A 144,179-nucleotide genomic window follows, 5' to 3' on the forward strand; every position below is an offset into this window, starting at 1 on the left:
AAAAGAAGACTCAGAGGGGATTTGATCAATATCTATAAACATCTAGGGTTTAGGATGCAAAGGGATGACGCCAGACTCTGTTTCTATTGCGTGACAATAGGACAAGGGAAAATGGTCACAAATGGAAGCACAGGAAATTTGCACAAATAGTCTAGTTGGCCATCTTTATCTTCTCTCTGAAACATACATTTTTTCTGTAACACATGCTTCTTCAGGCCTATGACTGTTACCTTGACTATGATTCAGTGCACATGGGAAAGCATCAGTTATTTCAGGAAGCAATAGATGAGTGTGTGCATATGATTCCAAGATTAGTTCCTGGGTACGTTTTCAGACATCTGATGTATATGTAATTAAAATGTTTGAAGATGTGAAGTGTCAAGTTACTGATAAACAATGATTAGTCATGCAAATAAATGTAAGTATTTAAATTGGAGCAATTTCAATATGACTCATATTGTGGAAAAGAACTTGTATAAGAATATGGAATAGGCAATTTATTAGTGGGAAAAACCTTTGATTAGGGGAGTTGAGTTTTAAGTTTTTTAGGGAGTATTAATACACAGCAAAGTACCAATATAAGAGAATAATAATCTAAGCTAAAAAACAATAATTAATAATCTGTTTTTCAAACATGTTGAGAACTACGGGCAAGATACTTGTATCTTCTTATCCCTGCTTGAGCCACACTACAACTCAAAGTATCTTGGGAATGCTCAGGTATGTACTGCCTGAAACATGGCAGCTTTGCTGGCTGTTTTGAGTCATGATCTATGGTTCTATGGTAGTTTTGTGTTAGGATTTGCCATCACTTTTTCTGCCAAGATCTTTCTTGAAAAGACTTTATGTGGGTTATCTGCCACCTTTCTGACTAACACAAAGTGATAGGAATGCTTTACACTTGGCAAGTGACACTCAGCAGTCACTATTACATACGTATATATATATATATATATACAATATATATATATATATACACCTGTATACAGTTATGTGAAAGGTGAGAAGAAATAAAGTGCTAGGACCAAGACTTTGTTCTGCTGCAAAGAGAGAGCTTTGTAGAGTTAGAGCCAGATCTTTAATGTATTTGAATATGGTGTATATATGTATGGTGTATATATATATTCCACTTGGAGAGCAGGATCAGATGCCTCTTCTGGGCAATGAAGTGGAGCATTAGTATATTATTATTGATACATGTGTGTTCATTACCTCTGGCAATATATCTGGGCAATGCAAGTGATGATTATTTGATGGACTACAGTAATATATTAATGAAATTATGCCTTTTTGTTTCTGGTGCCAGTAGTTGTTGAAAGTGGAGTGTGCCAGAGTTCAACTAACCTTCAATTAAAAATCATGAGAAGGAACGGTTTGCTTCTTGGTTTATTGACACCACGTTGTGCCTCAGTTCCCCACCTGCTAGTCAGAATACCCATACTCTACTTAATTTATCAATAAAATGTGAAGAATCAAGTGAATCTTCTAGTCTATCTTCCTAGTTTTAGTGGAACTTGCTTAGCAATATGCTGAGTGCATTTACATGTGTACATTTGTGGGTATATGTTTGTATACACATTCATTTCTAATTCTGCTCAAATTTAAACTACTCTTCAGTAAAAGTTCTCAGAGATGAAATTGCAGGACTTGTTAGCTCTTGCTACGCCTCTTCAGAAGAGCATATAGTTGAAAAGTCAAGGCATAGATCTGCCAGTTGCCACGTTTCCCTGACAGCACAGCAAGTCCCATTAACACGGAAAGGAAAAAAATCTGGCTCAAGTCAAATTCTTGACGCAAGTTACACGAAAGGCAACTTTACACCTGTATAAGAGATATATTTCTCTTGCTTTTTTTGCCCCTTTCCTTTAACTGAGCCTGTAGTAAGAGTAAAAAGTCCTGAAAGTTTTTTTTTTTCTGTGGTTCTCTCCCCTGCCCCATTGGCTGTCTAACAACTTTCAGTGCAGAGCATAATGTTAATCATTGTTGTTCTTTTTCTTGCACTTGGAGTGCAGCTGTGTCTGCCTCCCCTTTTAAAAAGGGGTCAAATTGACATTTAAAGTTGAACTTCAAAGAAAACCTGGTGTGACTTCATGACCTTCCTAAAACTGGTTGTCTTTGCATTTTAAGCAGGAACTTTACCTTGGAGGAATTTACAACTTATTTTCCTCTCAATCCTTCTCTCTTAGGTGCTGGCTCTGTTCCAGATTGTAGAAACTGGATTTGCAATTGCCTTATTTACAAGGTGGAGTTTCTTTTTATTTTCCCCCTTGTTTGCCTACCTTGACAGATTGCAGACTATCTGGCGCCATTTAACCCTTTTAAAAAAAAATCTTTCATTTCAATTCCGTCTTAACAATGCATTCATATTCTCAAGAAATCCTAATCAGAATGAATAGGAAAAGAAATGATTGTTATGGATTAAAATTGTAACACCAGGCAGCAAGCAAATTATGGGCTTCCAAGAATGGGTTAAACTAGACACAGTCAAGCTCAGTTTCATTAGCTGTGAATTTGACTTCAAATTCCTGCGTATTTTTCCAATTAATTTACAGATTTGGATAAAAATTCACATAAATGTTATGATTTTTCCAGTTTAAACTTAAAGTAAGTGTCAAACATGGTAAGTATATAAGATAATAAAACCCTCACTGCAAACAGCCCCTTGTTTGAGTCTGTGGTGAGAGTCAATGAGTGAGAGAGGGTCTATTCCTGCTTTGGCAGGGGGGTTGGACTTGATGGTCTCTGGAGGTCCCTTCCAACCCGTACAATTCTGTGATATTCTAGAGTTTGGCTACAGGAGAACTTCTGAGTTGGTTTGTTGTCCTCCCAGTGTCCACAGACCTTTGCTGGGCTCTTCTCTTTTCAGGTAGTGGCTGCAGCAGCTGATGGGCCCTGTTTGCATAGCTGGAGGTAGAGTAAGCATTGTCACAGACTGGTTGAGGTTGGAAGGAGCTACTGGGTCTATCTGGTCCAGCCCCCCTATGGCTTAAGATCTCCAAGGAGGACACTCTGCAGTCTCTCTGAGAAACCTCTGCCATTGCTCTATCACCCACACAATACACAAGCGTTTCCTGTTTCTCAGAGAGAATCTCCTGTGTTCCACTTTGTGCTCACTAAGCCTAGTGCTTTTGTCCCAGCACTGGGAACCACTGAAATGAGCCTGACTCTCATTTCACCTTCCCTTCTGGTATCTGCATATGTACATAAGAATCTCCTAAGCCTCCTCTTTAGGCTAAAAAGGCCCAGCTCTTTCAGTCTTTTCTCATAGATTTGCTCTGCTCCCTGCATCATCTAGGTGGCCTTGCTCTTTGTAGTACCTCCTTTAAGCTATGACAGGGAATGGTCTGTGACTGGAGGAGCTGGAGTGTTGCTGAAGATCCTTTATGAGCTCTGTAAATTAGAGCAAAGACGACTCCCCACATCGAAACATGTTTGATGTCTGCAAGGTTAATCCACACAACATCTTATTAATGCATGGGAAGCCAGCACAGAGGCTGAAAATCAGGCCTCCTCACTTCTGAAATTGACACTGATTGATATTTTCAGCAGTGGTGCCCTCAGGCACTGTGCCTATAATGTTAGCCTGAAGATTCAGCAGGTTGGAGGAGGGGAAAATCTTTCTGTTAGGTGCAATACCTTTTTTTTTTTTTTTTTTTTTTTTTAAATGCTTGCATCCTTTATGTGACCCCGTAAGAGACTGTATGAAGACACTGGTGGCCCAGTTGAAGAGATCTGGTGCTTTTCTGTAAACTGCAGGATCTCCTGTTTGTAACCCTGGCCAGTAACCCTACATGAACTCCTGGTGGTTTTGACCAAGATGGGAGTTTTTAATGAGAGCACGAGGTCAGTGTCAACACAAATGTGGATTGCTCATACAGCATGCTCTAATTCCTATAAGTTTATTTCAGATGGATCTATGCATCCTCTTCTCTCACTGGGAATTTCTGACAATGTTTTGTTGCTGTATTATTTAGCATTTTATGAAATATCACCGTGTGAGCAGATTATGTTTGCCATTTGACTGTTTTGGTGGTTAGTCTTTCATGGACTGCTGTAAGAGAACACAGTACTGAGTTAACACAGTTTTTCAGGAAGTGTGAGTGGTCACTAGCAGCTTGGATTTGCTGGCCTGCTCCGCCGTCTCTTGTATTTTATCTCAAATGGATTGCATAAAATTACTGAATCTTGAATTATCTTGTCTGTAAGTCTGATTTACAAGTCCTTCAGAAACGTCTAGTTCCATTGCTTTTTATTTATTTTTCTTGGAGTTTGATTGGCTAGCTAAGATATGTGGGTCTCTTTCTGCTCTCTGACAGACTTCAACAGTGGTATAAAGATGATTTATTTCTCCTGTGGATGAATGCCGATATTCATACAAAGGATGTCAGTAAAAATCCACTTGATAGTAAAGATGAGAAAGAACGTTGCCGTGTGAAGTTGTATAGATCATCTTCTGTAAATCTGAATAATAGCAAGACTTGTGGCATCTACTTAATTGAGGACTTGGTCCTGCAAGCTTTTGTAAGTGTGGAAATCCATTTATGTAGCATTATTGACTTCTAGAGGACAGCTAGAGTTCATTAGATTAGTCCAAAGTCATCTATTTTCAATGTATTTGTATCCTCAGGCTGCGCTCATACATACTTTGTGTTTCCTAGGAAGAGGAAGGATATCCCAGAGCTGTTAACTGGGAATTTATGAGCTCTGAGCCCAGGACCTAGGACTGCTGCCACCTGCCTGTGCCGTCAGGTATCCCAGCACTAAGAAAAGCAAGATCTTGTTAACTCTTATACTGACTTACAAGAATAGCAACTTCAATGCTGTGGAGTAATCAAGAATTGCCATGACTCTTCACCTTCATGGTTTAGTAGTTTGACTGACAGAGTGCTTGTAGCTCATTGCACGGTTAGGATGTGAAACTTGTTATAAAGAAATAGCTTTGGGTTTCCCATCAGGAAGAACTTTTAGAAAGACTTTTTGGCCTCATCCACAAGATAAAACAAAATTATAAGAAGGACTTTGTAGTAAAAATTTAAAAACGCTTTGGTGAGCAAGATTGATTTTTTTTTTTTTTTTTTAGGAAAATTTTTTAAAATAAATTTATGATAAATATAATGGTAACAAACTTTCATAGTCATGTATAGTTACACTTTTTTGATACACTGAACAACTTTCAGCTGTGATCTCTCAGTAAGATACTGAGCAGAAGAATGATTCTCACTCCTGCACAACCAATCCTGTTGAACCAACTGAAAAATGAGAGTCCAGATGTCTCTTTAGGGGATAGTCTTTTGTTTTATCATACATAAGCGTGTTATCAGAATTCACATCTGAGTTGATTCAATGCCTGTGAAAAATAATGTACATCTGAATCGTAATGGAAACCTGGATACAATGAATAATGAGAGGAGATTCCAAAGGGAGAAAATGGGAACAGGAAGTTTAAGCTTCAGCTTTTCTATATATAGAAAACACCTCAAGGGTAACCACATACTGTTTTGTATAAATACATTTAAAATGTGTTTGGTAGGCACATATTTTCAATGTGCTGTAATGATCGGAAACACATGTTGACTCTGAAAAATTATGTGAACTATGCAGAGCTCTTGCCCATGCACATAAGTAAAAGCTATTCACGGGGTACGTGTGTAAATATCTAGCTGGAGTAACAGCCACATGAGAACTCCTTCAGAATAATCCCCAAGTCAGAAAGCCACGTATTACAGATCTGAAATTTACCACACTGGTGTGTCTATGTAAATAAAGACAAATGGAAAGATAGGAGGAAGGAAAAACATTTAAAAAGGCTATTAGATTAGAGAAGAAGAAAAATGCTAAGCCATTTTCTTGGCTCTAATCAGAAGGCAAGAAAATTATTACATGCAGGAGCTTAGACTTAGCTAAACATCTTCCTGATATGAGTCTTGATTTTTATTTACATGTTGCACACAGTCAAGGCTTTAAGCATTCCCTTTCACATAATCATTATTTTGATAGAGGCCAAGAGGGGGCATGGTTGGATTTGTTTATTCCCCTTCCAGGAACAACGCTATCATCTAACTCCTTCTTTATCTTTGCCAGGGCTTTGGGATGGGATGATGTCACTTTTTGTACCTATCAGGATGAGGCCTTAATCCTGGCTGAGGGTGCTGGCTGTTTGATGAATGCTGAATTGGGAAGCAGCCATAGGAAATTTGTAATGCACTCTGCAACGCTTGAGCTAGAGCAAATAAACTGATGCTTATAAAGCCACCCAGACATTTGCCACTTGTCACTAGATCTTATACAGTCATTGGTATGCCAGTTCTCTTCCAGTCCTCTCACTCTTGGCCTACAACAGAGCAAACTCCTAGTGCAAGCTCCCTGCTTATCTGACACACTTGCAACAGGGACTGAGCTGCTTTGGGCTTGGAAGAGGTTCTAAGATCAAGGATTTCGGGACTCTGGAAGAAGGACAGCAAATAAAAAATGATCTTTTACTCTGAAGAGTTTGAAAGGGAATGCCACTAGGTCTGAGGAGAGAAAACACAGCATCATCTGTGTCTGTCTGGAGTTGCCTTTTCCTTCTGTCTCTCTGAAGAGAATAGGCAAGCAGAAGTATAATTGCCTGTGGTGTGGAGCATCCCCAGGCACTAGAGGCAGACTGGCTCTTGCCTCATCTCTCTGCTGAGGCTGGGAGCTCTGCATCACTGCTGGCAAACGCAGAGCAAGGACTGCTGCTCTTCCTCACATAGGCTTCCTGGGGCTTCATCCACATTCCCTGCTTCATCAGCTTGGAGGATGTAAGGGAAGAAGAGAAAGGAAAGCAGTAGGTGAGCTGGGGAAACTCCCTTATTATCTAACAATGTCTGAAATTACTAAATGGGTGGTTGTGGAGGGGGAGAAATGCAAATGCTTTCTTGAGACAGTGTGTAGTGAAAGTAGAATTTGAACATGTGGATTGTGCTATGCCACCCAACTTCTCTGGAAAGGGAACATAAGTTCATTCTGTAAAGGCTTGGAAGCTGTAGACGGTGTGGGAAACTCTTGTTAAAGAAGATAAACCAGTACATTTGGGAAGTTTACATCTGTCCTTGGGCTCTGCTGTTAGGGGTTGTAAGTGGACACTGCATAAACTCCTAAGGAAAATTGCTGACAATAATATTTTGCATTAACACTGTTATGTAGCAGCTCCTGGCAACTAAAACACAGTGCCACCCGGACCAAAAGGACTTCTTCGAGAAGATGCCTTCTGGTCTCACATTGAGAGCTCAATTCTGTGTAATTGCAACTATGACACTGTGATCTTTACTAACTTAAAATCATGAGACTTTGGTCAGCAATTAGTAGTTTTTGCATCTTTGTAGTGTATCTGGTTGAAAGGTTAACTGCTGATACTGAGGTGGATTGACCTCTATTGGGGTCTACTTGCTTTTCGTGGTGCCTGGAGACTGTAGTCACAACAGCTGGGCAGCCCAAGTTCCTCATATTATTTAGTGGATTTACGTTTGTTCTTCACAGTGTTTCCATATGTGGGAGGGAACCTCTGTTACTTTCACTGGGTAATAAAGGGAACTGAAATGGAGGTCAGCTGAGTGTGCTCAGAATTGCAAAGCAAGTTCAGGAATGGAAGCTCCTGAACTGTAAAAAATACTCACCTCCCTATGGTCTATCTTCTCTGCTGACAATCTCTGAACTGTTCAGTGACTGATTTTTATTCAGTTGTACATGGTGAGACATCTACCAGTTATTTGATCAATGAAGTTACCTTTGTTTGCTTCGGTTATTATGTATGCAGAAAATTCATCAAAATTGTATTTAATGAAGAATACTAAAAACATAAGTCTGCTGTTATTACTGAGAAAAACATCTGGTTGGATATTTCTCTGTTCAAAATGTCTTCCGAATTTCTTTCAAGGTTTTTAGTAACCACTTTGATCTGTTAGAGTGATTTAATTTTCTTCTTACAGTAGAAGAAACAGTCAAGATCATCTTGTTTCTGTTTAGTTCTTGGATTATAATGCTTTACTGAAGAAGAGGAAGTAAATGGTTTAATCTGTGGTACAGATAAGTTGTGTAAAAAGAGGTGCAAGATTAGTTGTTCACAATGTTTTCCCTGCCTTCCTCCGTTGCATGTAGTCTCTCTGAAGGAAAGGTAAATTTACAGTTGTCTTCTGATGCTGTAGAAGGCTGAGCAGACTGCTGCAGGAGGTGGAGGCTCTGCTGGATTTTAATGCTGACACAAGCCTGTCCTCTTCTACAGATTTTGGTATGGTCTTTGACTTGTTTGTGGAACTTCTTTCAAAAAATCTTTCTACTTATTTCTGAAAAGATGCTTTGTTGTATATTGCTTTTGTTTTTCCATGTATGTAGAAAGTCAAGATTGTTAAAGGACATCTAAATAACTAGGCTGACTACTGTTAATGGAGCATTTTACACAACTGAATGATGTTCCAGCCTGACTATCTTCTACTTTCCTTTGATTGCATCGAGTTTATGTGTGTGCACAGAAGCTAGATGTCTCATTAGAGCCTTAATGTCCTTATCTATGTCCAGAGTATCAAAGGTTCAAGGGAACCTCTCACTGAAACCTGAGCTCTCCACAGTGTGAGCGCTGCACACAAGCATATTTCCCTGTTGTCCCTTTTTGTCCTCTCTAGGAGGTCACTCTGCCAGCTGTCATGTCCTGAGAGTGACTTTTTTAAAATGGCACTTAATCTAGCCATGACACAGTGGCTGGAACAGGATGCGTGCCATCAATGTATATCTTCCATAATGCAGAGAGGAGATAGTAGTTAAAAGCCGTATAGTTGGAGGAGACCAGGTCATATGCTGGTTCAAAGTTTAATGTGGGCTTAGACTAGAGAGAAATCTTGAACTGCTGCAACTGTGTATTTCTGGCAGACAGCCTAAGGGAAGGGGCAGAAAGATTTTGGCAGCATTCATTCGAGGTCCTAAAGCAAGTAAGAAAAAGAAATGCTGAGTTACGTACCGTAGTATGTAATCTATTTACTGAATTAGTTACAAGGTTATTAATTATATATTTAAGTTACACCAAGAGAATAGGTAGTGGCAAATTAATAACCAGCTATATTCATGTATTCACACTCATCACGGGAAGGGAATCCTAGCTTTGTTTTTCTGGGATGAAGAAGACATTTTTCACAAACCCAGAATTCTTTGGATTTGTGAACAAACCTAAAGGGGAGGTGCATCCAGTAAAGGAGTATATGGTGCTGTAGGTGTGCTATATCAGATCAAAAATGTGAATAGTGAATATTATTAGTACTATTATAATAGTGAATATACATAATGAATAGTGCTATGTTCAGGTGGAAGCTGGTGATGAGTAATGTCCCCCAGGGTCTGACCTGGGACCAGTGCTCTTCAGCATCTTCATCCAGTGACGGGCTCAAGTGCATTCTCAGCAAGTTTGCCAATGATGCGAAGCTGAGCAGGAACATTAGAAGGAAGGGATGCCATCCAGAAGAACCTGGACGAACTCAAAAGGTGGGCTCGTGTGAAACTAGTGAGATTCAACATAGGCGCAAGGTATTACACTTAGGTCAGGGTAATCCCAGATGTATATACAGACTGGGAGAAGAACTCCTCAAGAGAAGCCCTGTGGAGAAGGATATGGGAGTCCTCATAAACCAAACATGTGCAGCAGCATGCTCTTGCAGTTCAGAAAGCTGGTGGTATCCTGGGCTCCATCAGAAGAGGGGTGGCCAGCAGAGATAGGGAAGTGATTTTCTCTCTCCACTCTGCCTTCATGAGGCTCCATCAGGAGTACTGCATCCAGATCTGGGGCCCCCAATACAGGAAAGATGTAAAGCTGTTGGAGAGGGTCCAGTGGAGAGCCACAAAGATGATCAGGGGGCACAGAGATGGTCACCTGGCTATGAATGCTCAATTTTCCTCATACAAAAATTAAAATGTGCCACCTAATTAAAACAAACAAACAAACAACAACCAACCAAACAAAACAACAACAAAACCACTGTGTTTAAATAAAATGTAAATACTTTTTCACATACCACAAAATTAAATATATGGACTTGGTATGGGTTTTCTTTTGCTGAAAGTAAAAATCTTTCTAAAAAGCAAGTAGTATAATTAAATAGAAAGAGAGGAAGTGAAGAGTTGTTGCACCAGACAAAGCTGTGCTAAATTTTCTTCAGGATGTCCCAAAACTATGGAAGGCCAAATATGCTCATGCAGGTCCTCACTTCATGTTTTTCTTTGTTCCTTTGCTCTCTACTTTGGCTCCTGCTCTTGGCCACTGTCAAAGACAGGTTTGGAATTACTTTGACTCTCATCCAATTCAGAGATTAGATTAAAAATCTGTTTTTATTTCCTTTTCAAACCTGGCATATAAGTTATTTAGGAAGGAAGGAAAAAAAATTCAAAACTAAAACAGATGTAAAAACTCAAACCCATAAGATCTATTTTCTTCATTGTCAAAGATACAGATACTTCACCTCCTTCATCCCTTTGGGGTATCCAGATTATCCATACTTCTTTTTACATAGCAACCAAGCTTCTGTAAAAAGAAAGTGCTGGGAACGAAATCTGTATATCTATCTTCTTCTCAGTCAGCGTAGACTGACACGGGCTTTTAGTGTTCAAGAAAATTTGTTTTAATTTTGGAGCTGTTTCTGATGCTGTAAAGACTTTCAGAAGGGCCTCTGCCTTCCTATTCTGCTGTAATCTCCCTTGCAGAGCCTTGCTGTAGCATCCGACTGCACCACTCGCATCACTCATGCTGTCTCTTTTGTTCCTGTTGTCTCTTTTCTGATCAGACAAAAAGCTTAACAGGAACTACCAATACTGAAATGCGCGAGATGATCTGGAAGTGTTTGCCTAAGTGCTGTTATGCCCAAAGCCTTGTGTCGTGAGGTGTTTGGGTCTGAGCAGTTGTTTCTAGTGGCAGAACAGCTCTGTAGGAGTGATGGTGGGATGGAGGAGCTTTGAGCCCTGCCTGAAATGTCGGGGACAGTGCGTAGGAACAGCACTGAGTCATGATGGCTGCGCGGGTGGACAGCAGTGGATAGGCTCTTTGTCTTCTCTTCTAATCTGCTTTCAGATGAGCTTGCCAAATGAATTGTCCATTCTGGTATAAAAGGAAAATAAATTTCTGCTGGTGGTAGATGAACTTGAAAATTAGCAACTTGACAATAGTGTAGAAAACACTGTCTCCTTAATCAAGGAAGATTTGGAGGACTTTTTTGAGACTCAGCTAAGCAGCTGCTCTCCAGTCACTGTGCAAAAACCAGTGAGATATCCTCAGTGTGTCTGAATGGGAAACTTTCTGCGCTTTTGCACAGACTTGCTATATTTAGCAGTGTGGAAGTGCTGGTTCTTGGTTTTTTTTCCTTACTTGTTCAGTTTAACCACCAAGGTAGAATCTTGTCCTAACTTTTCACTTTCCTTCATAGAATTGGCTCAACACTGAACTACGTTCCTCAACTTGTTTGGAGATTTGCGGATGTAGTATCACAGTGAAGTGCCGTATTGAGGTGCATGGAAATAAAATAGGAAAAAATTACTTGGAAAAAAAAGTATGGTTTTTTTACCAAGATTTCTTGAATCTTAGTGCTTAAATACTAGTATAAGAAGCCTATGTAAAATAGAGAGGGAGACTTTAATCACTAGACCACAATGACTCAAACATTTATGATGATGTATCACAAAAAGCTTTAATTCTCTTATCTCACTTTAGTATGACTGGCTGCTGATGATGAAAAGCTTAGATAGGGTGAGAAAGTGGAGGAATGTTAAAAGTTGTAGCTGGATAGAAAGAATGGGTAGGGAGCAACATTCACCCTTCTCATGCTGATAGATGGGTTGACTGCTGTGGTGTAAAAGAGAGAAAGAGGAAGTAGAAAATGCAACTGCTCTGCAACCTCAGCACAAAATGCTGGTGAGAAGCAAGCACGAAACTGAGGTCGGAGCACTTCCTGGTAAACATGTTGGCATTGCCGCATGACACACTTTGCCTGAGGGCCCGGGGGCTCAGCAGCTGGCTGCTCTCCTCATAACAACTCACATAAAAAGTGCGTTGGGAAGGAATTTAATTTAGTTGATCTAAATGGTAGAGATGGTGTGTTTACACCTAGGGACAGTACCATTTCTAAACGCCGTTGCTTGGAAAATAAGTGTGCAAGCAAAAATACAGCAATAGGTCAGCCTCTTCTTGCTGCTATTTCATAAAAGGACTTTTTTCAAGTTAAAATCTTGAAGGCAATTAATACATTCTACATTTAATATGACTGTTTAAGGACAGTATTTTACTTTTAAATGCAGCAGACCCCAGTGGATGACGAAATTCAGTGCGTTTTGGGTGAGTTACCTCCAAGTTGCTTATTACTTATTGATAAATTTTTGGCAAACTGTTAAATGTGATGATAGATAGTTGCACTGACTATTTATATACTTGCTGATCTTACACTTGGGATGAAACATACTTACTTTGTGTTCTTTACAAGTATATAGGTGTGTTAGCCTTAGGAATTTTGGGGTACAACTTTATAGAGTGTATTCTACTGGTTAATTTTTCCCTCTCAAGAAAGGCATTACATTCAACAAATCCCATCTTATTCCAGAGATTTTTTGTATGAAAATTTGTATAAAGATCCTTGTTCCTTTTTCTTTCTGTGCAGCAGCAATATTATTACAACTGGAACTGCAGAAGGATTTTATCAAAGATGAAAGGAAAGTGGTGGCATAAAGTTGTGCAGGAAATTACTTTAAGTAAATAGTAGGATTTAGAATTCTGTACATATGATAAACTCCTTGGTTAGTATAGTGCTGCAATAAAACCATTGTATAATGTTTAACTTTGGTAATCATCTGTTTTCAAGTCACTTTAAGCAATTCTCTGGTCACTTTTCTGGAAACTGTTTAGTTTCTCTTTTCCAATAGCAGCATCATTGAAAAGACAGCTAATATACTGCCCTCCTGTGAAATGTTTATTTTGGAGAACTCCAAAATAGAGATATCAGTGAATTTTTTTTGCATTCCTCTAATGTAGGTGATTACTGTATGCCTCCTTTGAAAGTGTGGAGGTAGAGCTGTGGATGTGTCAGTTCCAATCAAGAGGTGAGTCAGTGTCAGAGCTGGGTGGGAGCCTCTTAGTGCTTGTCTCCCCCCTCTCCCCCCACCCAGAGACAGCCAGTCCATCAGCATTTTATTCTCAAGGTTAGAGGTAAATACACAGCTGATTTCCCTGTAATTCTGCAAAATCATACCTCCCACAAGGTTGATGTGGTCCTGGGGAGAGAGGAATACAAAGCTGGAGTGATATGCATATGACATCTCACTATTCTCTCAACACCAGAGCGCTCAAGGTCTTCCTAGTTCTCTCAGCTTCAAATTCACCTAGTTATAAAACATGTTAAAACAGAAAAATACCTTCACAGAAGTTTACTGCTTAAGAGAAAAGCATTGTGGTTGTGGGAGTTGGTAGCTTTCTATCATAGATGTGAAGTGCCAGCAACAACTGGTTTGCAGGTAACAGTTGGGTATGGCAAGTATGAATCATACTCCTTGACAGAGATGCAACTCTTCCCACTTGTGATCTCAAGCCTGAGACAGAAATCACACAACTGATATATACATACACGTTTTAATAAGTGATATATACTCTGCTTTCTGTGACTTTCCAGTACCTTTTCATACCTTCATCAGATACTTACTTAGCTGAATAGGCAAAGGAAGGCTAAAATGATACTTTATTTTTCCCATCTGCTAAGAAACAGAGATTAACACAGTAATTTTAATTTAAAAGGCACAATATATAATGAGATGCTATTGCAAATCTGTGACTTGGAGCACTTTTTTTTTTCTTTTCTGATTCCTGTGCTTCTCCTCCCAAAGAGAAAATAAAAGTATCACGTCTCAACCTGCAGGCGTTTCCCCTATGCAGCATCCTTATGAAGCAAATATGAAATTTGCTGTAGGAACATGATAGAGAAGTAGATTAATCTGTGAGCTGCCCTCATGTTCCTGGCACATACAGCTCTGGTTATTCTGCTTCTTCAATCGTTAGTTTCTTTGCATAAGCTTGTCAGACTAGTGAGAATTGGGAATTCCTACACAATGCCCTTTTCATGTTTTTGTGTGTTCTTGTAGTCATGTTAGCATGAGATTCCCTGTGGGTCCCCAGGATTCCAGAAATCTCCCTTCTGCCTCAGTCTCCCCCACTCACTCCCTCAGGAGTGACAGGAGCTTAGTGATTTCTTCAACATACTTATGCACAATTTTCAGCATCACTTTTTAACGCCTTGCATCACTCACCCTATTGAACTTTTTCTTCCTGTGATGTGCATCATCACTCAGAAGTTAGTGACAGTGTCTTACTCTTCACCTCTACTGTGTTTTAGAGAAAGCTAATAATAACAATAATCCTCTGCTATGTATATGCCAACCTAATGTTCCTGGAAATAACTTTATTTGCTTCACTCTGTACACAGTTGTTCACTATTTGCTCTGTTTCACAGAGTAATAATTTCAACTTTGCACAGACTTTCACACTCAATTTACTGTAGTGGTGATTTCCAAATGTGCCAAAAATCCCCTTCCTTCAGTCTGTCTTTTCTGTCACCTTTAACTGTTTGTTTCCCCTGCCTCCCTTGCTTTTAGTTCTTTATGACTAGGAAAGAGATGTATTTCCCAGTCTAAATAATAGTTTTGAAATATTTATGTTAAATCTCTTATCAGTTATTTATTACAAAGTTGCTTATATTTAAGTTCATTTTGATTCGAGACCTTTTTTCTGTCAATTCTTGATCACTCTCCTCACTGATATTTAGTCTCTCAATATTCTTTCCGTTAGATATTGTGATGATTATTTTACACTATCTTCTACACAGGGCTGTGTCCTTGATTCACACAAAAGCATTCCTACACCTATTATATTATTCACCATTCCCTGCCCTATTTATCTGAATATTTTGTTCTGTTTTTTGACTACAGCTGCACCTTAAGAAGAAGCTGTCTTTGAATGTGTTCTACTCCTTCTAAGTTGATGTTTTCAGCAACAGAGCCATTAAGTTAATCAGTTGAGTATTTTCCACTTCAAATGTTATTTATGGAAATTTAGCAACAAAAATTCATACATTTAATTTTGTCTTACTGCTCATCTTCAGATGATACATTGGAGAGAAGTTTTTACAGGCAACATCTTTTGTGTTAGAGAAGGTGGAAAAATGAGTAGTAAACAGGAAAAAAAAGAGAGACGAAAATATAAGTGTATTATTGTATTCTGAAGGAATAACAAGCTCTTCCCAAAGTTGATGCAAAATACCATATGCATGAAACACAAATACCAGTAACAAAGGTATAATGCATACGGTTACGTGGTTGACAGCTAAAAAGTAGATTTAAAGAAAAATGATTTACTTGTGTTTTGTAAAGGGGATTAAAAGAAGAGTCAGAATGCTTGCAGCCTTGGTGGAAGCGCTCCTCAGATTTGTGTGTTTGAGGGTGATTGGTTCATTGGCTGGGTGCTATTGAAAATGTGGCAATTCCCTCCTGGCTATAGAAGTACCAGGTGGATAGCCAATGAACTCATTGCTCTAGTATATTCTCATCCAACAAAAAATTCATCTCAGTGGCAAAATATCTTTGTCTGGGTGCTCTGATATACTGGAAACAGTGCGTGTTACTCAGTGTGAACCAGGTGTTCCAGTTACTCTCTATAGACTGATGTGACTCACCTGTTTTCTATGTACTTATGCTTCTGCCAAGACTAATAGAAAGCCTTATAATTATGACAACTGTCATTTGTGGCATTAGCAAGGCTTAAATTAAATTTCTTCGGGGTGTCCTACAGGTGGCACTATAATTTCATCGTGTTGAATAGTAAAGCAGTCAGACCTCTGGGTGGTTCCTATATCTCCCTGTGGACTCTGGAATTTGCGTGCCACAGTAGAGAGATCTGAGGAAATCCTGTGCATTCCTAGACAGCACAACTCTGTGCTGCTTTGAAGAAACATGTCTGTAATATTTCAGAGTAGAAAGGAAAGTTCACTTCAAAGCATGAGGCAATCTACCTTATTTCTAACAATGTTTGTCACTTTGAAGAAGATTTAACAGTGCACATTCAGTCTATTCTAGACTAATTCAATAGGTGAAATAGACAAAGAATGGTGTAAAGAGCAAAATTAAAATTGAGGTTTTTATGCTACTGTTAACTGTTGATTTGTTCTGTAAGTCAAAAATGCATGACTGATACTACTGAATGCATACTGAATGCAGAAAAGTACCCAAAACTACATGTCCTGACTATTTTCTTTGTCTCCTAGGACAAATTAACATGTAACTTACTGAAACACCTGCCCCATATTTTTTTGGTAGGGCTGTTCATTTTGATTTGTCAGTACCTCAAAAAGGAAAAATGGGAAATAAAAATAGTTGGTGCAAAACTGTTAGAAGCATGTGCTCCTCTGCAGACCTTGCTGTCAGCCCCATCCCTATTTGGATGTTGTTTCCTGGGACACACCTTGTAGGTGACCCAGAAAAAAAGAACCGGTTGTGCTTCATGCCCATCCTTCCTTTTGTCCCAAGGGCTTTCCTCAGCATGTCTGGGCTTGGGCTGCCCTGCGCCCTCAGCACCTCTGAGTGCAGGGTTCTTCCCTGGAGGACACCTGGGAGAGCGAGGCTAAAGGGGCACCTGAAGAATGGGTCAGCAACTGAGACCGTGCTGAGACTTGCACAGTGGGATTTGTTACAGAGAACCTATCCCATGCTCTCCTGTCTCCTACGATGCACTCAGAGCCTTTTTTCAGATGTATTTGATTCTAAGTTTTTAACCAAATTCTATTTGTGAAACAAAATGTTTAAAACTAGCTATCTGAAAATATTTCTTGTTTTTCTGTTCCACGTTCAATTTTACTTCTACCTAGCTTGGTTCCAGTGTTAATTGCTCTGATAAGCATGGCTTTTAGCACTTACTTTGATGCCTGGCTTGTGGTTTACATAGTCATGACTTGTAAAAGACATACCAGTTTCCTCTTGGGCAACTTCGGCTTTGCAACCAATTCCTGTAAGAGTTTCCTCTCTGCTTCGTGAGGGATGGGAGTTGACAGGACAAGTGTGGCTCTTCGTCAGAATTCCCTCTTGGTAAGGCTGTGGCTTCTTTCTTTCCTTTTAAGTGACGGATGTAGTTGTTTCTGCCTAGTGACATATATTTTCTTTTTTTTTTTTTTTTTTCTTTTTTTTTTTTTTTTCCCCTTTCTTCTTAAAGCAAAAAGACTGGTTTTAGTCAGTGAGAAGTAACATTTACTTGGTGCAATAAGGGAAGTTCACACTGGCATGTAATTGCTGTTCTTTATAAATGGCTGGGTAAAAGATCTTATGCTTCCCCTTTTCCTCTGCTATAGTTTAAAAAAGCAAATGGGTCACCTAAAAATTATGAATTCATCAGGAATAGTGAGTGTTTGTGGAGTGAGGAAAAGTGTCAGGATGCGTATGAACAACTTCTACTTTGAACAACTTCAATTCAGTCATGTTTCAATGAGATTCAGAAAAGCTCAGGGTGACAGCGTACTCATCATTGCATCAAGCAAATCAGAATCTTTGTTCAGAAGAGAAGCATTCAATATGGGAAACAGCAGTTCCTTTACTGATATTAGCTTCTTAAAATTGTACAAAGCTAGTATTGTTTGTAGAGTATGTACTGTGCAATACAGGGGTAGAATGTAATGTTTTGTGGTGACAGTGCTGGGTAGATTGAGTTCTGTTTTCAATATGAAGAGATCTTGGAATACATTAATTTTAATCTTTTTGTCATAGACATGAATAGATGCAGTAAAGATGCAGAGAAAGTACTATGTGAATATGTTCACTCTCACTATGAAAAATAGGACATCTGGAATTACTATCTTCTGTCCTTTGCCCTGAAACACAAAACCCAAAATACTGACTATATGTCTGGACTCCAGTTTTCCTGCACAGAACACTCCTCTGGTGGAAGCTGAGATTAACACTTTGTTTAATCTTTTCCTTACCTGTTTGCTTTCAATAAGTCCTTTTTAGGGTGTAGATTTAAAATTTTTTTTTTCTTTTCTTACTGAGGTCAGTTATATTAATTGCAGTCTTCAGAAGGCTCATTGTCTCTGCTCAGGAGCTGCAATTTAATTCAATAGGATTTCCTTGTCTGCTGGTTACACCATTTTTTTCATGATTTGCAACTACTCATAAATGCGAGAGGAATTGTTCTGGTATCTTCTGATCAAATGTTATTTCTTTACCTTCCCTTGTGGTGACTTTTTTACAGTTTCTAGAGGCAAAATGCTTCTTTCTGGTAAGGAAACCGTGCCCCTCTCTGCGTGCTGACTGGTGACGGGTACACACGCTTTGAGCAGGATGCAGTCCTGTGTTGTGCCTCAAGTTAGAGGTTTTGAAGATCTCTGCTTTCAGAAGCTTCACCATTTTGACTTCTTCCAGCTTTCTGTCTCACTGCCACCTAAGAGACAGCAGTTTTCTCCTCAAAACAGGAGGAGTGGGTACTCACAGTGCTGCAGCATTTGATTTCATTTACAAGTTATCCTGATTTAATAGCACAGGAAGGTGAAATAGCGCATTAAAGTGTATACTGTCTGTAAACATGCGCTCCAGGACTGCACCTGCATGGGATCCTGGAAGAAATAGGGTGACAGAAAACTGTTTTGTTCTGTAAATAGCAAGAGCCAGTTATACTGGGTTTTCTAATGTTCTTGTGTGCTTCTTGTGCAACCTGCGTGCTGCTTGTTCTCATTCTTACTGGGAGATCTGATTTCTTCTGAGGCTGTCCAGTGGTCAGAAAGCAAAATTTGCTTCTCGATTTTGAGTGTGTTTCCTCAATTGGATGCAGCAGCAGGGTACTGCATGCCCAGCAAGGCAGGCGCTCCTACATCTGTGTGTTTGCTGCAAAGTGTACTTGGGCATTAAGTTAGCAATGGCTAGAGAGCTTCAGTGATGGTTAAACTGCTCTGGTCTAATTTGTCCTTGTTAATTCCAGGTGGCAAATTGATCCCACTTGACTATCTTGCCCATCCCTTCTGCATGCCTGTATGTACCCTAGCAAAACAAAAAAATTGTGACTCAATTGTGAGTGAATGGGATGAAGATATGTTTGGAAAAAGATGCAGTGGTAACACATGAAGAAACTGTATAGAAGTATTGTACACTCCCTCTAATAAATGATATAGAGATGGAACATGCTGCAAATCAGCTTGCCATGGTGAGGTTTAAGCAGATTCTCATATACTGTTGGCTCTGGACATAGAAGCAGTAATGCAGAGTGTTTCACAGAGGGCTGTGCTGCTAAATGACAGGTTGAATAGTCTCATTATTTTGTGCAAAGAGATGTCTTTGAAGGATCACTCTGCCATCTGCTAAGGTACCTACTATTTATGGCTAATGAAGCTAGTACTATTTATGGGCCTGGACAAAGGGTCCTGCTTGCTGCATCACTTACTGCTAATGAAATTATGATGCGTGTGGTTATACAGTCACTGAGCTAGGAGATGGGCACTGAGGTAATACACTTATATTACCCCTTTCTGCATCTCTGTTTCTCTCTCAGTTGAAGTAGAGCCATGTTTCTGTATTTTAAGGATTTTTCTGAAAAGCAATGCATGCAGTTAAAGGCATAGCTCATTTAGCTGTCATTCTTAAAGCATCTAAACGTGTTTATGCCTTAGTGACATTCATTTCTAAAAATATTTCTCTTCTGCAGCCTCCTCTACTCTCTAATTGTTCCCTTCTCTTTCCTCTCATCAAGTTTCAGTCTGAATGCCCTCCAGCATCTGCTTCTTTTGCTTTTGCTGTGGGGCATCTCTGGAAATGTCCCATGAATAGACTGAATTCCTCTGATAGAAGCATGTCTGTCCTCCTTGTCCCCTGCCTGTGGCATAGCCAAGTCATACTTCCATTGTCCCCATGTTCTTGTCTTTTTCATCTCTAAACAGGTTTTGCTGATTGCTTCCAAGAAGAAAAAATCAACAAAGTGCCATAGCCTTGTCCCACCTACTAGCACCTCTACTTCATCTGCACATATGGCTTCCTCATTTGGAGGATGAGGATTCCTTTTCCCTAGAACCTCCTTTAATCTTTCTCCATTTTCTCAACTAGTATATTATTATTTCTTTAATTAAGTGCAATCAATCAACAAAAACCTCTGCTTTCTGCCATCATTTAATCCTGACGCTTATATTTGACTTTTTTTTTCTGAGAATCTCTACTTAAAATCTTTCTTTCTGTGACTCTGACTGCCAGTGGTTCTCCATCTGCTTTTTGGGACAAATTAATAATCTTTCAGGAGATGCTGGTATATCCCAAAATATTGTGTTTAGTCTGCTAAAGGATCCTGTCCTCTGATCCATTTCTTCTCTGCCCTTTGAGTGATTTTGTTCATAAACATCAACTTGGATTCTCCATTCATAAACAGAAGGTCTACTCCTGTAACATAATAGCTATCTTTTCTTTCTGGCAGAGTTTAGCCTGTCTCTCTGATATGCTGTGGCTCAGCCTTTAGCTGGACTGAGCATGACCAACTGCTAAATCATCCCACTCACTTCTGATGGCGAAATTATGTTCTAAGCACCTTCTTCAGTTTTCTATCTTTGTTTCCAAGTATGGTTAATTTTGCACATTATTTCAACTATTTTCACTCTCCATGCACACGAATAAACTGTCATCTAAGTTGTCATTATTTCATGTTCTGTTTACTGAAATCTCCAATTCTCTGATCTTGACAAAAACAGTTTCACCTCCTCATATAAACTTAGAAACTCACTGCAGTGGTGTAATTTTCTTCTCTGCTTCTTTGTTGAAGTCTCCCAGCCTATTTACACTTCTGGACAGTATCTTACATAAACTGATTGTAACTCTCATTTTAAATTTCCCCTTTTCCCTCTTACGGTGCTTTCATATGCTCCTAAAACTATTCCATTATTATTTTTCTAAGCTCCTTGCTAAGGCACTAACGTGAAACTTGACACTATCTGAAACCTGAACACATGATTCTGGTGACTACAGTCTCATTGCTATCTTGGAATTCTGGCTTTTGTCTATAACCTTTTCTTGTAACCTGTCTTAAACTGGAAACTACTGTGAGTAGTCCCTTCTCTTTTCTACAGTGCTCTTACAATACCTCACACACAGTCTATTATAATGGAAATAAATAAGTTGCAATTCTCATTACTAACTCTTCATAAAAAAAATACTTTAACAATATTTTGGGTGGTAAAACTGTAAATAATTTTACATAGTTCTCTTCTCTGGTACATTGTGTAGCTGCTTTGTTATCCTCATTTCTTCTTGCAAGGTCTCAAGAGAACTCATGCTCTTATTCTTCAGTGCATCGAAGACTATGCTTTCCTCTAGGAATAGCTTTTTGGTAAAATTGCTATCAAAGTATTGCATGAGCTGAGTCATATTAATTGTGCTCATTTTCTCCTAATCTAAAGCAAATGCCGCTGCTAGGTAATTTAGCTTAGCTTAAATCTCTACCATACTTAATATGTCTTAGCAGACAGATACTAATTTGCTTGTGCGTCTAAGCTGTCTGTATCTCCCTAGTACAATCAAATTATTTGTGTGAATCTCATAAAACTCGTAAAGGAGAGCAAAGATGATGTCAAATAGTCAAATTTTCTCAGAAAGAAACATTGTGAAAATGTTTGTGGTAAGGAGGAAGCTGCATTTCCAGAATTTGTTGTTGAATATCGTTTTAGCTAAGAGCAAATAGGAAATTGGGAAAGGAGGTAAAAGGGGTGGAGTAGAGAAGCAGAAAGTATTATTATTATGTACTGGCAATTTAGTGCACTGGAGGGGTTCTTTTCAGGTGTGATTTTTGTCTTGTGTCTCTATGTGGAGTCTTGCGGATTGCACCCAGGCATACAATCAGCACACTTAAAGCACTTTCCCTCCTGCTGAGACTAAGATTGAAGCTGTTCTCTTAAGTGCCACATAGCATACTCAATTGCAGGGGGATGCAAGGCTCTCAGTTGTCTGTATTCTGAATACACTGTCTGTATGTGGAATAAACCAAGTTGCCAGCAAAGATGCATTGTGGAGATACAGTTCTAGAAGAGTGGTTGACAGCAATTGAACCCTGGTTTTAGGTTTCTGCAACAACAGAAGAGAGACCTTGTTCTTCTGTCAGCTAATTCCTGAGTCCATAGGGTTTTCTCCAGTTCCCCTACATCGAAGATTTCTGACAAGATCAACTTTGAGATGATGGTTGCATGATAGCCTGCTCACCTCCTGATGGAAACATTTGCAGTGCTTTAGAGATAGCTACTCAGCACACCAAATTATTTTCATCCTGTTTTGGTCCATTACATCACTTTATAAAATATTCCATTGCATTATGTTTGGACCCTTTATGGCTGCCTTGCAGATATGTGAGAATATTAGTTGCTTAGTTAAAATCTCTACCTTTCCTCCATTGTTTCTCATGCATTATTTTACTTTCAATGAATTCATACAGTATGAACATACTGGCTGCATGAGCAACACTTTAGGAAACGTGCCAAAACCTTGACTGACATCCAGTTTATAGAGCTATTACCACCACTTACCTGACTTACAAAACTCTGTGGAGTTTCAGCCTTGGCTACCTTGAGTTCAACATTTCAGCATTCCTTTGTCCTAATACATGTGGTCAGCTCATTTTCTTTTGCTAAGTTTAAACTCTGAAGAAGCAGACATTTAAGGTAAAATTAAAAGTCCTTTTCTTTGAAGTACATTGATTTTCTTGCTGAAATAGTTTGGATTTTTTCTTCCTCATAAATCTCAACAAATCATATACTGAGGATAAAAGTCCTATCTACTTCATGAGAGGTGGGTTCCCTATTCTAACCTTGCAAATGTTTGTTTTACATTATTGCTGAGTTGTTTTCAAGTTACAAAATTAATACTTAAAAGCTTCAGTAGATTTCGAAATACGAATATTTTTAAACAAGGACGTAATGAAATTTAATTATGGCATCATTATTCAGCCTGGAAAAGAGAAGGCTCAGTGGTGGGGAGGACCTTACAGTGGCCTTTCAGTGCCCAAAGAGGCCCTACTGGAAAGTTGAGGAGGGTCTTTTAATAGGGACATGCAGTGAGAGAACAAGGGGAAATGGCTTTAAACTGAAAGAGGATAGATTTAGACTAGATGTTAGGAAGAAATTCTTTACTGTGAGAGTGGTGAGACACTGGAACAGGTTGCCCAGCGAGGTTATGAATTCCCCCTGTCTGGAAGCATTCAAGGCCAGGCTGGATGGGGCTTTGAGCAGCCTGGTCTAGGGGGAGGTGTCACTGTCTATAGTAGGGGGGTTGGAACTAGACGATCTCTAAGGTCCCTTCCAACCCAAACCATTCTAAGATTCTATTATTAAAGTTTTATTCCACTTAATGTTTTTTGTTGCCCTATGTTGGGGTACAGATTTTGACAAAAGGGAAGATAAATGGGGAAAAAAAGTCAGGAAGAAAAGGAAATGCACAAGCTGGAAATGTTTATTTTTGTTTAATTAGTCATTTAGTCATTAGACCATTTAATCTAATCTATGTTTCTGGATAAAACCACCTGCCCTTGTTTTTTTCTGTGTACTCTCTTAAGAAAGTTTATTAAATCTTTCAAGATTTCAGGTTTATTCAGTGAAAACATCGTGTTCTCTGAAACTGTGAAAGAGAAGTACAGAACAGGACTAACGATATCTTGAAGATGAAAAATCTTCTGTTGTCATTGTTACAGTGTCAACCTTTTAGTTTAAAAAAACTTCCTCACTAGTCGATAGGATTTAAAGTTGTCATTTTGGCATGTTAAGTTTGCTTGAATTTGGGGCTTATCTTGCTCATATTTAGACTTCTTTCAAGTTAATTCTCATTACTGAATGTAATGTAATGGATATAAGTTCAGATTTTAAGGAATGGTGAGTAATGGATTTCTCAAGAAATTGGGTCTTTACTGGTATTATATAAGATTTTACAATCAGATACTCCACTCAGAGCTGTGTATCCTTGCTGAGGTGTTTCTGAATGTGCTCATGTATTTGAAAAGCACTATCACTCATATTGAAGTAATAACTTAGTTGTACTCTGCCAGTGATATGCATAGAGGAGTTGTATCCAAATCTTTCAGAGACTTCTCGATTTTTTTTTTCAGATCTTTTCAAAGACTTTAACAGGGCAGGAGAATTATAACCATGTTGGTCTTGATAATGATTGCAAAATTGATGTCCTAAGTTGTAACATCCGGTCAGAAGGCACAAGAATCTGCGAGCACAAACAGGACGTGTCGTGGTGCTTGAGGAAAGCATGAGAGATCAGAAAAAGTGTGTGTTGAAAGTTGTGTCATCAAGTGAGCTGATTTCAAATGAGACAAATTATGGACTTTTCAAATCCTTGTATTAGTCTCTAACTCTTCAACTGTTATAAATTACAGCTCTGCAAAGGGAAATACTAAGCATGGGGTAGCTTTTCTCCAGGCATTTACTGCTCATTAATTAGTATTCTAACCTGGATGGATTTGTTGCCAAAAAGGCACATGGCTTGGGAAGGAAAACTCAAGTAAAAATAAAAAATTATTTATTGAAAGAGGATCATAAAAGTCAGATTAACTATAGAGGCTACAATTACTGTGAGCCATAAACTATCATTAAATATTTGATGATGCTGCTTTTATTTTGAATTTATTAACATTTGTTATCAGTGGAAAGTCTAATAGTTTTTTTGGCTGTTTACTTTTCTTCTGCAAAACTTGAAATATATCTATATAGGAGTTAAGTTCAAAAATGGAGGTACTTTACGTCAGCCTACACTCTTCCAAACAGAAAAAGAGACAAAGTGCATGGTACTAGTTCATCAGAAAAACAGGAGAGAGAGACTGGGACTTAAAATTGTCTAAAGTATCGGGAGAACCACAATGTTGAGGAATTGGAAGGGAAAAAATTTGGCGAAATATGGTTTGTGACATATAAAAGTCAAAATCTTGTGAGAAAACCTAGAAATTGTTCTTGTGGAAAATTCAATTTTTGGTTTGCTGCAAACAGTTCTGTTGCATTAAACTTTCCTCTATAGAAATGTTCCCTCCATTACTTTCAGACTTTACTGCAATGAAGGCGGCCTCTTAGAAAAGGCATGAGGGAGTGTTCGCTCGTGTAAGTTTCAAGAAACTGATGCAAGTGTCTAATATAGTTGAGCTTACGTTTAAGGGAGTATCAAACTGTCATTTTTAATGATTTATTTCTGTGTGCAGATGTTCTGGCAAGGGCTATAGTGTTGAAGAAGCAAGAGTGATAGCAAATCCTGGATGCCTTGAGGTGCTGATGTCTGCAGAAAATTGTAGCAAATATTTGCAACCAGTATTGTATTTTTCTAAATTTTATTTCATTTCCTAGGGTTGTACTGCTCATGTTGGACAAGACCCTTTTTTATGCTGGTGGGAGGACATTTCTAGGAGATATTTATTACTATGCTCTTCTTATGTGGATTTCTCCAATTGCTCATTGCAAACATAATTTAAGTAAAAAAGAGCTGATAGTGTTCTGAGCCTATAGTGGGAGTTCACATGATTAACAGAAAATGAAATCTATTGCTGAATTCATCTAGAAAAAGGGAAGCCATTGCTGATTAAGTTGGATTTGAAGGACAAAGGGTTTATAAGAGCATTATTCTTGTCATATCTGTGAACTTTTATCCCAGAGGTGATTTTTTCACCTCTCAGCAGTCCAAATTTGGTCTAACTTAGAAGTACTATACTGGCTCCCAGCCTCACATCCAACTTGTGGCCTCCTTGTCTTAGAAACTCCATGTTCCTAGCTAGCATGTGGACCTGGGTGTTGAATTTAGGAATAAATAATAGATAAATTTATCTGCTAAAGCACAGATGTGAGCAGTCCAAATTTTCCTCAATCTCTTTTTCCTGGAGAAATAAGACAGCATGCACATTTCTATAGCTGGCCAGTCTTCTTTGTAGTCCAGAAGCAATTTCATCCTCCTACATTGCAGTCCGCCAGAACACTTTGCCATCGCTGTACCTCCCACTAGGATTGCTCTGCTGCACTCGTGTGACTTGAGTATCACTTGTGTATTTTGCGTACTATGAAGGGTGGAAGGAATATAAATTCTTCAGTGCTCCTGAACTCTTAATGAAAAATCGGGCAGTTTTCATGATATCTGTTTGTTTGTTGGTGAACTGTATACATGGAGTGGAAGTCTTTGATGGAAGAAGAAGCTATTTGTTGCTTAATTCTCATAAGGATCAGTACAATGATTTTGCTTTGCTTTTTAAAAAGCTGATCTCTTGATGTTTCTCTGAAGGTGTGAATAGTTGGCATTTTGTATAGATACAGCCAGCATTGCCTGGGTGAAAGGAAGAAAATTCACACCCAAACTTCAGAGTATGCAAAAAGCAGCAATTTTTTAGCCTTCTTTTTCCTCAACCATGGGAGTCAGAAATGTGCTTCTGTTATCCTGATGTATTTCACTGCATACAACTGTAATGGGACTGAATGTCCTTGTTTCACCTCTCATCAGGGCTGATCATACTGCTCAAATAACTGGTTTTGGAGCATAGGAGAAAACTCCATCCATCGTACCCTAGAGAGAGAGGAGCTGAATGCATGGAATGGGTCAGTTGGCTTCTTCTCCAGTCTTGGTTCCGTGTCCTTATGTCAAATAATGGCTGTACACACGCTGACTCCGCTTGTACTGGTGTGAGGCTGTGGTGTCCCCAGGCAGCTCTGCAGTCATGGCAAGAGCAGCTACAGGCATCTGAGCCCTCTCCACAGCACTTATCTCTGAGGGTAATTTACATGTGCATGGTGATTTGGGGGGCAGAGGAGAATTAAAAAATTATCCGAAAAAAATATTCCACTGTGTTCTAGGGTGAGGTTCTGAAGTTGCTTTGTCTTTGGGGTGGCATGGGGCAGAGCAGGAAGCTAGGATGTGCAAAGCAGACTCCTTTCCTGCCCTTCGTGAAAGGATGCTGAGGAATGACAGGGGCACACCAAAGGAACTAACTGGTCAGTTCCTCTTGGAAGGGTTTTTTTTTTTTTTAATTATCCCTGGTTTAAGTTGGGTTCATTTTGATGAAAATACCTTTACTTTTTTTTTCACTTTTTCCTCTGAATGTTGACCTCCTCATTTACAAAATGTTTTGCAATAAACTATTGCTGTCATTCCTTTTTAAAATTTTTTTTTTTTTACTTTTCATAACTGACAAGTGCATAAAACCTTCTGCAATGCCTTCATAGCAAATGTTTTTCAGAGCAGACTTCCAGTGAGGATTGCTCAGGTTCCTGCCACTGCCACCATTCGCATTTAACATTAATATAGTTCTGGTCTTTTATGTTGAGGAGACATCCCTCTTGTTTGCTCTTTAGGTATTGGACCTTGCCATTTTCCATCAAAGCTGCGTTTGCTGAATGGCTGATCTCAAAAACAGAGAGCAGAATGATGTACTCTCTTCTGTCATTTGTTTTTGTTTGGGATTTGCATGACTTTCTAAGAGCAGAACAGCACTAGGAATCAGCTCAATGTTGTAAGGAGCCTGCATGCAAATTCATGTTTGGGGCAGAAATGCTAATTTCTGTGTTCTCTTTTTTTTTCACCTGGGAGGCCCCAAGGCATCTGGAGTTCCTCTCTTCTATTGAAACTTGTCTTTCTTCCCAGCCACTTTCCTTTAGAAGGCAGCTGCTTTCTTGGAACTGTCAGTGCCTGTTCCCTGCCACTCGCTCTTGGCTCCCTGGCCAAACTGATCATGGCTGGCCACCATCCCATCAGGCCCTTGGGAAACCCTCTTTGTCTCAGAGGCAGGAGCAGTGAACTTTGTTCCAGTTTATCCTGGCTCTCACCCAAACAGAGCCAGAAGTTGCCTTTTTGAATTGCTTGCAGGTGGGGGGAGTGAATCATTTCCAAATACCTTTAAAAATAAAATTATAACTGATACTGTTATAATGTGGCAGATGGATTTCCTTGCTGCTAGGCCTGCTATAAGAAATTATGCAGCTATTCAATGGTTAATTTTTACTTAGTATGCTTAACTTTATCCATTGTTGTCAATATTGAAAGTATTCTTTGATAATTACGACTTACTTTTTAATAATTATACCTTAATAGACTTGTTCTTTTCAATACCAAAGGTGTAGTTTCATCTACATTTGGAAATATGGAGTAATGGAGACTCAGCTGAGGCGGCATTGTCCATGAGCTTTTGTGTAAAGTGCTTCATTTCCTGTTTGCCATATTGCACGTCACCAGCTCAATACCTGACTTTCCTCGTGAGCTGGGAAATGGAACAAATCTGCAGATCACAAATCGATTGTGCAAGTAGGACTGTTGATTTAGACATTTAATTAACCAGTTAAATAACTGACTAGATCTGATTAATTAGTAGCTAATGATAAGGTTCTGACAGATTAAATTGATCTCTAGTAATCCTCAGGGCAATTACTAATCGTTGTGATAACTTTTCCCCTGCATTGTTACAACAACCTCAGTTAGAAGTAATGTGATAATTTAGGACTATTATATAAGGCGGTCTCCTTGACACAGGACAGTGCTTCGAGCACTGCTATAATTAATTTGAGGCAATGTTATTCCTAATGCTTCTGAGTGAGATCAGTGATTAAGTAATCATTGATTTTCTAGGCACATTTTTGTAGTGCCATTGCTAATTTCGTATTGCCTGTCAATTCCTTGCCCATTGAAGTGCAGATTGTGGTAGGCAGCCAAACAGAAAGTTAGCAGATATGCTAAAGACAGTGACCAAAGTGAGAAATGGAAGGCAAAACATTTATTTTCCAGGTTTTCTTATGACCTTGACTTGGTGCTTGGAAAAAACAGGATTTTTCTAAATGCCATCTGAATAGACACTGAGCTATGCACATATTGGGTGCTTCTACAATACAAATGGTTTGACTCATATTGCATATCTCAAATATTTTGCTCAAAAACAGAAAAGCATATGCCTGCACTGGATGTCATCTGAGGGATGCTTGGAAGGCATATCTGGCAGATTTACTCCAATGTCATCATAATAAGACAGTATCAGGCCACGTAGATTTTAACTTCCACAAGAGGAGTATTACTAATGGATTAAGTTAGGTTTTTTTTTTCTTTTCCCCAAATGACAATCATTGGAAATTCAGTGGATTATTTTTCAAGCTATTTTTTCTCATTCTTTTTCCCCTCTTAACTTTGCTTTGATCTTTAACGGAGATATTTCTATTTATTTCAGAACAGATGATGCAGGCAAATGGAAATGATTGCAAGATATTTCTGTTAAGTCACTTACTGTATTTCCACATTCATTGCAACATCTATTTCTGATGTACCTACTTGTTTACTACTCTTGAAAGAGCAGGATTGAAGGTGTACCAATAAATAAAGATATGCAATCTGATATTTGTAGTTCAGCTGTTGAATCAAAACAAAAAACCCTCAGAAAACTGAATTGGAAATCTTCTACCTGAAACTGCTTTTGGCATAATTTATTCAATTCAGACAGAAATTAAATGACATCTCTAAATAAAGCTAAATAAATGTAGGTTTACAAACTGATAATGTAAAACCGTCCTGTTTAGATTTAATCCAGTAGATTAATTACATTTTATCCTGTGGGATGTGAGAGATTAATGTTTGTTCTCCATTATAAACCCCTTGAGGTGGAAGAACTTCTGCTGTGTTCAGTTTTATTTTCTCTCTCTCTCTGACTTGCTCCATTTTCCATCAGCATCCACCACAGATGACTGCAATCCTGGAATCTTCAGGGGAGGACTGGAACACCACATCCTCACCTTGGTGGTTAGGGTACCCTTTTGCAGGTGATACCCTACTTATTTAATGTCTGCCTGAGTTGGGGCAAAGATATGCACATGTCTGTAGTCTTTAACGAGTGCTATGAAATGAGGTGGTCCAGGCCACTTGTTCTCCTGCTGCATCTTTTCCAGTTAGGAATCAGGACAGACTCCCTGTGATGTAAAATCAGTCCTTGTCTCCTGCTGGCTTGTTAATCTCCTGGGATCAGATGTAGTTTTGTTCTGTGGAAAGCCCTTTTAATAGCAAAACCACCAAATACTGGCATGCTCCCTGACTACTGTGAAGCCTGAGGAATGGCGTGGCCATCTCACATCATAGGCGTGGAATGGACATGGCTCAGCAGGAGATCTAACTGTAGTGTGTGGGAGGGAATTTTGATGGTGGACTACAGTTTCTAGAGACAGCCCTGGTAGACTCATGGTGGTCCATCCAGTAGGGTGGATATAGCATAGCTCTTCTTTAGTGGCTAAATTTATCCAACTCCATCACTTAATCCATTCATCTATTCAGAAAGGATAGGTGCTTCTCCCATGGAACAGCTGTGAATAATTGAAATGAAGCACTTTACTATAGTGCAGAGATAAACAAGGCATGCCCTTCCTAAGTGTTGGTTTGGCAGCTGTTGAGTAACATGAGTAAGCATAAAAATCTTAATGTTATTTCACAGTGTAACTTATCTCACGCAGAATAGGTTTATTTAAGGGAAATAAATTTAGGTTATCTATATGAGAGCCAATCTTTAGTGAACATATATTTACACCTTTCCATACACAGGGAATAATAAATTTTATGCTTGCTTAGAATGAGACAGAAGTCAATACTGCTTTTGAAATCTGGATGCTGGCTCAAAGACTGCTTAAGCTGGTTTCTGGAAACCAAACCACAGTTTGAGTTAAAGTCATTGAGAAAGACCTGCTGGACGCCATTTCAACTCTTTTGGCACAAGTCACACAGGCGGAAACATTTCCTTGCCAATTAACTGATGCTTCTCCTCTCATTTCTTGTATAGTGGCAGATTCAAATTTGGCAGTTTGTGTAATTACACACACTCTCCTCGCCCCTAAAACCTCAAAGCATACATGAAATGAAGAATTGACAGGAAATAAAGCCACATGTCACAATAATTAGTATAATTTTGTCTGTTCTTCCATTACTTTTTGGCACAACATTTGAAGTTTATTTAATTTGCTTGTACAAGTAAAGGTGTTTCCTCTGCTTGTTTATAATGGCTATTATTTCTAAACATCCTTGAAATTATTTGCTATAAAATCTTTCCTCATCTTCATAATACTTTAGTTTGAGCCACTTTTAGAAAGTGTGTCCTTCTATTTTTGAATAGAAGAAGCTGAGAGTCAGAAGAATGTGAATTTGTTTGTATTTCTATTTTTGGTTTGACACTGCTGGAAGCCAGTAGGTGGGTTTTATTTCCCAATATTTTATTTTCAAAATGAAGCATTACGTAGGAGGAATAGCACATATCTTAAATTTTTTTGTTTTAATAACAGGAAAATGTTACTGTTACAAAATCTTCTGAAGTGTCTCTAGAAATCCCTTCTTGCTCACCTCAGCAAAGTCTTCTACTCTCTCCTTTTTCATTGAGAGATTCTTTCATACAAAGAGATGAGTTCGATAGGAATTTTACTTGCAACAAAGAAGTTGGCGTGTTTTCCTTTACTATCTCTGCTACACAGATTCTTTTGTTATATGTTCATTTTACCAACATAAGGAAAATAATGTAAGGAACAGACTATTGACTGCAATCAATGTACTGAAGGAAATTGTATACACAAAGCATGTTACCTTTTTATCCGTGGAATAAAACCCCTAGCATATGCTACTGGACTACACAGATTTTGCTGTCCAGGTTGGAAAGCTACAAGTTGTTATAAGGTAGTGAACTATTAAATCCTCTGCTTTCAGTAAAGAGAGTAGACTAATTGATTAAAATTCTCAGAAAACACACAATAACTCAGCTGAAGTGGAAATAAAAATTCTATTGATATCTATCGCACTGGTAAGGGGGTGAAATACATTCCAAGATTTATTTACTTTCTATTCATTTCCTACAAAAACACCCTAACCAACCAATCAAAAGGCTCTGAAAACAAATAAACTAACTAAAACCAGCTCCCATCAAACCATATTGATGAGTTTTAGTATGTTTATTTAAGAGAAAAACTTGGATAATATTTAGTGGTTCTTACTGATAGTTGACTTCTGTATCAGTACAATTATTTCACATAACATGGTGTTACCTTGAGGAAAGATCTATTTTTGAGAGAGCGAGAGAATAAGGAAGGATGAAGATTTGGCAAGACAAATCACATTAAACCTTTTTTCACTCTGTTGCCAAGACTAATATTAGATGAAAATATAATGAGGAACTAAAGTAAACAAACCTTCTCTTTTTACAGCTTTCTCTCTAAACTTTGAAACCATTCATGGAAGCTGATGGGAATGCCCCTGTAAGTATATCTGAAATGATGCCAGTTTTTGATCAGTTGAAGAGGTCATAGAACATCAATATTTGAATGGTATCTTGCTAATGGGCCAAGTCAAGTGTTGAGATTGTCACTGGCTGTTCCAGTTCTACTCTTCAGGTGAAACGGAGTCTGTTGCATAGGCCTGAAGCCTTATCTTCCAATCCTACCTTTTAAAGGATGAGGAAACAATAACTTAGCGCACATGAGCTTAGAAAATGATTTTTCTTAGACACACATCTGTAGGACCTTTGAGGTTTTAGGAAAGTATAGCTCTGTAGATGATCAGCTGTTAATTGCAGCCTTTTTGTCTTCTCAGACTCATGATTCATGACTAGAACTTCAGGTGACATGAAGCCTGGTCTTCGGTATTAGAGCACTGCTCCTGCTTTTGCTCACTGAACAAATTTTCTTTCCCCCACAAACAGCTTCATGCACCAATTTCACTCCACTACTTTCTTCTGGAGCATTTGCAAGCTGGAGCTCACACAGTCTCCAAGAAGAGGCATCACCTGGGCAAGAATTGACTGCTTCTTGGCAGTTTTCCAGAGGGATGCTGCTCTTCATTAGCAGGGGTAATTGCTCAAGACCTCCTATTTGGGCTAGGAATATATGGCAAAGGTGCTACATACTTCAAATGTTTTGATGTTTCAAATCAAATATAGGATCTCTAAATGGGCAAAATTGTCATTTAAGATACAACTTCTCTTGTACATTTTTTGCTTACTGATGGAGCTAACCTGGCACAGAACTGGTTGAGAACAAAACCCAGTTTTTTGCAGCTGGCCCATGCATGTATTTGCCAAGTGGAGAAGCAATGGGCAGTGAGCTTAAAGCCTGTATTTTCATTCAGAATCAGTATCCCATTTTGTTCCAGCCTTTGGATATTACTAAACAGATGAACAATCCCAAATGTATAAAGGAGAAAAATAAATAAATAGATAAAGATACCCAGTACTGACAGCCCTGCATAAAAATTACAACGGAAGTTGCACTAACTCTAATATTTTGCATTTATTTCACACCTGTATGAGGATTATTGTTTTCAGACATGTTCTGCAGATAGAAATAGATTTTTTTCTTATTTCTATTTTGCCCTGCTCAACCTGTGATAGTGAATTTTTTTTGCCATCAGGAAATTGAGCTTTAGAGGGAAACATCAATTTTTGTCAGAACAGTAGTGAAATCATGACATTTAGTTAAGTTGCAGTTGTTCCAGTAAGTATGTGTGTCTAGAAGTTAAAGTGTGTTTGCATCTGAAACTGCTGCTATGTGACTTATTGGTAGTATTGGTTTTACTGGTAGCTCTGTATTCCACATTCAAACTTTTTTCTTTGTTCTGAATTGGTGCTATCACTTGCTACCCTTGCTAGGACTGAAACTTAAATGTGCCTCTTAACCTCTGTTCACCATGGTTCACTGAAAAGGTTTTTCAAATCTCGTATGCCAATTTTCAGAGGAGGAGCATTTAATTTACATTTTGAGGAAAGATTTTCAGCTGCAAATGTGTTGATGTTCTTGTGGAAAACTGAATCCAAGTGGAGAAGCATTACATGAACCTTATGGTAGATTAATGCAAATATAGAATTTTTTTCTGATTGTTTAAGATAAAAACATTCTCATTTTTAATTTTTGTTCTAATTTTTTTTTTTTTTAATTTCATAAAGTATCTATTTAACTAAAAGCACTGGTGCAGTAGAGAAAGAGTTTTGTTTATTTTTTTTAAAGATCTACGAAATTTAAGAGGGAAGTTTGGATGAACAATACTGGATTTCATTGCCTATTCCTTTGCTGTGCTCTGCAACTAGAAATTCCATCTTGTGAAGAATGACACATATTTTTTCAAGATGACTTTGACCTTCTGGGCAGAACTAGAAATATCATAAAATTGTTGAATTCTTGTATTTGGATTAATTTGTTAAAAATTTATGTTTTCTTTCAGGAATCCTATGAAGAAAAGTATAAATTGAACTTAATTCATGAAATTTCACTGAGCAATGATTTTATTATGAATTTGTCACTGATTTTATGCAGGCAAACTAAATGTAACGGTGTCTTGAGAAACAGCCCTTCCTCCTCTGATTAGTCTCCCAGTTCCTCCAGTGAAATATAAAGAGATGGAAATCCATCACCCCCTGCAAACTGCCAGGAGGAAACAATCATTGTCATTGAATAATAAATGCAATAGTTGTGTGAATGCTTTTTTTTTTTTTTTTTTTTTTTTTTGCTATTCCAATCTCTTACTGGGTAATCATCTCTTTATGAATGATCCATAGGCCAGGCTATGTTATGTTAGATCATCAATAAGGCTAGTGGAAAGACCTACTTCTTCCTCAGTTGCTTATAGAGAGCCACATCCTGTGTCAGGTTTTCTTTTATCATTGTACAATTTTATGTTGGTTGAAGATGAACTGACCCCTCCGTAGTGTATTGACAAAGATGTAATATCATTCTACTTCGTAGCTTTTGCTTGAAGATAATTAATTCTTATTTGCTTTCCTTAATGCCACTTTGGTCACACTAAAGGAATAGGTGATTAGTGTGACTGCATGATCTATTGATTCACTGAGAATATGTGTTATTTCCATGGGCCCTAAAATAAAGCATTATTTTTTTTTTGAATTGAAGATATGAGAGTTGGCCCACATAGGATGGGAAAATAATGGAGGTTCCAATACAACTGATGTGTTTTCTCTGCTTTTCTTCATCTGTTGTCATGGAGAAGTTGGAGAGACTGAGAGATCATGGTAGAATTAAGAAAAAAAATAGGCAAGCTGAGAGAAGAATATATGATGATTAAACAGGAATCTGAGATTATTCATTCCTGGTTAAGCCTCAGATTGTCTCAAACAAGCGCCAGATAAGCACAGGACTTTGCAATATGCAGTTCTGCTCTCTAATATATGCTGCAAGGATAACAGGTTAGAGAACACTCCAGCTCTTGTAAGTACTGATACCAGTGGTTTCTTGTGATATTGTTTCCGGATGCTGTAGCTTTACTCATTTTTAATTCACCTGTGAGAAGAGCTATCAAATCCTTCAACAATAGTATGAAAAAGGCTTTTGTTTGCTCTAAGGCTGCTTGTTAGCTCTGGGAGACTGCATTAGGAATGTTCCTAGTGTAGCTCTGCAGCGGATCAGGTAGTTACCAGCTTTGCATAGCAACGTTGTGGCCAAGCATATTAAACCATGCATCACCTTATCTAGCGTTCATCATCTGGAGGTTTCAAAACCTTTCTGAGAAAATAAACGGTGCGAATTTTTTTGTTTCCATGCTGGAGATGGAAAGGTTGAAATCAAGAGAAGTGAAGTGCTTTAACTATAGTCGGGCCAGTCTGCTGGTAGAGGACTTGCTCTAAAACCCAGATCCTAGATTTCTGATGACCTCTTTCTCAGTCTCTGGTCTCCTGTTTTAATTTCATTTTCTGTACACTACAAATGAGTAAATGTAATTCGATTATGTTATTTTTGCAGTGAGTAATATTTTCATGTACTGTATGGCAAGACCCTGGTGAATTTATGCATTGTGTTTTGGATAATCTGCCAAACTAGAATGATTTATTTACTTTTATTTTTGAAATTTATTAAACTCTATGGAGAAATACAGTCTTTGTATTAAAAATATATATGACAAAGTAAAGAGGAGTGAAAAATGATTTTCTTTTTCAGGACTGCTTAGAATGTGCTAAAGGACAATCAAACTTGTCCATGTATTTTTTATCACTGCATATTTGTAAATTCCCTTCCTATAAGCATTAAAATGCTGGAGTCCTAACTTTTATTTTTTAACTTTGCATAGAATGCAATTCAGACATAGCAAAGAAGCTGCCTGTGGGTGTGAAGCAGGAAGCACTAGCAGACAGACACATGTATAATAGAGTTACATTTGCTCTTGTTCAACTACACATACATCAATTCTAATTAACACATTTTCTGCTTCAGCTACTAACATCCCCTCAGCAGCAAGCGACTTATGTATTTCCATCCTGCACGCACCACCAGCATCACCACCACATCCTTCTCTAGCATCCCCCTCCCCTTTCTAGACAAATGTTGCAACACAATCTGATATTTCCTCTTTTCTTTCCTTCCTGCATTTCTTACAGGTTCCCTTGCGTCAGAAGGCAAAAAAGAAAAGTCAAGGTAATTAGAGATTTTTTTTTCTATTCTCTTCCTCTTCTGTTATTTTCTTAGTATGTCTTGATCTTGGGAGGGTGAGGATTTTATACTGCTGCTCAGCTGGTAGAAGGCTGCTTTTTAACTACTGTTTCTTGAACTAATTCTGGAAAAAAAAAATGACAGCATGCTGGTTTTTTGGACGAAATCCCTGTGGTATGTTAATTCATTCAAAGCTGGAAATTGACAAGGTAGAACCAGGCAGATGCATGCACACACACCAGCGGTTTTCATGTACTTGGCATAATAGTTTTCTCTCCTGACTTAAATAGATGTATTGCTTTTCAGCACAGCTGCATGAAGAGAAATGCATGCATGTTTCTTTTAAAAGGATCAAGAGGTATATATATGATTTACAAAAACTTGTGTACGGTTATCTTAACATTAATTAGTATCTGCATTATATATGGCTTACCGTTTTTTTAATGCATATCAGAATGCCTTTTCAAATGCATGTGTATCACTGTCACAGCTGTTACAAAACAGAAAGACTTATAAGTATATTTTAAGATATGCTTGGATGACTTGTTGAGATCACTAAATAAGGCTGATATCTTTAATCGTCAGCAGCATTTTTCCTGGTAATTTACTTTTAAACAAACATAATACTGTATTTTTACCGGCACAGGGTTCTTTATAATGAGTCGACGGAGGATATCATGTAAAGAACTGGGGCAAGCTGATTGCCAAGGATGGCTCTACAAAAAGAAGGAAAAAGGAGCTTTCATCGGTAACAAATGGAAAAAGTTCTGGTGTGTTCTGAAGGAGTCATCGTTATATTGGTACAGCAGTCAACTGGTGAGTACTGTGTCTACCCAGCTGTGGGGATGGACACAAGGCATCTGCAGGGACCAAGACTAGGGGTGCTGGAGTCACAGTTTAGATTCTTTGTTTCTCAGGCCTGACATCTAGGAAGTGTCTATATAAATATGAAACATTCAGAAAACTGCATTTTCTAGTACAGTGAGTACTTGAGAGCTGTTAATTTGCAGCTTGCTCTGCTCTTTGAAGAACTGATCTTTGCAGGAACTGCTTGCATTTGAATCTGGAAAGGTTTTCTTGGGTCGTGCAGTTTGTAGATAGTTGCTACCAAGACTCAGAGCAGGAATGTTTCCTAACTTCTAGCTAGCTTGATTTTGAGAGGTCTATCTCCTGCTTCTTTCTGCATTTGCTTCCATGCGAGATTCATTTGTCTATTTGTTGTTTTATTTTTTGCTTGCTTTTTTTTTGTTTGTTTATTGCTTTTCTCTGTTTGAGCTGGTAGGGTTGCAGGTATTTGCAATGGCTCTTTGTAGTGACTTTACATCTCATTTGACTGATGTCTCATCCGGAACTCTGTAATTAAAGGCTCACATGTTCTGCTGCTTTTTAATGTCCTGCTCTAACGAGTCAATGCTAAAAGTAAAAATGAAAGAGTATTTTGAACAAAAGGTCCATCTTTTGGTTCAAGGGATGAGCTTTTCTCAGGACAGCTTGCATAGATAGCATTTCTCTTTTTGTTAATACAGCCTGAACAGCCTACTCCACTTACAGTGTGAGTGGAGAATAGTCTGAGACAAAGAACAATAGGCCCTGAATTTATGTGATCAATTAAAGAAACTAGAGTCACAGTGAGAAACTCAGAGAAACTCTGGAGTCCCCTCTATAGATGGCTGTGTTCTGTGCCTGGCTGCAGCACCCAGGGCACTCTGCAGATGTGTTTCATGTGGGTTTCAGATGGGTTTTCAATGGAAACTTATAGCTGAGTGTAAGACTCAGGGGGTCCTAGGGATTAGCTGATTTTATTCCAGGCTGTTTGCTATAGCTCCGCTTGCGTGAACACATTTGATGTTTTGTGTGCCCTAGGAAGATTCAGATATTGTTGTTCATTTCACTTTCTTGCACTGTTACTTCTGAAAAATCTCCCATCATATTCTAAGGATGGACTGGCAGAGCCCAGAATTGAAGTGTGCGGAATGTTAGGGGGATGCTAACATCACTGGTTGAAAATGAGAAGATTTAGTGCAGGATTATGAAAGGTCTTCAGATTTCTTAAATGTAAAAATGCTACGCTGAAAATGAGGATGTCCCTCATTTTACAAAAGATGAAAGATTAAAGACACCTGCATTAATCCTAGAGCATTTTAAAAAGTTAAATGCTGTATGGGTTTATTCCTATAGCGAGTTTATTCCTATAGCAATAATCCACATCTAGCAACATATCTCATTCAATGTACAAATTAAATAGAAAAAAAATCCTTTCTCTGATGAAAAGTATTTCCTATTTTCCCTTTAGCTGCAACTGTATGATGATAAAAATTTTAATAGACATTTAAAAAAATAAATAGCATTTAAAATTGATATGTGGTATTCTTTTTTTTTGGAGTAAAGTGAAAGCAACTCTACTGTTTGTGGGTTGTTTTTATTTTTTTGTAGTGTTTGGTAGTCTGAATGAGCTTGCTTTCAAGCCCAAGTGCAATTGTAACAGGAAGGTGAGCTGGCTGACTGACATGCCTGTTAGATGTGAGAAGTGTTGGGACAGAAATGATTCTGAGGAGTAATCAAGATAGAATAAATACAATGATGAGACAATATATGACATATATTCCATTTTGGAGGAGAAAGGTGGTAAGAGGAGAGTGCAAAGTTCTCTTTGTCCTTTTCTTTTAGTAAATTTCTCTCAGGATACAGAGACGCCAAGATTGACCCCAGTGCTCCAAGACTGCATTTGATACTTAAGTGAACTCGTTTTTTAGTCCACACCTCCTTCACTGCTGTCACTGACTGTCCCCAAAAAAACAAGGTTGAAGAGCAGGTGACAGCCTCGTTCCAGGAAGTTACATTCACTCTGAAAAGCTCACACAGCTACACCTATCACAGTACTTCTTGGAAGTGTGCTTGCTGGTAGTACCTCTTTGTTTTCAACTTCTGCTGACTCTCACACACTATTTTATGTTAAAAATCTAAAGGACAAAAAGTACAGCCTCTGCACAAATTTAGATTCAGGCAACATTTGCAGAATCACAGTAACTGTAGGGTGCTGAAAGTAAGGGAGGTGTCCTTTGCTAAAATACACTTGCTTAAATTGATGAGACCAGAACCATGCTTAGTACCACTGCAGGAATTATATCTGAGATCACAGAAACACAGAAATGAATTTGACAGGCGAATTTGACATACTGTATTTTCAGAAATATTTTTCCCTCCAGAATTATGAAGGAAAAATAATGTTACATTCTCACTGGCTTGCTTTTGTTGTTTCTTTTTACTTCTGTACCTGGCCTGCATTTCGTACCTTCATCTTCAGTAGAGCTAATCCTCGGTCACAGCAGGGCAACCAACAGAGCACACCTGGGTGTGCTGAAGGAGGATCCCTGCTTCTCACACACTTCAGACTTCCCATGGTGGGCCTCTCAGTCTGGAGTGAAAGGCAGTGATGGAGGACAGGGCTGAGGTCAAGTGAACTGGGTTACGCTGACTGCTTGTAGCTCTGCCTGACCAGTTTCGTTCCTGTGAGAAACAGGAATATTTTGTTAGTGCCTGTGCAGAAACTGCAGTCAACCAGACACTAGCAACTGTAGCATAGCAACAGGGTGCTGGACCTAACCTTTTTTTTTCTGATGGAGTTGGAGAAAATAAAGAGTGGGTGGAATTTTTAACTGAATGCGTGCTATTGCAGATTTGGGTGGATAACCTCAGCTGACATCATGTTCTTGGTGAAGTCTGTCTTGAGGCAATCTCTGAAACTCTTGAAGTTTCTGTTGCCTGGGTTTAGTCTGCCTTAGATTCACACTGATTCTGGATCTTCTATATTAGGCAGAGTGGTAGAGTCAATATAGGACATTTGGGTGACATTTGCTGACAGTAGCTCTTTCAGAATAGCGTAACAAAAAAAAAAAAAAAAAAAGACCAGAGCCCAAATAATAAAATGCTGAGAAGGGCCAGAAATCAGACACTGGGGTCATCCTTCTAATCTACTGAAAGGAAAGTAGAGCACATAGATAAATCCAAACAACCTTTTCAGTCTCCATCTAAAGTGTTGAGATTCTTGAAGTTAGGGCATCTGTAGGCTCAGCAGCGCTGGGTAGACTTCTCTAAAACATGTTCCCACACAAACTTGATCTTTTTATGATGCACAGATATCATATGAGATAGATAAGCCCATACTGTAATTTATTTGCAGTGTGGATATTCCCACAGTCTAGGCAAGGAAAGTTGTATGGTGTAGGAGAAAACAAGGAAGGACTCAATTTGCAAGGGAGATACAGAATATCAGAAAATGAATTTGAGCAGTCAGATTTTGTGGATGCGTTCAGGAAAACCGGACTCCCTGGAGAGCTGCTTTCTTAGTGTTTGCTTCCCTTTTTTCACTACTGCTCTCCATAGGCACGTGTCTTGGAAATGGGTTTAAAAAGAATGATGTGTGATCCTGTCCACCCAGTGGTTTTAGTTCTTTCCTGTTGACTCACATTGAAAACCTTGAAGGAATCGGTACTTCTGCATATGGAAAAGGACAAAGGGTGAAGTTTAGCCAATATGATCCTGTGTTCCTGGCTGATCTTGTGCTTGTTGCAGATACCTGAATAATGCTGGCTGGAAAGGGACAGAGGACCAAACTCCTCTGCTCCATGTGCCTTTTGGACAACTTGACTGGTTTTCAAATTGAGGTTGAACACAGTTTTGCAAGATGTGTTAATGATGGTTGTCATGGGGATACAACTGAAAAGAAATATAAATATGAAATCAAAGGGTTGCAGGCTGTGATCTGCTGTCACTACTCCTCTTTGTTTTTCTCTCTGCATTCACTGAGATTAAATTGGTCCCCGCTCACAGAGCTTTGCCAGGAACTGCATAATTGCGATATTTAAAAGTAGGAACCTTTCACCTTTGAGTCACAGAAAATGCTTGCATGCATGATACAAAGCCATTGATGTCAGCAGATAGTGCTGAGAGCTTAGTGGACCTCTGATCAATATATTACACAAATTATTCACAGCTCTGTAGGTTGTCTCAAGTGGCAGAGAAAAAAAAGACTAAATACGTCTAAATATGTTGAGGACTGAACTATTCCTCCAACAACCACGAGGTCTTCTGTGGTCAGTGCTAAAACTCTGGCTGAAAACATCAGGAGTACCTTGAATTGCAGATCAGAGCTGTTCTGCCATAATTAGGGATTTTCACTTTTCAGCACTATTTATTTTTTTAAATATTTTGCATCTTTATATTCACTTCAAATATTGAATAAGATCTAATAAATGATTTACCAAACCTCCTAAATAAACTAAAATGCGTACAATATATTTAGAAGCAAACTAAAAATGTTATTTACCTCTTTCATTGGGTTCCTTCATTATGTTTAATTAATATAATTTATTTATTTATTTTAAATACTGAAAAAGTGTGAGTTTTTTCCTCTTTCTGTCCCGAGAATTTACAAAGGCAGTTTTTTTTGCAGACATTTTGCTTTCTACTGTGGAGAACAGCAAAAAGTCTAGCTTTGTATGTGAAGCAAATATGTAAAAGCAAACAACAACAACACAACATGTAACAGCTTATTCTTTTTAAAATCCTGACAGAATAGCAAGCAGGTCAATTTTATTTTAATCTGAACTTTTAGGTTTTTTTTTTACATCCTGTAAATAAAATCCTAAGGAAGCTTGACTGAAATGTGAGTTAAATACAGCATACTTAAAATCATGTTAAAGATAACATATTGGATAAAAGTAAATATTCTCTGCACTTTCAGTGCTTTAAAATATTATGGTTATCCCAAGAAGATTTCCTTATGTTTATTAGAAATTTTACTTTCTGACTGTAATGACACACAAGGAAAAAACCCATAACACTTATATCCATTTTTTTTTCCTCTCCTTCCTTTTGTCTGACAATAATGGAGCTACGTCAAACACCTAGGCACACCTGAGGTGCAACCAGTAGTGGAAAAAAAAGTAGTTCCTACAATTCATGCTGTTATATTTCTTTCTCTCATATATAAAATGAAACATAAAAATTTTCTTATAAATAAATGTGAAATCATGGGTAGCATTAACACAGAGCTGAAATGTGATGCATTGAACATCATCTAATTTTTTTTTGCCACTGAACATGCTAGATGCTACATAAGAAGGGAGAGTTCTCTGTAGTAATACTAGTAAATGAAATCAAGGCTTACATGTCTATTCCCATGAAAAATTTAAGAGAGTATTCTTCTAAATTAGATGCTCATTTAATGTGCCAGTGATTGAAGTTAAAGTCCCATCTCTGCATGAATGGGAGCACCCCAGATGTCTCCCCACACTGAGTTATTCAATGCAGCTGATTTAATGGCCCAGTACATAACCTGAACACTCTAATCCTTGTATAAATACTTATATAGTGTGTGAACTTATTCTCCTCATGAATGTCTGTTTAGCCTGGTGCAGGCTATGCTATTACTGGTGAAGATGTAAAATATAAATCTGTTATGAATGTTTAATGCATGTGAACTAGATGAATGATTCTTATATTTTGATTTACCTTATGGTAAATCTTTTTAGAGATTTATTCTTTCAAGAGTTAAAAATCAAAGGCTTGTCTTGGACATCTTTTTATAGTCTTTTCATATTCATGCATAGTCTGACTTCAGTTGCTGTCAGTCATCTCCATTTGTTCTCCGTCTTTGTAATTGTTGTGTATATTTTACCTCTGTTAACTCAGTGTACATTTTCAGAATTGTAATGTGGCCAAGGATAAGGGCTGGGAGCAGTAATGAATTGATTTAGGAGTTAATGTTTTCTGTATTTTAAAATGTACTTTTTTGTTGTTGTTTTTTTGTTTATTTGTTTGTTTAATATCACTATATGCTGCAGAATTTTGTCTATGTAATTGCCACTCTTAGGAGCAGTCTGTCTCTTGTGGCTGATTAGGTGAATGTAGATAGATGTAGTAAAAGAGGATGTTTCAGCCGTAGGCAGCAAGAACATGGATTTGAGGCCTACAAATAGCTTTGGGATTGCTGATACTGCTCTGACAGGGTCTGGCTGATAGGTAGTAACAGAGGTGTTACTGATTCATTTTCCATATGTTCACAACACTTGGCTGGTCTCTTTGTTGAACCATATCATGTGATTATGAATTGCTGCATAGGGTTTGGGTTCCTCTAACTGTTGCTTTTGGTCCTGGTTTGATCAGAACCTAGATTTTGCCCATCGCAGTTTCAGACTCTGGGTTAGACTTACAGCATAATCATACATCTTAGGTAAGGGTGCTCTATAACAAACAAACAAAAAATACCCTGTAGTCACAAAGTGGGCCAATCTACCCTAGAATTGTTATATGAGTTGAAGATTCTTCCTTCTTCAGATTATTTGGTGTGGTGTATAACAAATCCTATTCTCACACTCTTACACAGACAAGAGTGGTGGTTTTCCAGTACACAGGACCTGGACTTGGACTTGGACTTGAACAACTGGTAGCTGGTGTAGGAACAGCTCTTTTCCTCAAAAATAGCTAAAACATAGGGCGTTAATGTATCCCCATGGTGATGAGAATGTATTTTTATAGTATAAAAAAGCTGAAAACAAGCACTTGCATGTTAAATAACGTTAAACATTGAAGCCTGTTAGTTTGCCAATTGGTTGATCTGTCTTTATTTGTTTATTTACTGCAGGCTGAAAAAGCAGAAGGATTTATCAGACTTCCAGACTTCAGTGTGGACAGAGCAACGGAGTGCAAAAAAAAGCAGTAAGTTTACCACTTAGCACTAGTTTTGCATGGTTTTTTACGTTGATGCAAAGTACTGTATTTCAGTATTTTGTCCTGACACTGAAACCGTGGGGAGCTCTTCTGTGTTGTATAAATAATGAGATGTTGAATGTGTTTCTGAAAAAAACCCAACATATATACCAAATACATTTTTGAAAATTCTCTGGCAGATGTGCTCTACTAAAACTGCAATTAAGAAGTAAAACAGTATGCCAATTTATTATTACTATTAGTATTGTTTTCTTCTTCTTTGTTCACTGCTCATGAATAAATGACGATCTGTCTTAGATGCCTTCTGTTGAGTGGAGAGTTCAACAGTGATTCAAATAATGATGCTTATATTTCAGTGGAGACTATTTGTGAGGCTGCTGTGGTACAACTTTTGGATGTACTTAAAGTCTCAGTTTGTGCAGAGAATTAAAACTTTGTTTAGCAGTGAACACAACTAAAAATACTGCCTCCAAACCCCATGTGCAACATTGACTTCCAGCTGTTTATGAGTACACTTCACAAGTTTAGAGGAGTGTTGCTGCTGTCCAAAGCCTTTTTTGTTTTGGTCACATGCTCTGCTGAGCTGTATGTGTTCCTGAGATTAAAGGAGTCATCAATTTTGAATACTAGGAGCTCTATTTTATTTTGTCAGAAGGAAGATGGTTGAATCATGAAACACAGGACCAAAAGAAATTGTTTTCTTTCAGTTCTGTAGCGATGGCTCTCTGTGACTGAGATGAAAATACGTTTGTTTCTTTCTGGGTATGGAGTAAGTTAGGGGAGGACGGTGAGGACTGGGTTGCTTGATCAGCTGGGGCCCTGCCAAACAGTCTGTACTTCCACAGGAAAGTGTCATGTCACAGGGAACATAAGAAAACTATGCAGTCTCAGAGCCAGAGACAGTGTTTTACAAGGAAAATTACTCTCTAAGGTCGTACTGATGGATATTCAACTAAAGCATGGTCTGATGCTGAAACAAATGAGTGTTACAAATGGGTGTGGCACATGTAATTCGCAAATGGTGTTGGTTTAAGGGACATTGTATATGGTCAGAACAGATCATGCCCTGCTGGAAATGCACCAGTGGGAAAAAAAAAAGTTGAAGACTTTTCTTTCATTTTACACTGCTAAAATGTTTCAGTTGGCTAGCTCCTTTTCCACCATCCTTCATCATTCTCTGTTACATTGTTGATTACTTTTTTTTTTCTTTTCTTTTTTTTTTTTTAAATGTGGATGCAAAAGGGAGTCAGAGATCACTAATTTTGTGTGCTGCAATATATGTCACCCTGGATCCTGTTGTCTTTCACTCAAGAGAGACACTCTTGTACTCCAGGAGCTTGGGTGTTGTGGCAAAAAGATACAGGGACTAAGGGTTGGGTTCCTGGGATTTAGGAATTTTGATTCCTAAAGGAAATCAATCCTGCTTTTTAAAGTTTATTTATTTAATTTATTTCCCCTAACATGTCTATTATGACTGCCAAGTATTCTTCTAAGTATGTTCTGTAGCTGGTGACCTACAGAGCAGTTGATATCAGGAGTAAATTTCCTTTTTCTTTCTCCTTTTCTTGAAGGAGCATCAAAATACAGTATGTTAGAACAGTATATAAGAGGTGCATGTTGGTCAACATTTGAGGTAAAAATGTTTTTTTTCTGAATTGGTGTTTTCCTCTCAAGGCAGCTTTAAGAATGAGCACACTGGATCAGACCAAAGCAGTCCAACTTGATATCTTGCCTTCTGAATTGGCCTAAGGCAGGTGCCTAGCAAAGATTAAATGAAAAGAGAAAACTTACAGTGCTATTTACTTAAAATGCTCCTCCATCCTCCAAACAATTTACCAATTGGAATCTTCCTGAGTCAGAAGAGGGTTAGTGTATTCATTAACCTTCGGTAATTTCACCAGGTGGAATTCATTAAGGTTGATGTAACAGCATTCATAGGAGAAAGATCCAAGTCACTACCTCCATTTTAATTTTTTCTAATCTTCCACCTAATTGCCTCTTTGGTGAGTCCTACAACTTATAATGGAAAAAAAAAACAGCAAAGCATCAGTTCCTGTTTAACTGCGTATGCCATGAGTGACATTACTGTGTCGTACCTCTCTTCTTTTTACCATTAGTTCTTTGTGTTGTGGTTCTTAGCTTGATTAGTCATACACAGAATATATTCTGTATCTTGGGTCATCCTTGGCGCTTTTTCTGAACCTTTTTCAAGTTTGTTTTATTTTCGAGTTGGAATACATATATTCAAGATATTGGCACATTATGGAACTATGAGGTGGCATAATGAAAGCCTTTGTTTTATTCCTTATTTCTTCATTTTTTATTCATAGATTTCATACTGAATACTACATGGACCAGGAAATGAGCTAAAAATAATCCTGAATTTTAAGGAAATAACTGTATGGATGGATAAGCTGATCTGGATTAATATAGTGGAATGAATAAATATTTAAAATATTAAAATCATTCAGCTACTTTTTCTTATGTAAAGAAGTTTTCCTCATCTCTCTTTTATTTATTTTTTTTTTTCCTTCAAGTGCTATTAAGATCAGCCACCCACAGATCAAGACATTTTATTTTGCAGCAGAAAATGTTCTGGAAATGAACACGTGAGTAGAGAGTGACTGGCCCTGTTTCATCCTGTCTTGTATCTGAAAACACTTTGAAAGTTCATTCTCTCACTGTTGAGCAGTTGTTGATGAAGTTCTTCAGGGTATTACTAAGTATATATATTTTTTTCCACATCACTAAATAGAAGGAATATACTACTAATTTGCTCACTAATAGAGTTGAAATCAGTATCTGGTAGTTGGTATAATTTTGTTACTGGACTGCAAATATTTGAAGGAATTCCTTTCCACTAAAGAGGTACAAAGATTTCTAGCAAGTTAATCTTCTTGGAAGAAGCAAGGAAAGAGAGGAAAAAATGTACTTAGCTTTGCTCCAGAAATGATCTAGTGCTTGAATGTAATATTGTTTGCTTTCAAAATAGCATGCCAGCTAACAAGGATAGTTAGAAAGATATAAACAACTGTTTTTTATTTTAACTAAACATTTATTTCACTGCCAAACTATGCTGCAGTTAAGCAATCTTTATGCCAGAGTAGACATTTTCTTTCCACAAATGTCTATAGGAACAACAATTCACTCATGCTGTTTTTTTTAATGAGAGCAGTAAAAATGGGTACCTAATAGTGCCTTTTTAGGAACTACTGAGTTATTAGAATCAGATATTACTTGCAATTGATCCTGATTGGACTGATTTATATACATTCATATCTTCTTTGTATTTATTACTTCAGAACATATTCTGTTCACAATGCTTTTTCATTAAATGGCCAAAAAACAGGTCCAAATCAGTTTAGTTGAAATAGGAAGACAGATAGATAGGGCCAAATTTTAATCTTGGCTGTACTGGTGACCTTTGTGAGATTCCTCATAAAGAGTTGACTTTTTCATCCTAGAGACCCCATAGCTCTTCAGCACAATGGAAAGGAAAAATGTTGAGAGAATATGTGAGACCTTCTGAAGTAACTTCAGAGACAGAAAAGAACTGTACACATCTATTTATAAATCTGGACTGTATAGATACATGTAAATATAGATGTGAGAACCTGTTGCCCTTCGCAACTTGGAGAAGCCTAGAGTTTGCAGCTGGGGAAATGACTGTCTATTTCTGTATGGCTGCATTCCTTACCAGAGTTCTTCAATACAGTTGAAGGGAAGAAGGCCTGAGGAAGACTGAAAATGGCCAGAAATACTTCTGTAAAGAAACTGACTGACTGAGAGAAGGATGGATGTAGGGAGGAAAAAAAAAAAGAGAGCTAATGGAGGACATGTGAACATTAACAACTAGTTTGGAGCCCAGCTGGAAATTGTCAGTGTCTCAATGACATTTTGGAAATGTTTAGTCTCATGTAAGTGAGCGATTGAAATCTACACAGGTGTCTCCTCTCTTATGCCCCAGAATGATTTTCTTCAAACTCCACTTCTAGAGTAAATTTCATACTGGCTGAAAGCTAAGTAGCCTAGCACTGGAGCAGCTTGTACTGTACTGTACTACTCCTAATTCCTTACTGTTGTAACTGATGATGTTTTCCTTGGCAAAGTACAGAATACATGGATTTAATACATAAAGTACATGCATGCTCACGCATATGTCAAAACAGACTAAAAGACATCTGTTTGCTTGGCTCCATTCCCACGCATATATATGTATGTGAGTGGTTCCACTGAAGATGCTGGGGCATTCCTGTATGTTGAGTTACTTGTGTACTTAAATACTTGGTAGATCACGACCTTTTGCAACTCTCATGCATATATATTGATTAAGACACAGTGAGTTTATTAATTTAGTAGTTTATTTCATTAATTCAACATTTATTTGTCATAGGAAAGCAAATATGAAAAGCAAATTTGTTTTCTTAAATGCACACAATTACTAGTGGTCTGTCTTACCTTGCTCTTATTGAAATCTTGTATTAGCAGCATTTTTGTTTTGTTTAGATTAAAAACAAAAACATTCTGTTAAAATTTTTCTGTTAAAAGAAAGTAATTAATTTTTACAGGGATTGCACTTTTTTTTTCTGAAATTTTTAAGCTGCTCAATTGTATATATGATAGTCTAAAAACCCAGTTACATTACCATTGTTCTAACTAGACAATTTTTCAATATTCAAGTACTTCAGTACAATCAAGATCTAGCACCATATTTTCTCCAAGTTATGAATTTTAATTGCTGCCCTTCTTGCATTCTCTCTTTAGGCCTTGAGTTTAATCTGAAAGACTTCAGGTATTTTAATAATTAGCTTCTTAAAACATGGATAGTTTCAAATGACTTAAAAGCAAACACAGTACACAAGGGGTATTATCAAGGGCAGCTGACATCATCTTCTATGGCTCCTTTACCTTTTTCATCACCTTGGATGAAAGATAATGTCACTGATATTCTGTTATAACACTAATCATTTTCCTTTAGCTTCCAGAAATGCAGTTCTTTGGTCATCGGTAGTGTTTTTCCTCAACATGAGGAGGAAAAAATGTCCCAGACAACTAGTCCTGCTCATCAGGTCCAGTCTGAGAAGAGCATGAGGGCTGTAAAACAGAACTACACAGCTTGCTATAGTATCTGAATGACAAAAATCCATATATAGAGAAAGAAACCTCTTGGTAGTCTATTACATATTACAAGGTTGGCCTATGAGATGCTCAGTGCATTTCTCCTTCTGTTGGCAATTTAATCCTACACAGCTGTTAAAAGGAATGGGAATGTTAGTTATCAAGTCAAAGGTGTTTTCTTAGGAAACACTGAGATACAGAAGGAAACATTCAGACTTTGCATTAATGAATATACATGTTGAAAGGGGAGAAATAGTCAAAATAGCATGTAAATATCGCTAATAATATATCCTCCCTGATTCAAACACAGGTGGCTAAGCAAGCTGGGGATTGCTGTAGATCCTCAGGCACCCAATGGAAAGAGCGAAGAAGGTATGTTTCTAAAGCAGTTTTTGTGTCTAAGCAGATGATATCCTTTACAGTTTTTGTTGGGCCAAATTTTTGTCAGATCTTTTCTTTAACTGTCACCTTGAGTCTGTCTGGCCACAGAGCCCATTGACACACTGACACAGTGCAGAGGAGCTTTAGAAACACTGGTGAGATAAAGTATCGCTGAAAGGAGGCCACTGATCTTTTGAGCTGTATTGACTGAGTTGAGAGTCATTAAACCTGACTTGAAATAGGAGAGCCAAAAAATATTAATAGAAGCAAAATATGACAGATGTTTTGTCACAGATACTCCAGGATCTATCACGAGAGAGTTTCAGAAAAGAAACCCACAGACATATTTGTGTGGATGCACCCTTGCAGAGATACTGCTGTTACACAAAGCCACTTTTTTGCTCCCAGCAACTTGATTTTCCTCTCTGTGTCACACACTGTAACTCTTTGAGATGCTTTTTAGTGTATCAGAAACAGCTGTTACCAAGGGCTCCTCAAGAACACATCATTCACAGAGCCTTAGAATTTGATATGGGCTGACTGTAGCCATTCTCAATCCTTGATGCGAAGATGTTCCAGCACATACTTTCACTAAACAAAACTACAGCCTTGCTGTTAAAAATCCTATGATTCTCCAAGCAGTACTGAGAGAAAGTTTCATTTTGTTAACATCTTAGAAACTTCTCTCCAGTGTATAAAATCTTTTTCTCTCACAAATTTTTCCCCTCACATTATGGTTATTATAACCCTGAAATTACATGCATGCCACCAATAATTAAATTAGAAGATACAGTAATTACATCTGATTGGATAATATTATAGGTCTGAATGGCTAGTGTGTGCTGGGAGATTTCACAGAGGGAAGTAATCTTTTTCAGTGGTTACAGCCAGGCCCTGGGAATAGAATGCCTAACTTGTGATCTCTCCTTGTGTGTGTCTCATTTTATCAAATTAGCACTTCATGTAATCCACTGTTAAAAAGTAGCTGATAAGTGCTGGAAGACACCTCCCTCTGCTACACATGTAATTGAAAAATATGACTGCCCCTTTGCCACCTCTCAAGAGATTTTGGGTCTGTCAGCTTGGTGGTTTTCTTTCTTTTTTTTTTTTTTTTTTTTTTTTTTTTAATGGTATGCATGGTCTGAGAGTACTGTGTCTACTTCTATTGCTAGCTCTGAAACTGTACCACTGTGCCACGTGGTATGTCAAATTACCCTCTGGTGACAAAGGTCTCCTGAAGGTGTCTTATGGTTTCCAAAGCATCATGTGAGCAATCTATTTTTTCCAGAATTGTAGCCAAAACTCCAGTGCTGGTTGCCAGCTCCAGGAGAATTTACTGGTTACAGAGAATAAGAGACAGCATCTGCTACATGCAACAGGTCTCTGCGAGTTCTGTCACAGACTGTGTAGCATTTCATTTAAAGGCTGTGAAGGGACGAAAAAAGAACTTCTTAGTAGTAAAGCTATCTGGAGCAGCGACACCTAGTGTTGTCATCTATAGCAAGTTTATTTAAAAAATAATAGAAGAAAATGTTGCTATGAAGCAGCAGAGCATTATCAAGAGTGGGTTAATTTTCAGCATAGGAGGCACTAACATCTTATAGTCCACAATATTCTGCTTGGGGAACTTTGATGAGCATATCACTGTGAGGAATAAATGAGTTTTGGTTTAACACTTTGTATTTGCTTATTTTCCATGTCTGCCTCAGAATGCTATAGTGAAAGTGAACATGATGACCCAGAAATAACAGACACACTGCCTCCCTCATATGTGGCCCAGCCACCACCTCCTCAGTTAGTAAGTATTACCATAATTAGGTTTTACTTGCTCAATGGTTGAAACAAATCATTCTCCAGATGATGAGCTACCAGTCAGACTGGAGACTTTCTCGCTGTGTGCCTGTGAGATATGGATGCACTGTTTCCTCTCACCTCTGCCCAGTGATTTTTCATGCAAGCTCTGTAGCCCATGCTGCTGAGAGCCTCACACTGGCAAGAATACCTCCTTCAAGGGAAAGCATATTCGCTCTGTTTGAGAATGAAAGGTGTTACTGTGCTTCATAAGTGTGTTGTGTCTTTTCTTTATGAGGTTTTTAACATGCAACCGTAACCTAGTCTTCACAATATTTATATTTCTTCATTCAATCCGAAATCTTTTGTTTGGTGATGCTGGTAGCATTATACAACAGATTTATGTATTCGACTGAGCTGTTCTTTAGAAGACTGAATTTGAAAATGCTTTTGTGGCAAAGAGGAGAGGTAAAAGGCAAGAAGTGTTTTCTAACAGGGATTATGTCAGTTCTTTCCTTTTATACCTCTGAAAAAGACATTAGAAAAAAGAAAATAATTATACTCCCCAAATCTATGTTGTCCTTCTACCTCGTTGTGGAGCGTGTCCAGAATATTCACTACCACCTCGCTTTTTTACATAAATTAGAATAAGTAGCATGAACCCTCGTGTGTGTAATCAAGTGCTTCTCCTATTTATGAGCCAGTTCTTGATCTGTTAGTCTAGCCTTACTATTGATGTTCTTCACAGTGATCTCATTTCTTCTCATATGAAGGTACTTGTTCAAGGTACAAGGTTTAACTAATTCTGTATTAGGACATGAGTAATTCAGTTTGGGAGGGTAATACAGCTGAAATGAAGAATCCTGACTTCAAGCCTTTCACTCTCCCAGCTGAAAGTTAAATCTAGGTATGTTCAGTAATATACTTGTTACCAAATAATCTTCTTGATCAGAATCTGTGATTCTGTGATTATTGCATCTCATGGATGAATAAAAAATGTAGTAGCTACCCTGTTGGTGTAGTAGAGGTTCTTGCAATGGTACTTTAAAATGACATCCATTGGTTTGGTGGTCATGTAGGCAGTGAAGAAAGAGCAAATCTGAAAAACATAGATGAGCTGGAGAAGCTTGCATGAACACAGTCAATAATAAATGCACAAATCTGACTATCTGACAATTTTTAGATAGCTAACATTAAACTTGGTGTCTGTGTCCTATTGTCATCTATTTGCCCCGTCTGTTTCTGTCAGATAAGTCAGTCTTCACTTCCTTTCCTTAAACAGTTGTGCTTCATGAATCACTGTAAAACAGTTCACCTGGCACTCAGAGAATGCTCTATATAATAGGATTCTTTATTGCCCGTATTAACTGAAAGTTAAATGTGGCCAAGTGACTATAAATATTGGAGAATACAGGAAACTTGACAATATATCTCCAAGAGTTATTCTGGGCTGAAGGCCGATAATGAAGCATCTTGAAATTTATACCTCAATGGATCGGCTTCAGGAGACAGTAAATGACTTTCCCATCTGCTCACCTCGGAGTGAACACAGGCATCTTTCCAGATGATGAGTTTTAAGCAGGTGCTATTTTTCAGTTTGCTGTTTTTCTGGCTTCCTGCTACTTCTCAGCCTGTAGCTGCAGAGGTGATCTCTGGTTGCCTTCCTTCTGTATGCTTCTCTTAAGAGCTGCCTTCAACGTTTTAGCAGGGAACATGTGGGAGGCAGGCAACAGTGCAGGTGCTTGAGGGGTGTTGTTTCCTCCACCCTTCCTCTTGAAGGTCATCTTCTAGTCAAGGTCTAGAAGGTCATAGTACAGTAACTACGTCTAGCTGCTGATTTCCCTTTTCCTTACCCCTATGGATGAATGTTGATATCTCCAATCAGTCAAATTTTCACCCCAAGGAATGGAAACCGGAAAGAGCTCCAGCTGCCACTGCTCTGCTCTATGCTCTGGCAGCAATTTGCGACTGGCAGACTCATTTATGCTGGAAACTCAAACTGGAAATATCTTTTTTTTTTTTTTTTAGTGATAATTCTGTCTTCCAAATGCCAAAAGCATTTTGCAAAATAGGAACTAGGAGCTATGGACATTTTGGAAAATCAAATCTATGATGTCTGAAGTAGAAGGGCATCCAAACTTCTTGAGATCCAATCCAGCTTGGAAACTGTTAGTCTGGAACAGCGATCCAGGTGCAGATTCTGTTACGTTACGTTTTAGAGCAGTAAACACTTTGCACTTCCTGAAAAAAAACTTCAGCTGCTGTTAATTCTCTGAGATAAAACTGTTTTGAAACTTTAAAAGCAAAAGTAGTGATTATAAGCTTTCTAGTTTTATGTGTTTTTGTAGGTATTGGGAAAGAAAAAAGCAAGGGAAGAACAAATACACTTAAACATCTGTAGGACAAAAGCTTAACTGATCATCTGTGTTAATTTCTCTGCATGAGAATGGCTCAAAAATCGGCAGCTCAATTGAGTAAATAGATTGCAGCAATTCCAAAATAGCTGCTGAGGTGTTTCATGGTGATAATTTTTTTCTCTAAATAAATGCCTAGAGACACACAGATCTGCAGTGGAATCCTTATGATCTGCCAGCTTAGACATCTGCTTTTGAAAGTGTCTCCATGTAGAGTTTTTATTATTACATGTATTACATGTATATACATGTATATACATTACATTACATGATTACAAAACTTCCAAAGGAATGACTCTGTCACTCACGTAAACATTTGTCATGCCAAGAAAAACATGTATACACAATGTGTTGAAAAAGGGAAATATGTTGTGGTAGTCTCTTTAATTCTTTCACAGTTTTTTTTTTTTTATTTAACAAAAAATGAAAATGAAAACAAAAATATGTAATAGAAACAAGAAATTCCATTCATTGAGGCAGTTTTCATTTCAGCATCACTTTCTTTTTCTTCTAATGTAAGAATGCCAGTAAAATTACAGGTGAGATCTAGCATCTTGCTCTTAAGACTTTAAATAAGTGAAATTAGACAGACTATCAACACCGTATGAACAACGGCTTTTAATTTTTGGTCTATTTGACTGTATGAACGCTATGTGGTGCTCAGAGACATGATTAAGCAGTGGGTTGTTAGGGTAGTATGGTTAGGTTGTGGCTGGATTTGATGATCTATAAGGTCGTTTCCAACTGAACAATTCTATGATTCAACAATTTGTTTTTTCAATATGAACTCCTGGATAGATGAACAGGTCACTTGTGCTCACATGGGCATCTTGAACTACATCATGTGTAGATCAAAAAAATGCCTTCTTGCCCACTGCCTTCTTGCCCACTGCTTTAGAGTATGTGAAGAATTCCTTTTTAAAATCAAACATGCAACTAAAACACAGTGTCACATTTATTGCAATAGGGATATAAATAAGATGTAGTCCTGCAGAGTTTACAACAGTCTGGAAGAATAACTTTGAATATTTAGAGAAATAAAGAAAGTTCTACAAACAAATGGTGAGCCACAGTCATCTCGTCTTATGAAGTGATTAATAGCTACTTGAGACTACTAGACTAGAAACTCAGGTAAATGCACTTGCATTTCTTAATATAGAAAGGAATTAGTATACCTTACAGCAACAAATGAATTACAGAAGCTTTTATAGCATAATCCAAAAAAAATCCCTTGGTTTATTTTATATGAATACATTTTATTTCTAATTTACCAGTGAATTATTGATAGATATTCCAGCCTTGCTCCTTTATTGTGTTTGCAGCTTGTTTGGGTTTCCCTAGCAACACCATTTTGCTAATTATCAGTACTTTCAAGTTTAGTTATCATCTATTTTAATACTTAAGGAGATTTATTCTGCATATGTGTGGCAAACATAAAACTCTCCATCAAGTTTTGTATTCTGATTCTGAGTCTGGCCAGTAGTGGATCATCTGCAGGAAATTTACTTCAGGAAATTTCTGAAGTAGCAGACAAAAAATATTTGGCTTTTGTCTTATACCTCCTCATGCTTTCCACTAAGGGTTGCAATCTGAATCTTTATTTCCTTATGCCTTCAATTATTTTATTTGTTAATAGATCATCTTCTAATTAATTTGTGCATATATTTATGTGCTTGCCCATGTGTTACTTATGCAATTGACTATCTTGGCTTATATGCTAGTGGCTTTTTGTAGTTAGAAAGCAGAGCAGTGTTAGTTCTTGTTGATTTTCATTAACAGATAATAGTACAAATCAGTCAATGCAAATGCATGCTGTAGAGAGAGTTGTTAGCCTGTGAGCTTTGTGAGCAAAGATATATTTGCTTGTTTGGGAAACTACATATTTCTCAAAACTTTTTCTTCTCTAACTTTTCCTTATATGGAATCATGCATCTATTATACCCTCTCTCACTTGCTGCTCCCACAGGTTAGCTGTCTCTGAGCCCTCATTATTTGTGAGGCAGAGTGATGAGTACAGTATGAAGAACCCTAAGATGTGCTTAATTTTGATGCATCTCTAGTGAAATATGGATCAATTTTCAGATTAATTTCCTCAAATATAAATCTTGGCAAGTGAATGAGCAGCACAAATCTTGCAACATTCCAATTTCTATGCCATCTGCTCCATGACTGCCTGTTTTTTCTTTCCACCAGTACTTATTCAGTCTTCTGGCAAATATTTAGTTCCTAGAATGGATAGGATAAAATGGTTTTGGTTACTGAGGTCATTTCAATTCTGTTTTAACATTTCTTGTGTTGTCTATATGTGGTTATGGCATTAGTGGATTTATTGAATACTTCAAAGCAGATTTATGTTCTATGGTTCAATGTCTCATTTGGGTTTCTTTTGATGAGAGAAATAAAGTGAATGGAAAAACAATGAAAATGACTATGAGACAAAAAAGGATGCTTTCAACATGGTATTATTTTCTTGCTCTGTTGTTTCTAGGCCTTCAAAACTTTTTATTTTTTATTTCTAGTTTCCTTGTGACTTAGGTTCTGAAGTTGTGAGAGATTGATTGCCTTGTTTCAAGTTTGTTTGGATGGATAATCAACCATATTATGTTAGTTTTTGGTTAGTTGTCATTTCAGTTGTATATCTATGAGGTCTAGAGCCTGGAAAAAATAATAATTTGGAAAAAAATTTTTTCATTTTTTTTTTCTTGTTTGTTTTTGGAAAGCAGGATCAACAGAAATCCTCTTTGACATCAACTCTGTCAAGTGAAGCATCTTGTTCTCTTTCCTCTCCTGAAAGCACTTTCAATTCCCAAGAATCATCATCTTCCTTAACATCCAAAGTGGTTTTTTCTGAGAGGCAGTCTCTGCTTGACTTCGTTAACAACTCTGCCATGGAAGAGAGTGATCAGCCTTTAACTTTCTGTGTACAGATTCAATCTGATGAGCAGCCAGAAGTAGACTGTGGAGAAAAAGCGGAAAGTCAGATCTGTCCTGGTGGTGGACCTGAAAACACTTTCTTAGGTCTGGATACACATTGCCTAACTGTGCCAGATGCAGCAGGACAGATAACACTCGCCAAAGGTGAGATAATGAGAGTTTTGTCTGGGATTTTCCCACAACTTCCTTTCCCCTCTCTTTCATCATATTTCTGTTGAAGAGTTTTAAAATGGCATTTTTTTTTTACGACAAATATTTGGTTTATTGTACCTTAAATATACAACTCACTATTGAATTGATAAGTACACTTAGAATTTTTCTCAAATTTTATATGTAGGTTAATATCAAAGCCTCTGTATAAAATCCTAATGTAGATGTGTTTTTACTAATGTGTTTATGTGTTTCATCTGTTTGAGGATAGCTGTCATTTATTAATTAGAGTTGAATCCAAGTGTTAAGAAAGTTTCATGACATAAAGGTGGAATCACAATATATGCATTGCCACAAAACTGAACTCTGAGCTGTAAAACTAAACTCTGTCTGTAAGAAGTGGTAAAAATGTCAACAGTTGTGTTCACTTCTGCTATGTATGCATTATTCATTTCATTGAACTTCATTGTAAACAAGAGAAAACAAGTGCAGTCCTGAATCAGAAAGTCCTTAAAGGCTGGATTTTGTTTAAGAGTCTGAGTATCTCCGTAGGTATCTTCTATTGCAATATACTGTTAAACAAACAAAAAAACGTGGTACAGTAACAAAATTTGTTTGTTGTTAGTATTAACACAGCCATAGCAAGGCTGTATATCTTGCCTTTTGAACAAAGCTTCTCTCCATGCTTTAAGAACTGTTGAAGTATAAAAGGTATTTCTTGCATACAACATACTGAAAATGAGAAGATTCTCAGTCCATTACCTATGTTCACCTATCTTTGTAGGTGAACAGAAAGCAAGGAGCTGAATCACTTAAAGTAGTGTAAGGCCCATCAGCTACATTGTCACTTCCAATTGTTTTACGATTATCAACAGTTAGCACACCTTTGTTTTGTTATATGATTTTACGAAATAAAACAAAACAAAGCAAAAAAACAAACAAGAACACAACCCACCAAGATATTAAAAATTGATCTAAGTAGAAGCTTCAGACAAAGTGGAAATTAATGTCAGAGTATTTTGCACTCAGCTTAATTATGAAGCTGCCCTGCTAGAGTTTTCTGAAGCAATGAAAATTAGTAAGAATTAAAACTGAGAGTGAGTAAATGTCTTATTTCAATGATGTTGAAGAAAATAAATGTGTTAGAAGAGTTCTTGAGAAATCTGATTACAAATTTTTCTGTCTTGGCATTGAAAGTAGTGAAAAGGCTGTACACTGGACCCTAAAAAGATTTGTGACAAGTATATAGCACATGTTCTGTAATTTGAATATTAGGGTTAAATCTGACCAATTAATCTCTTTGGAAAATATTCTTAGAATGGACCAAGAGACACACTGCTTGTGTGTGTGTCTCAGGTTATATGTGTACACAGGAGTTCATTTTTGATTGCATTCAGGTGGACTGTTGGATTGTAAGCCGTAGAGAGTATAGTGGCTTCTCGATCCCACTGAGAAAGATTCAGTGGTTGCTTTTTAGTAGTATGCCTTTGCTCAGAATATGATACTCTGATATTGTCAATGTTTCTGCAGTAATGCTCAGGCTAAAGCTTTCTATCATAACTGTGAGGGTGACAGGTAGTTTTATGGATGCTGACAGATTTAGTGCGATGCAATCGTAATCATTTAAAGAAGAATTTTATAGGTTGTATGATGATGTAGTAAATGTAAATCAAGGCATATTTTGTTATGTTTCTGCCATTTGCAAGATAGTATAATTGTTCCAAAAATATTCTTGGGGAAACAAATTCATTCACTGTTCACTGCTAAGCCAGCCCTGACTGCAGAACACATCAGTTTTAACCATGCTGCTTATCTGTGATGGAATTACAGAAATAGATCATTTTAGTGAGACAGTCACTATAGAAACTGTATAACTTCATAAGTTACTATCTGCATGATAACTGTTGTTGAGCAAGTAAGATGTACACCATACATTTGTTATTCTTTATCACTCTGCATAGTATGAGAAGATGGAGAATGTTGGTAATGTTTTTTCTTGTAATGGATGCTGAAATACTAAATGAAGTAATTTGTAAGGAGATTACTTAAGCTATTTCAATTTGAAATTGAGGTGAAAAAAGGATTAATTAAAGTAGCAATTCAATTCCAAATGGAAATTATCAAAAAGAACATAATTCTCTATCTGTGGCTTATACCTCAAGAATTTCCCTCTGCAGCTAGTTGATAAGGACATGCACAAATACTGTGAGATAATTTCAAGTTGGGGGATATCTATCTGCAAAACCTCATGATTTACAGTAACTACCAAGAACACCACTGTTATCTGATGTGGAACAAGAGGGCATACTTTGGTGATTTGCCAGTGTAGTGCATCTTATTTACTTTTCAGTGCTTCTGAACAGTATGTTGTTTGCAGCTCTTCAGTGTAATGCGATTACGCCCAGAAGGAGCAGGGTACACCTTGCATTGGTGCATGTTCTTAAAGTGCATGTCCCCTGGACGTATCAGAACAATCCTATGGTCTCTGAACTCTCTGCCCGCAGAGCCTTTGCATGTATATATACTTTCCTTTTCCTTGTGAGAATAGAAAATCTCCTGTCATGCACTCTGCTTTGCAGCAGCCATGCTCTGCTTAGAAAAATCCCATGAGGAACTGTTAACTGTAGCTGTTAGCAGCCAAGACCTAGGGGAGAAATTTTCCAAGAACCAAAGAGTGTTTTTCCTGGCAAAAGTCAGGCATGGAAGTTGATTGGAGAAAAGTTGTTACTTTGAAAGAATCAAGAATAGCTATGCCTCAGTGGGAAGAACTTTTCATGTAAATACAAGTAAAGTAAGGAGGGAGATGACTGTCTCTAACTACTCTGCTCTTGCGAGGCCCCATCTGGAGTACTGTGTCCAGGTCTGGAGCCCCCAGTACAAGAAAGACAGGGAGCTGTTGGAGAGGGTCCAGAGGAGAGCCACAAAGATGATCAGGGGACTAGAGCACCTCCCCTATGAAGACAGGCTGAGGGAGATGGAGTTGTTTAGCCTGGAGAAAAGAAGGCTGCGGGGTGACCTCATTGCAGCCTTTCAGTACTTAAAGGGAGCCTACAAACAGGAGGGGAATCAACTCTTTGAAAGGGTTGATAGCTGCAGACAAGGGGAAATGGTTTTAAGTTGAGGGAGGGAAGATTTAGGTTGGATGTCAGGGGGAAATTCTTTACAGAGAGAGTGGTGAGGTGCTGAAACAGGCTGCCCAGAGAGGTTGTGGATGCCCTGTCCCTGGCAGTGTTTAATGCCAGACTGGATGGGGCCCTGGGCAGCCTTGTGTAGTATTAAATGGGGAGGTTGGTGGCCCTGCATGTGCTGAGGGGGTTGGAGATTCATGACTCTTGAAGTCCCTTCCAACCCTGGCCATTCTGTGGTTCTGTGAGAAAGGAACCTGTAGTGGTAAAATAGAGATTTCTCAAAGAGGAAAATGGGTGAAACCCTGTAAAGCAAGCAACAGGTTCAGCTAAGTGATTATAGGCTTTTTTTTTCTTTCTCTCATTGAAAATTATTTAGGGAGATCTGCTGAGCAATTGTACACATCTTGAATGAGGAGATGTACCAAATAATATTTGAAAAAACTTTCCAGCAGCTCTCAGTGTTATGAGCAGTCTCAGACTTATTGCTCAGCTCTGATTACTGGGCAGAGGTTACATACCAGAGAGTGGCACAAAAGTATAGAAAAAAAGGATTGTATTTCCATTTACTTAATGGGAGTAATTTAATACTTCAGTGTTACAGCCTTTTACATGAACGGTGACAGAGGATTCAGTGCTGACACAAAGAAGTTGACAGGTAAACAAGAAACAGTAAAGAATACAAACAAATATGTGACTACGTGCTCTGTGTACAGAAGCTGTTCTTGCTCCATCCGGGATGGCTAGACACACTCTGCAGCCAAACTCCATCTTTTGTGTTTCTTCTGGCAACCATTGGAACAGAAATATCAGACCATGACACAGCACCACCACTATCATCAAAAACAATGATAACAAAAGGAAGCTGTAGAAATTGAGAGGTCAACAGGAATGTGTGTTTTTATTTATTTGGGTATCTTCCACTGTAGCAATAACATCCTTCTTCCTTGTGGTTCCTGAGGGTTTTATAATCACCATCACATGATCTTAATGCATCTTGGCAAGAAAATTTTATGCTACCACCTCTGGTTTATTTATTTCACTCTGGCTCATTCATAATAGCTGGTGAAAGAGCTGATGTGCACTGATATTTTGGGAAACCTGGAAGGCTTCTTGAAAACAATTTGAATTTTATGTGGATTGTTTTTGCGAGAAGGAGTTGGTTACATAGAAACTAGATGTGGTCAATTCCTTCTTTTCTCAGAACTTACATCCTTTTCCCCTCTTGAATCTGCCTGTGCCAGTAATAGCCAGAACAGATCTTCTGGTGTACTCTGGCCTCTTTGTTCCTTCTGCATAAGTTATAGTAAATGCTGTATTGTGGCTGAGACTATCCAACAGGCACGCCTATATTGCGCTGCGTGGAAGAACAGCTGTATTTGAATGACCATTTTGCTTCAGATTAAAAACGTTTTAGGAATCACAGTGAAAATTATGCTGTTACATTTTCTGACCTTGAAAATAGAGATACCTGTTTGTGCTGTTTCCAGTTTAGAAGAGTTTGGAGTCTGTTAAAAATGTCACCCCTCTCTGCTGAACTCACTGTATTGTTGTAATCAAAAGCCTTTGACTCTTAGTGTTAATGTAATTTTCCCATTACTGCTCCCACTCTCTCATGTCTCTTGGTTTTATAGTTCTGCATTAGCCAATGAGGAGTTGGAAAAGACAGATCCTTTTAATTTGTGTATTTCCTGGTCTGTAGCTCTTTCAGAAATGTGATTTCCCTAACATGTCATTTCCCTTTGGAAAGACTACTAACATGGAGAATGGATAGGGAGTATACCGGGGATTGGTAAGAGCATAAGTGGGTTGTAATGCTTTCATCTCCTCTCTCCAGCCTGGGTTTATACAGTGCTCTCTTGGTATCAAAAGTTCTGGCAGGTTCAGGAACAGGAGAGTTGGCACAGCCACAAGAAGCTTGGAAGTACAGCAAAGACAGGAGAAAGAAGAAGATTTTTTTTCCTGGGATTAATGCACAGCTGGAGAGCTATGACATCCCAGTTAGAGAATGGAAGAATAAGTACTTAAATTTCTGGGGTTCAGATTAGAGTTAGTAATATATATTCTGTTGGGGATGATTTTCAATACAAAATATTCTTCATGCAAATCATGGCCAATTTCTATTTCTTCACCACTGGGAAGCAATCAGCTTGATTTTTCACAGCTGCTGCCTGAAAACTTCTGGATAATTTCACTTTTTTGGGCTTAAATAGTCTTATATCTGAAAGTTTTCAGACAGGCTCCTGCGTTACTGCTGCAGAGTGGGGAGTCTCCATACTGTAATATCGCCCACCTGTGGCAAGTTGACTGATATGGATGCAGAAGGTGAAAGTTGAGGCGTGCAAAACGGATGTGCTGTGCCTCTGGCAACATGCTCTTGTCTGTGGTATCTCCTGTTAGGTAGAGGAAAATTCCAAATTGGTGAAAATTCCTTTGTGGCATTGAGCCACAAGATGTGTTTTACTCCTCTTGAAATGGAGTTTGTAAGAAGTTCTGGCCAGCCTGAAATCTCACTTCATTTTCATTGTCTCAGCATAAACAGACTGTTTCCCTGCAATGTTAAAATACCTCAGGGCAGGACTTTACTTTTTTGGGGTCCCCACTGTGGAGTTCAACAAAGTTAAGAGAGCTGCATCATAGAATTGCTCAGGTTGGAAAAGACCTTAAAGATCATTGAGTCCAACCACAACCTAACCATACTACCCTAACACTAACAGTCTTCCACTAAATCATGTCTCAGAGCACCACATCCAAACAGCATTTAAACACATCCAAGGATGGTGACTCAACCACCTCCCTGGGAAGCCTATTCCAGTGCTTAACAACCCTTTCCGTAAGAAAGTTTTTCCTGATATCTAACCTAAACTTACCCTGGCACAATTTGAGGCCATTTCCCCTTGTCCTGTCACCAGTGAGAAGAGACCAATCCCATTCTCGCTGTGAGCACCTTTCAGATATTTGGAGAGAGCAATAAGGTCTCCCCTCAGCCTCCTTTCCCCCAGACTAAACAGTTCCAGTTCCTTCAGTCTGTCCTTGTAGGGCATATTCTCCAAGTCCTTCACAAGCCTTACTGCCCTTCTTTGGACCTGCTCCAGCGCCTCATTTCAGAGCAGTACTAGTGAGGACCAACTTGCCCATTTAATTAAGACTGCTCTGAAAGTAATGCCTCCAATCTTATTATGTTGGCCCATCACATCAGAGGCAGATGGTATGGCAGTAGTGGTTGAACCTTCTAGCCAATATTCCATTAAATTTTGTTGCCATGGAACAGATGGCAGCGGAGGGACACTATGACAGAGAGGTATCTGCCATGGAAGTGCATATGAAGCAAAGATGTGGAACTGAACTCCTCCGTGAGGAAAAAAAATTGACAGCTATTGACATCCACTGACATTACTGAACATTTCTGGAGATAGAACAGTGGATGTGAGTACTGTGGGGGATGTGGGGCAATGAGTGTTGTGTTTCACCAATGGTGACAGTAAGTTGAAAGACAGGCCACTTTCCAGACAGCCATTAAGATTTTTGTAAGCATGGCATACCAGCTCTTGTACATTCCTGGTAAAAATGTTAGTGGTGGTGGCAGTGTCAAGAAACAGTGTTTTGTAGCTGAGAATTAATCAAATAGTGTAATTGTGCTCTTTGTATCTGTTGTTGTTTCCATGGAAATAAACAGGAAGAACTACTTTCACAGCAACATAAGTTTTTGTTTAGCAGACTATATATATCCATCATCATAAATCTTATAAGCTTAACAAAACTCAGCAAAGGGGCAGCTCATTTTTTTTGTGAGCCTGACACACAAATCTGTTTTTACACTGATGCCCGAGCTTGAGTGCTATGTGCTTTTTGCATGAATTTTCACTTTGTGATGGAAAGCAAATATTTTGTAGCAATTCAATAGTAGGTCTAGACAGGCCAGATTTCATAGGAGTCTGAATCACTTATGACTAGAAATACAGACCAGGTACAGGAATGCCTGAGCTTTCTCTTAGACTTGCTGATGGACAGGTTAGGAGTCTGTTCTGAGATGCAGAGGGAAATAAGCAACACAGAATTCTGAGCAAGTGTGTTGTGAATGTCTGAAACCAGAGAAAAAAAATCCCAGTCCATGTTAAACCTTGAGTCACATTACCTTCTTTCTGTTATCAAGCATGAATTTTATTTCAGGTGTTTTGTGGGACAATCTATGGGTAATGCGTTGCTAACTTCCCTTCCATTAAGAGGCTTGTAAAGTACTGCACTGCACAGTTTTAGGAGTAAGAAGAAATATGATTTTTTTGTTGTTGTTGTTTTTAATCACTGATCATTCTATTGATTTTGTTAATTGATTGCTAGACATAGTGCTTCTTTTCTTTCTCCATTAGCTCTTGCCCCTAAAATTCACACCACGAAACTAGTACACTCACTAATGGCTTCAAGCCTGCGAAACATGGGTGTTTGTTTTCTGAATTTAGCTCAGGGCAACTCAGGGCAGTGGAGTTAAATTTACGTGTCAGTCCGGCCTCAGTTTATTAGCAGATGTACTCTTTGTCAATGCAACAGTATCTTCTTTACAAAAGCAGTTTTAAGATACTGTTTTGTTATTCTTCACTTGTTACAGCAGAAGCTTTCTACCCACCAGCATAAATGAAGGTGGAGACCAAAGCTTTGTATGGCTCATGCCCGATTCCACTCTGCCTGTAGATTTCGCTCACCCTTTTTTTCCAGCTGTTTCCTGAAATTCTGTTTGGCTTCACTGTCATTCCTTTTATCCACACTTTATCTGAAGAATTCAGAGTTTCCTCTCCCTCCGAAATTACCTGGTTCCTTCTGGGTATGGGAGTAGTGGAAGAATAAGTAATAGGAGAGGAGTTTGAGGCTGCAAACTTGTAAAATACAGGAGCTAAGTGCACAGTACTGATCAGGGAGCCTTCTGCTAGGTTCTTCTTACACTAGTTCCTGCTTCTTTTTCTGTGCTGAGTGTCCTGTCCTCCTTACCTTCACCCACAAATGCACAGAAGATATAAGAGTATTTAACCTCTACTGTCAGTACCTGACAGAAGAAACATATTCAGAGAGGTGTTTTCTCATGGTTGCTGCTTTGTAACATTTTTAAGGTTAGCACTGTGAGTTAGACTCAAAAAATAAATGGAACACTGACTTTGTATTTGTCTGGTCAATAAATTATTTTCTGTTGGTATGCTCTTGGATATCTGATAAAAAACAGCTTACATTTGCAAATGATATGGTGTGCAGTCTTGATGGGTGAGGTCTGCAACATGACTGAGCCAGTGCTGTGCAGGAACTGGCTAATGGAACAAACAGCTGCTTCATCCCAAGTAAGAAAGCAGGAAGCTAGTTATAATTACAAGCCTCATGGCATGAGCCAACAGTTTTCAGGAAATACACTGCGGTGTATTATGCCTTACACTTTTTTTTTTTTTTTTCCTATTTCCCACAGCTTGTTAAATATACAACAGTTCTCTTTTTCCTCTCTCTGCACTGTACCAGTGATGGAAGCTATATTTAGTCCTTGTCAAATTACAGCAGCCTTTTTAGAATCACAAAGTGGTAAAAAAAAGGCCAGCAACAGAGTGAAGGCAAATATTTGTAGCATGTCATAAACCTTTCTTGTAACCTAAATATTTAGAAAAGAGAGGAATGTAGGAGGATGCTGTACTTTTTAAAATATGGAAAAGATAAGGAGCAGACTCCTTTCTGAGTGCACTGGAAGCTGGAGAAATCTTTTTGCTGCAATAGGAGGGAGCAAGAGCACATTTTCCTTATGTTTGCTGACTAAGGATGATTTAGAAAAGTCAATGTTTAACTTTCAATTAAAAGAAAAAACATGCTGCCAGTTCAGCTAGCACATGGAAGGCTGCATTTAAGAAGAGCTGAAACCACTGTCTCCAGTGTAATAAACATGAAAATCATCCCAGTGGTTCTTGAGGGACTCACTGGCATCCTGAGAACACCAATAACATTAAGATTTTCCTTTAGCAAATATTGGAATAGAAAAAATTTCAGTGTGCTCTGAGGAAGAACTTGTACAGCTTTTTTGCTGAAAATGGCCTTCTGTCAATAGCCTCAGTCAGTGCTTGGCACATTTGAGCTCCTGCTTGTTCATTCTTAAGTTGTTTTATTCTGAAAAAAAGGTCTTTGCTTCATTTTGTTAAATCTTATTTTATCCTCTTCTGTTCTCAGCTGCTTGCTAACTTTTCCTTTTGTGTCCTGTCTGACATGGAAGATGATGCTGCAGCTTCAGAACTGTCAAAGCAATTGAGCAAGGGGTAATTAAGACTTTACTCTGAGGCACCACAAGCAAATTTTGTGCTGTGCACTGTGAAGCTTGAGATTTAGGCATTAGGTGACCCAAGGTGTCCTGTTTTATTCTGTTTCCTAGGTATCTTCCCTTGTAGCCTCTGACATATTTCTATGTCTCATTTCTTTGCTGTGTTTTCAAGAATTATCAATGCCTGACAAGAAGTTGGTGCACCAAACAGAATCTGGCATGTATATTAGCTAGAAGTGTGCTTAACTTAAGTGTGCAGCATGAAAGGGAAAGGTAAATCAGTGTAGATGCTATCAAATTAGCTTGCTATTTGAGTGTAGCACTACTGACAGTTATTCAGTCTGTGGTATGTATAGAGCATTAAAGAAACACTTGAACAGTGAAAACATATGCTCATATCTGTATGAATCATAACCTGATTGTTAAAAACATTTGAGTTTGGCTGTATGTCATTCTCATCTGCATGATTACCCTAAGAACTGCCCTTGGTCTTGATTATAGTACCATTACTTTTTGACTTGGCTGAGTCTTTCTAATTGCTGAATATAATGTTTCTGTTATCTGCTGCCATATTCATATTCTCATACACACTTTATTTTTTACTTTGCAGATCATGAAAAATGTGATGATGATGAGATGGAGAGACTTTACAAGTCATTAGAACAAGCAAGTCTGTCTCCCATTGGTGATCGCCGGCTGTCAACCAAAAAGGAGCTTAGGAAGTCATTTATCAAACGCAGCAAAAACCCCTCTATTAATGAGAAACTCCACAAAATTCGAATGCTGAACAGCACACTAAAGGTGAGATTACAGATTGAGCCAAGGAAAAGCCTGAGAGAAAGAAATAGTTTGGCTGAGAAAAGAATAAAGCCAAACTCTAATTACAGGCTAACTTTAAGCTCCAGAGAGTTTGTTAAGTTTCTGAAATTGTTTTCTCTTTTAGTCAGAATTGTGGTCTGTGTTTTGTTGTTAAACTTGATCTGGGAGCGGAGGCAATAGTTCAGAAGGGACCTTCTTGTATAAATTCCAGCCCATTTGGAGAATTTAATAAAGAACATCTCTCTTAGTTAGCTGGGAAACCTGCAAGCTCAGCTGAATGCCATAAACAAGGGAGCCTTAAAAAAAGGAAGAGCAGAAAAAGTACCTTGATGATGGACACAAAAATGACCATGAGCCAGAAAAGATTTCTTTGTGATTACTAGGGAATGTACAGGATGTGCCAAAGCCTTTGTAAAGACCTCCTATAACAAATATATTTAATAACAAAAGCATCCTGCTTTTATGTTGTGGACTGAAGGGGTGGAGGGATTAGGGGAACATTCCATGAAAAGGCCAGTAAATTTGTCTGGAATATGAAGATTTATGAGACTTACCCAGTATCATTTTGAATGCCACGGGAATTCAAAACCTGCTTATGAATGGTATTCAATCAAACAGAAAGCATAGCCATAACATTTAAGTTCTAAAGAGAAAGAATAAATGCCAACCAAGGGCTTTGCTAGAAACAGGATTCGATTATCATATTTTTGGCAAGAGTATTTGGCTTCAGACATAGCACCCCAAAGAAGTTCATGTAAAAACTTCTCTGATAATCACAATCAGTGATTACTTGCAACAAGAGGCTTGGCTTTGGCAACCAGGCTTGTCTTAAACTTTCTGAAAACACAGTCTAAAAGTCAAATTGGAGTGCAGCTGTCCTGCCTTCTTCAGGACTTCCAGGCTCCGTATGAGACCTAGTGAAGTTTCTCCTCAGGATAAATGGGTCTCTTATGACATGGTATAACCATATTATCCTTCTGCATCAGGAATGCAGTTCAGCTTATTATAAAACAGAAAGTTTAAAAAACACACCTATTTTATGACACAGGAAAACAAATATGGAAGCACGTATCTAAATCTTTCCGTAATATGAACCTCCCTAATGAATATAAGAACCAGTTAGTACACAATGGAGTTGTATGCTGTGCAGTAGTCTATTTTATTAGTTTGGATCTGAATGCAAACCTAGAAGCCTTTCTGTCAGACATGAGCAAGAAGAATAGCTTTACAACAATTTAACCCAGGAGTATCGTATAAACTGTCATTAGCAGTGCCTACAAACTTAGACTTGTCTAACATTTGTATTTAGTATGGAAAAATCATTTTTAGACTGTTCACAATGCATAAAATGTGTTGATTTCTTTCTTCAAGTTAAGGGATTGGAGTATTGACAAGACAAATATAGTGCAGTGTCTGACAGACACAGAGTTCTATGCACAGCAGTCTTTGCCTGTCTGAAAAGAAAATGCTTGTAGTGGGAATGTGCTATATTCTTTGCATCAGTAGGATGATGTGCTTTTAAAGGCAATCATATTAACATAAAATGTGAGGCATGAGATAATTTGAAATGATCTACTGGAAATTTCAAGATCAGAGAAGCTTTGCATCTGATCCATATTTACAGTGCTTTAGACAGAAACCTCTTAGTTTTAAGGCAAAAGATTAATGCAACATTCAGTGTAATCTTAATTTTTGTCTTTTGACGCAATTTTTTTTAACGACAGATAAATGTTCCTGCCGTGATATATCATATTAACAAGACATACTTTGGGTTGTTAAGAAGAGAAAGAAGCCGTGTGCAAATGCGTCACAATCTTGATGAATGTGGGAAAATAGATTTAGTGCTGCAGAAAAAATCTGCAGTATGGCTTTTTGCCATCATGTCTGTGCATCGTAAACACTCCTCCCTTCTTTTTCCTTATTTATTCTTTAGCTCTTAGGCTACCAGTGTATCTACATACTGATGCCAGAAACTCTCATACAAGGATTGGTTTTGAAAATAGGACTAATGTAAACCAACAGTTTAATAATTTTTTCTGCTTGAAAAGTTCAGAGGTGTTAAAATTGTTGATTAGAATAGCAGTGGGATATGTATGTGATGGCAGCCTATTGCTACAGTCAGGAAGTATTCTGAATATGTGTGTGTTGACAAGGAGTTTTGAAGCCAATTGCAGGCATAGTTTTCTCAGGTATGATGAAACACTTGGCAATAGAGAAGAAAAAAATGTGAAAAGAGGATAGAACTAGACTATTTTCAGTGGTAGACAGTGAGAGGACAAGGGATAGTGAACATAAAAGGAATCACAGGAAGTTCCATGTGAACGTAAGTGTATTTTGGGTAACAGCACTGGCACAGGTTACCTGTATTGTTGGTAGACTTTCCATCTCTGAAGTTATTCAAAAGCTGCCTGAAAGTGGTTCTAGGCACTCTGCTCTGGGCAACCCTGCTTGAGTAGGAGTTGAACCAAATGATCTCTGCCAACCTCAACCATTCTGTGATTCTGTGACATCAAGTCTCTTAGCCTCCCTGTACCATGACATGACTGCCCCTGTTTTTCAACTGAACCAGGGTATTCACATTATACAGTCTGCTCCTGTCTGGAAGTAGAGGCCAGATTTGTTAAGATCCGGTGACTAATGTATTAGCACCCACATATACACTAACTACTTAAAGGCTACACTGCCAGCATATGAATTAATCAACCAGTGTCTAATTTTCTCAACTTTTCATTCATAAAGTTTTGCTAAGAATCCTATAAAAGCAAAGCAAAACAAAACAACTGCATAAAATCATAATCTCTCCTTCAACCAGGAGGAATTTTTGCTGTGGACTTGACTTCAATAACCTTGATAATAAAAATGAGAACAAGTTGCCAAGAGAATGGATCATTGGCCATCTCCCTGTGACATGGTTCTGTAATGTTCCAAGGGTGATTTGTTATGGATGGTGATCTTGACAGCGTTTATGAGAAATAACCTCTTGATCTCTTCCTAGTGTAAGGAACATGACTTGGCTACAATTAACCAGTTGTTAGAGGACCCAAAGTTGACGGCGATGAAATACAGAGAGTGGAGGAACACAAACATCATGCTAGTTCAAGACATCTATCAGCAGCAGGAGGTCCAGGATGTATCTACAGAGAACAGTGAGGAGCAAGAGACAACTCCACTGCCTGTCACTGAAAGTGCTATATGAAGCCATGGATTGACAGTTGACTGCAAGATTTTTTTCCCCAAGAGTCTTCACATACAGACTCTTTAAACTGCTGCATTGTGAGGTTGATTTTTTTTGTCAAGTGTTCTTCATAAGTTAAACAGCCCCTCCTCCAAAACCTTATTTCCTTTTGTAAATTCCTCTAAATCAAAAAAAGGATGCTTGAATCTGGGTTAAGAAGAATGTTTTATGAAGCAGTGAACAAATATTTTTCCATACTAGGAGAAGTGGTATATGTGCAATTCCTGGAAGTCACAGTGCTGTATAATATGCACTATATAAATGTCAGATCATTGGGGTTGTATTAATCTTTGAACTTATTGATAAAAGAAGCTACAATAATGCCAACAGTACAGTAATCTTCTATCTAATTTTTGACCCTGTATGGTAACTCAAAATTTATATATTTTTTTCATCTCTACGTTCATTCACTTTGACTGCTCTACCAGTCTAAACCAAGAAAAAATGAGTAGAAATTATGCATAAATTTTTACTACACACCACTCTCAGACACCCAGTTTTGTAATGCCTAATGTTGTATGGCACTGACATTTATTTATGGACCAGACCAAAGTACTGCCATTCTTCAAGAACAGAAGGTCTCTCTGTGTTTGGTTACATGTAAATCACTCTTCAGTGAGGTAAATAATATCTCAACATATTTCAACTTCTCTTATGGATTTGGCAGAACTTCCTGGAAGGCTACTTGCTTCTTCCATATTTTAAAGATGCATGAGTAGATAGGGTATAAGTTCATTCCAAACTCTCAAATCAAGCAAGGTGATCAAGTCTCCAAGGCAGAAGCTAAAAACTTAAATTCCTGATTTAAATGGAACTGAAAACATAAAGCATAGCTTCAAATGTTTTTGTAAATATATGTCATTTTATGGCTTATATGAATGTGACTATGTACTGTATATATGTTTTATTTATATATTTATATATGCTGAATTTCCTAATGTTGATAGGATGACATGGACCAGACTCACTTAGGTGAGAGTGCTTGCATGTTGACTTGAAATGCCTCTTTGTTCCAGTATAAATCACTGAAAGGGCTCTTGAATGGAGAGTACCTTGATACTTCTACTGTAACTGCCTATTCTGTTTTCAACCTAGCTTTGTGATTCAGATGAAGAAAATCTGTGTATTTTAAGGCAAGGGTTTGTTTTTTGCTTTTCCATATTCAGCATTAATGCAAGTAGGAGGAACTTTTCAGAGTTTTGAAAAGCAAGAATTAACCCACCATACTCCAAATGATGCCACTACAAGTACTGTGGGAATCTGCTCTTCTGTTTGCTATCTTGTAAAGATACTGTCATTAGTTTTTAATGGGGTTTATCTTTTAAAGCAAAATACAGCATATTCACCTGTTCTTATCAGAGATATATTTTATTGTATCTTGATCAAGAAAACAAATAGTAGTAACATGAAATAATTTCAGCCTACTAAGCAGTAATTCCAATTGTTAATGTTGCAATGTTAACAGTCAGCAGATTTCCTTTGATATAGACATTACTAGAGAAGGATACTTGAGCAGATGGTAGCTGGTTGAATGCAGAGCTGCTCTCGGGATTGCATCATTGCCTCAATTACAAAAGGTTTTAGGAATGTGAGGGTCAGGAACAATGTTGGCATAGGACTTAATAACTGGAGTTAGTTAATTTGCTGGTGGGGATTAGAAGTTAGATGATACCTGGAAGTGGGTAGCAATGACTAAATGGGGAAGCAGGTAAAAACCTGAGGTTATTCAAAAGCTGATATTACTAGGAAACCATCGTATAAGTGATAATTTCTGACCATGCAGAAGCAAGGCATGTAATGCAATTTCTTTTCAAAAGCATCTTCAATAGTTAGATCTTATGAACAAAGACATGCTTAACTGCTCTGTTGCTGACTGCACTAGTCAGTGCCCTGCAGTTCTGCATAAATTCCTAGCCAACTCCATTTGCTGAAGTAGGTCTGAATCACACTACAGAAAGAAGTAGGGAGCCTATACAACATTTTTCACACAGTTTATACCATGATATGCAAAACAGGTTTCTTAAATGCAGAGACAAATGTCCTCAGACTGCCTGAATTCTACTATTTTTTTTTTTTTACTTTGTTAAAATAGCCTAAAATAACTTTAAATTACTCTCTTTCCATTGGTTAGTAGGTAATTATTGTTGAGCTACTGAGTTTTTGGAAATCTCAGGATGGGTTATATCACCCTCTTAGAAAAGAGCAGAAATTGATTGATCAGGGTTACTTCTAATTCAGATATTATTTTAGAGAATTCCTGTGTGTTCAAGAAAAATATATGGGTTTTTTGCAAGTGCAGTGTTCTCTCCATTCTCTTCAGCTGCTTTTTAGACCCCAAACAAATGGAAAGCATGGGAAATAAGAAGTGAAAATGTTAATAAAATGGGATTAAATTTCTAGCATTATTAATTAATGCAACATTTTTCACCTGGATTCATCAATCCATTCATCCATTCAGCAATGGGAGAGACACAGATGGAGAAGAACAATACATGGGACAACGGCTGTAACTGGTGGACGTGACAGGGAGCCATTGTCAGCAGGAGAAGCTTGGACAACTGTTTGCTCTGCTCAGTCATATTTAGGATAACTGGTACCTGAGCATAAATTTGGTTGGTCTCAATTTGGAAGGACTGCATTACTGACTCATACTGTGGGGAGGTGTTACGTCAGTCTCTGGTAGCTTTTCTGGAAATCAAATCTCTCTGTTTTGAGGCTGTAGATCTCATGAGTTGAGATCACATTTCTTTGCCTAAGATAGGAAAAGTGTCATGCTGGGTTTGAGAATTGTTTCTGCATATAATTCTGGTGATTTACTCAATACTGAGTTGCAGAGGAAACAAGAATAAATTATGTAATATAACCTCCTTTTCTGGAGATAATTTTCTTTTTGGAGGAAACGTTCATATGGGAAAAAAAATTGCTTTATATCAGTCAGGAATGTGGGGGGGAAAAAGGTGATATTTGGCTTAAAACTGTGTAGAATGTGGTAATTTTAAATCAGTTTTCACTAGAAAAAAAAAAGTATAAGCATGCTGTTTCTCATATGGAAGCCTGTGAGCTTAGTTGTCTCCTACAAACTTAATATAAAAACTTGTATTTTCTGTCTCTTGAAGTATCAAGGAAATCCGTGTAAGGAAAATTCTTGAGCTGTGGTGGAAATTTCCCCTTCCTACCTCCCTATATGTTTGGTTACACAGGAGTGACTAATTGCAATGAGAGCCTTGCTAGCCTTATTTATGTAAGAAATGCCTTTCTGTTAGCAGGAAACCAAAGTGGTTTTCTTGTAGTAAAAGTGCCAGAATGGTATTTCCTGTTTCATGTGAGACATTTTGAAGCAGCAGACATTTTAAGATGTCATTCAGCATTCCTTGAACATTTAACTTATCCTGTTTTGATCTGCTCCAAGCTTCCATGTTCTTTCTTTTTCAAGAACTAGGTCCTCTACTAAATGAAATAAAAATTGAGGTGGCAAACAGGACCAAAATTCTCTCAGCTATGATCTATGAAATTCTTGTTTCTGTGCATAAGAGTGACAGGAACTAAACTTGCCAAAAGCTAGGCAATCCAATATGGAAGAAAAGGTTGATAGATGTTAAAGAGAGTACTGAATGTCTTGAAATTTGCTGTGAGTAAAGATGCAAAATCTGTCAGCTCTGGAAAAACTATTGTTTTTCTATTTTATTTCTTTGTGGTAAAAATCTAGGGGAGTGGCTTATGAGCTGGCAAAAACTGAAAAATAGAATATGCATGTAATTCCTTGAAAGTTCATCATCTTTAATGCATTACCATGAAATGACTGATTTCATGTTACTCAGCCTTTAACACTGAAAATTCATTTCCTTGGGAAACCGTTCTAGCTACTACAGTGTCAGGGGGCTTATCCATCCCATCTGATACATATGAGATCCATTTTGAGAATGTAAGTTTGTTGCATTTCTAAAGGGCATACTGCTTATATGATTAGATTGTACCTTAGGAATTGTATGAATTTTAGTGCTCCCTGGGTCCCTAGATGCCTTAGGACCTGCACACATTATTCTGGATCTTGAAGTTGCTTATGATTGTTTTACTTATCCAATCTTAATATAAAGAAAAGAAGATTGGAAAACATTTCACTATCATGTGAAAGCAGACTAATGCCCATCCAGGAAATATTTAGGTACTTTACTCCTGAATGCTTAGCATAATTACTCTCCTGATGAAATGCCACGTGTGCGTAATAATGGCAGTGCTGTCGTGTAAAGCTTTCAGTGTTGAGGAACAGCTAAAAAGAGGAATTGATGAGCCTACTCCGTTAAACTCTGTGTAGACATGGATGGCCATACCTAAAGGAATATCCTCAAGGATATCAACTATGCAGGGAGAGGGCCTGCAACAGTAGGCAGGTACTAATTTAATACTCTATCTTCTAAATCTATCTGATTCACTAGTTGCAAACTCAAGGCACAGTGTTTGAACTCAGCACTGCCTTTTCCCTGCTTGTTGCCCACATGTGTGACTTGATTTTAATGTAGCGATGCTCACAGCTTGGGGAACGAGAGCCTTATGTTTGCACTTGTCAATTAACGTTGAAACGAAGGAGTATTTTGCTTATCATATTTTTTTTTTCACTGCAGATTTTTTCAGTTTGCTGCTACATAATAAGATAGTACCTGCTGGTTCCTAAAAGCAATTTAATTCTTCTTGGGACTATTATTAATAGTAAACTGAGTAATTTGGAGCCAGGAAGAATCAAGGAGTGGTTTGAGTGAGAAACGCTTTCCACTGTCTGGCAATGCAGTTTTGGGAGTTCTGTTTTTAAATTAGCTAATTCTCTTTCATTGCTTGCTGTAGCTACCACTAAGGAAGGATACCTCATGCCTTATGCTTTCTTTTGAATGTTGTGAGGCATGGTTGGATTTTTTCAACTCTCAGTGCAGCAAGTTTCAATTAACAAGGAATTGGGATCTTTGTAAAAAGTTTCAGTTTAGCTGTCCAGGCCAAGCAGACAGAGCACCACAGAAGGGTATTTCCTATGAAGTGAGCTCATCTCTACAGCTGCACAGAAAGAAGTGCACCCTCTCTTCCCCCAGCATCCTACATGCTCCCACTTGTTGCTTCATGTTGCTCTGCTCATTTCTTAGCACCTCTGTTAGCTCAGTAGTGTCAGGCAGCAAGGAACAGACCCAACAAGATGGATAACATTCTATGGCAATACATTGGCTTATGGAGAAGTTCAGTAGCTGCCAGAGCTGTTACAAAGGAGGAAGATATATTGTGTGGGAAGGCAAAGAAGGAAGAGGGAGCTGAATAAGTGGGAGAAAAGAAGGGGATCTCTTCCTCATAGAAGGAGAGCATTGTCTTGATGCTGCTTCCCACAAAGCTTTACTTTCACCAAGTGATGATTTTGTTTTTCTTTTACTTTGCAACATGTGGTTGTGAAAACAAAACGAGGCACCAAATTCCAAGTGAGATTTAATCTGATCTCAGCCTGTGCTTTTACTTTTCCTGCTTCACACAGAACCAAGTGTTTCTGCTACCTCTTTTATTTCTGGATATGTAAGCCAAAATCCTACAAAAACTAGCACCGTTTCCTTAGGATCTTTCCTTGCATACTTGCTGCAGGAATTCTGATATGAGAGGAATTCTCATATGCAGGCAAGTGAGAGAAACCTCCTGTTGTAGCGCAAAATATGTAATAGTTTCTGAAGTTCTATAAAAAGAGAAATAAAATTTCTCATTATGATTCAGGTACTTGTTTTACATCAGCTTAAAAATAAAACTAAAAATACTGGGTTTTCCTTGGCATTCAGACTTTCTCAGTGGGATTGAAGATGAGATGTTTACCAGTGACAAAGAGAGGACATGGCCATCTCATTCCATTCCTGGCTTCTCAATTGTTGTGTTTGATTATTTCATTTTTTGGAAAGGGGTTGTAATTCTTCTGACGTTATCATAGGCTGGAAGTAAGTAAGTACTTACTACTGGCTATCAAGGGGAAAATACCTATATTATCATTTTGTTTTCAAGAAATATTTTAGTTGTTGCTACTAGAGGTATAGAAAATTGTGTGATACAAACTCTGATAGCACATGGAATAATGTCCATGATAACAAGCTGCTCTTTTATTTTGATGTGGAAATGTACATCTTTCCTCTTCTCAATCCTAGGCAGACAGATGCTTTTCTCTGGCAGACATGCAGGTTCTCTCTGCAGTGCCTTTGGGAAAATAGTTCTCAGCATTTTTTCTGATAGAGAAAACTGATCCCTTAGCACAGCCTGCTGGCTGTCAGTGAGATAGCAAGCAAAATATAAGTGTGCACAATTATATGTGAGAGGGGAAGTGATCGTATTACTGCTGTAGGTGTGATGGTCTCACTTTCCTGTAGAGCAAGTTCTAGATGAGGTGAAAGTGATTACTGCAGGTGGGAAAGTGGAGATGCTGTCTGGCACACCAGCCCAGTGTAGATCTGAGCTAATAGTAAATTCAAGCAAAGTGCAGTCCAAAGGGGAAAATGTTCCATGCAGAAGTGGATATCAGAAAGAGAGGGAAAATATTTCTGGGAGGGGAAAGGAAAGCAGTGTGCAAGAGGCATCTGGATGATGTGCAGCTTGATATGGTTTAGTGCTAGTGGTGGCAATGGTGATGAGGAGACGGTTGGACTAGATGATCTTGTAGGTCGTTTCCAACCTTGTGATTCTATGATTATATGAAATGATTGCATTTAGAATGGGAGAAAAAACCTGTCATCAAATTCATATCTTAGTGTGGATGATTTTTATTATCTAGTTATTTAACATCAATGAATTTCAGCTAGTTCTGTAGACCACCCTAAAAAATCAGAGTTGAAAAGTCATAGGTTGTTTTGTCAAAAATGTTCATACGGTGATGTTAAGGACAATGGCATGTAATATCTGTGCAGTCTCATAAAATCCAAAACCACAGCCGTGATGATATGGCACACAAAGACAGATTAAAATTTAGAGGAATCTCCACTTATCATTGTCCTTGCAAAGGAAACCATCTTCCAATCATCTACTGGATTATTTGTATTCTTACACATCTGCTGCTAAAGTATAGGGTACATTTCTAAGGTGTGCATTTTCTTAACTCCTATTTATAATACAGGCAGTAAATTCTTGGCTAGCACTTAAGTTAATAAATTATAGCAGTGGTGAAAATGGCCCAGGTGCTGGTGCTCTTTTTTGTGTGATTTGAGAATTTCACTCTACAAATGCCAGAAGGATGAATAGCATACGGAATGTAAAATTCCGTACTGCTGTAAAACACAAATATCACCTTTCCAGATTGATGTGATCTTTCATCAAGAGCGTTATTTATTTGCTGTGAAATTATTTATTCTAGTAAACTCACTGATGACAAATTGAAGAATTGCAGATGACCACACCTTATGTGTTGGTTCCAAAATAGGTTTCTAATACAAGAAAAAAGATTAATTATGATGCTGACACTGGCTGGAAGAAGCAGGTGAGAGTACTCAGGGTTGAGGCAGCAAGAAAACATCTGCACTTTGGAGGCAAAAATGTCTTGAAAATGGGGGCAGATATCCCACTTATTAAACAAAGAACCCTTTCTTTATTCTTGGGGATTCAGAGGAGTGATGAAGATAGAATTTGTGTGGCAGCACTAGCCATACAAAAATTTGAGCATGAAATAACTCCTAGGAACAAAGTCCAGATATAGAAATATATAAGGTACCTCATGTTGGTTGGTTTTGGTGACAGTTTTAAAGTTAAGATGAGAATGTTTGAGTGAATACTGGATGTATAAGATGTTACAGATGTCAGAGATCACTGCATCGTGCACCTATCTTTGCTTTGCTTCTAGCAAAACCTGATGTCTACTAAGAAGGTATTTGAATGCAGGCTAACAAAATATCAGGATTCAGGAGAAAAATAATTTAGGATCTCTATTATAGGTCCTCCATGACCAAATGGGATCAATTCCAGGTAGGAGGTCCAGAGTAGACTGAAATTTGTCCCTGCGGTTGGTTTTAGTTTGGCATAATGAGAGCTAAAGGTGCAGATTATTATCTGCATCTTTATCTGTATTATTATCCACTCAATATCCTTCTTATCCTTGATCTATATTATTATCCTATGACAAAGCTTAGAGGGTAGTTTGAATGTACATTTGAGGTACCTAACTTGTTTTTCATTCACAGATGGTAATATGATTTTGATTAAGTCACTCCTATCCAGTGATTCAACCCCATTTGTAACACGATGATAAGTGCTTACTGCTGAGAGCTGCTTTGTGAATTAATTCCAGCATTCCGCTCTACTAATCAAACAGGTGATGACAATGTAGACTGTGACAGTCAATGATAACATTGTATTTTTTATATCTTGAGGACTGATGATAATTTGCTGGGGGAAAGGTGTCTACTGCAAGAGGAAAGATAGAGATTTCCTCTTCAAGCATCCCTTCTGTCAAGAGGAATTTCATCCTAGACATGATGATAACCACCGTTTACTGTCTGAAGAGTTAGAGTCCATAAACCAGATATTGCTTGAGTGACTTTGTCTCTTCTCAAGCCAAAATATAGCTGTGTGCAATCGGAAATGCATTTGCACAAACCATGCAACCATATGAGTGTAAACTCCAGTCTCAGGAATACTTTGCTTACTTCATTGCAAATTTACACTTTGGGATTCAGGTTTTCTGGAAATAATCTACAACCACAGTGGTCCAAGTACTCTTGGACCTTGGTAACCTTGGTTGTTTCTCTGCCCAAATGTAGGTTGCCTGCAGCCACAGTCCCCTTAGGGGTGTTTCTATTCCTCTTGCTACTTGGCATTTACTGTTTTTTGAACAACAACAACAAAAAATTTAGGCATAGGACCTGTGTTTTGAAAAAAATAATACAAAAATATTAGCTACAGTTATCCAGAGGCAATTCAATAATTTTACTGGTGACTCACATCTAAGTTATTTGATTTTCTCAGAATTATGATATTAATGTTCTGCTGAGTTCTCTTGAGAGCCTTCTACTACAAGCTAACAAGCTTCCTTTCAATATCTGTTTTTTATTTAAAAAAAAAAACCTTTTACCTACATTATCTAGGATCAAACTGATTGCTCTTGTGGCAGGACTGACAACCGATTGGAGAAAATACGTTAAATACTATACTGTATTATATATGACATTGTCAACACTGAAGTCTGCAATCAAGAAAACAAGATGGACAGTGTATCCTCCTTTGGTATGTAGCTTCTAATTTGACTCAGTTATTTCTCCTGAACATCAAAATATTCTCTTTTTCAATCTGTTTCTTGCAAATAGAATAAAGGTGAAACTACTTGTACTTTCATATATTTTCACTGAATTTTAACCTAGTACAGAACCATAACTTTCAACTCCCCTCCTTGAGTTTTCTTCCAATTCTATATAACTGTTCAATGGGTCTGTGAACGTACATACTAAACCTTTTTACTGAATATTTGCTTTATGTAATAACATGGATTTCTTGTTAAGAGAGAGGACAAGCATTGTCCATAAATGAATTCTGAACAGGAGGCCTTCTATTGCTGATACTGATAACTATAATCTCCCTCTCTGTTTATGGCCTCTGGAATAATACAGTTCATTACAGAGCAATAAGACTAATTTTTTTTTTTAAGTATTTGATATAGAATTTACACTGTCTTTTAATATTGCCATCATTATCTCTGTCATTGGAAATTCAGATGTGGGAAGGCTTTTTTTTTGCTCCTAAACAAGCTATGCTGTAGAGGTAGCATAGACACTCTGTGTTCACTGTATAATGTATATTTAGGAGAATTAGCAGCATAATTACACATTCACAGACACACTGTCTGTGTTTCTGTCTACTAGATATGCTGCAGTGGAAGTTTTAAATTTGAATGTGAATAGCTAACTGAGGTGTTTTTTATTGAAATATATATCTTCTTACTATTTAATAGTAGGATAGTTTTAAAGAGATTGGAGAGTTTGTTTCAACTTCATGTTTAAACTCATGTTTGAATGCTCCTTGAATTTATCTGTGTATGTCTTAATGCACATAGATACCAAGGCATGAATTTGGGAACAAAAATATATGCTTAAGGAAGGTAACTGTGACACCTTCATAGATAACAGCAAATAATTTAATGAGTAGGAGCTACTGGGATTATGCTGGAAAAGTAAATAAAGCCCTTGGAGAATGTGACTCTTGGAAGAACATTGCCCCCATACATGTATTTTTTCAGGAAGGACAGAGGTCAGTATATGAACACATTAGTGAAATGACATGCATGTGTTTGGAACTTTGGTTCTCTACACCAACACTGAAAAGATGGCTAGTTGGCAGTAAGTAATACATCATGAGTAGAAAATGTGAAAACTGTGCCTTTTATGGAGAATACTGAGAAATTCAAAATGTCTCGTTTAATTTCTTCAGAGAATTAGGAAGGTTTTGATATGATCTCTTTTTTTCCTAATGATGTTGAATGTCATCCTGATTCAGATGAAGTACCCAGCTGGTAAATGCTCTGGATTGCCTGAAGGAGCCTGCCTCTCTGCCTTGATTTTACTCAAGGGAAATGATCAAATTAATCCCTGTAAGAAATGTATCTTACAAGTGCAAACTTAAAAAAAAATTCCCATATGCATGGAAGTGGTTTCTAACAGCAGGCAGTCCTTGAACTCCCACTGAAATTGTCAGAACAGATAGGAAGATAAGCACTGCCCAGTTCAAGTAGCTTCACTTTTAAAACATATGTAGCAGATATATGTTTTGAACCAAAGTATCATGGGGGTTTTTGAACTTTAAACTCATTAAATCAGGAACACCACCCCTCCCATCCCTAAATTAAAATATAAAATTAAAAAAAAAGTAATTATCAAGACTACATCATGCACTTGTTTTCATTACATTACACAGTGGTCTAGATTAAATCATCTAGCAGAGTGGTTACGTAAAAAGTTGTAACAGAAGATCATAGCATTTGTTTTTTGCCTTCAAATCTATGGATTGATGAATCTACCTACAAGGGATGAGCAAAACCCTGTTTGAAAAATCTTCAGAGTTTTTTTGTTTTAAAGAAATAGTACTAATAGCAGTAATATTTATATAATCACTGCAAAACTTCAGCAAATCTCTTACAGGTCCTGAATAGACATATATCAGGAGTATGAAATAACTTAGAAGTGTGTTGGGGAAAAAAGACAAAACAAACAAACAAAGAAACAAAAAACAAAACAGAATGAAAAGTAACAAAACAAAACCACAGAAACCCACAGAAGAACCAGAGCAGTGTATGGAAATTCAGTGAAATCAGAAATACCTACAATTGAATAAAACCACAGGCTGCTGTAATAAGCTTCTCCCTCTCCTCCAATACTCCCTATGTTCTCCCTGCTTTTTTCTTTAAAATTTCTGCCTTTGCTTTGTAGTTGCTGTATTACCTCCTGTCTGGTGAAAAATCAGTTATCCTACTGCTCTTTATTGCCCAACATAACAACAATCTTCTGCTTATTGCGTAATTTTTTTTTTCCATTTGTGTTCCTTTCTAGATTATTCTTCTTAAATGCATAGTTTCTACTAATGTAACTGATGTTTATTTTGGGGATTTTGATAAGTGAAAAGAGAAGTATTGTTTTTCCCTTTGTAACGATGATGAAAATACCAGTGAAGTAAAACATTATCTAAGAAGTATCATACAGCAAAAGGTACTGTGAACATTCAATAATACACTTTTATTTAAGCATCCATGGGTATATGCACATTTGTGTGCACTCCAGAAAAGGATGTTGAATTAGAGTGATTAATTGGAGTAATGCACAGTAAATGTCTGTCTTTTATCTTCATGCTACATGTTCTCACAAAGGCATCATTTAGGGATTTAACTTGCCATTTCACATCACTCCAAAACTGCATTTGTTTCTGAGAAATTAATTTGATGTTGAGTGCAGAAGCTGAATGCAGGTCTACGTGCATAGTTGTGCTGATCCTTACTGTGAAGTATAACAGAGAGAGTAGGAATAGAGGATGGCTGTAAAGATTCCCGTGCTTAGAAAAGTATCAGGTCCTGCGCTTAATTTGATGAGTTATTTTGCTGTGGCCTTGTGGGTACTGCATGTGGCTCTACATCCCAGAGGTCAGCTATATCTTATTGGGGATCTGTGCAGTGTTCTTACACTGTACCTAGGATCATAAATAGAATTAGCCCTGCTGTCTGTCTGAGATGTGTACAGTGATCAGGGAAGCTCTAAGTTGGTATTGTGAGTTTTCATTTTTCTTCCTTGCAGACAAAATTGCAGTAAGATTGAAGGCTGGCTGAGTTGCCAGTATTGTCCATCACAGTTCAGGTCAGCCTCTACAGTTCAGACACAGTGAGCTTACTTATTATGAATGTCTTCTACATCCAAATATGTCACTGGGAAGTGAACATACTGTGGTATGTTCACATTACCTCCCAGTCTTTTCCTGACATCAGCATGTGTTCTGCTAATCTCAATTGTTTTGTGGCTTGATGGTGTCTATGAGACAAGTGGAACATGGGGTTTGATGCAGTTTTGCTTTGGGATTGCTTTGGGATTCTGTTGCCTTGTGTAATTGGGCTAGTAGGACTACTGGTGGCAGCAGATACATTCCTTGAGGACAAAAGGGTTTTTGAGGGACTTGCATAGGCTGGGAACAGGCTGAGAGCAGCTGCTGGCTTGCTTTAGCTCACTTGTACTCTTCAAGAAATTTGTATGCATAAGGGACGTACAGAAGGGCCGTTAATTTTGAAGATTTACTTGCTTTCTTCTCTATATAAAACTTCACTGAGGTCCTCTGTGCTGTACTATGCATTCTGTGTGTATGCATTACAGAATCATAGGAATGGATATGTATGCCTGTTATTAAAAAGAAATGAACTATCTGCATGTTCTCCTTTTTTAGGTAGGCGTTCTTTAATGCAGTTAGATAATCAAAAACCTCCAAGGTGATTTGTTGGTATTGGTTGATAGATAGCATTTTCTAGAGCTGAGCTATTAAAAAAGGGCATGATGATCAATGTATACTGTGATGTGAATATAATATGTGCAAGTACACAAGAAACACAAACATTTTTATTAAAGGATTATAGTGAAAATATACAGATTGTGTAACAACTTGATACTTTCTCTGCAGCGAACATTCATGTCTTTTGATAAACAAACAGAGCATTTAACTTATTTTTGCTAATGTTCTACTAATAAAATTTGCTTCCTCATATCCTCAGACCATTATGCCTACAATACAACATTAGTCCTACTAAAGATATTTGCAGTCAGGTTGCTCAATTAATTATTGGACTGTAGAAGCCTAAAATATCTTTTCAAATTTTAGGCTGTTAGCAAATCAAGGGATTTTACCCATGAGCTTTGTTACGTTCCTAGTACAGAAATGATGTTTTCAGCTCATTATGCAAATTCTGTAACAGCTAAGGTACTTCAAACTAGACATTAAACTATGACCTTAGTTTTCTTCTTGATTTACTGCTGAAGGCTTTTGCAATACTTGTTTACTGTATTTCAGCTTGTTGTATGTTAGCATGATAGATGTTCAGATCTTGCTAGAAGCAGTGCTGTTGGACAGCTCTACTTAACTTGCATTTCTTCTTTAGTTTATGTTCTTCTTGTTAGTTCAATAATACTGCTGTGCAAAATAACACATCCAATTTTTTTTCAAGTTCCTATCCCATGCTTTTTTATAAGTCAGATGATGACAGATCTGGTTTAAACTTTAATGATGACCATGAGGAAATCTTGCTAGACTAATACAAAATTAAATATGGAATCTCTATGACAGCATGGCAAAATTTTCAACAGAAAATGGAAAAAAGGCACTTCTGCTATGAGTAGTTTCATATTATGCTGATATACATATTTAGCCACATCACACTCGTGAAACAAGAATAGTATTACTTCAATTTACAACACACAAGGATTTGGCTTTCAGTCTTTATTACATAGTCCAAGGCAGAGACACTAAAAGTATATTCAGTTACACAGACTTTAACAGTGAAAGTAAGAAACAAATAAGAAATAAAATGAAGAAAACCCTGTTCCATAGAATTGTATTTTAGAGTACACTTAAGTATACTGTTCCCCCCCTTCCCCCCCCACTTAACTACTGATGGTTTATTTATAAGCAAGTAACAAACAATGGCTAGAAAATACTATTGCACCACAAGTTATCTACACTGATATCTCTATTTTTCATACTAAAACCTAGACAGGATGATATTTACTAGGATGATATTTACTCCAGTATGATGTTTCTTTCATAAATCTTCATGTGTTTTACTAACTAACACAAAATGGAAATGCAGACTGCATTAAGTTAGTTAGAAAAACAAACATAAGTGTTTGGTTAAGAAAAAAATTATTTCTATCAAAATGCAACTTTTTTTTTTTTTTTTTTTTTTTTTTTTTTTTTTTTTTTAAAAGCAGCTCTGATGTGCTAACTCTTCCAAACACTTCACACAGGGACTGTTGTTGACTTCCAAGTTTGAGATATTGCTGACAGGGCAGTAGAAATTTGGGAATCTAAAGAGAATTCATTGGTTGCCTGTGCCAGCTCTGACAAGCTTATAGTTGTACATCTATTTGCACTGGAGTTTACAATAACAGAGTCAATGCTTTTTTGGGGATAATTCTACCAATAACAGCATGGGATACTTACATTTACTCTATTAGGTGAACTGATACCTCATCGTTTTGATTGTAAAAGTCTAGTTCTTATGTGAGAAGTAGAAGAGAATGGTGTTGCTTGGAGGTTTTTTTTCTGTAAATGATCACTGAAGGAAATATTTTCCCTTTGAAGTTATTGAACATGCAATCTTTATAAGTGAAGAATTCTTGAATTTCCAACGTGTTGTTCTAGATGATCCTGTGAGACTTTGGCACACAAACAACCCACACAGAAAACACCTCTACAAAAAAAACTTATATGTAAATCAAGTACCCAACTTCATTTCCCATTATTTCCTGCCCTTAAAAGCTTGACAACTTTTTTTTTTCAAAAGTTGTCTGTCTCTTGAACTTTTGTTTCCAACCTGTTTAACGCCATTGTAACTTGCCAGAGCATATCAGATAGCTTTGCTTTTAGACTAACAGATGTATTCCTGGTTAATGACTGTTTTGAACAGTGGAGCTTGGAAAGCCCCCATACCTCTTGGCTCTGCTTGCCACTGAGTTTCATGCTTCTGTTACGAGCAATGTAGAAGTGCTGCAGAAGTAATTTTTGACAGATTGGAAAAGCAGGCACTTTCCTCTATGTTTATTCTTTTATCATTGTTTTTATTTCTTTTTTTGAGGGAAAGCGTATCCTATGCCTTCCCATAGTGGACTGCACAGAAACACTGGTTTGTAATTGCTTTGAGAGCTATACTGCAGCAGACCCTGTCACGGCAGTGGGGTGGTTTCAGCTTCTTGGAGTTCCAACTGAAAGGAAAGAAATTGCAAATACAATGAGCAATTACTTGATTTATACCTTCAACCCCCCACCACTTTGTGTTTACAGTGTGTGTTTTTTAAAGAGGTATTTACATCTCATTTGCAGCTTTATCCTGCCCTATAAAGCTGAGCTGGTAGCCCAGGCAGCAGGGTGAGGATGAGTTTTTGTCATAATACAACAAGGAAGAGAGAATGGTAAAAGAAAAAATTTGTGTCTGACCTTTAATGACACAGAAACGAATCTTCAGTGCTGTCACGTTTGCACGAGAGTCTGTTTCATAGCTGTTTTCCTTCTAGATGGGAACCCTCTGTGAGTTTCACTTGTAAAAAAGGATTTAACTCACTCCCTGTATTCTTTTGTAGCAATTGCAGATGCTGGTATGCTTTCTCTGTTCACATCAGTATATTGGCTAACTCCTGGATTTGAATTTAAAAATCCAGTTTACATTCTGTGTGAGATGGAGTTACATCAGGAATTAATCACAATTGTCCCTCTGGCCTGGATGCCCATAGTATCCATGCCTATTCATGTATGGGCATGATATCAATACAGAAATTTTCACCAAGAAAATCTGCTTACTATACATCACATCTTGAAAACCTGCAACCCTTTTTACTGCTCAGCAATCAGAAATTGTCAAAAATAGGGAGATATTGTAAGGTGTTTATTTATGGAAAGCAGAGTCACAGATGAACTGTGAAGAGAGGGCAACATGTTGCATCTGTTTAGGGATTTTGGAGTGAGGAGAAAGTTTATTTTCTAACTGCTCTGTTTTCCAGGCACTTTCAGAAGTGACATCTGTTAGAAATACTAATTGGAGATATATTTATCCAAAGCCAAAACATAACTTAAATGCTTGTTTAATTCAGCATAATATATTTAGGGGCTTTCTTTATTCTACATTGAGAAAGTTCCTTTTCATCAACTTTTTATTAGAAAATGACTTGATTTTGAATCCGAATATCTGCCTTTTGGAGAAGTCCAGATCCAGAACTGAGTTTTAAATTTAATTTCACTTCTCAGTTGAATCACCTGCTGGAAAGGAATTACCTGCTGGAGAGGAACTCTGCATTGAAAGTCCTATGTGTCTTGATGGACAACAGGTTGGCCATAAGCCAGCAATGTGACCTTATGACCAAGAAGCCCAGAGATACCCTGGGCCAATGGGGTGCAAAAGTGTAGCCAGCAGGTTGAGGGAGATGATCCTACCCCTCTTCTCTTCCCTGGTTAGGCCATACCTGGAGTACTGTGTCCACTTCTGGGCTCTTCAATTCAAGAAAAACAGGGACTATCTAAAGAGAGTCCAACAGAGATGGATGATGATGAGGGGCCTGGAAAGCTTCCCTTATGAGGAAAGGCTAAGAAGCTGGGACTGTTCAGTCTGGAAAGGCTCTGAGATCAGCTCTGATAAATGCTTATAAATATCTAGTGGGCAGGAGTCAAGTGGATGGGTCTGGACTCTTTTAATTGCCCACTGACAGGACAAGGGGCAAAGGGCAAAAACTGGAACAAAGGAAGATTCATATGAACATGAGAAAGAAGTTATTTACTGTGATGGCGATAGAGTACTGGAACAGGTTGTCCAGAGATGTTGTGGAGTCTCCTTGGAGACATTCAAAACGTTCTTGGATGCTTTCCTTTGTGACTCTGCTTTAGCAGGGGGCTGGAGAACTAGGTGATGTCCAGTGATGCCTTCCAACCACTACAATTCTGTGATACTGTAATAGAATATTCAGCTCTTATGGAAAAAAATGAAATGTTCTGCTGTCCATTTATTCTGACTTTCAGTTTAAGGAATGCATCACAAAAATATGCAGCTTTAGGATTGATTTAATTGGTTTCAGTCCTCATAGCATTGTTTATACTTGTAAACTCCTTTAATTAAATTGTGTGGAAAACATTCTGTTTTCTCTGCTACGTAGAAGATTTATAAGGGTCCCATGCCAGTGCAACTCAGACACAAAAGGATGAATCTGCTAAATTAATACAAGCTTGTAGAATTGTTGAAACAGAAATAGTTTTTATAAGAAATCAATGTTTTATCATTGAGCACCATATTACATGCAATGGACATATGCCAACTTTCTAATAACACATAGAAAGGTTCTTCTTCATTAAAACAAGTAGATGCGAAACCTGATAAAAATTGAAGTTATAGAATCTGTACAGCTTGTATCAGGTTTCTGCACATGACTCACCAGTACTCCGCGTATTTGTTTGTAAGCTGTCACAGAATGTTAGGAAAACTAACCTGTAAGAGAGTCCTTTTTTTTCAGTTAGTTAAACCAGTTTTAATTTTTTTTCTTGTTTCAATCTAGAAATAGTTTTTCTTTACTCCAATATCCTTTGTATTTCTATATCTAAATGCTTGACTAGCCACCAGTCTTTTCTCCCTCACGAACAAGTTGCTCCACTGAGCATGTACAATTTTCATAAATGCTCATACCATCAGTGCTGTTTCTGGGGGATGTCAGAACTTGTTTTGTACTTTCCCTAAATGCTGATAAAGCAGTAATGAAATTCCGAATCCAGAAAAATCTTTCAGCAATCTCAAAGACCCATGAAATAAGCCAAAGGAAAATATCTAAACTCAGAGTAATATGAACATTTGTGTTTGCTGTTCCTGCTTTTGCACTGATAAAAAACACAACTATTATTTCCACAAGTGAATGGTTATTTTAAGTGCTTTAAGAATGTGAGGCCCCAAGCTGTTCTGCAATTGAGTGTCTGCAATTCTCATTACCTTTAGCAGGAGTAAGAATTCTCACTTGGCAAAAAAAGCAGCTTGCAGAACATCTGTTTCTTTGAAAATAACTTGAACTGTGTCCACAACTATACAGTTGTGCAAATAGAATTCATAGCAAATGCTCTCCAAGGCCTTATATATACAAGAGAGAGCTTGTCAGTATACTTAGATCAATACAGATATGCTGGCTAGGCTTGCTTATACAGAAAGCACTTACCTGTGAAAAGAATGTCCTGTCAATAGAATTTACAGAAGCTCACCAACTGTTTGAGCAAAGTGCTTTTTTACATTTTCTGAGAGAAAAAGCTGCATTCACTCTAGGGCTTTTTCTGTCTAAAATAAATAAATACAAATTACATTTGTCAGCACTACTCAGAGAACCTCCTCATAATAGAAGTTCTACAACCTTTCTGTCATTTTGATGATAAGAGACACCAAAAATTTTGTCTCTTATGGATAAGTTAATTGTGGAAGAAAATATAGAAATGAAGATTTATATTCAGCTGTGAACATGGCTTGCTGTGCATGTATTCCATTGCTTTTGTGGAGGATGAGAAATATTGCTGCTGCTAGCTGGTGTGCTGCGCCCAGGAGTGCCGCAGTAAGAAGATTCAGGTCCGATCCGGAGAGTGTGTGTAGCAGAAAGAAACCAGTGGCAGCATCTGCCAAAGCAAGGACTTCTGGGTGGTAGTGAGAGAAATGATTGGACCCATTTGTGGCCACTTCAAATTCTCTCAAATACCAGACTATGCAAATAAATCTATGAGGACAGGAGTTTCCAAGTAAGTCTTCTTCTTGGTGGCCTCAGGGAAACCTGCTAGTAAGTTGCTAGGAAGAGTTACATAGGCAGTGAAAGCTGGGAAGTCACAAAGTCACATAGTTTCTTACACTTGCGAACACATTTTTGTTACATGTACATAATCTCTTTGCATCAGTTTCCTTCCTCTCTGCCTCTGATGTTATTCCTGATGTTCCCCTTTCTCTTTCGCATTCTTCTGGTCAGCTCGATTTCCCTTCAGCACCTTCCTTTTCACTTCTCTTCAGTATGTTTTATCTCTTCTTAACTAATTCCACTGATACTCTCTTATGCTAACAAGTAAAACCAGTCAGCCAAAATTCCAACTGTGTGATTAGCTTACTTCCTACTGCCATTGAAAAGTTAACTTCTGTTCCTACCTCAGGTGTCACCCTTCCTTGATGTACATTGTAATATTTTTCTGGGAAGGATCATCTTCTGTTCTGTGTTTGCTCTGCGCACACCAAAACAGGCTTTATTTTAATCAGCCTTTGCCAGTACCATAATAATTTTTGGTAAGGGTAGAAATTTAGAAGGTTACAGCTCTTCTAAAATTTATAAAAAGATTTATAAGTAAATGTTGAAGATATATGCCTCTAAGCTACACTGTAGAATGATGGACACTTACTAGGTAAAGATTGAATTCTGTTGTCAGACGTGCACAAAATTGACTCCACTGAGGATCACATATGCACTGTTGAGAGCTGAACCTATCAAATAAACTTTTGCTTCATATAATGAATACTATGTACATACATACATACATGTATTGGTCCATGACACATTTGGCCATACTGCTCTACCACTGAAGTGTGGGTAAGACTGATAACTGAAGTCTTAATATTTTCTGTCAAAGACCAAGCAGGTGCTAACTGACTTCACAGGCCACAGCCTACTATGTACGAATCACGTGCTTGTGAATGACATCAACAACTACAAATGCTTAATACACCTTATTCTTCTCCCTACAGCCTGCTACTTCCTCTTTTCTGGTGTAATTACTACTGCTGCACCTCAAAAAAGTGCTTAGTTTGTGGCTGAAAAGGCAACCAAGAAGCTCATGTAGGAGCAACTGATGTATACTGCTGATGTTCCAAAAAAAAGGTGATGTGGCAAGGAATGAACTAGTCTTGTGCCTTTCTTCTCTTCAGTGAATTCCAAAGAAGATTGAAACCCTTTCTAATACATGCTTTGCTAGAATGCTACAATTTGCTTTTATGTTTTGCTTGATGTTCACTGAGGAATGTGGTTTGGCAACTTGGGAATTATCACAGGACCATGGATGTTAAATATGTAACAAAAGAACTTTTTTGCAAAAGCTAAGAAAATACAGTTTGAATTAAAATGAGATTTTTGATATTTTTCTCTTGGTATCTGCTGTGCTACAAAATTTCTACTCCTCAAAGGGCTTTTCTACATAGAAAAGGAGTGCTCTGTACACCTTAAATGGCAAAATGGTACAACACTCCTTAACATGTATGCGTATATATATATATATATATATATATATATATATATATCAAAACCCACACTAGTCAACATAGATAATGATCTAGCACAAGAACTGCATGCAGAAGACTTTTGTCTACTTTTTACATCTTTCCAGCAGAAACAGGGCTTGTAGGCCCTCCTTCTATCCAATCAAAAAGTGTATATGCACAGCTTTTTCTCTTTTCAATTCACTGATAAAACAGCAGGAGAGAGATGTAGCCATCGTATAGGAGAAAACAACGACTATGAATAGAGAAATCTGTTCAAAACATTCACCTGTTGTAAACATTTTGCAAATGAAACACTGTTTTGGATGCTGCGTGTACCCATGCACACTGGACCCAACCACGCAAGGTACCTTTGAAAGCAAAGTGCTCAGCTTCTGAGCATCAACTAGACTAGAAAGGACACAGTGCATGACTGGGGTCTCTGTGTATGAATACACTGGCTTCAAATGTAGCCTCTAAGGTGGTCAGACCTTTAAACAGCTACAAATCAGTATAAACCGTAACTTCAGAATACATGTCATCTCCAAGCGGGAGGCCCGGATCCAGAGATGACATCTCCACTGCTAGTCATACCTGATGGTTAGTCCTGTCCACAGTGTTGGCAGTGGAAGCATGGTCACGAGTATTTTGTCGGACCCTTGTGGAGTTTTGCTGCTCAATGGTTGAGGAGGTGGGGATGCAGAACTCTCTGAAACACCTTTTGAAATTCTCATCTAGAAATGCATACAGGACTGGATTGAGGCAGCTATTTATATACCCTAGAGCAATACAAAAGTGCCAGGACACAGTCTGGAAAGTAGTTTCTGGGATGTTGACCAGGGCTTTAATGATGACATAAATATGGATAGGAGTCCAGCAGATGATGAACACTGCCACCACTACAAGAACCATCCTTGTGATCCTCCGCAGGTTCCTGTCCTTCTCTTTAGAGCCAGATAACATGCGGACACTCTTGAGGCGTAAAATCATCAGCCCATAGCACACAGTAATGATGAGGACTGGCATGATGAAGGCAAAGATGAACACACAAATTTTCAGTAGGTTTTCCCAGTACCAAGCAGGGTGAGAGAATGTAAGCGTGCAGTCAATAGATCCTAGGGAAAGAAGAAAACAGCAGAGAACAAGACAGTCAGTTTTATATTTGCTTTCCTTAAAATATATATATATATTAAATACTGTAAGCAAATAGATTTTTGTTATGTAAATAACTAAAACAAAACAATTTGGTAACTGTCATTGGGACAAAGAGAGATAGGACACAGTGTTGCAAAACATGTGGGAAGCTTCAGTTAGAAAAAAACCCAAAAAGTAACATGTTCTCCTCTGCATTACATCACTTGGAATTCTGTGTAGAATTTCAGAAGAAAAAGAGCTGAATTGTCATAAATGTCTAAACTTTGGCTCGCTTCTGATATAAAACCTGGTGATGATTTAACCACCATATCTGCAGCAGATTTGGGCATTTCAGGGCAAAAGGGAAGAGGATGATATGATGCTTGGTAACCACGCACTAGTGGTTACTATACCAAAAACATAGAGTGTTTTTGATATATGTTGAAATGCTGTCATTTGAAGGAAGACCTCTGAGCACTAGTGCTCCAGAACATGCTCTGACTTCTGTACTATACACTGCCAGGCAAAGTTGAAAATATACAGCCATTATCTGCAACTGCCAAATTCAGCAGGAATATCTTGGGTATAACAATGCCTTCTGTGCAGTACTGATACTGTACTCCAGATGCAGCCATACCAAGGAAGAGGAAAGGAAGAGGATCTCTTGATCCACTGGCCACACTTTTTTTTTAATGCATGCCAGATACCACTGGCCCTCTTGTCCAGAAGGGTGGGCACAGATGCTTTTCCAAACACAGCAGTAATTGTGTGGAGCAGGATTCTCATGGATCCTGCTGGAGCTGCCAGTCATCAAAGACTGATCACATGCAATGCTGTGTCAGGTCAAGTAGGGCTAGCTGCAAAATTGTTAAAGATGGCTTTTGGCATAACTTTATACAGTCTGCAGGTCAGAAATTAGTTCAACACCTCTACAATAAAAAGAAACAATGCAGAAAGGAGTTCAAACATTGAATTATTCAATTTGAGAATGAAAAACAAGACTTACCATGTCTGTATTTAGTAGTTGCCATAAACATAACTGGGAGACCAATGGCAGAAGAAAGAATCCAGTTGCAGACATTGACAATTTTGGCATTTCTGGGGGTACGGAAATCAAGGGCCTTGACTGGGTGGCAAACGGCTACGTAGCGATCCACACTCATGGTACAGAGCGTGAAGATACTGGTGAACATATTGTAGTAGTCTATGGATATAACAATCTTACAAAGAATCGTACCAAATGGCCATGTTCCCATCAAGTAATTCACACTCTGGAATGGCAAAGTACTTGTTGCTAGTGCATCTGCCAATGCAAGATTGAAAATATAGATATTGGTGGCAGTCTTCATTTTTGTGTATCTAGAAAAAAAAAATCAGCAAAGAAAGTGAATGACTACAACTAACAACATTAAACAAAATTGAGGCCAGTGCACCATCTACAAGTTACTTCCACGAAATAACATGCTAAATGGTATTAAAGATCATCTCCTCTACTGTTCACCTTTAAATCAAATTATCTTGCTCTGGTTTATCTACAATGATGTTTATAAATCAGTCAGACATTACCTAACAGGTATAAGAAGGGTAAGAAAACACTAAATTAATTTGTGCAGAAAGGACATACATAGAAGAAACAATATTATGATTGCTAAAGAACCACTAATGGAGCTGGAAAGAAATGTTTGTGCACACTGGTCACTGTACTAAATGAACAGATTTTGTGTATCTTCTCATGACATGTCAAGAATCAGAACTGCAGTCTACAACAATGGAGCACACAGCATTTCTTGGTTGTGAAATAGTAATGATTAATTACTTATGGAATAAGTAATTAAATTCAGGCTTTTGTTTTAAGACTAACTTACCTGCTTGTAATCAAATAATTTAAAAATAATTTGTTATGATGGTTACCATTATTATGGTTACTACTAGGGTTACTACTACCCTGATCTCAGGTTCCTCTACAAACTGGATAGATATTCCAACTGAATGAGAAGACAGATGCTATTGGCCACATGAACTAAGCACATCAGTAAAACCACCAGCCCTGTGTGGATGCTTAGCCCCGTTGCTTAAAGTAGGTATGCATGCACTGCTCTGCTCCATAGTGTCGATTTTGACAGGTGAGACTTCAAAATGTTTTGAACTCCCGTCTTAAGTCTGTGGCACTAAAACAAAAAACACTTTCTGAACTTTAAATACGTCACACCAACCACAGCTGAGCAGGGACACTTTATATGCTCTGTGTTTGCATTCCTAAATGTGGAATTAAAATTATTCCTTTGTTTCATCCATTTTTTCTTTTCAAGAGCCCTTTACAGTTTTAAGCCCTTGCGTCACATCAGTAGCATCTGACATCCACTATCTGTGAGGATGATATATTTTCCAATGGGACAATGAACATTTCATTCCAAGTAATCACTCCTGGCTATTTTGTCCCAATTGCTGCTGAGGTTGCTAGGCACTGAGGCCAGAATTTGGGGGGTTAGATGGTTTGCTCTTTTGATGAAATTCCCCTTTGATTCTGCAAAGTAATTGATCAGACATTTTATATTGTATAGACAGATTTGCAAATGGAACAGTCCTTTAAAAAGACCCTTTGGGCAATTTGTTGGAGAAGACAAAGAAGACAAACTGTAAAATACAGGTTTTTTTGTTTTTTTTTTTTTTTTTTTTTTTTTTCTCTCTGATCTCTTCAGGACACGAGTCATCTACAAAGAGCTCATGACAGGGCTACAAATGGAGCACATCTTTGTAACTTTTTGTCAGGGGTGGGGGAATGCAGATTTCATCCTGGATGCAACTAGATAACTTTTATGATGAGCATCTGATGAAGTTCATGCTGTTTTTGTTCTCATCTCATCGTACTGTGCATGAGGATACAAATAACAACCAAGGTGTTCTTTTAAACATTTTTTGAGTAGACCCGAGCTGCTACTTGACTGCTGTGTTGAGAACTATGATCTTCCAAGTTTTAAATAAAATCTATTCTTTGAACTTAATGTACCCTGCAAACTTTTCTTAGGGGAGTACTCCCTTTATCCAACAGACTGTAACAGCAATTTAGGAAGACATAGTTGCTACAAGCATCTGTGCCTCTATCTGCTGGGAATAATTTAGAAAAAAAATGCAAAGGATTGCAGTGTGGGAGAGGCACAATGAGCTGCTGCTCTAAAAGCGATTTAGGAAGGTGGAAAAAATACTTGGAGAGAAATTTGTTGAAGAACCTCAGAGAAGATAATCAAAATAGGAATATTTCAATAGTGACTTTACTAAGGAAGAAAAAAAGATGCATTAAGCCCTCTTATATCTCTCTTACTGTTTATCAAAAACGAACGTGTTTTTTACAGGCCTTACAAAAGTTCCTAGATTAGCTAATGCTCCATCCAGAGAGTAAACTTGCATGTTTGATGTCAGTCTGAGCAGACACGCACAGCTTGCTCCAGCCTGATTGGCTCAGGCAGCAATAGCAATGATGGCTGAAGAGTGGCAATGGCTCTGTACCCTCAGAAGCTGAGAAAAGACAAATGCAGACTCAGCACCCTCACCCATGCTACTGGACCATTCTCAGCTCTGTAGTGATCACTGTCTTCATGGCTGGAGCAGAATATACAAGCTTAGGTATGCAGCTCAGTGTCACTGCCCTCATATCTGATTCAGTAGAAATTCTGTCTAGAAATCACATCATCATCAACTCATAATAATGATATTTATCTGCAATTAAAGCCATTCCAATACTTTAAAGACAATGCTTGACATAGCAAAAAAAATATATCAGCCAATAGGTAAATCACTTTCAGTTTAGCATGCTAGAGGAAGGGCAGAGAAAAGCTCTGAATAAATGGAATAGCATTTCTTCACTGATAATACCATGGGCTCCACTTACTGCTACACAAATTTAAGCTTAAAAGTTCTTGGGCTTTCCATTATTTCACATAGTAATTTCACATAATAGGCTCTGGAGACTATTAATGAAAAATCCTGCTTGATGTACTCTTGTAACCTACACATTTATAATCATGCTATTCTTACAAAGAAAGGAAGTAGAGCTTTTGTGGTGCTAGAAAGTATTTACCTCCACAATTGCTTCATGAACAAAAGCCTATTGCAATTCACAATATTCTTTTCAGTGACTTTTATGGGATCTGGGTATTTCTCTGTACTGAATATTTCAAGATTTTTTAAAGACATTACTGCTAAAAAGTGCATTTTGTTGACGGTTTATTTCTCCAAATAAGTAGATTATCAGTGTCGCTACGATTTTTTTCTTTTGTATGAAAAAATAAATATTGACAGAACTGATTTTAACAGCATGAAAAAAAACAGTCCTGAAAATGAAGCTCTTCAAAGTCTTAGCTATTTTTTTACCTTTTGCTAAGTTATCAGTCTATCTATTTGAAGAAGGAGAGCAAACATTTCCATCATACGAACACAGCTGTGTATGTGATGAAATATACTTCAGGGAGATTGGATATTCTATGCAACTGAAGTCATGGGCTACCAGTAAAACTTTCTTATAACACAAACAGCACTGTGTGTATAAATACAATATTTTAAATATTACTGCTTTTGCAGTGTGATTCAAGGCCACCAGACAGTGGTGAACATTTATCTCTGGATTGCTCTTAATATTAAAATTAATTATGCTCATCATAATTCAGATACCCACTAGCACACGTTTTCTATCTCGTCAGAGCAGACTTTGTAGCATAAAATACTAATTTGTATTAAGTTTTTTTTCTTAATATATACTATGATATGACAGGTTAGATTCACAGCTTCAAGTCTGTCTAATTCTGTAGGTCATATTCAGCCTTGTCTTATCACTGTTCTATCCAGCAAAGATTTAAAATATATCTGAAGTTTGAACATTTGAGCTGTAGAGATCCACTCAACTGGAATTTGCTTGCAGTAAGAAGCAGTAAGGAAAAACATGACAATTCTACTGAAATAGTCACTAAGTTCCTCACATTCAAGGATACATAAAAGCCTTAGACTGGTAGGCCATGGGCCAGCTGTAGTTTGCAAACCCATAAAAAAAAATCATCAAACTAGAATTATTGAATTATAGAACATAAAAAGACCCTGCCTCAATTCAAGTGTAGCAGCACCTTGAGCAGAGGCCATGAGCATCTCCCTGTTTAGCTCCCAGACACATCAGAGGAACGTGATGTGTGCTTCCTTGTGCTTCTCCCTCTTGCTGCAAGACACACTACAGTTCTGTTTCTGTCTTGCCCACTCCAAAAGTGACGTCTTCAGCTGATCACCTTTGGAGGTGATAGATTTTTTGAAAAGTGTTTTAAGCCTCAATAGCTCAAATGAAAAGAACAAATAACATGACTCACATTTTCTTAAAAAGAAAACCAAACAACACATTACATTTTTAGTACACAGTTGCTTTTGCTAAGCCTAACAGACATTGCTGATATACTGCTATCTGACTCTTGTTCATACCACTTATTGGAGAAGCCATTTACATCCATATGGACTGATGAAACATATTCTCCTCTAGATCTTTCCGTCCTGTAACACATCAGTCTTACACCATATTTGTACCATCTTTGGTGCAAAGAAGGTAGAGACGTGTTCACATTTAGCCCAGTGAATTGAGCAATACATGCCATTACAAATTCATTTGAAAACAGTGAGAAGCAGAAACAGTCTTTTGCACTTAGGAGATAGGTGGAACAATGATATATTGGTAACAATGACTTTCAGCAACACAAAGGCATACAAGCTTTTGTTCATCCAAAGCTTACTGGGAGACAATTGATCTATGTACAGTGCAAAATATCTGAAAACCTAATTAATTACAGGAGATTTATTGCAGAAAGCAGTCGTTCATGAATCTGGCTTGGCTGCTCAAAGAAACAACGGCCAGCAATTAGGTCTTGCATTCAGACAACCCGACATAATTCTTGTTGATTCTGGATGAGATTTGGTTAGCATTTAAATTCATATTCTTCTTGCATAAGTGACTTGTTAAACAAATGAAGAATCATTGTGTGCATGCATTAGATATGTTGAGGTCTCCTTGGGTGGAAAGATTAAAACATGTGAAGCATGACTAGTTGAACTAATTTAAATGAACATTTATTTCCATGGCTCTTCAGGTACATTTTCTATATGCAATCCAAAAACAGTAAGAAAAACTGTTCTTTTCATGTATGCTTTCATAAGATATCTAGTACTTTCAGTTTTTACTGGACAACAGTTCACGCTGGTCTGGATAACTCTTTCTTTCCTCAATTAATCCAATGAGTATGTTTGACTCCCAGCCGTAACCTGGAACGTACCTTTGGTCTCATGTAATTGAACTAACTGATGGCCATCCTGTCTAATTGTCCTTTTTCTTTGTTTTCTTTTGCACTATAGTGCATCTTTCTCTACAGAGTAAAAGACTTTCAAAGGATCTCAGCCACAGCTGTGGTATTGTAACAGCCTGCTACTGATTAGAGCTTTGAAAGTCATGTATATTCCATATGAGCCTAATCTACCTGTCACAGAGCACACAATTTCATCAGCTTGAAGATCTAGTCTTTGATTTTTCTTTTCAGGAATACTCAAGAATGCTGTAAGCCATTAAGCTCAAGCTCTATATCACAATAAATTTGGGCAACACATTAATATGCAATCAGTCCACCTTGACTGCAAATGACACACTGGCAAACAGTCAACTTGTGCTTTTGATTTATGTTTTCAATAGGAGATCATAAACACAGATGTAATTAAAAAATAACAGTCTCTCAGGAGAAGCATCCAAACACCAAATAGAAACAAAGACAACTCTAGCAGGTACAGCAATTATAGCAGAAAATGTTACAGTAAAACTGTGCTACTGCAGGCACATTTATTTACATTCTGTACTGACTCAGTTTGGGGCAAAAACTGGAGAAGAGTACAAAATTTCCTGCTATTGACACAGACAGAGGCAGCGGTTGTTCCTGTTGAAGCCTTTGCCAGTCACTGCTGTTAAGGAGATTGGAGTGTAAATGCTGAAGTCAGTCGGTGAACACAGAGCAACAGGAAGATCTCCGTTGCCTAAAGACAAAATTTATCTGGTTTATCCACCAAATTTTACATTTGTAAGTGAGCAAAAACTACCAGAGCTCTGAGACAGAAGAGTGCATTGGTGGGTTAATTAGAAGGATTTAAAAAAAAAAACACACATGAATGTACCATGCCTCGCTTCAGGTGCCAAAGCATGGCATAGTTCAGCAGTGGTGTGCTAAGCCTGGCACTGTGGGGCCTACTTATGTGACATACATGGTGGGGAATGCAGCAACCATATAAAAACTTATATATAGCGTAAAACTAGCTTCCTATCTTTGTCATCCTACTGTGCCTTTTCCCCATATTGGTCTATGTTAAGGTGTTTGCAGATCCACCATTTGGTGGTATTTGCTTACACGTACCAGGTAAGGAAAGAAGGATTCATGCAGGCGCATCTACTCAGGTTTCTTCTGTACTCAGAACCAAATAGCAGCTTCACTCAGATCTCAGCCATGGTGCAGGAAAGCTGAACAAAAGCCTGTGAGGTTCCAGTACCAGCCCTTTCAGGAATTACATGGTGCCAGTGACAGAGAGTCATGAGGGCATCTGACTCATCCTGTTTTCAATTAATTACAATAATGTGTTGGGCTTTGGGCTAAAACTCACTTGCTGCTTTCCTTAATGGCTTTTCCTGCTGTTTTTTTTTTTTTTTTTCTTTTTTTTTTTTCTTTCTACAAAGAGGGTTCCATAGAGGTCTTTTTTCTGCTGTTTGGTTTGTATTAGTGAGCTTAGTCCCTCCACAGAGAAAACAAAATAAGCTTCCATCTTTGGGAAAAAATAGCTACTTATCAGGGGAAAGCTGGTCCTTTCACTTCAGGTGTGACTGAAAGATTTTACTAGCAAGGAGATTATTCTAGACAGAACACACAAATTCCACAGTAGTTCTAACAGGTAATTATTTTATTATCATTATTCTTTCATTATTTTTCTTTTTCTTTTTCTTTTTTTTTTTTTTTTTTTTTTTAAATTACATGTTTATGCAAAATATCCTTGGAATTAACTGATAGGTGTTCAAATATATTCATACCTACTTGCCAGGCAAATATTTAAGATGTTGCAATGTTTTATAATTCCTATCAACCCAATTTCTTTTTTCTTTTTCCAGAAGCCACAAAGAGCAATTTTATGATAAGAAGAAATGACAGCAACATGTATGCTGCAATTCTTGTGCAGTCAGCTGCTGGTATACTGAATTGCTCCCCTCAATCTAGTTAAATAAAGGAAACATTATCTGCAAATTATTCCTGGACTCATTCTGGTCTGTTTATTAAACCATCTCTAGATCAATCTCTGCAAGTTTGACACTGAAGCACATATGAGTCTCCAGTAATGGCTGCTTTTTTTGCAGTTATTGTGTAACACATCTTTGAGAAATAAATCAATGGTGTTAAAAATGGTAACTCCAATATATTGCCATTATCCAGCAGTGAGTGCTTCTGCTTATTGCAGAATTTTTTTGCTTTGCCCATGCAAAGAAAAGATGTCAGCATCTTAACTTTCTCTCCTGTGCATTCAGGGAAGTGATCAGGACTACATCAGTGACAACTGAGGTTACATTTTTATAGGAGAGGGAAGTTAACAGCTATTTTCCCTATTTTCGGAAGATAAAGAGATCTTCCACAAATCTTCCTGATTTGTAGACTGATCTCCTCAGGTGAAGAATGTACATGACAGATTCCCTGCTTGGCAAAGAAGCTGGAAGGGAAGCTTTTGAGGACAGTTTTACTGCTAGCAGATGTGGAATCCACAGAGAAGTGATGGGGAACAGCAGTGGCAATCCTCCATGGTAAAATGCTTTCATAGCAGCAGCATGGGGCTCAAGGCAATGCCAGAGGCCACACAGAGAAGAGTTTTGCTAAATATGCAGGGTACAGTCTCTTGTGTGTAAGAGATCAGGATCTTCTTGTAAAAGTGTTGAGTGTGATCTGGAAAAAAGTTGAGACAAAGGGACAGGAGAGAGGATGAACAGGGAGGAGGACACAGCTGTGAAGAGGGGAGAATGGGGAAAGCTGGAGGTGAAGAAGGAAGGCATGACAGAAATTGGAAGTGTGACTGTATGTTTTGAGAAGACTGCATGTAAAGTACTAGCAAACATGGATTTGGTACCATATGAAAAGAACGAGTTTGCATCTCGAACTGGGGCTCTGAGGGAGAAACTGACATCATCAGTTTATGAGAAGAATTTGGGAAGCTGGATCCTTGGATGTTTTTCTACTGAAGCAGCATATCCCAGAGCTGACATGGAGGTCATCAGTGTGCAAGCGGGGAAGAGGAAAAGACCACAACTGCTGCTCTCTCCTTCAAGAAAGCAAATTCTCTCATGCTGGAATTGCTCTGTGCTATATATCCCATTCTACACAAACAGTTTTGTTTTGAAGTTTTATTCCTGATCTGAAACATAAGATCTCATAGCTGATAATTGAACACTTCTCAGTGAGAAGGTGGAAAACGTGCTATTTCATGTCCTTCACAGTTACTTGACTAGCTACAGCTTATCACCTATCTTTACCTTTTTTCATCACGCAAATTCAAAGGGAAATATAAACAAATAATGTTTAACGTTAAGCAGATGAATGGTACTTAACACAGTTAGGCTAAGCTGTGGAATGCTAGAGAATACCCTTAGAAGCCAATTTTAAGAGGAGCAAGGTCTTTGAAAGATAATGATAGAATCCCTATTAACACAACAGGAAAGCCAAATTCCACAATATAAGCCAAACAGATGATTGTAAGGTGTTTGCTTGAGATGAGCCTAAAAACAACTCACTAAATAGTTTCTCTCAGATTTTTCTGAAACATAGATACAATGAGTAGCTTTGCATTTTGAAGAAAACAATCAAGGATTAAAAACACATTTTCACAGGAAACCCCATTTATAAAGATCTTTCTTCATCAAGGTGCCCATTAGACAGAATCCTTACAACACTGTCTCAGAGCACCCAGACTTAAAAATAACTAATTTAGAATCCTTAACAATGTTTCAGAATTCTCAAATTTTACTTTAGAAAATGACTGCTTTGAAACAGCTTTGTTGAAAGGTAACAGTATTTCCAACATATTATTTCCAACCTTATTTTAGATTCAGATATTCTTGGGACTGCTGCATAGAAGAATGTCCACAGAAAGACACTGAAAAAATGGTGATGTAAAATGCAGCCCAGAAGTCTGTCTGCAGTACAATAGGCTGTTAGAAGGAGTCTCACACAGGGACGCTTCTTTTTCTTCTTCTCTTTGTCTAAACACCAGTTACTGTTTATGCCTGGAAAAGAGCTAATGATTTTGAGACTGTTTGGCTTACATCATGTTTTGTTTGAGATTTTTGTATGTCATTTTTTGCTGTAGGAGAATTCAAAAAGAAAAGTTTTTCAACCATATTCATTAAAAGCTATGACTGATGATTTGAAAACAAAACAGTGCAAGTTAAAATGAAACAAAATAGTATTTTGGGATTATGCTAGCTCACATTAACTCATTAGTTTGCTAGCGATTGAAATATGAATAATATGCTCTTATAATATGTTCTAGTTTTACTGATGCCATGAATAGTCAGTGCAATTAGACTGACTTTTATGAGGAAATTCAGTGAGGGACGAAGTTTTCAGCATACCTCTGCCCAGGGGTGGAGGTGCTGCAGGGGCAGCCCCATGTTCTGCAGGTGGGAGCTGGCTGGGCACCCTGACCTTGCCTTCAGCTCAGAGAGACTAGGGACATTCTGAGGTCATCGTCAACCATGGTTGTTTCAATATAACTTAAACAAACAAAAATATAAAAGTATACATAGCATTTTATCTAATCTACTCCTCTTGATCCTGGAGGAGAGGGGAGCACCTTAGTGGTCAACCATTTATCCTCTACTAGAGGTTGGTAAATTTTTATTGCAAGCAATGTGCAAATGAAACTTATGCCTCTGTGTAAAGTGGTGTGCTGAGAGTAGTCATCTCACTGCACCTGTCTTTGAACTCAGCTTCTGGGCTGGTCTTGCCCACTCAGATTTCCTCAAAACTTGACTGTCTCCAAGAATTGGGCCTCCACCACTTCACTGGGCAAACTGTTCCAGTGTCTCAGCATTCTTATTGTAAAAAACTTCTTCCTTATGCCAGCTTTAAATCTCCCTTCTTTTAGTTTGAAACTATTTCCCCTTGTCCTGTCACAACCTTTACCAGAACCTGGTAAAGAGTCTGTCCCCTTTCTTACAACCCCCCATTAGATACTGAAAGGCCACTATTAGGTTCCCTGGAGATGACAGATGCAGTGCCATCCAAATGAAGAGACATTCACATTGCTGTGGGCAGGAAACAAATTTTATGGATTTCTAGGTTTCTAAATTCCCCAATCTATGCTGACACAAGGCATGCCATGGATCTTCTTTCACACTGCACCCATAACTCCATGTTGCTTTGCAAAGAAGAGCTTCTGGCTTTTCTGGAAAAAGTCTTTGCTTCAGCCTGTTTTAACCTCTGATCATTTTCAGTGGGTCATTCTCAGCTTACTTAACAAAAATCAGACTCTCTCCACCCTATGTGCTATATCCACTTTATGAACTCCTTACTTTTCCTTTTCTTTACAAGTCAGAGTATTCCTCTGAAGACATCAATTCTTCCTACAATTGAAATTACATGCCAAATTCCTTTCTTACTAAAAAAGTATTCCCAAAGCACAAGTGAACCAGGCTGAAGTAAGCAAAGGTTTCAGTAGAATGTGAAATCTTCCCAAATCAGATGATGATTCAATCATAATTTTTTTTTTCTTCCCAAAACATAGTTGAGATATTGCCCTGAGAAATGCAAAAAGCTCTTTACCTCAAAGCAGACTTCTTTCCTTATTTTAATTTTGGGACTTTAAAAAAAATATAAATGCTAGTGTAATCATTTACTCTAATGAAACAAGGCATTTCCCTTATCTTGTGAAGGACCACGGGGCACCCCAGGCTCCTTTATTTATGATATGTGACAAAATGATTAGCACAGCAATTAAGGCATTGCTCTTGCCTTGAGTGTTGACAGCATCTATTGATGACGTTGCAGCCCTCTCAGGGCATTTCACCCAGTGCAGGGCTGGGGCCTCAGCTTCTCCACTCTGGTGATGCCAAAGATGTTTAGCTATGATCTATCACAGCTCACTAGCACTGTGTACACCTCCTTAATCACAAGACATATTCTTCTTCCCCCTGTCATCATATCCCACTGACTTGTCTTGAAAGCAAGAAAAGCCTATAGATTAATGTGAAATTAATTCAATGCCACATGATGATACTAATTGTACACTGTCTTGTACTCTGCAGCAACTAGCAGTAGCATTTGCTGTTAATGTAGCCGTAATGACACTGTGTTTGTATTAGTAGTTCATACTTAAACAAAACATATGAGGAAAATAGATAATGAAATCTGTGGCTGGCAGTAAAACCTGACTATTATTGCTGTCACTTAGAAGGCATTTTTCATACTTCACAAAGGAAACACGTTGGTAACACGGGGTTCAGTTTCACATACTGTAGATACAATGTGTTGTAAATAATAATTGAAGGAAGAGATAACTCAGCTGAACAGAAACCATTTGGGAGAATGAGGAGGGCGGTTGAGATTGCATTAATAATCATGTACAGGTGTACAAAGCCCATGACACTGTATATTGAAAATGACAGTTACACATCAGGCAAGCACCTACACAGCTCTGGCTCCAGGCCCACGGATCTGCTTCACTTGGAGGAGATGGGACAACTGGATGGGGCTTTAAAGTCGCCTGCTTATAGAAATAACTTAATAGCTATTCAAAAAAGTGTTTCCAAAGAAGCTGAGTGTGATGTATTAGCATGCACTCTAAACTTCCACTGGACTCTAAGAGGTGAGTAGGGACAATTTCAGTCATCCAACCATCTCCCCTCTCTGCTCCTGGCATTTTCAAGGTAAACAAGCTGCCAATATCACTTTCAAATCTTCTTTCTTGTAGTATTAATTCACCTAAAAATTAACACAAACTTTAGAACTTCCTTTTTCTTGAGCAGTCGCTGTATGAAAGGTAGACAAAGACAGGGAGATTTATAGTATGCCAAATTTGATCCAGGGAAAGGTTTGCCTCCTATCTTTAGTGGGATCTAAGGTTTCATGAATACGAGCATATAAGCTCACTGCTCCATATATGCATATGATACAATTTGGCAATGCTCTCACGTTAGCATAGCCTGCAACAGGAAAAATCTCAAGAAGTTCCTTACTGCTGCCCAAGCACACCAAACCTATATAGAAGCACAGAAAGGAAAGGCATTTCTGTGATGCAAGCTTTTTTTCATCCTAAAATGGGAAATAGGTGTATGATATTAATTGAGAAGGAATTATGTCATATGGAATCTGGACGATCTGGACTCAGTCCTGTCTTTGCTGCAGAATTCCAGAGTGGTTTTAGGAAGGTCATTTAACTGATTTATGTCTTCCTCTGTAAATTAAAACATACTTTTTGCCTTCTATTGCTTCTGGTTTTTGTATTAAGCTTTAGTCTCTGGGAAAGATTGTCTCAAGATAGAAAGCTGAATGCAGGTGCATCATTCAATTTGGCTTTGTGGTGTAAGTATAATTGAATTAATTAATACAAGAAATATGAACCCAGAACAGGTTATGGCTGGTATAAATTTACAATTCCATGGAAAACTTGTAATATACACACTGCTGACAACCATCCTGGTTCTGTTACATTGTGCATCTGCCTCTTCTCCCAGAGGAAGGCATTCACCGCTTGCTCAAACCATTGCAGTCATGTTCCTGTTCAAGAGCACTTCTCACACAGACCACTTGGATCTGAGCTTTTCAAATCCTCATGGCACAAAGAATCTTCTAAATTCTGCCTCTAAAGTACGGTTAAAAGCAGTAGGAATAGTCTGAACCATTGGTGCGTGTAAGTTGTGTTCCCATTAGGTTTAGTTGTATGGGCTTTGCAGAGATATCCCCAAAAGCTGCTGTTATGTTGTACTCTGAAGGAATCATCGGAGCATCACCCCAGCTTGTTACAGCCGCCCCCGAGCCCCATGCAGCGCCTGCCCGGCGGAACAGGGGGGAACTGCAAATCCTGCGGCAAGGAAGAAGCACTCCCCAAGGGCACCCTCTGCAGAAGCATGGCTCTGAAAGGTCAGCTGCCCGGGGGAAGTCAGGACCGGGCCAGCTCCGAACCGGAGCATTCGAGGGCAGCTTCGACCCGCCGCCCCCGGGAGGTGGCACTGTTCCTCCACGGAATCCGACCACCCGACCCGGGCCCCGCCGAAGCCTGTTTCATCTCGCTGGCACCCGCTTGCCGCCGGTTTACGGGTATGAGATTCCTCGTGCGTGAAAGGCACATTCGTGAAGGACCTGCGGGTAACAATGTTGCTCAGTGCTGCAGCGCAGCTGGGAGCCTGGGGAACTGACAGGATCTCCTGTGTACGCGTGGATGTATATACACTTACACAGACACAGATGTATACGAGCATAAAACACTCATATCAATACTCAAGATAGAGGATCTATAATTCCAGGCAGAGAGAAGCATTGAGCCGCGATGCCATTTATATTTTGCTTTTGTGTTGGCACAGGTTTGGGGACAGACGCGTGCTGAATGCTGTGCGTACACCCGCACACGCGGTGGCCGCGGTCCCCTTCCACCTTCCCTCAGCAGCGGACAGCTGCGAGAGTCGGGCTCCGCTGTCGGAGCGCTGCCGGGTGCTGCATCCCTAGAGGCCCGTGGAGCATCTCCGACGGGGCGCTCGGCCCCGCCGCGTTTCCCCTCCGCGATCTCTCGCTCCGACGCCTTCCCAAAGCCTCTTCCATTCAAATACCCCGCACCTAGGAGGCAGAAGTCCCTCGCACGCACCGGCTCCGTAGCATCCCACCGCCGGCGGAATTCCGTTCCGCAGCCCGACGGCGGCACTCACCTGATGATGACGTACATGACCAAGAAGTTGCCGAAAAGCCCCACGACGCACACTACAGAGTAGAGGGCCATGATGGCGATAGCCGTAACCACAGAGGGGCCGCCGCCGCCCGCGGGAGCGCATGGCCCGCCGCCCGCGCTGCCGTTGGCACCGCCGCAAGGCTCAGAGCGGTTCCAGCCCGCCGTGTTGTTACCCCAGGAGCCTGGCTGCGCGGCCACACAAGGAGGCACGGCGGGGCGGCAGGCGGCGGCGGCAGAGGCGTTAGCTCCGAAGGGGACCTCCAGGGCGCCGGCGAGGAGCGGCGCGGAGCCGTTGCCCAGGAGGTAGGCGACGGCCATGGTACGCGGCGGCGTCAGAACAGCCACCGGCTCCTCGCGTCCGACTGCGAGCGACGCGCAGCGCGGGCGGTGCCGGGGAGGCGGCGGCTCCCACCCGCCCCGACGGCGCGCCCGGGCGCTAGTTGCAGGCACGTGTGTGGCGGGCGGGGCGGTAGGAAGGGCTGTGACGGCGGGGAAGACGCGGGCGGGGGGAGGTGGAGCTTCACTCCCCTCTGAGGTCTTCATGAGGTGTCAAGTGAAGCATTTCTTGGGGGGTAGGGATGTGCGGCTGTAGCGGAGTCTGCTTTGCTGTGCTTCTCGGGCTGGGTAGCGCTTAAAGCGTTTGCTTCCCCCGGGAAGTGGGGGTAGGGAGAAATGTCTGGCAGTGTTGCCTGAGTGGAGCAGGGGTCAGCGTGCAGATGATTAGTGTGGTGAGTCAAGGATATTGACCAGACTGTGCCCTCCCTGATTCTGTGGCTTGGGGAAAGGGTAGCTGGCGCTAGAAGTAAAATGTGGGAAACTGTGCGGTAGCACACTAGACAGAATTGTGCTTTGGAAATGATTTGAATCTCCTGTATCCTCACAGTTTTCACAGGTATTTCCATTCCAGACCTACAAGAGCCCTCTCCCCTGGATGTTGGTGTGATTGTTGTCAGATGTGATAGCATTCAAAAAAGAAAGATATGGGCACCAGTTCTCTTAACTGGAAGGCAATGTCCATACACTATACCAGGTGCTTGACTTGCCTGCTGCTTATTTGCACTCTTCTGTGTATAGAGAGACATTGCCGGTAGGGTGGCTGATCACTAATTACCAAGACCCATTTCTTCTACTGCTTCATCAATGAAATCAGAAGGGTTCCTTGGTAAGGCAGGAGAAATACCAGTCATCAGGAAGCAGATGGAGTGGCAGTGATTGCCCCTGCTGCCTCATCACAGACTTGTACTCAATATCTCTGCTTACCACAGGCAGAGCATGTCCTGCTATTTCAGGAGTGATAATGGCAGAAGTGAAGAAGAAGAGATGAGTTGCAACCTGCCAGAAAGATGCAAAAATACAGGCAATTTAGATCAAGGATTTCCTGAGCTTTTGTGTCAGAAGTAATGGCAGCCAGTGCTGGTTAGGCTGAGTAACAGTAGAAGACCACACACTCTTCTAAAGTATCTCTGATCTTTAGCACTGAGGTGGGAAAACAGCGAAAACTAAAATGGAGTGTCACTGGAGTTTGAGATGGATGTAGATTTAAGTAATAGCTGTTCATATTTTTAAAGCTACATGTTTTTGAATCTCACCAAGATACAATGATTTAGAGGAAGAAAATCAAGAAAGGCTGTTAACAGGTTCTTCATGTAGATAGCACGTACTACTTGGTGGCTAGAGAGAGTATTTTCAGCATTTATTGATGGGAGAGCTCTTTAGCATCATATTCAGAAAAAGAAGAAAGGTTCAGAATTGAAAACATTTGTGGACAGGCAGAAATGAAAGTACTCCGAGACTTCTCATGGTGAAATTCACTGCCTCTTGAAGTGTAGCATATTCTGTCATACACAGAACAGGAAGAACAGGGCTTTAAAACTGGACCATTCCCAGAGAATTTTATCTCTGGATGCTGTGCATAATGCAGGAGCCTCTCTCACTTCTTCCCCTTTGCTCCACCAAAGCCATCAAAATAGTTTAATATAAGCCTAGCCACAGTCAGTGTTTGGCCTTTTGAATACACCTGTGCATGGCTGTGAAAGGAGTAGGGCAGATGGGAACCAAAAATCAAGGCTGCTACAGCTTTTTTTGATGTATCCTGTGTTGAAATCAGCTTTGTACCATTTTAGCTATCAGAAGGACCTTTGATGGATTAAAAATCAATGTCTTCAAAAAGTTTTAAAACTGGATGCCCAGGTAAATCTAGTGTTATATACAAGCCTTTATTATTAAAGATAGAAGATTTTTTTTTCCTATTAAATCAACCTTCTGGCAGGTACAGATGAAAACTCAGGCTCAGAGAGAATTGTCAATAAGCCTTGGGAGTTGTGCCTATTTAAGACAGGCCTCATTAAGTGACATTTCAGAGGTAAGAGAATGATAGTAAATGCAGCTCTTTCCAATGTTATTACAGATGTTATTGCTCAAGGACAAAGGCAGCATGCAATAAATCTTTGCAATGATACTTTCAGATGGTGAAGGACATTTTAAGTATAATAATGTGTAGGACTCTTTCTACAGATAACTTCAGATCATGGAGGGCTGCATTGTGAAGATTCTGCTGAAAATAAGTTTGCACAGTTCCAGATCAGTAATCCTGTGGGTAGTAGTATGGCACATGTAGAAAAGGGAAATACAGAGCTTTAAGATATGTGCGTCTTAAATGGTTGCCTTAACATCAGGCTGGAGCCAGAATCACAGCTTCCAACACAAAACAGATTTTTGTATGTCTCTTTTTTTAGCCTTAGTACTAGGACAGATAAACTCTCAAGGCTATAATTAAAAATTGATGGGCTAAACTTTGAGAAAATCTCAAGAATGGAAGAGAATTTTAGGGTGAAAACAGTAAACATACAGTCTAGTTAGCAAATAGGACTGAGAGATAGACTCTGCCCTTTATAAAGATAGCCTATATACTAGTAGCGTAGCAGTGGGACTTGTCTAGATGCAGGCTGTCCTCTTCTTCAGCCTTGCTGGTGGAAATATTCCCTCTCCTTGCAGAATGTTAGCCAAGAGCCTTTGCTCATCCACATATCCCAGCAGAGCAAGGAGAAGTTGTTGTCAGTTGATCTCTCTTCATCTGGCTGTGAACTGCATTAAAGATAGATCCTCCTATCACCTGATAAAGACATTCTCTAGGTGATATAGTGTTTTAGTAGCAGTTCTGTGAAGGCTGTTTTAAATCAACGTAGCATACTAACAGGCTGTGTGACTTGGCTTCAGCTTTGGCTGGTGTTTGAGCAGAGCCTGTTTATGTGTAGAACAGACTAAATGTGGTCCTCATCTCTTAGTTCCTTATTTACATAACTTTGAACTGTGCAAAATTTGTGCTGGAATTCCACCATGTGCAAATAATAGCATAAGGTGATGGACAAAAGGAAGCTAAGCTCTTACATCTCCTAGTTGTGCCAGAGTAGTCAGCTCTACTCATCATGCAATGCAAGGAATATGTGACATGGACAATGCAATTTAAAATTTGTGGGTAAGCCCTTTAATTAATATTATTTCAATGGCCAGAAGGGGCTACTCTGGCAATATTAGATATTATTTTATCTGACATAGCTCAGATAACTTTTTTTTTTTTTTTTTTTTTTTTTTTTAAGCTATTTACCCAGTCGTACTAATCGAGATTAGCATGTCTCCATCTCCTTAGTTTTAATTGCACTGTTTTATACAAAACCTTTTTTCCTCCCTGAAGCAATCCAAACCACCACTGCTCAATGCATAAAGATCTTAAGTATGATTTTTATATAGATACTGTATAAACACTGCAAATACACATAATTTAGAATCGTACATTTCAACTCTTTTTTTATATAACTTCAGGATTTGTAAAAATATTGAACACTGGCCTATATTCTCTTGAAAATTCTGCTTCTTATCTTTAGAGAAAGAAAATAGTTAAATGGACTTTGGTAGCAGGTCCATAAGAGATAGCCAGCAGACGAGTTGAGGGCAAATGTAAGGAGGCTGAAGTGGGGAGGTAGTAAAGAAGGAAATATCCAGGACATAAGAGACTTGGGTCGTGTGCATTATTAAAGGCAAGATGGATAGGTGCTAATGGAGTGAAAGAAAAACAGCAACTTGGTTTAAGTGTTCAGTACAAGCAAATGTCAGAGGGGTAAGGTAAATCAGTAGTCTGACATAGCAGGGCTTTTCCTTTATGCTCTGGGGAGATGGGCTTTGGAGGGTTGGCTTCCTCTTATGGCCGTGGGAGTGGCCATGACAGGGTATTATTTAGGATCACTCAGCTTCTGTTGTCACTCTGTGCTCCTTGTGGATGTGCAGATGAGCTTTTATCTTATAACATAAGAGGTGGTTTTGGTAATCTAAATATAAAATATTGTTCTGAGATGCAAGAAGGACAGCATTAGGTATGCGATGAAACAATAGGCTTTTGATAAGAGAAGAGATTCATATAGTCAATTTTTAAAGAGCAATACAATTTTAGGAAATCCTCAGAATAGGATAGTAAAGTACTTGTTATGGGACTCATAGGTTCCACTAAGAGTTATGAATTAACTAGAAGACTCTTAAGAGCCATAATAAATTGTTCTGTAACAGATATAACTTCTGAATCACAGTTCAATGCCATTATGGTAGTACTGAAAGTTGAGCTTGATGTAATACTTAGCAATTTCTATGCATTATTTATTTAATGAAATGAAATAATGCTTTATTGCAGAATGAGGAGATGAATTTGTTTATTGATGTGGAAGAACACTAGTGAAATTGCTATAGAATGGGCATAGTGATGCCAGTTTTTTTCTCCATGTCATTTTATTTTCAGAAACAAATTCATTTCAGAAATAAAACAAAGGAAAAGCATTGACTATATATATATATATATATATATATAGTATATATATATATATATTTCCCATGTTTGTTATTTTTTTGGAACAGTTAAAAGCTACAGAATTCAAAATCTTGCAAGCTCTGCTTATTTTCAGATAAGAAAATGCTCTGAATTTGGTCCTGTGTGAAGTGTGAGCTTATAATTCCTTGTGTAAAACCTACGTCTGGTATTTTCTTTCCTGAAAAACCAGTTTTATAAATCTTAACGTTTAATTGTCTCTACCTGCTTACATTTCTGAAACTTTTTGCCTGAGCAGCCTTTATGGATCATTTTCAGGACTGCATGACCTATTCCATCCTTCAGGTTCCTGTATCCTTTCAAATCCTGTCTTGTTTCTTGTTTCTTCTGCAGCACTTATAAGAAGTTCTAAGAAAAAGTACATTTAATCTGCCATGGGGAAATCTTGTGCTCAATGTAACTCTACTGATAGAATTGCTATAATTCCCTTTCCAATATGAAAACTCTTTATTTAATACTAGTAATAGTAAGGGAGTAATAATAAGGTAGCTTAAATAAATTTCCATCATTTTATTATTATCGTTATTATCCTAATAATTCTTTCATGTTAAAAAAAAGTCAGGTGTTCCTTGGCTGAAAACATCTGTCCAAGCACAGTTTAATCCCCATATTTTTGATTATGGGAGGCTTGTTGCTGCAGTAGTTCAGACCTGAACCTCACTGTTGGTCAGAGGAACATGCAACTTTGCTCTCCTGAAGACCAGAACTGTGATTCTACTATTTCCTTTATGTCCTCCTGAACTCCAGCATCTTGTGGTCACTGCAATCAATGCAGCTATCTGCCTTCATATCCTTCACCTGTTCTTGGTTTGTTAGCACGAGGTCCAGTAGACAGCTTGTCTTCACTGGATGCTTGAATGCTTTCATAATGTAATCCTTATGAATTTACTCTAGAAATCTAGGTTTAGGATAACAGATAAATATGCACATAAATATATTATAAATTATATATATCACAAATTATATATTATGTATTATAAATATATAAATGTATAATATATATTGTGTGTTATACAATGTATAATATTACTAATTATTATTATTTAGGAAAAATTACCTGCATGAAAGGATTTAAAACAAGGTATTACAAGGAATGCTGAATAAGCTTTTGTGTTAGTTTAATATTAATTTAATAAGTATGATTTTGAAGTGGAGTCAGTAGTCTTCGTGCGTGGGTGGGATTCCAATATATATTCAGATTTTTATGTGGAAGTTTTGTTAATGACCCGTTATATTCAACGTGCTGCTGTAATCAACAGGTTCAGCTGACCAAATCTTGGGGTGTGGTGTGAAATGAGCTCTCTTTAGATTCTGTGGATAAAATCTCCATTGATTATAATAGAGGCTTAGGCAAAATGCATATATTGATAGTGAAATATAAGACTCTTAATCTGGATCTGAATTCCCCTTAGAACTGCCCAAAGAACTGCAGGTTGAAATTGTGGGTTATTTCTAAATTGTACAGGGGTATTTATATGCATGGGAACAGATGTGCTGGATGGTTATCCACATCATTGCTGGAGTTTTGTCCCTCTACCCCTCTACAAAGCATTTTGCTCTGATGCTACAATGAGATAGGACAAATTGCTATGTCAGCTTTATTGTTCTCTTTTGCTTGAGCATTAAATCTTATGACATGTGGGATCCTCTTTTCCTTTTTTTCTGAGACCCATTCTATGGCTATTGTTTATCTTAAAGAAAGCTTGTTTACATCTGTAAAGCTCAGCGTACCTAATTTCAGTGGATGTGCAGAGGAGCATGTCTTAAATAAGCATTACCAGAAAGCAATGCAGAAAACAATGCTCATTTTCCTTCCTTTATAGAGCTCCTTTCTTGTCTGAATCTTGTGGTGCAGGGAACAAAACAATACACTTGAGAACAATACACCATGAACTGCATCTTCTTGTCTCTCTAAAATTTCACAACTTAAAGTTGTGAAAGTAAAATAGGATGCCATAATGGTAATTTCAGATATGAATCTCAGTTTTCTGAAGCTTAGGTATAGCGGTGTGGCAGCTTAATCTCACTGCAGTTCAGCTCTCAGGAAACCCAGTGGTAAGCTTCTAAGGTTGGAAAACTGGAAATATTTGAATCTTGGCTACTGAAGAGACGTAGACAGAAGAAGATACAGGATTTGATATAAACAGACAATTAACTTAGGCCTGGGGCAGCTCCCCTTGTATCACTGAGCACATTTGTCTTTGTTGACACCTCTTTCAGTCAGATTTATTCAGATGCTCAGCCTTCTCTTTTGAATTGCACCAGTGAAGTCAAAAGTCCAAAAAGCACAAACAGTAAGCCACTCAGTCACAGTTATTCATACATCTTTCATAGAGGATTTTCAATTTCCACTTCTCAGTATGGATCTGACTTTTGGAATTACTCCTCCCTCCGCTGGCCAAGATTTGAGTATCTGTTTGTTATTCTGATTTTTAGTTTATGCAACTGGAGAAAAAAAAATCATATATCATATTATTTTAAAAGCACCATGGTGAAAATAGCTTCATTATATAAGATGGAAAGACCACATTAAAACTAAGTTGGCAAGTTCCTTTTGGCTATCAAAGTTATTTTTAGTTTTTGATGAGAGGAACTGTTACCCCTCAAGAGCAATATTTTGTTGATATATTCTGTTGCCAATTTTTCTTTCCACTTTTGATACTGCCATCCTGCTTTTTTTCTGTTATCATATTTCTGCCTTATTGTGTTTTTGCTGCTGTTTACTCACAAGGGCTAAATACTCTGAAACAAGATGAAAGTGCTGAAAAAAGTACACTGCTGAAGCTGACAGATGACAGTGCAGTGTCAGCAGCTTACCTGCATTGAAGATAAAGAGTTTTTCACATTTGCAAACAAGACAGACTTTAAGGGTAAGTTAGATTTCAGTGTTAGGTGCTCTGATCTTTAGCTGGTTTTGCATCCTAGTAGATGAGCCTGATAATGTTTTACATAAGTGGATACTCTGTTCTTAAATGGTTTAAGAGTTCTGTTTTTATGTAAGGGACTCTGGATGTCTTGCAAGCTTAACTGAGATTAGTGAGTTCAGTCTTTTGTGTTCTCAGGTCATTTAGATACTCCTTCAGTTTCAATACATTTAAGTTAGGAGTTGTAATTTATCTTAAATGAACACCAAAAGCATCACACCATGGACAAAACTAGCAAATATCTAGATCTCTATCAGTGGGATGTCAGCATACTTCAAGCTCTAAAGTTCAAAATTATTAACCTAACAGCTGCTAGCTAATTCTGGAGAAATCAGAGACCCATAGATACACAGATTTTCACATTCAAAATTGTTCAGAAATCTGTTGCTTGTACTAAGGCACACCTCATCCTGAGAGAGGATTCTTTGGTAAGACTATTTGCTCTCAGGAGATTTCTGGGCTGTGAGTCCTGCTGCAAAGACTGTTTATACATTTTGTATAAAATAATAAGTGCTTAGAATATATTTCTTTCTAAGGGGAGGTTTTTCTCTATGATCTGATTATTAGTTTATAGGCTTAGGTGCCTACTTTCCTCTTCATCTGCTTAGTCTTCTAATTTTATTCTGTAGATCTGAGAATCTTCATGTAAATAGTAGGCTACTTTCCATTATTTCACATACTTTGGTGTACTGTTGGGGTTAATCCCACAGAGTGAAGGAAGAATTTGAACCTGTCTCTATTGTCATTCTGAACTGTTATCTGTTGTCTAAAATAAATACCTTTAGATTTATTTTTAAAGAAAAAGCTTATCTTTTCTTAACAGAGATCAGGCGAAAGGCTGATGGAAGGCCATAATTTTTTTTTTTTAAATCTCAGTGGCACTGATAAGGGCACAGTGTCATACCGTTGTCTTCACGTTTTCATGTTGGTTAATTTAATGGGTCAGTTCCTTAAGGGGTAGGTAGAATTTGATGGATCTCACCCAGAAGAACCTAACTCAGCTTGTTTGGTGCAGAGGGAACCAAGAGCCCTGGTCTCTGTGTTCATGCTTCCACAACTGGACCAGGTGGTCAACTTAATGCCAGTTAAGTCAGTCTTTCAGAGTTTTCAGTCTTTACGTCTTGCCTCTAAAACAGCCTTTTGGATTTGAATAATTAGTAGAGAGAATGTTTTAAATTTAAATCTTATGATCTCTTCTTAGCATTTATGGAGAAGTTCAGAACATGTTTTCAGGTTAAGCTGAATAAAATACATTAAATGGGAATAAAGAGAGAAAAGTGTTGATGAGCCCTTCACATGTTCATATTAGGAATGTTAAGCACAAGATAGAGATGAGAAATAAAAATTCAGCACGCTTCCTCATAGACTTTATCTCTCTACTCTTCAGCATACGCAGATCCACACTTCTCCACATATTTACAGTGATTTATAGGAGAAAATTTTAGAGACTCAAACAAATCACAAAAGCAGTGTCCTCAACATTTCTTGCAAAAGGGACCAGTGACAAAGATGACTGAGATAATTCCTTGCAAGCTTTCCACAGTAACTGGATATTATGAGGTGAATTAATCTCTCCTTTGTCTTCTCAGTAAGTATTAACTGGTGTAAATAAAAGTCAGCTGTTTGCCAGTTCATGACAGTAAGTGTTGTTTCCTGCCCAATTTGTCTTCTGTGATGATGAATACTCAAAATACTCCTTGAAATATTTGTGTGCACTCATACTGCAGGCAGTATACCTTGATTCTTTTGAAATTGGTTTGAAAGACTGCCTGTTTTCTGTACTGAAGAACTATGCGTTAAAACTTGCACTTAACTGATATAAACTGAAAGACAGAAGCAGGACTAAAAACTAAGCAAAAAAAACATAAACAACAGAAAAGGAAGACACATACTAGAAAAGATTCCATAAGCTGTTCAGCTTCAGGATTTGGCTTCTCATCTACACCAGATGCAGTCATAGGAACCTCAGTGTAGTGGAAATGCTAAGAAAAGGCCTGAAATAGTGATTGAGCACCTGGTGGGAAGGCAGGGCCAACCCAGGGGAGCTCAGGTGCAAGCAGTGCACCTGAGTGACTGGAAGGGGTGGAGCCAGGATCCACCCCTTCCCAGATCTCATTTAAGAGTTGGCAGTGGAAGCAAGAGCCTCTTGCTGGAGGTTCCTGTCTACTGGAGGCCTTCCCAAGGTAAGCAGCTCTTTTCTTTCATTTCTGTGTTATTGGCTGCTGCAGAGGCTGATGTAGTCTCCCAAGCTTCAGTTTAGATTTATGACAGAAAACACAACACTTCTCTCTCTGAGCTTACTTATATGCATTTGTCCTTGATGTATCTTTATTAAAAGCTAAATGTTACAACTTAGAAGGATTGTGTCTCTAAATAACACTCTAAAGGAAGGTTCTTAAACTTCTTAACTCTTCTATTTGTTGCCTTATAAAGCAGAATTATTTTAGGTTGATTCTTCATTTAACAGTGGCTTTCCAGCTTATGGGCTGAGGAAAGAGGGAGAGAGTGGTAGCCTTGTTGTCTTGCTACTCTGTTTTGAATGATGAACTTAGTGAAATAAGATGTTGCTGGAAGGTAAGAGTTTTTCTATTTGTTTGCTCTTTCCCCAGTAGAGGCTTACCTTCTCAGCTTATTTCTTTGAAGGAAGTGCAAGTGACAAATTATGAACATGTAGTAATATTGATGCCGTGTGGCTTAGGATTTCAGAGGAACATGAAGATGTATTATTGCATTCAAGGTGCCATTAGATAGTTGTGTAGTGAATGGATGTGAATATGCATAGACTCTGTTCAGTGAATTATTAAGCCTTTTTATCAAAGGCATTACAGAGCCAGCTACACAACTTATCTAAGTCATAGTTTTCAAATTTCTATTGGATAGATAATAGTACTACTTATAGCAGGATGAAGGGCTATGTGTCCTGCGTTCATGTTTTTTTTTTTAAAGTGTCATAGAAACTAAAATTTGAAATAAACATTTCTGATTTTTGTACGTTCTTCCTTCCTTTTCTATTTTCTGCTTATTTATAAGTAGCATGCAGTTACTAAAAAGAAAACATGGGAGATGATTCATTTCCAAAACAACGCAATTGTAGAAAGAAAATGACTTCAATTGAAGCTTTCACACTTGGCTATATAATAAGCAATTGTAATTTCTCATCAATTAGCGATTGCTGAAGTGATTTGAAGTAGGAGATATAGAAAGATGACCATTAAATTATCACAAAAATTCTGGATGCTAGCAGCAACTAGCAACAGGAAAGTGAGCTGTGGAGGCACATTGGCATTTTAAGTGAAAAAAAATACTTTTTCTTTTTTTGTTGTCAGAGTTGTAAAAGATTTAAAAAAAAAAAAATAAAAAAATGGAGAGTATTACAATTGTTTTAGAAAATGTTTTAATTTCTTTCTCCAAAAGAAAAGCTGTAGTGTATTAAGTTGATATTTTGTCACTTCTGAAGTGTGACTGATGTTTTCTTTCTCTGGAATAATTAAGAGAGTGAAGAAATGCATGCATTTTTGCCTGATTTAAGCACATGGGGAATGCAGTGGAAAGTTGCATGATAGATAATTTAAGAACAAACAAGGGAAACTACAACAGTTCCTAATTATTTTTTTATCTTATATGCTATCATTTCAAGCCCATCAAATTAGTCTGTGCTACGTTATTCTTGCCTGTTTTAGGTATGCTAATTTTAGTATTGCATTCTGACAGTAAAACTTGTCCTTTTGCGGATGCTTCTAGCTTTATCTAATATAAATCAATCAGAAAGGAAATTGTGAATTTAATTTGGCTCTGATACTGCTAGAGTAAGATAGAATTTACTGGAAACTGTGGAGCTGCACTGGGCAACAGGAAATAGAGAAAGACTTGTTGTCAAGCACCTTTATCTGGGAGAATGTATTTTGCCTGGTACAAGGATTTATTCATCTTCAAGTTGTAGGGCAAATATCTTCCTTTGGCTTATGACTGTGTGGAGCCACCAGGGCAAAGGGTTGTGGCAAATTATGTCACCAGAGCTGTGGTCCCATGGACTGGGGCTGCCAAGGAGAAAGGAGGGCAGCAACGAGAAGCCCTTCAAACCTAGTTAGTGATGCATGGGGCCACATTGCCTTCTGCTGTCATGTCAGGGCCCACAAGTTTGGAAGGTCGTACAGGAGCTATGCTTGATATAGTGATATCAAATGCCACAGGAAGTTGAGAATAGATACAATGAACAGTGCTTTTTGGCAAAATTGTTACTGCATCCATACTTCGAAAGGAGCCTTTGGGCACTTTTGACACCTAAATATTAGTTGCTTAATATGAGAGAAAAATGATTTTTCAATCTTGCGTTCATTTGTGATTCATTGGCTCTAGATACAAGATAACACCCTAGAATTTCAGATTAAACTTTTCCTGAATCTTTTTTATTTTATTCCATTCCTATGTGCTGCCATTCCTCACTTCCTTTTCAAGTGTTTATATACTGTCAGATAGTGTCTAGGTTCTCTCTGGAAGCTATTGCATTTTAGCGAGGAGCTGAAGCATCTATTACATCTTTTATGTATCTCAGAAGGATATTGTAAAGTTCAATAGGCATTTGAGAAGTGTTCTGCAATCCTCAGGTGACATGTACAGTGAAAGCACACAAAATGGTTATTACCCATTGAATGCATAATTTTTCATGAGTGTATGTCTTTCATCAAATTACTCTTGGATAAAAGTATTCTTTTTTTTGTTAAAAGACCACTTGAACTTGTTCAATTGTAGTGGTTAAATATAGCTTTAGGAAGTGTGAAGTCTTTTGCTTATTAAAATCATTCATAATTAAAGGGAGAATGATAAATCATTGTTCAAGATTGAAAATTACAAATTTTCAATTCTACAATTCCTGAGAAGCAGAAAGGAAAAGAAGTCTAAGAGGCAGGAACTGTGATTCTACTATTGTAAAGATCTCATCTGTCATGCAGGAATGTCTTTGCAGCCCATTCACTGTTTCTAAGATCAAGTAGAATAGGCACAGTAATTAGAATATGAATTTAGTGTACTGATCATCACTGTAAGTTTGTCCTTTGATATGGCACATTGTGGGTGGATGGATTGCCAAAACCTTGAAGTTTCATTAGTTCTGGAATTAACAGTTTGCACAGAAGAAGGGCTGAAGTCAGGCTGCTCTCTTTAAATAAATAAAGGCTTTTTATATGCAAGTGTGACAAAACTGGTTTCAGAGAACCCAGTGATCTGTGCTTTCCGATAGCCCACTTTATTAGTCAGTGCTTTTCTGATGGAGCTCTCAAAACACGAGCAGCCGGTGCAGCATTGTACCATCAGAAGTGATTTAGGGTTACAGCACAAAAGCAAAAATAAAGCAAAGGTAGACAGTCCTTCAACTATAATACAGAAGAATTAATAGCAGCTGAGGATCTGGCTTTAATAAATAACTCATCAAGCTAGTGAACTTGTTTCTTCCCTTCTAGGTCTTGCTAGGAAAGTGTTATTTTGGGATTTGGATATCATAAGAGCGCAGCAATTTATGGTGTTACTTCTCTTTTTGTACCTGCTGTTATCCTAGCCCATCACAATATAGCACTGAAGAAAATGTCCAAGCCCTGCAGAATGAATTAGAAGGACAGAAAACAAAGCTAAGTGGGGAGGAATGATAGCTAGTGGCAGAGTGGGAAGTACATTGCTCTGTGTGAGAGAGGAATTTCTCCCTCTGGATGTATCCTCTATCATTCTGATGACTGTATCTAAGGGGGACTACACTGGACATTGAAATTCCTAACACAGATGCCTCCTGTTACATGCCTAAATATATGCAAAATAAATGCAGACTTTAATTTCATTAATTCCTGTGAGATAGAATTGTTGTCCGTAATGTCCTCGGCCAGATTCAGTGAATGCTTCTACAAGTATCTACCTCAATGACAAAAAGAGGTCTAAGTGAAAAGTGTGCTCTCTCTTGAGGGAAGCAGGAGGCTTAGTTACATGGGACAGTGAAAAGACAGAAATACCTACTGCCTTCTCTGTCTCAGTCTTGACCACAAAACTGGCCTTCAGGAAAATGTTAAAAGCTGAAAGACAATTTGGTTTTAAATTACCCAATAGTGTGAATTTCAGTAATGCACTTTAACTTGCTACTTTTCCTGTCTCCTGAAATAACTTGTTCTTGTGTAAGTTTTCTAAGCCTGTGCAGAATCCCTTTGAAACACAACAGAAATTCCTTTTCTCATCGAATTCCACAGTTTTTATAATTTGGTATCATTCTAGTTATATATAACAAATGACTCTTTTAATTTCCCAAGAAAATTTTCAGAAAAAAAAACAATTTTGCATAGAGCAAAAGGAGGCTTCTTTTTCCTTGCCTCACCTCTCATTGTAATTTTAAAAGAAAAAGTTGGAATCATAACCAGTTTGCACCACAGTCATCTTGCTCTGGTATGTTTTAGCATCCACAGAGCCTCCATTTCCAGTCTTTTCTCAGAGTTCCTTCTGACTTCCTCAGTTTTCACGTGGGGATTTGACAAAACAGGAAGGGTATCTTCACATTTGCTAACTCTGACTTATTTTTTTTCTGATCCTTATTGAACCTATGCAACCTCTTAACATCTGCAGCATTCAGTAGTAATTTAGCAATGAGAGAAATGTCCTTTTGCTCATTTTGAGCTTGGTAACTGTACTTGAAAAGAAATCGCAGGAGTTATAAGATATATATAAACTGTCAGCTGTAAGTAACAGAATTGTATTGTAGTCATTTTCTATTTTGCTGTGTCCTATCTGAAACACATTTAACACCCTTCTGTATTTAATGCAATATTTCCAGATGTCAATGCCTCTTCTATCAATGCATCACAGTTAGCAGTAGGCAATGTGATTGAGGATGGAGTTGCATGATTTTTAAATATATAATGTTATAATAGTAGGTCTGAAGACATTTTCTGAAATTAAAGCATCTTTTTATATGATGTTTTTTTTTCTGCCAGCTTGCCATCCACTGTATGTGCATTCTTAACAGTGATTTGCTGGCCTTTAATTTGTTTTCTGATTAATCTGATGTCATGCTACTGTCAAATTTGAACTTAATTTATTGACTTTGAAAAGATGCCAGTGTTTAGATTTTCTGGTTTGTGTACATCTTCAAGCTTGTAGCAGTTTAAAAAAAATAAAAAAATCCAGCATTTCAAGGCAGTGCTGCAGGACATTTGTATTGTAATGAATGTAACAGTGAAGAACCATTCCTTATTCACAGTTTCAGTGTCAGTTATGAACTGAGATACTGTAGATGTGAAAGAATGTTTATTTCCTTAGGTAGTTTTGGCTTTGAAAATGCTCAGACAAGACTGCTGAGGCTGGAAGAGTCTTGCACCATTGAGACTGACTCTAAGGGCTCAGGCTGATGTGCTTCCAGGAGGTGTTTGTAGGATGGAGGAGTTTCCTGAGCGATGGTGCACAATCAAACAGCCCATCCATCCAGTTCCTTAGCTTACTTTACATATGCAGCTAGTACTATCATTGTAAAGAGTTCCTGAAGTGGAAATGTGTTTCTCTTTTTCATAATTCATGCAGTCAGACAGTTAGTTACCTTTGTTGTTAAAGCTGCACCAAGTCTTTGCTCAGTATTGTCTTTTACTACATTGAACCTGGATGAACTTCATAGGTGTGTGCTCTTTGTTAAGAAAACTAGTGAGACAAGGCATCAAAAGGCAATGAATCTAAGGGCTGTAAAAATAAATAAATAAAAATAAAAAAAATATGTATTCAATGTTCAAACAGGAAAGGTGAGCTCTTAATTTTTTTTCTTTGTCCCTGTCTCACAGCTTGTGAAAACCTAAACCAACTGATTTAGGACTATAAGTTTTACCTCACTGGATTTCTTCTCAGGAAGTGTTGAACAAAGAAGGCAGTGATGGATTAATTTTTAATGTTACTGGAATTGCTGTCATGTTTGAAGAATTAAAATCAAACCTGAACACATGTTCTATGAATGCTGAGAAAGCTGTGATCTTACTACATGAATTCCTGATTTGCATTTCAGCCAGAAAGTTATCCGTGCATTCACTTCCTATTTAAACTACATGATTTAGGTTAATTAAAATCAGGGCTGGCTCTAAAAATAAACTACACACTTGTAGTATTTATGCGCTCAAAACATTGTTCTATCAGACTTAACAGTAGCAGTTATTGTCAGGTAATGTGGGAAATGATATGTACATGTTAACCACTACAGCATATGTAGATGAGCAGCATATATGAGCAACCATTTCAAGTGATTTATATCGGCATAGCTTTACTGATGCTGAAAATTAGATGACTGGGAAACCATGAGGTATGACGAAGTGAGTCAGGGATTTCCATCTAGAAAAATGTCAGTAGAACTATTTTCTTTATTAAAGATACAGCAAACACATTCTAGGTTATTTTGCTTTACATAGATTAAGGTGGCTTACTTTACATTATTGATTTAGATCAGAAAAGAATAGTCCTCTGGCAAAGTGCTGCTCCTCTGATCATTGTATACATGCTGAGTTTCCCAATATTCCAGAAACCATCTTGAAACTTTCCCCTGATCTTAGGCAAAATATTTTACCTTAAGAAGTTAACCTTAAATATGACTCCTACATTTAAACAAAAAGTGAAGTTAAGAAAAAGACATACTTCAGTGGTTATGTACACATTCACTTATGGGCATCCATCAGTGAGTGGTGAGATGTTGCATTGCTAGTGGGGCACTGATCAGTGAGCAATTGTATTATTAGCTGAGCGGCTGGTGGCAAGTAATTGCATTGTGGGTATATATGTATGTAACTATATAATTATGATTGGATTTTTGTTTCTATCTTCCTCTTCTGTCTTTAGTAAATAGCTTTTTATCTCAATCCTTGAGTTCTGTTTAGTTCCCAGTTCTCTCTCTCATCCTGCTGAGAAGGACAGAGTGAGTGAACAGCTGTGCAGTGCTTAGCTGCCTGCTGTGTTAAACCGCAACAAGAGGGAAGGAACACTCTTGTAGTTTACCTCTATCACTAAATCACTTAAGTAGCCTAATCATAGGTATAATTGATATCAATTTACTACGTTCAGTATGGTGAGATTCTTGTTTCAGCCTTGCCTAATATGTAGGCTTGAATCAAACACAGGATGTCAAACAGGTCAAGGGAGGATACTTGGTTTTGTTCCAAAGGTCCAATCTCATATCTGATTTATAATATAATAGCCTATCTCTTTTTAAAGTGCATAATGTATCAAAGTGTAAAGCTGATCTTGGAGTAATGCTCTGGAGCAGAAGCAATTCTCTGGTCCTGAGGTGCAGTGTCTCCCTTTCCTAGGGAACTCATGGGATCTTCAATTAGAGGGCAACCCACCCATAATCAATCAACAACTAATCCTGATTAGGGAGGCATATGTTAGAAGAGCTTCTGTTCTTACTGTTGCTTTTGGTTGAATCTTTTTTTTTTTTTCTCCTCCTCTATTCAGTCATTTTGATACCTGTTTTCCATCATGTAGGGTTTTATGTTGCTCAAAAACAGAGATAACCATAGACTACCTTAAAAGATTTTTGTCTCCAACTTCTAATTTTCATATGCAATGCCTGAAGATTTTATGACATCAAACATATACAGTTTAGAGAAAAATGGTAAGGAAAATTAAAAGATTCCTTCTTTCTTCTTCAGCAAATAGACTTTAGATACTGATGGTTCAGTCTTCCCAGAAGTTTCAGTCCAAGCATTGTTTGAGGACAGTAATGGGCCTTGTTCTGGTAGCAGGGGATGCAGTTTCCACATGGGGAAAAATTTGAAAAGAGTTAAACTAAACACTGTGACATCTGAAAGAGAAATACTGATACTATGCCCTATGCTTTACGGCATTTTATTCAGGAGACTAAAAATATGTCATCTTTTTCTTCTTTTCATATGGGTTTTGTTAGTAGGAAGCAAATTTTCACATTGAAAGTGCATTCATGTAAGATTACTGGAGAAAAATTATAAAAGCATTCAGCACCAGAACTCATTATTGCTGTCTCTCAGGCCAAGACAGTTGGCTTGTTCTTCGACTGTGTCATGCTTCCCATTTGAAGGATGTAATAAGATTAATGCTATGCAATATAATTAACAGTGGGACAAGGCTTGGATCAACCTAGTCAGTTGTCAAAGTAATCCCTGCTGTAATTCTTCAGTTTCACCAGAAGGCCTCCTTGGGTCCCTTCCAGGCTAAACTACTTTTTTTTTTTTGAACACAGCAGTGCTGAATCACTGCAATTTTCAAGGTTCAGAAATCATCACCTTGGCCACTCCCTGTGCTTGATGTTCTCAATACTCACCTTTAGCACTGAGCACTGGATGGCTCTGCTTCATGTAGCTACTGCACTATATTGTCAAGGGAGTTATTTCTTCCTTTGATTTAGCCCAAGGAAAGGCTGCTTACTGAAATTATTACTTAGAACCAGATTTGAATCTATCCTTCACCACAGTAATTAGCTGATGGCAGTTGGTAACATCTAACTAACAGTATCACACTCTGCAAAACTTTTGTTCATGGTAGAATGGTGCATTTATTATTTCCAGAGAAGCACAAAGCCTCAGGCAGTATTGTGGACTTGTCTCAGCTGAGTTTAAAATAACTGCTTTCCACATACCAGCTAAAATTAATAGGTTTCCTTGATTTTTCTAAGGGAATTAGACTTCATATTTCTTCAGTTGTAGTAATTCATGAGCTTGAGAGCCAGGCTGTATAGAGGGGAAGAGCTCTCAAAGGCATTCTACTCGTTGATAAACAAACACAAATTTTAGTACTGCAAAGAATGCAGCATAAACTCAGTTATATTAATAAATAGAGAACAGTAGAGATGGACGAGATATATAATTAAATTAGGATGTTAAGTTTAGTAAGTAATACTTTGATACTTAAAATATTTTCAGTGGAGTAGAATTCTGGGTATAGAAATCAAGCTCTTCTAACTGCTTCCTCAAGAATGGCTAATAGGTTTATCTGTTTGTCCCACATTAATTTTATTCTTTACTTTATATTTCCATAACCTTCCATCCTTTTTCAAAGATACATAAAGCTGTGGAAATCAGCTTAGTTTTGCCAAAAGTTGTAAATTGCTGTGCAAAGCACCAGGCATCTCTGAGACATTCCAGCTGTCACAAAGAATGGATGCTTTTAATGAATTATAGCTTTTATAAAAATTTTGCCAAATTAGGTTTTTGGTATGTGTGATAACAAAGGCTAAAAGTCCTTCAAATGCATCTTCATAAGTAAGATGTGCATTGCTACCTCGTTACATCTAGACGATAAGGAAATATGAAAAGAAAACTGTGAGATCTGCTTTGAAATCTACTCAAAAAGAAGGCTAGACAAATAATATTCTATATTCATTGCAAGAGCAACTTGTTTAAAAAAAAAAAAAAAAAAAACAAAAAAACTGATAACCTTGCAAACTATTTATTTGTCTACATGTCAAACTGCTTTAAATACTTATCTGTTTTTAAGCTTCTACAATTAAGTGCATGTAGTTATCTGAAATTGATATTTTTCTAACGTAAGATAAAGACTTAGTAGTTTGTTTCAGCTGAGATATTTGCTGTTGTTTTTCATATTTTAATATCAGAGAAAGCTGATGTTTTTGACAGGCAGTTCAGTGTTTGTAGTCTGTTTAATGTAGCAGAAATTATAGATGGAAAGGACGTCATTCTGTTTGATTTTTCTGATTGATTTTTGTAAAACACCTGTAAGCCCAGTTTTCTTTGGCTGTGATATGTTTCCCAAAAGTGGGAAAAGGAAGACTTGCTGGCCACTATAATTAGGTGTTGTGCTTGATTCAGAGATTATACTGTATGGAGGTGTACAAATTGCAGTAATGCCAGGTTGCTGTAAGAGCTGTAAAAGAATTACAGATGCCTAAATCAAGAATAGAGGTTGAACTTTGCTGCTTACTGTCCTTGCAGCCACCCCTGTTGACAGCAACCAGAGAATACTGAATAAAACTGGCATCTGACTGCTACCCCCACGTTGTTAGCAGCTTTTATCTCTGCCAAGGTGCTGCTACAGACAGTTTGAAATTTCTACTTTACTGTAAACTAAAGGAAGTCCACATAAAATGCCACTGTAAGCATTCCTCTACATGTCTAGACTGAGAAGTCTGATCTTGTGAGCAATTTCAGATCACACTGCTGGGGTAGCAGACAAGTTGCAGTGACCGCTGCTCAGTCTCTAAGCAGACATTCTCTTGCTGAGTGAGAGCTCCATGGTTACAACACGTATGTGGAGTTCTGCATCACCTACCATCACTGGCCCCTTCCTCCTGTAAGCAGGCATCAATTTTTTCCTTGTCCAGTAATTCTGCTCTTGTCTTAGGAAAATGCTACCAGGTGCCAGGTTATGGAGCCACTCATAAAAGAGCAAAGGGAACTAGCGACATAAGCTAAAAGGAATGATCTGATCTTCAGCCACATGTTCAAGATGTTTACCTGGAAGATAAAAAGCTTGGAACTCCTGTTTCATCAGACACTTGCCTATTTTAAATCAAATAGACAGTAGCTAGAATACACAAACCAGAGAAGGGAACTTTGGGCTGCTTGCTTTAATTTGAGTACTCAAATTACTAAACTACCAAGCCACATTCTTGCTTACATTCTATCTTGGCTTCTAATTCATCTTTAATATCCTTTTTCCAGAGGTTGCATTCAGTAAGCAATTTACAAACTATATTGAATCAGATAAAAAGCAAGAGCTAACCTCTACACTAATAATAGAATGCAGAGTAGAAAAAAGCCAAACTTGCCAACAGTATCCAGATAAGATGTCTTTCAAAGCAAGAACTTATATCATACAATAAGGCTTTTTATTGAACTGCTATGAGAAACATAATAATTATCTGAGTCACTGTAGATAAACTGATACTGGTGACTGAAGTGCATCAGAACTCCAGATTCACTGAAATAGTACAGTATTGTATAGTAGTCTATGAAAACACTATTTATCTTAATCTACATTCACTTTATGTTACCTATAGAAAGTATGTCAATTGTACAGGAGCTGGAGCAATGGTTGTGCTGAAATATAGGGCCTAAAAGCCTCACATAGGTCTGCATGTAAACTACTGCACCAAAAATAGGTAAACAAGATTTGTTGATCATGAGAGCTTACAGGTAAATACAATAATAAAGACCTGAGTGGAATGAAAATGTGTGTACAGAGGATTAGATTTATTCTACAGATATCTGAGACTGGAAGAAGCCTTGGGAACATACTAAGTTCATCAACATCAGCCTCCAGACAGAGCTCAATGTACAGAATTCACTTCTGAAAGTTTGTCTCTCCTTTTCTGAAATCTCCAGTGATGAGTTGTCTGGCCTGAGGTCATGTAGAAGGTCAGTAGCAAGTAGAGCAGAGGGTAGACTGAGATGTTTCTACTATTCTAGTCATCAAGCAAATCTTATTTTTCCAAATGAAGAGTACTGTATTTTAAACAGTTCTACAGAATAGAAGAACTGCTTAAAATTTTCCATAATCAGCTAATTCTGCACTAGCAGCAGAAGAAATGTGTAGTAAGATTAATTCCAACCTTCCCTAGTTCCAAAGATAAGGTGAATCAGTATTATTTATCTTACAGAACTACATTTTGAGTAAGGGCAAATGGTAAAAAGTGGAAGGCTACTGAAAGAACAGGACTGTGCCTAGCATGAAAACAAGGAGGAAGCGCAATTTCATACAGAGGATTTTAGATGAGCCTGAAGGGTATAGTGCTAGAAATAAGATGAAATCTAATTATATAAAACTCAGTGTCATGAATTTTGGAACTAATAAAAAGAGTTGCCATGACAAGCTTGGAATTCATCACTTGGAAATTACAGAGGAAGACCCAGTTATACCACTTAGTTATGGAGTAACAATGAATTGAAAATGTCCTGCAGAGTACAACGACCGTTCTGTAATTCTCAGATTAATTAAAAAGTGCCTTTTAAAAGGCACTGTGGAGTTACTCTAGAATACTGCATTTTGGAAAGTCCTCACACGGGCTGAGAGGGACCACTATAGTGAGGGGTAGGGTAAGAGAAAACACTTACTGAGAAGGCATGAAAAAGCTTGCCTTGGGTAGACAGAAAAAATGAAAGCTGTGAGATAAAATGAAAAATGTGTCGAGAATGGGGTGAAGGCCAAGACAGGGGCAGCTGAGCAGCTTCTTTGGAGAGAATGTTGAACAGAATAACATCATGACCATCTCTTTCTTCCTCATCAGCTCTCTCATAAGCTAACCTGACTTTCCAGGGCCATAACCTGGGAAAAGGAAGTATTTAGTTTATGATCACTTGATGCTGCCTTGTTGCTTGTGGGAACTCCTTACATCACCTCTGCCGAAGCCATTCCCACTTGTAAGTGATGCCATCAGAGTTGGGCCAACAGCCAGCCTTGTTGGCCCAGAGGCAATTTCTTCTGATAATTTGGTGCTACCAACAAGATTTCTAAGCCTATCTCTTCTCCATACTATGTCCTCGTGATACACAATCACTTCTCAAATGCTGCCAAAATGATGTTAAGTGATGGGGATGAATCCCTGGGAAATTAATGCAGATTATAATGTAGCTTTCAAATGTGAGGAAGAGCTCAGTGCTCTGAAAGGACAGAAATCTTCCATTCAGCATATGCTTAACCATGTTACGTGCTGGTTCTTGCTCAATTTAAACTTCAGTCCAGATTTTCTGATATTCCATACCTCCTATTTAGGTATAGCTTTACATTTCTCATTGGTGAAATAAAGATGTTTCATGAGTAAAGCTGTTGAAGAAAACAAGCTTTATTAGCAGCAACAAAAGTAAGAAGTCAACTGTCTTGTGTGTATGCAAGACATAAATATCTATAGATACAGATAAAATGAGTTATTAGGTAGTGGCCACCTGGATGAGGAAATGAAACAGGTAAGAGGTAAATATACAGAAAACAAATAAATGCACATCAGGCTGCTTGGCAGTAAAGCAACATAAAATTTATCTTGCACAAACTAGCTTGACTGCAGGAAGTAAAATACTCAAGAAAGACAAATTAATGCTGAAAGTAATGTAGAGTAGAAACATATTTTGTGTACGTTTGCTTTGTATTTTTCTTTTTGTTTTTATTTTTTGGGCCTATCTTCATTCACGTTGATATTATTCCATCTCTTAATAAGAGTACTGTGAATAGTTTCAAGCTTTTTTGACATCAACAGGCAAAAATATAAGTGAAACTGAGGTTGATAAACATTGATAAACTTAAACGTGGTTTAAGTTGAAATACATTTAAAAATATTTAAAAACTGTTGCAATTAATTCTCCAATCATAAGTAAGAAACTAAGGGAATTTTTTAGTTGGTTGCATGAATCTGAACATTAGAAGATATAAGACCATGTATTTAACTGAGCTGGGGTGCTAGTATTCCCTTTTTAAACCTTTCCAAATTCTTGGTTGGTTTAAAGATTATAATCCTGCTCACTAATGAAGTTTCAAATAGTTCAGCTAATGCCTCCACTTTTTCTTTATTCAACACTGAAATTACTACTTCTAGCAGAAATATCGATTTTATTCATAGTGATATTGTGCAAATTCTACAAGATAGTACTGAGGTAATTTTAATGTTTATTGATCTAAATTCATTGAGACTACTAATTTTAAATCTCATACTGTTTTGTCCTCTCTCTCTCTGTTGATGTTGTTTTAAGAGGGCTAAGAAAACATGGCACAGATCTGGAGAAGCCAAAGGGAAAATGTTTTGTTTGTACCTTCAGACAATTTTGTGAATATGTTCTGCTAGTTCACAAAGAGATGTTTTAGCACCATGTTCCGGAGATGAAAGATGAGAACTGCAAGTTGGAATGGAAAGTCAAAGTGTTTTTAAGCCCTGTGGTGGAGTGGTAGCTGAAAGCAATCATCATGTTTGCTTGAAACTATTTTGTGATCTGGAGCAGCACTGCATTGTGGGAACTGCGTATTGTAACTGCTTTGCTATTCACTTGTTATCTTTTGCCTAGGAGGACAACCTTGGGTTCTCCCAACTGTTTTCCCAGTAGCATTCTTGTGCTGGGGTATGAAGTTTGTTCAGGACCCAGAGGGGCTTTCACATTGTTAATCTACTGTCAAGCGATATCCATTGCCCCCTGAAAATCACTGGTACTGACAAAAAGGTAAGAGACTTGAGAGACAAGTTGGTGCTTTTTGCATTTGAATTTCATGTGTAGCTAGTGCTTAGTCACGTAATATAAGCCTTTGGTTTATTCCTTTCAAAAATTTAGTGCTTAGTGTCGTCTTCTTCCTAGCTTCAATACTGCTGATTCCATTGTAAAGTTCCAAAGATCATCGAAGTCTATTGCAGGATTTTAGACCAGATTTCAGCCTGTAAGTTTTATCTGCACTATAAATGGCTGCCTGTGAGTGTGAGTTACATAACATCTTAAACTGACCCACTTTTTTTCAGATCAGATTGGCTGAAAGCATATAAAATTTTACTAAGTTGTTGAACGGATCTAAATACATTTAACTACATAATGCATTGGCAATTCTGAGAGTGTTCCGCATTTATCTTGCATCTGCACTTCCAGATTTTTAGCAACCTGGTTATGCATGATGTGCTACCTCACCATCATATAACTTACCTTATCAACATTTTCTTCATCATGACCTATCTGCTATGCAATAGCAGATGGTATAAATCTGAATTCTCAGGAGATGTTTGTCATAATAGACAGCCTTATGCTAACTGCAAAGGCAAGTGCCTATGAGAAATTGATTAATGTTGCCAAGTGGCCAGGTAAGATCAGTGTTGCTGTTACTGGTAACAGTCACAGCACCTGTGCTAACTTTGCAACTTGGGCAACAGTACTTTCAAATGAAAATGTGGGTCTGAATCTGATGTACTTTTAATGCATTGGCCTCTTGAGATGAACCACTGAAAAACACTTCAACTTCCAACGTGGCATTAGAAACCATCTTCAGTGCAAAGGCAAATTTATCAAAGTAAGAGAAGGCAGTGGTTAACAGGAGATAAATTTATTGGTACTGAGGAGAGCTCAGACTGTGTGTCTGTGATAAGCCTCTGACTGGGGGTGTCTCAGCTGAGCAGAAGTGACTGCAGAAAGCAAGGCAGCAGCCAAACTCTCAACGTCAGTAACAGGCCATTAATATTTTAACAGTTTAGTCTCATAAAGATGGTTTTTTTTTTTTTTTGTTATTGTGGGAAACTCTGTGCCTAAGGTGGCTGTCTAGAAAATGGAGTAATTTAAAGACAAATGTCTCATAATCAAGGAGTGCTGTCAGAAGCTGCTGGGCAAACAAAGTACTCAGTGCCAGTAATATTTATACATGACTCCTAAAACAAAACAAACAGAAACAGTAAAACAAAAAACTCACCTACAAACAAACACAAAACATCATCAACAAATGAAAACAAAACCAAAAATCAGTGTATTTAATGATCTAGCACAATTTTTAACACAACTATTCTGAGATAGAAGGTATAGGATGTAGAAAGTTCACGGATTAGTCACTGAAGATATATTTCCCTTCTGTTATGGGGGGGAAAAAAGAGTAAATGCACCTCTCATTTTTGACCAACGTTATCCATCCTAGAATAGAGATCTCTATTTTATTTAGTTTCTTAGTCTCCCTCCTTGAATGGCTGGTCTTTGCCCTTGGACTCCACCAGCATGAAGACCACAAAGGCATATATTATTTCCTAGCAAGTCATCTGATGAATGCAAGCAAAGAAGATCAGGATTTCATTGATTGCTTTATCTAGAACTGCTTATATGTGAAATAAAAATTTCTAGCTTATTCTTATTTTTTTTGTGTGTGTGCGTAGTATTCTTATGTCAGCTTTTACCTTCATCTGCCTTCTGATTTTACCCTTCAGCTAAAAATATTCAAAATTGAACCAAGGGTAACTAATTGGACAGGATGAAGGTAATGACTGAGCATCTAGGTGGGCTGCAAGTCTCCTGAAAGGAGTAGCAGGGCAACTCAGTCTGAAGTTTTGTTGGCTATGTGGTCAGGATTTAGATCTACTTTATGGTGCTGCCTGCTACTCCCAGTGTACTTAAGACACTCAGCAGCAAGCCAAGAAGGGTTACTTCTGTTTCTCTTTATCGTTTATATCTTCCTCTGTTTCATCCTATAGATGATAGAGCAAGAGGAGAACCAGAAGTTAGAGCTTTGGCCCTTTATGTCAGTTGCCTCAAGATTTTCAGTATAGGAACTTCCTTCTGATTTTTTTCCTCCTTTAAAAAATAGAGAGAAGAAGAGAAGAAACTGCTTGTCTTTTGACACCTACTACTGACACAATGTTTGTCTGTTTGAGTAGCTTGTCAAACAATAATTGACACCTGCCAACCAAACTGAAACATGATCTACTCTGAATGCTGGATAAGTGAGTGCCCCAGGTGATTCCTCTTCACCCAGAGAGGAAGTACACTTGCTGTTGATGCAGAGGGTAGGTGTGAGGCTGTGGGGACAGCCAACCAGAACCGAGCAAACTGTGCAGGAAAACAGTCATCTCTGAAAGGAAGTAAGCATGGAAAGTTGCATGGAGGTTTTTGATACAGAATCTGTTCAGCCAGTCTGGGGCACCAGCTGCCTCGTTGGCTGTGCCTTTTCCTGACCTCAGTCAGGGAGATAGATTATCCGTATTTTTAATATTTAACATATATATTATTTTAGAATAATTATGATAGTAGTTATCCTTGCCCCCTGCAGACCAGGAGGACATAGATGACTGCATGTACTCTTGCACTGCTCATACTCATTCCTCTTCCCAGGCTCCAGCCCCGCTGCCAGCCCTGCAATTGCAATACCATACCCAACAGGTGGCAATCATAGCCTGGCCTCCACCTCAGCAGAGCATCTGCATGAGAGCTTCTGCCTCCCAAACTCTTCTAGACCCGGCAAGGCCGTCAGAAGAAAGAGAGTGCTGGCACTTAACACACTGCTCCATTTCAGATTTAAGGCCATTTTCTGAACATGATGCAGTGCTCTTCTCCATGCCAGAAATCTGAAATAGAACAAAGCAGCCTCAAACTATGTCTGAGACCATAATCAGTGATATTGTGGGAAATCATAAGGAATACCTTGGGCTGTGCTGGGATTTGGCCATCTTGTTCTGTTCCATTTCCATATTGGCTCCAGAAATAAGAAAAAATAAACAGGAAGGAGAGAGAAGGGATGGAGGTAACAGAGCTGTTAGTGAAGCTGAAGAGTTCACTTATTTCCATGGAAACATTCACATCCTAGCAACAGCATATTGATAGCAAGATGACATGGAAAGACAAGAGCTGATGCCTTTGGCTCATGGGAAAACAAGCTATCCTGGATGTCTAGGGTTTTTTTTTTTTCTTTTTTTTTTTTTTTCAAAAATGGATAAGTGTTTAACAAAAATCCCCAATCCATTTTTCTGTTCATAGCTGCTTGTGCTTTTGTGTTGAAACATTACCTGTTATGGAAAATTGATAGAGTTGAGATATTATTTGCATTGTCTGTCTGGCCACAGGTATCATTAATAGGCAACAAAGAAACCCAGAGGTATTGAACATCTTTTGTCTATTTGTTTATTTATTTCACCATTTATTTATTTATTTCATCATTTCTTTTATCATGCCTTGAGGTATCTAGTAAGATGTTTTTGGATTAGTTGCAAACAAGTAGAAGCCAATACAACATTCTGTGCCCAACCTCTCACTTTCCAGCACATGGGTGGTACAACACTGATTGTTGATACGTTGTTCAATGGGATTCATGGTAGGATGAGTTGTGGTATTGTTTGCACTCCATATGATGTCCAGGGAATGTGTGTGTGCTGGGCAGCAGTACAAAGCTTTCTGTCTTTGTGTGGCTTTGGATTGGGGTTGGTTTTGTAATGCATATTTTTTCTTGGAAATGTTCCTGTTTAAATAGATATTTCAATAATCACTTTGGAAATATAGGAAATGTATACTGTTGTTTTGTACACATAGCATCGCTAATCTAAATATTTGTTTAAAAGCTATGTTGAACAGAATCCATTTAAAGGACACATTGTGCATTATTTTTACTGTGAAAAGAACACTAAATCACAGTATTTCCATTGGTAATATAAGCCACTATAGAAATGTGATGCTTTATCTGCACGTGAATTAAAAACAGAGCTAATCAAATATCCCAAGAGTAATCAGAGATGTTTACAGAGTTAATGAACTCTCCTTATTCACCTGCCTTTTGTTATCAAAAATAGTTCAGATTATCTGAATTTTTTGTTCTATTAGCATAATTTTTCCCCTTGGAGATGAGGACTGCTTGGCTAATCAGCAAGCCAGGTTGATGTTCTCATACTGCACTTTCATCAGGTTTTCAATAAATGAAGTTAACTAACTTTGGAGTCATTGGATGAGCAGTTATAAATTTCTAATGGAGGGGAAGAATTCCACAAGGAAAACAAAAAATAACTGGAGATTTCTCTTCATGCTGCTCAGATGGAAGATTTCTATAGGAAGGGAGTAGTTGCATTTAGAATAAGGCTATGAATGATATTTAATGCAGAACTTAGAGTTTAAATTCCCATATTGTGATAATTTTTTTCATCCTAATGTTAATAGCTTTATTTAATTTCGTACCTCTTATTCCAATCTTCACTCCTTCCAGTGCCTCTGCTATTATGTTACTGCATTTTCAGAACAGGATCTATATGAGTTATGTAGATCCTATACACATCCTAATGTGTTCCCAATAGTAAGTAATAGATCAGAAGTAATTCTGAGAGTGAAAAGTAGACTTTCCAAGGCTTTTCCCAATTGGCACATTATACGTGTCTTTCTAGGTCAGCGTCTGATTCAAGGAGAATAGAAGGCAGAGAAATAAGGAAAGCAGAATATCTCACTGAAGGATCATTGAGGAGCATCCTCCATCATTGTAAAGCAACATGCACAGTTAATAGCAAGCCAGGATCTGCTGTGATTTTTCACTTACTCATTTGTTCTTTACAAACTCTTTTTTTTTTTTAATTCCACCTTCTTGGATGCATTCCATTTAGAGTATGGGGAAAAAAAGGCAAAGGGAAAACAAATTCTTCTGCCAGTGTTGAGAAGGAGAGATAAATTTGAGTGACAGTATATCTTCAGGTAGCTTAGTGCATATTCTGTTCACTAAATCTTTTGGAGTCTTTATAGGTTAGAGAGAGTACATGTTTTGGGTAGGAGTAGATTGTCGAGGTACAGCTGCAAATGTTGCCGCTGTCTCTCCAAAGAAGAATCAAGAAACTGGTATGTGTGTTAAAGCTTGTAATTTCTCCCACTACTGAGGAATAATATGCAAACAATATCACAGGCTTTTCAAGAAATGTGGTCAAAGGATCTCTCTGGAGCTGGAGATATATTATTTGCAGATGTAAATATATTTTTAATTCTAGTCATTCACATTAATTCGGAGTCTGTATTCTGAATTCTGTACACAGCTAATACTCTTGTGGTCCTCATTTCTCATGACTGCATTGACAGATGCACTGTCTGATTTGGGAAAAATGCCCATTTCCTTTCTTTCTGATCAAGGTATATTACCTGTTAAGGGCAGATAGATTAGTCAACATTAGTGCTTGGGAATGTCTTTATTTTTATCACTTCAAACAAATATCTAGAGCTAGAGACATGATTATATGCATTACTTAAACACATTTTTTACTATACTTTAATTACATTTTGACAGAAAAAAATGTTAAGGAAGCAGCACTTGCTTTTTAGCTCTGAAACATTTATATCTGCTGTACATGTTTGTCTATGCTTTGTCATGCTCTCCTTTCAGATCGTACTCTTGCTGCCTGGTTGTTAGTGTCTTGCCATTGTTTCATGATTTAATATTAAGTTTTTATACAAAGATTTCATAAATAACAGCTACAGATTGTCTTCTCTGAAGGTGAAGGCCTTTTTCACTCAGCTGCAAGAGTATTATATACAGTGGAACTTCAATGACTTATACTGATTGCAAAGCTGACTGGTCTCTCTTTTCAGTCCTGGCATACAATCCTGTGAAATGCCAGTGGAGTATATATTGTGCGTGACAGAAGTAGGAGACATCAGTAAGAGCTACGCGTGACTTCTTCAGGATTAGGGCATTTAAATTCTGTTTTTGTTGTGCTTACTCTCATATGCACTGAACAACTGGTAAGAAAAGATAAAAACTGAAAATGCCAAAAATGAATTCTGTCTTTCTGCTATTATCATTAGAGATAAGATTTCTGTCTGTTTAGGTTGTTTCTCCCAAACAAACAGCCGAAGACCAGTCTCATCTGCAAACACTTGTACACAGCTGAACTACAGAGTCAAATTTAGTCTGGATTTTGTACCAATGTTAATGAAGGTAGAGTTAATCTCAACATTAGTAATCAATTCCATGATTGAAAGACTGATTTCTAAGAGGAATGCTCACTGCTATAAAATATCCAAAGCCAATTAAGAGAGAACCCAGCTGTAAGGAAATATGGGCCAGATGATCTCTTAGTGAAGTCACTGAACTTAGAACAATAGCACCAGCTTGGCAGCTGTCACTGCAATGCAGTAATAAGGATTTACTAACTGATCTTTTAAGCAACACATAGCCTTTCTGTTTTTAATCAGTACTGAGGAGCTGATGAGAAGCACACCATATACCATACTGTTTTCTTTTGATCTTGTAATTAGGAAATACCCTAAGGGAATGATATACAGTTCATACATTTCCCATAGAGTTATTACTGAGCCAGAGCTCTGATATGATGTCTCCTACCATCCCTTGCCCTGCGGGGACTTAAGATTATGAAAACTGTAAGACAGAAAAGATGCAAAAAAACCCACTTGAAGGAAGACATGACATGCACACTGACAGAAGTTACCCTTCCCACCTACCTCAAATTCTCCTGATATTACTACCTCAGGTGTAGCTGTCTGAAAGTTGATTCCCCCAGCCTCTCTCCTCCTTGCTCTCTCCCAGGGAAGGTGCGCAAGGTCTAGGATAAAGGGAAAATTTTTGTCTATTTTGAAGATCCATAAAAATAACCATGTGAATATAAGGTTGCACAGAAGTCGGGGTGTGAGATGGGGGCAGTGGTAAAGAGAAATGGGGAATGAAGACCTTGTTTTTTTGGCAGTGTGGAAAATGGGAGTGGGATGACACAAATGAGGGTAAGCTGATGTGGAGGAGAATGAGTAAAAGCTTCACAGAACCCACTGAGTGAATTAGAAACAGTAAGAAGGTGCTGGATAACATACAGGGAACTGAGAGGATAAAAAGAGAGAAAAGAATGAGCTCATGGTCATATAACACTTCCTCAGCTTTCAAAAAGAGGAGAATGTCATTATCTAGAGGCTGGGTCACAAGTGACATCTGACCATTGCAGTAGTGGATGACATGTAAAGCTAGCTGACTGTAATCAGGATTCCAAGTAAGTTCTAAACACTGATGTTTTAAATCCCCTTACCTCAGGTATTCAAGGATGCATATGTAGATTTGCCTTCTACAATCAAGTCATTCTATTCAAAGTCAGTTGCATTATATCTTAAGAGAACATGCAAGGAATGGAAGAAACACAGGAACTAGTTAAGATAAAAATCAGAACAAAACTTGGTGAATATATGGCATTGTATGTGCTTGTGGTTCTTACATAAAGCCTTTTCTGTGTTTGAAAGGGAGTAACACAGTATTAGGAAGAAAACTCAGATCTATTTTTCGGGTCTTTGGGACATCTGGGGAAATGGAGTGGATTGATTCACTGGCATTTAATGCCTAGATGCTTAACATAATAATGATGCATTTAAATTCAAATAAGTGAGAAATAAATTTTCTGATGCGGAATTCTTTATGATTTAGGTTGTTGTAATATTTTTATTCATGGATTGACAACTGTCTGACTGGCAGAGCTCAGAGGGTTGTCATCAGGAGTACAGAGTCTGGTTGGAGGCCTGGAACTAGCAGTGTTTACCAGGGGTTGGTGCTGGCTGGGTCTGAATGCATGCAATGTCTTTGTCAATGACCTGGATAAAGGAATAGAGTCCAGCCTTCAGCAAGTCTGTTGGTGATACAAAGCTGGGAGAAGTGGCTATCACACCAGAAGGCTGTGCTGCCATTCAGTGAGACTGGGGCACCATGGAGCATTGGGTGGATAAGAACTTGATTTGGCTTAACACAGGCAAGACTAGAGTCCTACAGGTTTGGGGCTGACCTGCTGCAGAGGAGCTCAGCAGAGGAGGACGTACATGTCTTAATGGACAACAGATTGGCCATGAGCCAGAAATGTATCTTTGTGGCCAAGAGCACCAATGGTATCCTGGAGTGCGTTAAAAAGAGCCAGGGTCAAGGGAGGTGATCACTGTGACTGTACCCACATCTGGAATACTCATTTCAAAAAAGATGGGAATCACCTAGAGAGAGCTCAGTAGATTGATGCCCACAAAGATTTTAAATGGCCTGGAGCATTTCCTTTATGAGGAAAGGATGGGAGACCTGAGTCTGTTCAGCCTGGAGAAGAGAACGCTGAGTGGAAATCTTATCAATGCTTGTAAATATCTAAAGGGTGAGAGTGACATGGATGGGGGCAGGCTCTTTTCAACAATGCCCAGACAGAAGAAGGGACAATGGGTGCAAATTGGACTATAGGAATTTCTATACAAATGTGAGGAAGACTTGGGGAGGCTTTTTTTTTTTTTTTTTTTTCTTTCCCTCCCACTCGGATGATAAGCTCAAATCCTGTATTTTACTCTGTAATAATGTGTCTTTAGAACTGTGGTTTCTATTTGGCTCATTATGGTAAGGAATCATGCAGGAATTATGGATTCAAATCTCAGTGACAATTTCTTCCTCACAGCTTCTCCATGTCTAGTCTTAATACTGTATCTGTTAAATAATGAGATTAATCTAAAGGTAGAAAGTATTGCCATTCTTCAAAAGGAAGATATGTATAAAACAGAACAGGATTTTAATGTTTTTCTTTAATAAAAGAGGAACAAACTCACAAACTGGGAAGTGTAATTTCATCATACAGAGTCTTATAGAAATGTTTTTTAGCAAGTTAAATCAGATTTCACTTTTCTTTCATTTCTGGATGCTACTCATGTTCCAAATGAACAAGGGTCTTTGCCTATAAATCTTCATGACAACTTAATCTCTCCCTAGTCCTGTGAATTTCATTCTGGGCATCTTTATTTATTTGAATTTAAGCTTGTACTTTATGCATCTGGCCAGAGATGGTGCTGAATGCTCAGGTACTGCAGAGTGAACTGCAGTGGGAACTTCAACAGAATTAATTTGAGACATTAATCAGAGCTATAGTCAGTTGCTATGGCTCATGACTTAGAGTAAATGTAAAATTACAGTACTTGTAATACTTAGCCAAACAACAACAAATAAAATTATTATTAAAAATGATAAAAGAGTTGGGAAGTTATAGTACTGGGAAGAAGATTTATTTGTTTGGTATATTTGTTGATATTTTCCTGCTCAGGGAAATAAAAGCAATCTTTAGGGACTGAACTCATCTAGTCTTCATCAGATAGGTAGTGGCAATAGAAATAAGATGGTAGCATCTGCGGGTTGTGCCTCATATCTTAGTGTCATTTTTTAATTGCTCTATGATTTCATATATGTCTTTTATTCTAGCATGGAAATCAGTGTAATATCATGAAACTTAAGACATATAAGGAATTGTGTTATCTAAAATCAGCTTTATTTTACCCAGGTTCCAGGCCTCACTAGAGTGAGGATGTGTGAGGCTTTCTGAGGTTAGTCTGGTATGTTTGTGTGATTTGCATTGTACACTGCTCTTTGCCAGCTCCTTCTTTCCATTCTCTTTGTTGCACTGATGTATTTTCTAATTCTTATAAATATTGCCAAAATATCAATATAAAGAACAAACAAAACCAGTCAAAAATCCCTTTCACAGCTTTTATTTTCTTCATTTCTTTTTCTCCCTGTTTGCTTTTGGATCAAGCCCTTCTGACCCTGGACCTGTGATACTGATCTCATTTGTTAGTAACAGGAGCATGTTACCTGTGTGCAGCTGGAGGGCATTCCAAATAGATTGAGAAAATCTTGTCCCCCCCGCCCAGACTATTCATCACTACTCCTGGGTGGCTCTGTGGAGAACCACAGGCCCTGGTCCTCTAACTGTCCAGATGTAGAATCTGAGTTGGACCAAGGTGCCTTCTGGCCTGGGTGTGAGCCTATTTCCCATGGAAACCAGTGCAAAGAGAAAATTATATGCATATGAATTTAGGCCTGAGAGAGCCTTGGTGTGCAGATCAGTCACATGGGGAAGACACAGCCTAAGCAGAACCTTACACCTCTCCACATCCCCACCTTTTAGTTTACATAGTATCTCTTTTTATCTTAGTGGAGTATGAACTCCTTTTAAAATTATTTACTAGGCTTCAGGTTTTTTTTTTTTTTTTAAACCTTTCTATGATCCTAGATATGTATATAAATGTTTCTCTGGAGCCATGTTTTTTTTTCCCTCCGTTTACCTTTTCCTGTAAAGAAAAGGATCTCACTAAATGTTGTTCTTTGCAGGTGCGTATTGTTTCCTTCTTATTTAGTATAACATAAAAGTTCATTCATTTTCCTCTCCTGCCATCCTCCAGATCTGCTGGTCTTCTGCAAGGATCCTCCTGCATCAAATGTTTAGGAACATTCAGTGAGTCTTGAACCACAATGGTAATTTTTTTCAGACTAAAGAATGTGGACTTCCATCAAATCAGAAGTTCAACTACGAATGTCAAGAGATTGAAGAAGTATTGCAGTCAGAAATTGAAGAATTTTTTTTCTCTCTGTCTTCCAGGATATTTTTAACTTGAGGAATGTGAGCAGTCTTCTGTGATTTGTGGAAGCCTTTATAAAATGAGATAGGTATCTGGGAGTAGAATGGATATCTGGGAGTGAATTTCTTAGGAGATCACTGTATATACAGGTTATGGCCATATCAGTAACGAACTGTGTTGACCTCTGCTATTGTGGCTGATAAGCTAAGATCAAAACTGCTGGGAGCTTGTTTACAGAGACAGTCACTGACATCTCCTGTGGTACACTATTTCCTGTGCTGTTTAAATGGCGATATTCTGAGCCTGGTAACAGTTGTACTGTGGAAGAGGAGGGGTGGAAGAACTGATTCAGAAAATCTTAGTACAATATGCTTTTTATGAACTTAGTATATAGGTAGTATTATCATTCATACATGATCCTCATCTTACTTTGTGAACAAGCAGAAAAGAAAAGATAGAAAATGGGAGAAAAAAAAAAGATGCTCAACTTAGCTACCTACTCTTAACTGCTGACTAAGTATTGGCCAATATTTGAAACAAGGTTAGTAAAAATGAACAATATAAAAATGTAAAAAGTTAATAACTCTTTAGTTGTTCATAATATTTGTTTTTCTTAAAAGAAAGTAAGATTTGCTAGTGAAATTATTTGTAAATCATTTTCTTAATTAATGGAGCTTGATATGATCAAATTGTGTAACTAGTTTCTACATTTTGTACCCATCTTTTGCTTTTGGAAAATGGGCAAATCTAAAATTTTCAGAACTGCAGAACTTGAAGAAAAATAAGATCTGTACTAATTCAAAGATCCCCATGAGGGGGCTCATTAAATGGAAGATATATCTATTCATCTGTTGAAGATAAACAGAGAACAAAGGTCTTTATTTATTTTCTGAATCATATACTTCACAAAGTGAATCAAAACTGGACAGAAGAGTGGAGCAGAATGATAATAAAATGTTGGATCTGATGACTCTTTTTGTTGTGTGCTTTGTCCTGCACACTATGTACACACAAATAATGAGTTAGCAGGGGGTAATTATGAGCTAGAGAGTCCTGTTTTGTGGGCACAACATGGAAGGCTTTTTGATGCTAGTGAGTAATCCAAATCATTTCCTGCTTTGCCAGATATATCTTGACACATTTTAAATTCCAGTTTGCATTCCTTGACAAGCAAAGTCTCAGGCACCAGATAAATAATGCATGAATCAGTCATGTTATTTAGACATGTGTGAGATAGATGAGGATACAGATGGAATATAACTATGAATTAATATATTCAATGCTCCACTGCATTCAGATAATAGTTAGAAAGACCTTCCAGCTGTCTCAGAATTTGAATTACAAGCTTGTTTTAAGAGCTTCCAGAGTAGGAGTCCCTGTAATTCACTGTTTTCAGTGTTAGAGATATGCTGGGAAATGCTGCAGACAGTGTAGTGGTGGCCTGTTTCAACTGCCTTTCTGAAGCATTGTAAAAATTTAATTACTCCACTGAAATTCTTTGTGATGAGCTGGGCAGACCTACTGTTAGTTTGTTGATAACAACATATCCTGGCAGATCTTCTCTGTTATGTTTTTTTCTGTATTGCTTATCTTGTTGAACTCTTGCCTTTTATCAGCACAGAGAATTTTCCTCAGCAATATGGGGTACTTTCCCATACAGCAGACATCTGCCTTGTTAATATGCCAATTTTTTTCTTTCTTTTTTTCATTTGAAAATACAAAAAAATATTTTTCTTTAACTAAGTATGAGAAGGAAAATATGGGGGTTAGATTTCTAATTTGAGGCTAGCATTTTGCCTTGCCTTCTGTCTATTTTGGATGTTATTTATGTACCCACTTCTAGCTGGTCACAGTGCAAGGAAAGTTGAAACCTCAGTACATGAGAGACATGGACCTCTTGAAGCGCGTCCAGAGAAGGGCCACAAAAATTATCTAAAGGGTGGAATACTTCTCCTACAAGAGAGCTGGGGCTGTTCAGCCTAAAGAAGAGAAGGCTCTGTGGAGACCAGAGCACGGCCTTGTAGTATCTAATGGGGGTCTGTAAGAAGAAAGGGGACAGATTCTTTAGCAGGGTCTCTTGTGATGCGGCAAGGGGAAATGGTTTCAAACTAAAAGAGGAGAGATTTAGGTTGGGTGTAAGGAATAGGTTTTCTACAATAAGGGTATTGAGTCACTGCAACAGGTTGCCCAGAGAGATGGTAAATGTCCTGTCTTTTGGGACATTCAAGGCTAGGCTGTACAGGGCTCTGAGCACCATGATCTGGCTGTCCCTGTTCATTGCAGGGCAGTTGGATGAGATGGCATTTAAGGGTCTCTTCAACTGAAATGATTCTATGAAACCTTCTAGGACCCATTCCAGCTTATCAGCTGCAGTGGATCAGCATCCTGGCTAGCTAAAACTTTTCTCTCTGCATAATCTGAGGAAAGCTAGCAAAACTGTGGCATGCCTGTATGTCTGAGAGCCTGTGGTGTATCTACAGGAGCCCTCTTGTTCATGCAAATGTTTTCAAAAGGCAGTGAAAATATGGTAGAAAAAATAAAAAATCTTTTTCTCACTCTGATGACAGGTGAGATGCAGATGTGCTAGACTGCCTGCTTTTTTATTGCTGCTAAAAGAATTCAGAACTGAGGTGGCTGGATAAATTTTGAGGAGAGATTTTTTCTTTGGCTTTTGCTTGATTTAATAGGGAAAGCCAA

General features: G+C 38.0%; 2 protein-coding genes and 1 long non-coding RNA gene across 13 annotated transcripts; 2 read left to right on the plus strand and 1 right to left on the minus strand.

The window, feature by feature from the left end:
- The first annotated feature begins 6,197 nt into the window (after positions 1-6,197).
- Positions 6,198-81,596, plus strand: IPCEF1 (interaction protein for cytohesin exchange factors 1). Of its 10 annotated transcripts, none has more exons than XM_052686981.1 (11): positions 6,198-6,812; positions 32,193-32,243; positions 36,365-36,401; positions 37,063-37,232; positions 44,062-44,135; positions 46,685-46,756; positions 49,576-49,637; positions 51,356-51,444; positions 56,572-56,929; positions 66,945-67,135; positions 70,149-81,596. In XM_052686981.1, the coding sequence occupies exons 2-11, from the start codon at positions 32,220-32,222 to the stop codon at positions 70,347-70,349; spliced, it is 1,278 nt and encodes a 425-aa protein (XP_052542941.1). In that variant the 5' UTR covers positions 6,198-6,812; positions 32,193-32,219; the 3' UTR covers positions 70,350-81,596. The 10 variants fall into 10 exon arrangements, with proteins under 10 accessions (XP_052542941.1, XP_052542931.1, XP_052542946.1 ...); XM_052686971.1 differs by lacking the exon at positions 6,198-6,812 and adding an exon at positions 8,123-8,248; XM_052686955.1 differs by lacking the exon at positions 6,198-6,812 and adding an exon at positions 11,936-12,322.
- A 1,834-nt stretch (positions 81,597-83,430) lies between these two features.
- OPRM1 (opioid receptor mu 1) lies at positions 83,431-107,348 on the minus strand. 2 transcript variants are annotated; one of them, XM_052687060.1, is made up of 4 exons: positions 106,925-107,348; positions 92,984-93,336; positions 91,438-91,958; positions 83,431-85,299 (listed from the first exon to the last, which is right to left on the minus strand). In XM_052687060.1, exons 1-4 carry the CDS (start codon positions 107,260-107,262, stop codon positions 85,162-85,164), a joined length of 1,350 nt encoding a protein of 449 aa, XP_052543020.1. In that variant the 5' UTR covers positions 107,263-107,348; the 3' UTR covers positions 83,431-85,161. The 2 variants fall into 2 exon arrangements, with proteins under 2 accessions (XP_052543020.1, XP_052543009.1); XM_052687049.1 differs by having other exon boundaries at positions 83,431-85,810.
- A 9,548-nt stretch (positions 107,349-116,896) lies between these two features.
- LOC128079284 (uncharacterized) lies at positions 116,897-142,449 on the plus strand. Its single transcript, XR_008206061.1, has 3 exons — positions 116,897-116,921; positions 130,716-130,868; positions 141,306-142,449. It is a non-coding gene; the product is annotated as an uncharacterized LOC128079284 (long non-coding RNA).
- Positions 142,450-144,179: the final 1,730 nt, after the last annotated feature.

The sequence above is a fragment of the Tympanuchus pallidicinctus genome, unplaced genomic scaffold (assembly GCF_026119805.1).
Source record: "Tympanuchus pallidicinctus isolate F22 unplaced genomic scaffold, pur_lepc_1.0 scaffold1, whole genome shotgun sequence".
NCBI classification, from domain to species: domain Eukaryota; kingdom Metazoa; phylum Chordata; class Aves; order Galliformes; family Phasianidae; genus Tympanuchus; species Tympanuchus pallidicinctus.

Bases quoted from the DNA above. Each gene is read 5' to 3' on its own strand.
- IPCEF1 (XM_052686981.1), top strand. From the start codon at position 32,220: ATGGAAGCTGATGGGAATGCCCCT. The intron at 49,638-51,355 runs GTATGTTTCTAA...TGTCTGCCTCAG, and splicing joins CAATGGAAAGAGCGAAGAAG to AATGCTATAGTGAAAGTGAA. The intron at 51,445-56,571 runs GTAAGTATTACC...GTTTTTGGAAAG, and splicing joins AGCCACCACCTCCTCAGTTA to CAGGATCAACAGAAATCCTC.
- OPRM1 (XM_052687060.1), bottom strand. From the start codon at position 107,262: ATGGCCGTCGCCTACCTCCTGGGCAACGGCTCCGCGCCGCTCCTCGCC. The intron at 91,959-92,983 runs GTAAGTCTTGTT...TTCTTTCCCTAG, and splicing joins AACTACTAAATACAGACATG to GATCTATTGACTGCACGCTT. The intron at 85,300-91,437 runs GTATGACTAGCA...TTTTTTTTGTAG, and splicing joins TGGACAGGACTAACCATCAG to AGGTGTTTTCTGTGTGGGTT.